Below are 137,757 nucleotides of genomic sequence, written 5' to 3' on the forward strand. Positions count from 1 at the left end.
GAGGCTTTGGGGCTCCCGTTGTGCATCTGGTACCACCCGAACCATTGTCCTGGCTCCATGCTGCTTGCGGAGAGCCAGCACAGCTCTGCTCCCACCCATCCTTGTGGTTTCTCCCTTGAAGGCTGTCTTTACTCCCTTTGGTTGTACAGTGACTTCATTTTACTCGTATTCCTCAGTCTTTTCAACCTAGAACCAATCAGATCCCTGAGGAGAGCCTTGTGTCATGACAGGATTGACCTCACCAGCTGTGAACCATGGCCGGTACCCTGGACCAAGCCATCACAGGTGGCACTGAAATCCAATTACTTTGTTATGGTTTGGGTTAATTAAACCCACTGAGAAGCACCTGCCTCGTTCTTCATCTCCCTCCAACACACCTGAACTCCATGTAGGTGATCACACACACTGTGCCCTGCAAATCCGGCCGGATCCCACAGGCTGGCAGGAATGGGCTCCAGTGGTGGGAACTGAGCATCAAAAGCCTCCGGGGAGCTCCTGCTCCGCTCTGCCCGGCTCCCAGGGGAGCAGAGGTAGGAAAGCCCTCCCTTGGCATTCCCAGGCAACCAAAGCATCCCCCCAGCAGCACTCCCTGGGTTTGGCGATGTCCTCCACCGGGATAACCCTGCTCCCTGGATGCCTGTGACCCCCGGTATGGTCTCTGCCCCCTGAGATCCTCCTGCTCCCAGGACCCCTATGCCACAGATCCCGGGACCTCCCTACCCCACGGGACTCCCTTGCTCCCAGGACGCCCTTAAGCCACAGGATCCCTCTTCCTCCAGGACCTCCTTATCGCGATTCCCCCCTGCTCCGGGGACCCCTCTACTGCATGGGATGCCCCTACCCCCGAGACTCCGGGATCCCCCCCTGCTTCCCGAAACCCCCTTCCTCCGGGACCCCGCTATCCCACAGGATCCCGCTGCTCCCGGGACCCCCATGCCACGGGATCCGCCTGCCCCCAGGCACCTCCAACCTCACGGCCCCCGCTGCCCCTCTTGCCGAGCAGGGTTCGGGGGTGCCCGGGAGCCCCGCGGTGCCTCCGCGCTCCCCTCGCCGCTGCCCGGGGCGGGGGGAGGCTGGAGCGGCGCCGGGTTTCCGCCGGGCGGGGGGCGGAGCGGGGGGAGGCGGCGGCCGCGGCCCGGGCGGAGCGCAGAGGAGAGCGGCTCCGGGCCGGGGCTGTCAGCGCGGCGGAGCGGGAGCCCAGCGGGGCCGGGCCGGGCAGCGCGCAGCCTGCGGCGGGGGGGGGGGGGGGGGAGGCCGCCATGCGGGGCGGGCGCTGAGAGCAGCGGCGGAGCCGGGCGCGGAGCACGGGAGCGGCGGAGCGCGGCGGGGCGCGGCCGGGCCCGGCATCGGGCCGGCCGGCCGGGGGAGCGGCGGAGCCGGGGCCATGCCATGTCCGTAGGGAGAGATGCCTTTGGGAAATGGAGACACTGGATCACAGCGCAAACATGGCGTCCCCGCGGCGCGGCTGCCCCTCTCGGGCTGGTGCCTGCTCTGCTCCCTGCTGTGCGGGGGGCTGGCGGCCGCTCGGGCGCCCCGCGTCCCGGCCTGCCAGCCCTGCGCCGCCGACTGTACCTGCGCCGGCCCCGCCTGCCTCGTCAATTGCTCTGCCCGCGGCTCCGAGCGGCCCGCGGCCGCCATCCCCGCTGCCGCCACGGCGCTGTGAGTACCGGGGGCTCCGCGCAGGGGCCGCGGTGGGGAAGGGGCCGTGACAGCGGGGACACGGGGCGGAAAGTTGTCCGCGGGCCTGCGGGGCGGACACCGCGGAGGGAAGGGGCGAGGGGATGGGGAACGGGAAAGGCTGGAGCGCAGCGGTGATGGGGAGCGGCTGCGGGTTCGGTCTGGGGAAGAGAAGGCTCAGGGGGGATCTAAAGGCTCCCTACAAGTGCCTGACAGGAGGATGGAGCCAGGAGGGGCTGGGCTCTGCTCCTAGGGAACGAGGGATGGGACAAGAGGAAACGGCCTCAAGCTGCACCAGGGCAGGTTTAGATGGAGCTGAGGAACAATTCCTGCCCCAGAGGGTGCTCAGGCATTGGAACAGGCTGCCCAGGGCAGGGCTGCAGTCACCGTCCCTGCAAGTGTTCACACAGCGTGGAGACGAGGCCTCAGTGCCATGGGTTAGTGGTGGCCTTGGCAGTGCTGGGAACGGTTGGACTGGGTGAGCTTAAAGGGCTTTTCCAGCCCGGTTGGACCCGGCAGTGCGGGGGGTCCATGGCTTTAATGAGTATGGCTGGTGTGGATGCGCTGATGGCAACAAAAGTTGACAGCTGTGATGATGTGCTGGGGTCTGTCTGCAATGGGATAAAGGGTTTCGGGATTCAGCCCAGCCCCGTAGGGTAATGTCCCCGTGGGGATGCTCGGGAATGCTGACGGGCCGCAGTGCTGGCAGAGCAGGGGCTCTGTGCTGGGAGTTTTGGTTCTGGGGGAATCACAGGAGAGCAATGTTGGGAAATGAGCTTTGGATGCGGTTTAAACCCTGTGAACAGAGAATCCAAAAGTCTCCATTTACAAGCTCAAATAGTAATGTCTGGGTGGAAGCCGAGGGTGGGTGACGGTTGTGTTGGTATTGGTGTCCTGAGGCTGGTGGTGTTGGTTTGGAAAATCAGTCAGCAAGGAGAAAGGTGTGTTCCTGGAGTGCTATCAGAATGGTCCATGTGCTCAGTCACTCAAGTGAAGTCACTGGAGAAAGGTGTGTTCCTGGAGTGGTGTTAGAATAGTCCATGTGCTCAGTCACTCAAGTGAAGTCACTGCATGATGCAAGAAACAGGGGAAAAGCGGTTTCTTTTTTTGGTTTAAGTTTATTTTTGAACCTAAATTTGTTTTCCTTAACAAGAAACTTCCCTGTTTCTTGAGGAGAGAAAAGTTGAGTGATTCACATCGGAGAGATGACGTGGGGCCCGGCACAACCCTCAGATGAACTCGTTGCTGCTGCTATCTCCATAAGTGAAGGCTCTGCTTTTCTGTTTGGATATTCTTATCCAAGTTTCCACTTCTCAGTGTTAATGTAGATGAGTGATACTGCAGGAGTACCGCAGTGAGCAGTAAATCCTGGGTCGGCAAGAGGTGTGTAGACTGTCTCCAGGAAAACCCCTCAAAATCCATGAGACAAGGTGTTTTCCAACGCTTTCCTTACAAGTTTAGACTTTTCCGAACAAACCAGCCCTTGTTGGTGGCAGAAGGTCCCTAACTGGGAAGGACTGGGTTTTGTGAAGGCGTTTGTGCCATTGCATTGTGTGTTGTCAGTTTCGTTTGGGGATCTGCAGCTCTGGGGGCTGAATGTGCCGTTGTGACCGTGGTGGCTGGTCACTTGCAGAGCAGCCCTGTGAAGCCTGTGCTGATGAGGCCTTCGTTTGGCTCTTTAGGGATTGGGGATTATGACAGTGTGTTTTTAGGGGTATGAAGGTCGGTAGTTAAGCGTTTGAGGCTGTTTATGTTGTTGTTGTTCAGAGGTGCTGACTTGTAAAAGCTCCCAGAACGTTTTGGATGAGATCCTGTTGGGCAATGACAAACTGGAGATGGACATAAAGCTCTCGCAGGTCAGCAAAACAAAGCGCTCGGAATATGGGAAGGGGAAATGGACTGAAGGAAATGTCCTGCAATGGCAGGATAGTGTTACTGACATCTTCCTCCGATTGCAGTGGAGAAACCTTGGTTTACAGCCCTGTTGAGAGCAGCGTAGTGGGGGGAATGCTTTGGGACAGCTGCCTTTGGAATTCAGTCTGTAGAGTCATCTTTGTCAGGCAGCAGATCATCTGCTGTGCGCCGTCACGCTGCCGCTGAGGAAGTGTGCTGGTGATGTAGTGATGACTGCTATAAGATGTGCTGAAGCACTCTGCTGTGGCACAGGGGTTTCCTTTGGGGAGGAGGTTACCGCCCTGTTTGACCCCCCGAGGATGGGAAAGGAGGGATGTGTCCTCGCGTCGTCCTTCCAGCCATGGCAGATTTACGGATGTCAGGGTGCGAGGGACTTTGGCTCGTGACAGAGTGAAGTTATGCAAGCGGTTTTGTCTGTTCATTTCATGTTCCCTTTATTGAACACTGACAGATAAAGTAAATAATGCTTCTAATGATCCCTGTCTCATTAGAGAAAAGCCTCCTTTTTCCAGTGTCTGTTTCTTTATTGTCAGTCTGAACTGAAACCAGCTTTTAGGAAGGCCGAGTTCAGGAAATCAGCAGCGCCAAAGCTCCCTGCCTCTGCTTGGAGTTGTGCTCAGCAAATGTGATCCCAAATGTGGGAAGAGTCCTAGGGAATCAATTCCTCTCGCATCTGATGTTACGGACGTAGCAACTTTGAGGATGCAAACGCCAGCTTCGGCAGCACTGTTGCTGGGAGTACAGCATAAGTACCCAATCCAAAGAATCACTGAGGAAATGGGCTCTGCTGCTTGCAGACACTCCATACCTGGCTGGAGCAGTCTCCAGGCTGAGCAAATGGGGATATTGGCCCCATCCCATGGCCGGAGCTGGGTTCTTGAAGTGTTAACGCCAAGTCTGGCTGGAATTGGGAGCAAAGTCTGGTTTTCCAAATAGCGTGCGCAGCATAAACCCCTGCACTTCAGGGGGAGCAGGCTTCAAACAGCAGCATTTGCACTTCTGAGTTTCTCCATCTCGGAAACGCTCTGATCTGATGGCTTTTCAAGTGCTCTGTGGAGTTTGTTCGCCTTTACTTGGAGACTTGGCTCTTCCCTAAGCTGGCATCACTGCTTTCATTCCTCAACTGCAAATAAACCTCCTAAAGATGTTCTGCCTTTCCCTTGCAAGTATTGACTGCTTCTAACGTGTCTTTAATCTCGTGGCAGTTTTGAAGTGGAGATTAGGATCTCGATTTAAAAGGCTAGCACTGAAACTCCCCTATTTTCCCTTCGCTGAAGTGGAATGCTCTTAGTGGAGGGATAAGAAGGAGAAGCTGAGATCAGAGGAGCTCTGCTGTCACCACAGCCCTGCAGAAGCTTTGCAGATTTGGGGGTCACAGCTTTCATCCAGGGGTTCTTTGTGGCTTTGGCCACAGCGAAAGTTCCAGTGCCCAGCGGTGACTTCACCCCAGCGAAGCTGCTTCAAATAAAGGCATCCTATGCTTCGTGGACCTGTAGTCTGTGATCGTTTCAGTCCCAAGGGTTGGCAATGATCAATAGGCTTTGGTATTGTTATGTGATGCAGTGAAAGCCTTTTCAAGGCTCAGAATGCCTTAAAAAGCTATCAGGAGGGGGGGAAAAGCATCAGTGGAAGCTAAACTCCAGTTCAGGTAAACCCACAGGCAGTGAAGCATCTGTACGGTAGTGTCCGGTCCGCAAAGGCAGAACAGCTTTACTGCTGTTCCTAGCAAGAACACAAGCAGCCTGGAATGTCATTCTCACAAGGGGCTGTATCCCCAGCTCAAACAAGGCCGGGCTTCTCTTTTGTAAGGAATTCCGGAGGGGGGAAAAGGCCCAAATGAGGTGTTAGGTAAATATTTTGCGAGCGAGATTCATTCAGCCTATGGAAGGGACAAATCACAGATGTAAATTGTAGCTGCAGCTCAAGCACGGAACAAGGAGGCGATTCTGTGGTACTCTGTCAGAGCATTAATAATCTCTGGTGTAAGTGTCACCGTAAGGCCACTGCAGCAGCCACTGTGTTGTTTGTTGTGCTCCTTCCTAAAGCTTCAGAGGAATCCAAGTGCTGTGCCCATGATGGAGAAACCTAAGTTAAAACTGGCTTTTTTTTGGTGGTGGTTATAAAGTCCTGCTGGCTAAGAGAAGGCGTCCACCGTAGAGGTGGTGCGTGGAGCTGTTCCTGCTCCATGGCAAGACTTGCAGTGAAATAACCCCTCAAGGTGTCTCGCTTCTTTGATGTTCACCCAGGGTTTAAGTGATTTGGGGATTTGCAGCCTGGTGCAGCCCAGCCTACAAACCCTGGTAGCGATGGAAGACCGCACGTTAAGAAGCTGTAGCTCTGCTTCTCTCAGCGCCACTGGGCACATTCAGATGCTGGCTGCAACCCTTGGTAGATGTTAATAGAGAAGAAGCCCGTGTAGCTGCTCACCTCATCTTTTGGGGTTCCTCTTGCCTCACCTGTATATGTATTGAATAGATACCATGTCCTGTTTGCACTCGTTTTTCCCTGTATTCCCTGCAGTTTTTAAGTGTACTCGCGGTGCCTTTCCGCGTGTGGCTTTTTCCCTGTTGGAGTGAAAGTGCAGGCTCGATCCTGCTCTTTTCCTGCCTGCGAACCCTGCCAGGTCTCTCTTGCGTTTCTCCCAGCTGCTTTCACTCTGCTCTCGCAAAGAGGGGTTTAAAACAGAGCATCAGGCAGAAGGTAGCGTGAAACAGACTCGTATGGGTTGTTAATGCTTCTCTCCCTGTTTGCCATTTAACGGGATTCCTCGTTTTATCTCTCGTCACGCCGCGTTCTCCACGCTGTGGTTTCCATAACGCGGTTCTGCGTCATCCTTTCTCCATTTCTTCAAGCTTTGTTGTGCTTTGCTTGATCTCTGCAGTTCAGCTGGAGTTTGTGTCTTGTCTCTTATTTACCCCAGATGTCCTCAGGCATGTCTTGGAGTCATAATACCTGAATAAGAATGTAAGCAGGGCTGCAGACGGACAGCTCAGGAGCAAAGCCCTGCTTTCCAGTGCCGCAGGGAGCTCCTGCGGGCTGCACAGGGGCTCTTGTGCTTACCATGAGAAGAGTGGGGGGGACATGGAACTTGTGAACCAGTCCCACAACAGCCAACACAATGATTTAGGCAATCACTGTCAGGCTCAAAGAGAATGTATCTGTCTCTTCCACAGTGGAAAGTTGGCAGCTCTGTTAGTGAGCTGTGCTTAATGGTGCTATTGCTGTTCAGAGGGATGACTGCTACCCCACATCAGCCCACCCTTCTCCCCAGGCCTTGCTGAGATCAGGCTTAAAGGCTGGAAAGCTGCAGCTCCCCTTGCAGCTTCTGCCACCTGCATGAACATGCTCTGCCCAGGGTCACTGCCTGTCGCAACAGGAGGGTGAAGGTGTCACATTAGGCATCCCCAGCCCTTACTTCTGACCCGGCCTTTGCAGTAAAGAATGAGCTTGTTTTTCGTAGCGAAGGACTGCTGTTTACGTGGACACCGAAGCGAAGCTGGCATCTCTGCTTGCCAAACCTAAAAATGTCAGATTGAAATTCAGCGTTAGTCCTCGCTTTGCAAAGGGCGCAGAAAGCAAACCCATGGGATGACAGCCATTCCTGTTTTCTTCCGAGGCTAGCTGTCATCAGGAAGAGCATCAACCGTGCAAGTTGACCAGCTGTAGCTTTTGTGGTATGTTATAGGAACCGTGAGCAGTAAACAGATTCTGTCCTCACTTTCTAGCTCCTCCCTTCCCTCAAAAGGTTTGATCCTCTTTGCTGATGTGCTACCACTGGATTTAAACAGGGATAATCAAAGTGTAATATTCATCAGCTGTTTTCTGTCAGTGCAACAGTAAAACCGGTTCCCCTCAGGTTAGGAGCAAGTACATCTCTTTGGCTGCCTGGCATCATGCTACTAAGAAAGTCAAGCTGAGATTGGAGATGGTGTTTCAGATGTGGCATATGGGCTTGTGGTGTTCTGTTTTAGCAAGTGTCAGTTTTGATTTGATTGTTACAATAGGCTGAGATGCTGCTTTGGTGACAGCACTTGATGGAGGGGAATGGTGATGTTCACTTTGTGGTGATGAATCTCCCACCTACGGCATTTTTCAGTCGTGTGGCCCTGCTTTACCTCCAGTTTGGGGTCTGTGGGCTGCCCTCTGACAGCATGGTGTTGGGATGTGATAGGACACTCTTCCCACTGCAGTCATGCTGATGTATGCTCTTGAGCATCATCAGCATCAGCAGGCACAGTCTGCCGCAGCTCTTCCTTTTGACAAACCTGTGGTCCAGTTTCTAGTGACACAGAATCATAGACTGGTTGGGGTTGGATGGACATGAACTCTGGGTCCAAACCAGGACCCAGCCAGCCTGTTCCTATTCATTTGGAATTGTGCCTGGCCACCACACCGGGTCCTTTTGGTCTTGTAGCAGCAGCTGGGCAACTTGCATTCTGCTCCCCTATACAGGCAGCTTCTTTTGTCAAGAAGGCTCTGTGCAATGCTATTTTTGCATGTCTATGATGAAGTCATAAGGTCTAATCACTAGTTTGAAATGGAGGTTTCCAGGGTGGAGTTTATAGCCCTGGTTGGAGCCTGTGCCCACCTCCAGGTTCAGACATCACTAATTCAGGTCCCCAGCAACAGCCTCTGCAGCATCCATTGCAGCATCCTCTGGCACCTTGGCCCATAGGATCAAGGCTGCTCTAGCAGGGAGAAGGACTTAAATCAGAAGCAAAAGAGCACTTTTCCCTACAGATACTGTTAGGATATGGGGGGAAGCCTCTCCTTCCTCTCCCTGGTGCGGGGGCTTGTGTGGGATGCTGTAAACACCTTCCTTCCCCTGCTCAGCCAGGGGCCATGCTGGGAACGGGTTAAATAGGTTCTGCTGGAGCAAATGCCTCATGGTCAGGGAGAGGTGGGAGGGGCTGTCTAAAAAGAGGATCTAGGGTGTGGGTTGAGTCCTCCTGAGGGAGGAACGGAGGAACAGCTAAGCCTGGGAACGCCAGAGCCCAGACGAGCTGCCTTGGCCAAAGATCTTAGTTTCTCTCTCAAAGCCACGCCTGGGAAGGGGGTGGAGGGAGCCCGGCCTGAAGCAGCAGGCTTTGGTTTAGGTCAGGTCGGTGGAAGCTCCCCTGTCTGGTCCTGTCTGGGATGGAGCGGGGATGCTGGCTGTGATCCGTGCTGGGCCGCGGGCAGACCCAGGGAGGTGGGAATCTGCTGCGCGCACAGAGCTGTGACTCGAGGGGATGCATCACTGCGGTGATGGGAGCGCATGAATCCCTCCAGCAGCTGCATAAAAACCCCACGATGTTCCTCCTTGTGTGTTTGTTTTTGCAGGGCAACCTCGTGTTGCTTGAAGGAGCGCCTCAGAAGTGGCTAATTTTGTCCTGCTCTGCTCATCTGCTGCCTTGCAGCTGGGCTGGCTGTGTTCTAGGGGTTGAATACAGCTTATCCTTTCCAAGCGTGGCTCGGGAAAACCAGATGTTCCAGTTCCTGCCTCGCTGATGCTCCCACATGCCACATTTCCAACAGCAGGACAGCAGTGCTGGCACCCAGGCTGTGCAAGGGTGATGCTCTCCACTGTCTGTGTCTTGTAGGAGCTATCAGAGCTGGCCACACCAACCTTGGCTTCAAGGGGGATGTACATGGCTCCTACGTGCAGCCCGATGCCGGCACCCTGGTGTCTCGCTGGCAGCATGGCAACGTGCATGGGTTTAGCCTCATGAGCTGCTTCTGTGTTGTCGCTTAATGGCTTTCACATGCAGAGGCTGCTGCGTAGCTGCTTGGGACCCATCCGAGCCACGCTCTGCAGGCAGTGCCTGGCAGGCCATGGGGGGGGTGATAACAACAATACTGATGGGCCCCATCCTGCGCCAGGCGCTCCCAGCCACGTTTCCTCTCCTGGGGCTTAGAGAGCCGAGGGAACGCTTGGAAACCGCAGCTGGGCAGAGTGCAGCCTCCAAGGAAAGTGTTTCAGCCCCATTCCCTCCGCTCAGCTCCGCTGTGACTCCCACAGGCACCTCTGAGATGAACGTCCTCAGCACACAGAGGAGATGCGCTTTGGGATGCTGTCTCGCTTTGTCACCCACAGACGGGTCACAGGAGTGCTGTGAAGACCCTGTGGAAGGGCAGGGAGCTGTGTTTCACTCTTCTCCAGCTGAAAAAGGTTGGAAAGCCTTCTGGCACGAGTGTGTTTTCAAAAGGAGGAGTTTGGATAGGGAAGGAGCAAATCAGTTGGTACCGTTAGTGTTTTGTATTGCTGCCACCTCTGGGGTCTCATAGCTTAGGCACAGTGCAGACACAGCAAAGAGGCAGCTCCTACCCAAGTCCTGAAGGTGGTCCAGGCAATCCTGCGTAAGCATAAGCTTGGAATACAGGCTCTTTCCTTTGAGGTGTTAGCAGAGCTGCGGCCATTCCGGCCTCATAAACGATTCCTGCAGGCCGTGCAGTGACTCCTCAGTGATTCGTGTCACGAAACTGCCCTTGCACCTAAGTATAGCACAATTAAAAAGGAATCTTCTCCCGTTTCCTAAAACCAACCAAAGGCCTCGTGTGAAATACGATGCAGGGTGATTCCCGGGGAGAAGAGTTTCCATTGGAAAATATCTTGGCCCCTGCCCAACCCGCTGTAAAGCAGTCGTAAAGGGCAGCTCGTTATTGCTACCTGGGTGATTTCTGCAAGAGGACTGTTAACACAAGCACTAAGTTGGTGAAGCCATTACTTGGGATCCCTGCAAAGCTACTTGACTACGTGGGAAGGGAAAGGTTCCCTGGGGTTCCCTGTCCTCAGGAGGTGACAGCAAGTAGAGAGCCAGTGAAAGGACCAGCGGCGTTGGCCAGAGATTCATAAGTAATGAATTAAATCTGTGCAGAGCAAAGGTTTCGATCCGAGTGTGGGAACGTTATTTTACTCCTACAGAGGGAAAACACGAAGTTGCTGGCTTCATAGACTAAACTCTGGCGAGATTTGCAACCTCCGATTGCATGGATCAGTGCGGTGGTTGTATCACAAGTCTTATGGAATTCGGTGCAGACAAAACTTGAGGTGGGAAGGCAAAAGCTAGAAGAGGCCAAGGGTGAGGCTGTGTTTGTCTTTCAGCTGTGTTAAAACTAATATATGTGGTGGATTGTGTTCATGCCAGCAGTAAGTAGTGGTTTCACTTAGGGTAAAGAAAGCTGCTGCCCCTTTGTGCAGGAAAGCTGTTACAGGGCATAGCACATCGTAGGACAGCAGTGTGGAAACAAAGCTTAAGGTGTTTGGGCGGTACTTGAGGCTGTGCTGGACTGACACAACGCCATTTAATGGAGAGAGAAGACACACCCCAGTTTGTGCAGGGGGTGCCAGGAGCATCACCGGGTCTTGGATGGTGGGTTTCTGCCACACAAACCAACTTCAGAAGCTCAGGAGCCAGACCCTGCTGTCTGAAGCCCTTCCCCTCTCTGCTTTCCCTCCTATCACTCATTGCATCCAGCTATTAGCCATTTCTTGCAAGGCTTTCTGCCTTTCCTTTGCTTGCAGGACAGCAAGATGACAAGGTGGTAATGTCACTGGCCTTGGGTCATTGAGGGGATGAATGAGCTGCACAGATTGCAGTTGTATTACCTTGGGTTTGCTTTGTGCAGCCAGTCAGATGGAGCATCCCTCTGGCCTAAACCAGCATTTAAAGGGTTAATTACAGCTAGCCACCAGACCTCTAAAACAAGCCAGCAGAGCTCAGGGCTGCATTCTGGCTTCCTGTGGATTAGCTGTGACACATCCAAGGCTGTAGCATGATCCCAGAGCTTCAGAGAGAAGCGGGAGAGGAGGCTAAGTTTGGAAATGAATCTCCCAACACCCCCGCTAGCACAGGATGCAGAGCTTGCCCTGGAGTAGATGCACTCTGGAGCTGCTTGGGGAAGGCATTCCATAAGTCATAAGAGTCCTGGATCTTTTGAGGGCACACAGCCCTGCCCTGTGTCCTCTCCTCGTGCAGGTTGGTCTGGTCAACATGGAGCCCCTTTAATCCCTGTGCAGACTGCCCGCAATTCCTGATCATTCCCATCGAGCAGGGAGGTGGCAGCGGAGCTGGTGTTGTATTTACTGGCTTGCTCTGCAGTTCCTGGAAGCCGCTAATGCTGCAGCAGCCATAGAGGCTGTGCACAATGTGCCTACCGAGGCCAGGATTTGCTTCCCGCTCTGTCCTTCTCCCTTCCGCAGTCCGGGAATTGAAGCGCATACCTCGGTTTGGGAAGAGAGCCGAGCTACTGGGGGCAGTGTTGTCTAACAGCTGGGACGCAGAAGGGAAGCAGGACTTGGGTTTGTTTTCAGTTCGGACCCTGCTTGTAGGGCTGGGCTGGCATTGATTCATCCGCGCTCAGTCTCCCCTGTGGGAGCAATGGGGCCGATGCTTCCTCGCCCCGCGGGAGGATTGTAGGGGTTATTTATGGGAGTTGAACACTGCAGTGCCTGGCTGCTGGAGAAGTGCCCTTGTGCTCTGCTGTCCTCATTAGAAGGCACCAAAACCTTGTCCTGCAGCAGCTCTTGGGAAGCCGAGTCTTCCCTCTGAGCAAGGTAAATGGCAGGGCAGCAAACAGTGCGTGTTTTGAGAGGCTTACTGGTGAGCTTGGTCCTGCTTTCCCACCCCTGCTTGTGCTTCGACCTCCTCTTGCTATAGAGCTAAGCACACAACCCTGTGCTGCACCGGCACTGTGTGGCAGGTACCGGGGCCAGCAGGATCTCAGGGTGGCTGTGATCAGAACCGTGGGGTTTCTTTTAAACCATCTGAAAAAAGGAAGAGTTCTGTTTTCTGCCCAACTTTAGGGTTTGTTTCAGGGCTGAGCTCTCAGTTCCCAAACAGACCCATCCCAGCCCCAAATGGGAAGTCAGCGCTGAGTCCAGCCCAGGGGGGCAGCTCCTGGGGTAAATGTGGCTGCTTCTTATGGGCTCCAGGAGCAGAAGGACCTGATGCTGTTCCTTAGCCACTGGCAGCCTGTTGCTGTCACTGTGGCACTGCGGGTCCCACCGTGGTGCTTGGCAGCAGTGGGATCTCGCTGAGGAGCCCGGGGAATGCAGGGTTATGCCTGGGTTTAGGCAAACCCCGGTCCATCCATCTCCTTTCCAGGTGGGCTCAGAGTGGAATAGGGGTGTCATGAGCCATAGCATGTCCTGGGGTCGAGACGTGCCTCGGGGCTGCAGGACTGGGCCTGCCAATGCTGCGGGCTCAGGACCGGGCTGTCGGTAGCTCTTGGCTGTAGCGTGCGCTACAAGATCCCCGCTGTTCCTTGTTTGTTTAATGGTGGCTGATGAGGGGGAGAAGAGACTGGCCCTTTCCTCCTCCTTAGGGTGCGTGTCGGTGTTCCAATGGGGAGTTCCAGGGTGTCTTGATCCTCTGCCCAATCAAACCCAGCGGAGGGCACAAGGAGCTGTGTCTCCGGATGCTGCAGTCCGGCACACAGCCTTGCAGAGTGAGGGATTCTGCCTTCTACACCACAAAACATGTTGCAGCAGTAGCATTTTTGTGTCTTTCTTGAACCCAGAGCAAGAAAAAGCCCTCAGCAGGAGCTCAGGCTTCCTGTTGGGATGAGACACAGGCACGTGAAACGGATGGGTCCCAATTCTCCTTCTGGCTGCAACTCAGCTTTTACACTTGTTTCCTTTAACTTCTCGGGCTCCTAATTCTTGGCAGCTCACGAGCTGTCTGGCAGTAACAAAGCCATTAATGCCCATCTGTGGGGAATATGGGAGTTTACAGCCACTGGCAACGTGGGTGGGAGCAGCACATGGGCAAGTGTGAGTGTCTGGTGTGACCATGAGAACGGTCCCATCGGATTTATCTTACTGGATTAATCTACAGAGTTAAAGGCTTGTGTTGCTTTACTCTGTCTCTGCATGGGCCACAGGCAGATGAGAGTCTTGGTGTTGCACCATAGGGTCCTGGCTTCTGCAGAGGAGTGATTTAATCCTTCCCACCTACCCTTTCGGATGCACCGTGTTGTGCCGAGCTAGGGCTGCTCTTCAGTCCCCCTTGGTCATCAGTACGTGGAGGCCATGAAATACCTCTCATACTGTGAGGGCAGGTTTCTGGGTATTGGGATGCTGCGTATCCACGTATTTCAGGTCTCCATATACAGTTCCAGCTGGTGTCTCCCTGCTCCAGGTGTGTGCCACGAGGGTCCTGGTGTTGAACAGTCTAAGCAGATACCTGCTGGGGTTGCACAGGTGGCTCAGCACCACTAACTGATGAAACCCAGGCATGGCAATGAGAGCAAAAGAGCCATTTGCTCACATAGTGCTCTCCAGGCCAGGGGCTTTGGTGCAGGCTGTGGTGGTAAAATGGCTTTCAGAGGATGCCTCTGAAATTGTAAAGCCCTTCTGCTAATGGAGGGCAAGGAGCTTGTAATGTTGGACCCAGCAGAGCTTCCAGCCTCTTGCCTACTGCTAGTCCTTGGGTGATGAAGAAGCATCCGGGGATCCTGACATGTCAGCAGTGCTGGCATCTTATCCTATGTAAAGGTGCCAGAAAGCCCAACTTGAAGTGCAGAGATTGAGCTGTATCTCTATGGCATGGTACAAGGGTATGTGTGGGTTCCAAAGCTCTAGGAACTGGTTTCTGTGTGTGTCGTGCTATGAGCTCTGGGCAGCATTGGGACCTCGTAGTGCTGGGAACCAGACGCAAGCACGCTGCATAACAGACCTTATCCTTAGGATCTTGCAATAAAAATAGACAAGGCAAAAGAAAAGGGAAGTTTTCCTGGTTTTCAGCTGGGTAAGGCTGTGAGAGCTTCGTGCTCATAGGGAGTAAGGGAGTTGCCTGAGGTCATACAGGGAGTGTGTGTCTGAAGGCAGCACCGAGCCCTCCCAGGCTTCAGAGGTGCAGCTGAGCGCGGTGGGCACGTGGGCTTGCACGTGGGGCCAGTCTGACGTGAACTGACAATCTCACTTATCTTGCAGTGCGAAATGACTTGCAGGGGATGCATCTTGCTGCCACTGGTCTTAAGCATCTTCTACTTGGGAGAGCTGCATTCACATCTTGTCCTGGTCCCAATAGCAGCCCAGCGTGGTGTAGATGTGGTTTGTTTTGGAGCGGGGAGGTCGACACTTAGTCATTGTAGCCTTTGGCTACCTGGTGAAGAGCTGTCCCTGTGCTCCTGGTGTGCTGGAGGTCCTGCCTCTCCGCAGGCCTGCGTGGAGAGCGTTCCTCCATGGTGACCTCCAGGAAGCAGGATTCATTTAGGTCGGTTGGTGTGACAAGAGGAACAACATTTCATCGTGAACTTGTGCCAGGGTTTGGGATTAATCATTACTGTACTTCACGGCTTTTAACTCCAAGCTAAAGCCATCCACATCACCTGACAGCTCTGCAAGCAAAACCTTTGGGGTATCAGATTTTGGCATGGCTTTGCTACCCGGAACTGGGCTTTCTGCGAGGCATGAGGGAATGGAGAGCAATGGTTAATAGCTAGGATGGAGTTAATCAGTCACCGAATTCCTCGGCTACAAACTCTCCCTCAGTGTTTTCTTTGGTGCATTGCTGGAAAGGAAACGGGGGTATGTGAAGCAAAACCATACTTAACAAGTCACAGTAGCCCTGGTGTGTGTAGGATTCCTTGCCTTTTGCTGAGGGTGGAGCTCCCCTTTGGGAAGAGATGCTTGAATGAGCTGATAGAGCTGAGCAGTGCTGCTAAACTTGATCTGTCTGCGCCTTCCACTCTGGATGCCTGGGGCAGAGGCTGAAGGAGGGAATAAGTGTCTGGCCTTTCACCTGCCTGAGACCCAAGGCAGAGATATGTGTTGTTCTTGCTGCAGACAACGGCATCGCCAACAGCTCGAACACAAGTGGGAAAGCTTATCTTGGTTAATAAAATAGCAAGGATGCAACAAGTTACAGGAGTCCAGCCCTGCCAGCCAAAATGTGAGTCAGCTGCCTCCTGGAGCTGGACGTTCAAAATAAACCAAAAGAGGCCAAATGTTGGTGCCTCTGGGGGATTGAGCCTGAAGTCCCATGTGGGGAATGGTTGGAGGTGTCTGTATTTCCCAGTAAGGAGATGTAGAGGAAAAGAGAGACTTCAGCAAAATGAAAGGGAAGGGAAAAATTTTATGTGATTCCAGGAGGCAGCTTTAGGGAGCTCCCAGCTTCTTTTACAGCAAGGCTGAGTATATCTTCTAATTCCCTCTGTGGGGTAGAAGTGGGTTATCTAGAGCCACACACCGTAGGACCAGGAGCTGGTTAGGAATCAAGCGAGGCTGATACAGGCTTTGAGGTTCAATTGAGGGTCAATTCTGGAGGATTTCCCATGGGATCAGGTGGATTGTGTGTGATTTCTGCTCTTTGGAGGTAAATATTTAAGCTGGAGGTAACCCCAGGCCGGACTGAGCACTGCACCAGACTCAGCCTGCCTTGGAGCCAGGGATCAGGGCCTGCCCTCTTGTTCCTCCTAGCCCTCATTCACCTCCCAACCAGTACTCAGACCTTGGGAAGCTTTATCCCTTGTGGCTTTTGTCTTTTTGTGAGGCAGGAGAGTGGCTGCAGGGTTGGGATGATGTGTGATGTGATGTGCCCAGATGTGCTGATGGGACCCAAGAGATGTGGCTGTAACTGGGACCTGCAAGGTCAGGATGTATTTAGTGGGGAGCACCAAATCAAAGCACTGGGAAGGGCAGGTTCCTCCAGCTCCCTCTGATTCCAGAGGCCTCTTCCCTTCTCCAGCCTCACCTTTTCCTCACGCTCAATGGGATGATCTTCAGTGTTTTTTCCTCCTGCTTTGTCAGGACCCTGCTGAAAAGCTGTGATTTGAAGCCTGGTTCCGCTCTGCGTCACCCAAACATCGCGGGGTCGTTAAGCCAGGAGCACAGGAGGGAACAAAGTCAGACTTCCCTGAGCTGATGGAGCTTGCGAGCCTGCCAGTGCCAAGGGTAACGGCTCGTGCCAGCCCCTGGGGTGACTGCGCACAGCAGACGTGGATGCATTGCTTGTGCAGCTGATTGTTTCCCATTGGAAACTACACCTCCTAATTGCTCACTGGGAGTTGCCCGGGCTCCCCACGTGGAATCTCATTAGACAGCAGAGCTAACGGAGGAGCCGAGGGAGCGTTTGAAAGTGTGTTTGCTGATACCTTGAACCGAGGAAGATTTGTCTAAGTACCCGTGCCGTTAGATGGGGAAACGTTGCTGTAGTTCTGCTCCCCACTTGTGAGGCAGCAGCTGTAGGATTGGGGCTGAATCATCCACATCATGAAAGGTAGATTACTGGGGGAAAAGGTGGATTTGATGTGCTGAGAGCTTCTTTTGGAGACTTTCATAATCCCAGGTAGGATGAGCTCTTTGGCTGTTTCCAGGATCCTTTGGGAGCTGCTGTTGTGCAGGGAGGAGCTCCTGGAATGTCTCTCTTTCTTGGGACGTCTCTCCCGTTTCTTTCCATGCCATTAGTGATGTTCCCAACCCAGTTTGCCTCCCCCATTAAGATGAAGCCACAGTCTGGCAGGGAGAGGAGAGGTCACGGAGGGGGAGTTCTGAAATCACCCCAATCCACACTCAGAGACACCCAGTTGCGAAAGGCTTTTCCTGGTAGGGGAAAGTGTTGGTTCCATGGGGTGTTTCATAACCCCCTGCCTGGGCCTGTCTCTGTCCCCGCTGCCAGCTCTGGGCACTGTGTGCAGACACCCACAGCCGGCTGCTCCCTTAGACAAGAAAAAAAGGGAGGAAGAAAATCCCAGCCTCTTGGAAGCACAGGGGTGGGTATCGCGCTCAGGAGCATCGCTGCCAATGCAGGAGAGCCTTGGTAAGGCAGGAGAGCTCCTTCAGCTCTTCACTAAGGCTGAAGCCAGCTTTGTGGGGAGAGTCACCTTCCTCTTTGACCTCCTACAGGAGTGACCCGTATAGCTCTTCATCGTCCTCCTTCTGCCCCATCAGTGTCAGTCGCCCTTTATATGAAAGAAAGCCATCTACACATCTCTTTTGCTCACTGAGTTAGGCAGTGCAGCAGCTTGTCCCAGCACTTCTATAGTCACAGATTTGCTGGTGAGCCCTTGCCCTGCTCTGCGCACATCCAGCCCACTCTTTGTCACTCACCTGTCATAGCGTCAGTCATAGAATCAACCAGGCTGGGAAAGACCTGACCTTTAAGATCATCAAGTCCAAAGCCTGTTACTGCGCTGCTCTGTTCGGTTCTCCTGTCTGCTCCGACAGGCAGATGGAGTGAAAAGAGAAAGGCAAATGGGAACACAGAGTCACCCCGTTGGTGTCAGTCATGCTGCAGACCCCGTTAGCAGTTCAACAATGGCCTTAAACACCTTCTGGGATCTGATTTAAACCCATAAAAGGGAGGGGGTCCAGACTTGGAGCCTGTTCTACCTATGTGAGCAGCCCGGGTGCTGTAGCTGTGGCACAGGCACGGGCAGGCGCTGGGATTTTTCCCCCATGAAACGATTGTCATTTGTTTCCAAGGATTGGATTTGATTGCTCCTCTTGTTCCACACAGCAGGAAATGGAAAGCGACCCCAAGCACACAAGACGGAGATGCAGGTTTTTCTTTGCTCAGTGTAGGCTGAAGGCAGGAGCAGGGGCTCCAGGTGCCTTCATGGAACTGTCACAATATTTGGTGGTTGTGAATACCATAAAGACCTGCGAGGCTCAGGCCTCTGAAACCCAGAGATCTGCCTGTGTGTGGCACATGGGAACGCTAGTGACAAGCCCTGCATTTACCCCCAGGCTTGAGCATGGGTGAGGAATGGTTATCCCTCTTTTAGCGCATTGCCTTCCCTCCATCTGCTGTCAACCTCAGTGTGATCCCTCTGGCTTAGAAGGCTTCCAGAGCTGGGCATGGCCTCCGCATGAAGGACCCAAAATGCTGATGTATTTCAGTCACCCCTTGCTCTTCCCAAGTTTCTCCTTGGTGAGGAGCAGGGATCAAGCTCTGTGAGCATCCCAGCGCAGCAGCAGCAGCCAGCCCTGGTGCGCTCTCTCCATACATGTATGTACATGCGTGTGCTAGCGGGGAGGATGCTGCAGTGGGAAGCCTTTGCCAGACATGGCAGCAGCTCTCGGAGCTTTCTTGGCAGGAGGGTGTGGAAAATGGAGAGGAAGAGCGGAGCCAAGGCGGTTCTGTAGCTGTCTGCAGCGAGATCAGAGCTCGGAGCTCAGCATCACCCGCTCCTCACTCCCGCTGCCTCTTGAAGTCCCCCTTCATTCACTGCTGGGCTCTTAATCCCTATATGCTCCTTGCTCTGTTCTGTTTTCTTTTGAGGGGAACAGTAGCTCTTTGATAGCCCTCCCAGGGATAAGATGGGACAAACGGACTACTTATCGGGGAAAGCCTCGGGGTCTTTGTCTTCCTGAGGCCCTAACCCGAAGCCTGGCTTCCAGCCAGTCCAAGCTCCTGTTTGTATTGAGAGGGGGGCTGCAGTCAGAGTGGGTTGACCCTGTTTGAATAGGCATGACTGGGCAGTGATCCCAGCATGACTGAGGGGAACAAGGGCCTGGTTTTGTCTTCTAGTGTGTGACCCAGGACCTTGTCTGACCGCAGGTGCCCAGGCTGCCGTTTCCCCAGCATTCCCACAGCATTCCCAACAGCTCTGCCCTCCCAGGCACGCACAAGGTGCCTGGCACAGTCGTGCTGCCCTCTTGGCTGCTGCTGTAGAGAGAAAACTCCAGCATTTGTCATTGTCCCAGAGAGCTTGGGGCTTTGTCTTGGCAGCAGAAAGCAGCATCTCTTGTCTGACAGCTCTGCAGAGAGCAGTCCATGGATCAGAGTCCTCACACCAGCAGCAGGATGGAGGATCCAGTTCTTGCTCCGTGGCATCCCATTCTTATTGCACTGGCAAGTCCTCTTTCTGTCCTAAACCCCACTTCAGTGCTGGCTCCCACCCTCAGAGGGCAATGGCTGTATTGCAGGGGTGGATGACATGATCCCTGCTCGCAGAGTGTGCCTCAGTGAGTTAATGTCCTTCTGGATCCGAGAGGAAGAGGGGTGCTATGGAAACGTAACTTGTTGTTATTATTATATGGGAATGAAATTTGTTATTTCGCTCTGCTGCTGCAGTTTGTGATTACACCATGGAGCAATTTTTAGCCTTGGCAAGGGGGTGATTTAACATAAGACCAAAGATGCGGCTTAACTCGGTGTCTGCCATAAATCCTGAGGAGCGATGATGCTGTCTGAGGCTGGAGGACTGGGCAAACCTTCTTTCTGCCAGCAGAGCTGATGTAAGGTCTGATTTATGAATGTGATCCTCCTGGACATTGCTGCGGTGTCCAAAGATTACCAAGGATGTTTACCGAAACCCTCCAGAGGCTCCGGATGGAGCCTAAGAAGGGATCAGCCTGAATTTACATGTCCTGCTGTGCCAAGCCTGCTCTTGGTGGCCTTCCAGCCTCTGCAGTGCTTGGAGCAGAGGCAGAGGATGGTGCTAGCAGGGCGCAGAGCACACTGCCGCCTGCTTTGCCCATCACATAGCACGCAGAGCAGGCTGCACGCCTCTGCCTGTCAGGGCCCTCTGACTGCAGGGCTTCGTGTGCCTCAGCATTGCGTGGGTTCATGCTCTTTCCATTCGAAACAAAGCCACTTTAGTGGTGGTTTGTATTTACCACTAACACCCTCTTACACAATCACCTGCGTGGCTTTTTATCTTCAGGATAGGATAGAGTAAGTTTGTACTTCATCATTAAATGATTCTCCTTCCCTGGAGATACTCAACAGCTGCCTGGGCACCATCCTGGGGGACCCTGCTTCAGCAGAGGGGTTGGATTAGATGGTCCCAGGTAGCTCCTCCATCCTCAACCATCCTGTTACTTTGTGATGGAGACATATAGTCCAAGGTACTTGCCTGAATCTGAAGCAAAGCATCGGCCTCCCCAAAGACTCCTCACCCAGCACTGTGGCTTCATTTTGAAGCTGTGCAGAGAGAGGGGACTCAACTTTGGGCTCCTGTTTCACTCAACAGAAACTGGAATGGCAGCCACAAGATCGATGTGTTTACAGTGGGAAGGTAATTTCTGCAGTGGAAGGGGGGTGCCAGGTTTTATTTGTGGTGTTTGTCTCTGCTCCACTGCCATCTTCCCCTCTTGGGTCACTGAGGGTTCGTTTCTCCTCTCCTGGTGTGTGCCTTGACAGCGGTGTGATGTGCAGTGGCTGCGCGTGTTAGACAGCAGTAAACACCTGTAGTTCAGCTGAACATGACCCATGAAACCACTTATTCTGAGGTCTTGATGGGGACAGGAGTGTTTCACAGGCCTTGTCCTGGTCTTGTCCACAGGGAATGCTATTGAACCGCAACAGCCTTCACTGGGGACCGCTTCCCAGGGGAGCAGACACAGAGAGCAGACTGAGGACTCTGGATGTCCCTGCCTGTTCTTGCTAGTAGGGTTAAGAACCTGGGGGGGGGAAGCCTCACACATACTGCAGGGAAGGGGTCCTTGGCCAGAAAAAGGGAATAATGAAAGAAAAAGGGTGGCTGTAGCAGAAGGAAAAAGCAGATTGTGAAGCATCAACTGCCTGTGACTTCTGCGCTGTAAGAGCTTGAATGGTCCAGTGTGTGTATTTGTGCTGGCAGTGAGTGGTATCGGCAATAAAGCCATACCCTGTTTAGCTTTGCTACTACTTGGAGGATCTGTGCCAGGGTTATTGGAGTCCCCCAGGCAGGCTTTTAGGAGATCTTTTAAAGTGGAGGGGAGCTGTGGGAGCAAAAACCCCTCTAGGCTTTGTTTGAAACCAGACTCCATAGGAGGATGCTGAAGTGTGGTGGGACGTCTGATGCGACAGCTTTGAATGGGATCAGGAAAGGAATACCTGCCAGGAGTGTTTGCAGGTATTAAGGAAGGTGAGGAAGATAAGCAGAGTTGCAAGGCCCTTTTTCTCCCTCTCTCCAGGCAGTTTATTTCACATAATGACGTTTTAAGTAAAGGATTATAGGTCTTGGTCCTGTGGGAGAAAGGAGCAGACACTGCAGTGATGCTCTCTTTAGATCACTGCTGTGACCTGGAGTCTGGAGTGAATGAGGTCATAGAATCCCAGAGTGGTTTGCATTGAAGGGACCTTAAAGCTCATCCAGCTCCAACCCCTGCCATTGACAGGGACACCTTCCACTGGAGCAGCTTGCTCCGAGCCCCTGTGTCCAGCCTGGCCTTGAACACTGCCAGGGATGGGGCAGCCACAGCTTCTCTGGGCACCCTGTGCCAGTGCTTTCTTTCTGTGGTTCCCTCATACCAAAATCAGGTCAACTCTGTCTCTGTTGGTGTGTTCAGTTTGAGGGGGAAACATCCCTTTTCCAAAGCTGATCAGAGAAAGGAGTTTGTGGAACCTGTCCCATCAGCTCTGTGCCCAGTGAGCATCCCGAGGGAGCTGGCTGGCAACTCCGAGCCTCTTCCCTGTAGGTTATGGAATGGATGCTGTGATTTCCTCCTGTTTTTCCTCAGGCTGGGTTAAAATAGGTGCTGTAGAGATAACGTGTAGAGACCTGAGAGCATGTGTGATTTAAGCATGTGTGGATAATACATGTGCCGGAGCAGGGGGTGATGCCTGGCACCAAGCTATGAAGGCTCAGGTCCTTCTCTGTCTTTTGCCTATGGAAAGTGCATAGGCTCCTGGGCTGGTTCTCCCTAAGAAGCTCACATTCCTGCTTCCTCAGGCAGTGGTGCCTTTTGAAGGCAGCCCCAGCTCAAGGCTGCAGCAGGAGTCCCTCTAGCAGGAGAGCCTGCGGTTGCTGAGGGCTTGTGTGCTGCAGAGAAGCCGCACAGAAGCCGTGTTGCAGCCAGCAGAGACGAGCCCAGGAGGGCTCCTGCCCGAGCCAGAGGTCAGAGGTAAATGGGTTTTGTGGCTCCGGACAGGTGGAGGTCAGCCCATGTCACCGGGAATGCTGAGCCTCGGTGAACCCAGGTTATCTCGAGGTCAGCTCCGTCTTCCCAGGGCAAGCCGATGCGTGGAGCGCCCTTCCCAGGATCCGTGCTCTGCTCCCCGCCCCGTACCTCCAGAGCTGTTGCACAGTGGATTTATCAGCCGTTAATACTTGGCAGGAGCACGCAGTGCTTGGTCCCAGGCAGATCGTGTTAAAGCTTTGGCTCTCTCCTGTCTGGAGGTCAGCTTTTCCAAGCAGCGGGTAGAGGGTTGGATGTGGGAATCCTGGTTCACCCGTGAGACCCAACCCCTCTCTGCGCCGTCACACTTGTGTCTACCCAGCCTCGGGTGTCAGCTGTGCCATCTGTGGGCTTTGCACGTTGAGGAGCTGCTGGCATCTCTTAATGCACGGCACGTGGAAATGAGCGCGTTCCTGGGATGCGTCTGCTGGCTTCAGGGCTGCATTTGTCCCATTGCTGCTCGATACCTTTTGGCCTGAAATTCCCTGTAGTTTGTGTGGATTTGTGCTTTGCCCTTCTCAGCATCAACAGTTGTTGGCTGTTTGGGTGTGTTGAGCAGGGGCAGGCCCATCTCCTCTGATGAGGGAGATGTGACTAAAACCCAGGGTTTAGCTGGTAGTGATGCAAAGGGTGCTAAAACCAAGATGAGTTTGGAGGAAGACACAGAGCAGACTCCGTGGTGGTCCAGGAAGGAACCAGGAACGTTCATCGCCTGCACTGAGGCCTGGCACGATCTGACTTGATGAGGACCTCCACCATCCATCATGCTGGCAGCAGGATGTGCAGACACACGCCTGAAAGCCCATTGAGGACACACAAACCATGGCCAGTGACCAGAGCTGACCTCGTCTGATGGCTCCCGAGTGCTGGATCTGACCTGGCTGCTGGAGGAGCCTCAGGACAAAGGAGATTTCCATTTCCTGCTTTTCCTTGAAGCTCCCGAGAGGGAACGGTGGGCAGTTCCTATGGTGTGGTCAGCTGTCACCGCTGGAGTCCCTGTGCCCCTAAACCGGGATCAGTTTGGTGATGGAGGATAAGGAGGGTGGCAGCAGTTCCTCATCCCATACTCCCATCCCAGCAGTGGAGGTGGTGCTACGGAGAGGAGCAGCAGTGTGTGGCTTCCATCCCATGCATGCGGCTTGCAGTGCCTGTGTCCCCTCGTGCTAGAGCAGCACAAGGAACCCTCAGCTCCTTCACTGCAACAGCAAAGGGACCTCATGCGAGGGACAAAGGGGTTACTCCTTCCCCAGCCCCTTCACAAGGTCTGGAGGCAGCCCTGCTGCAGAGCTGGGGCCCTGCTGAGGCCCAGCCAAGCTGCTCGTTTCCCTTTGTACCTACGTCGGGGCCTCCAAGCATCAGCGTGTGTTGGAGCAGGAATATCCTGAGTGCATCACAGATTCACTCTCTAATGCCGAAAGGAAGCAACCCAACCACACACGTTTCTAGTGCCAGAAACATGCGAATGCATTTTGCACTGGGACCAGCAGCTCTACAGCGGGTTCGAGCTGTCTTATTTTCCAGAAGGAAGATGTTTAAGGATCTATAGTGAACATAGTCCAAAAACATTCAGAGCAGAGCCCTCCAACCCAAACAACCACATCTGGGGGAGCTTGTATCCATATCGGCACTGGAACACTGGGATTGAGGAAGGGCTTGTCCTGTGGCATCTTGTAAGCCATTCCTCTTCTCTGCCTGCCTCTGTGTCCGCTTGCAGAGCAGCCTGCCGCTGTGTTTTTACTATGCCCTGTGATTTATGGCTCATAACGTCAACCGAGGCTGCTGTTCCATGAATTCCTTGAGCGTTTCTGTTCCAATAGGGATTCACGGGCCTGACTTTGAATTATGGTGCCTTTGTGCTACGGAGATGTTTACAGTGAAACAGAACATTGGAAGCCCTTTCTCCCTGGGAGTCGTGGAAATACTCCTATCTGAAGCTTCAGAAGGAGCTGTGATGCACGGAGACCACACGAGACTCAGGTCCACCTGCAGCCAGAGCACCTCTGCACCTCCAGTTGGTTTAGCTGCTTAATTCATCAGGTTTGCCTTTTTTGCCTTTAAAATAGAGGAAGCCTCTGTTGGGTGATGCCAGATCCCTGTCACTGTGCAGCAGACCAGAATGTGAGCTACACACTGGGCAGTTCCTCTGGAAGTGTTTTATTTAGCTGGTAGATACAGCAGTTCCTGCCTGCATCCTTTAATGAAACATATTTAGGCATTTGAAACAACAGTCCTCGGTTGTCCTGTATTTGATAAAATGTATTTGAGCATCATTTGATCATCTGGGGACCCACAGCCCTTCTGCTGGGCTCTGCATCCCATGGGACTTATGCTAGCACACAGGTCGGTGGCACTTGGGTCTTTCTCTGGGCCGCTTGGCATCGTCCTAGTGCTGGCCCTGTGGCTCACACTGGTCTGATGCCCCTGCCAGCACCTCGGCTCGTACATGGCCTCTCCTCACCTCCCGCTTTCCCATCAGCATTCCCTGGAAGGAGTCATCCATTCTCATGTCTCTTCTGCCTTCACAGCTCTGGTGGTGCCACCCCCATGTTCATGGCCTGTTCCTGGGGGAAGCAGTGGAGTTTGGCACAGGCAGGGCTGAGCCTTCATCATCCTGCTTGCATCCCTGGACACAGCTATGGACTAGGAGGGATGGAGAAGCGCTCAGCAGCAAAGTGGCTGGCTACATGTGTGCCATCTTCAGCCTGATGAATAACAGAGCTTTGCCCTCCTCAGTGCTGAGGGAGCATCCCTTCGTGAGGGCCTGCAGGCTGTCTTCTGGTTGCTGTAGCACAGGACTTTTTCCTATACGTACTCATTTCACCACTTCTCGTCCTGCTGCTGGTACAGGCTGCCAAACGCTGTTTCTTCCTCCCCCGTAGCTGTGTCTGCATCCAGTGCTGTTTGTGTTCCTGCGTTCAGAGTTCCTGTGTTCAGAGGCTTCTTTCTTCTTTCTCTTTTTGAGCATCAGTTGCACTTCTGTCATGGTTGGATCTTGTGAGTCAGAGATCACCCCACAGTGTGGGGCTGCGCAGGTCCTGCATCCCTGTCCTGCCCTGCCTGCCAGGACCACACCAGCTTGGCTGGAGAGCGGTGCCCAAAGGGTTTAACCAGCAGACCTTCAGCTTCCCCTCCTCTGCAGCCAAGGCTGGGAAGCAACCAAGCTTCCCTCCTGGTGCTCATTTTGCTGTGGCAAACACCGCTTCTCATGCGAGAAACGCCTCTTGTCCTTGTCTCCACAGGGGTTTTCTTCTATACAACAAGAAATTGGGCACCTGAAATACATATGTATGTATATATGTAGATAGGTATATAAAGAAGAAGCTCTTCCCTGTGAGGGTGCTGAGGCGCTGGCACAGGGTGCCCAGAGAAGCTGTGGCTGCCCCATCCCTGGCAGTGCTCAAGGCCAGGTTGGACACAGGGGCTTGGAGCAAGCTGCTCCAGTGGAAGGTGTCCCTGCCCGTGGCAGGGGCTGGAGCTGGAGGAGCTTTAAGGTCCCTTCCAACCCAAGCCATTCCCTGATTCTAAGATGTGGACCAAAGGCCTGGCTTTATCCCTTTGAAAGAGACCCCACGGAAGGGACTGCTCATCCCCGCATCCATTGCAGAGGGCGTTGGGTCCCTCGGGGCCTCTCCATGCTCCGGGTGTGGGAAGGGGCGCGTGGCAGCGGGACAGGAGCTGGACACAGCGTTACATAACGCGCCGCTCCGCTCCGGAGACGCGTTCAGATGATGGATTGGAGCTCTGGCAGCCGCTTCCCTGCAATAATACTTTAAACATGACTTTTCCACTGCTCCTTGCCAGCGAGCGTTAGTTTGCGCCGTGGAGGCTGTAAAATTTCACTTCAAGGATGGGTTTCACTCCCGTTACCAAATGTGTCTGGAATGTGCAGATGTTTCCTTCGGGGAATAGCGAGCCAATCCGCTCTAACACATCATCCCCACCGGGAGGACTCAGCGTGCTGAGCGGCCCCTGGGCACCAAATCACCCACCCACACACGCACAGAGCACCCTGTGGAGCTGTGCCCGTGCTGGGCGCATCCCCCAGAGCCCTGGCGGTGGAGGCAACCCAAGGTCTGTGCTGGAGGCTTTGCTCTGGGTTGCTGTGGGGCTGCAGGATGCATGGGCTGGTCGCAGAGGTCCTGCTCTGCAGCCCACGGGAGCTGCACGTGGTGCGTTACTGTAATCGGGTTTTAATATGTCCCATATTGCTGTTTTCTAGAGGTGGATTGGAGAGAACTGTGAAACTCTGGTTAGCTGTGTGCGGATGAGCATCCCACAGGTATCCAGTTGCTGTAGAAGTACCGGACTTGGAGGAAATGGTCAGAGTTGGAGAAGATGCTGCAAGGGCTGGAGCAGCTCTGCTCTGGAGCCAGGCTGAGAGAGCTGGGCTGGGTCAGCCTGGAGAAGAGAAGGCTCCTGAAGGGGAGACCTGAGAGCAGCTCCAGTGCCTGAAGGGGCTGCAGGAAACCTGGAGAGGGGCTTGGGACAAGGGATGTAGGGACAGGCCAAGGGGAATGGCTTTAACCTGCCAGAGGGGAGACTGAGATGAGACAGGAGGAAGAAACTCTTTACTTTGAGGCTAAAAGCCTCAGTAATGGGTAAGTCTGTGCTGGTGAAGTTGAGAACGTTGGGAACTAAAGGAATTAAATGGTCCTGGTCTGTTCATCGAGGGACATGGTCAAATTATCAATGGAAACACAGAAAGGGCAGGACTGTTCAGTAAATATTGCTGTTTTCTGTTTGGAGGACAGCCAGGTGATGTATTTGTATCGTATGAGGATGATGAAACATTTCCACTCCAACAGTAACTGATGAGGACGTTAAACAGCTGCTGTTAGTGTCAGACCCTCTGAAACGAGCAAGTTCAGGTATTTTGCATCCAAGGACTCAGAGGTGTAGCTGAAGAGCCCCCTGGGCCATTAGTGGTCACTTTTAGTGGGTTTGTGGCATTAAGGAAGTTCCCAAGGACTGGATCAAAATGGGCACGTTACCAGTGTTAACAGAAGGGAGGTGGGAGGCTACAAGCATTTATTAGCCCAGTGTCCTGAATTTCTAGCCCAAGGAAAAGCAATCCAGTGCACAGCATAGACATCAGTACAAATGAAGAAGGAATGGTGTCATTAGTGGCAATCAACCTGGAAAATTCACTTCTGGAAAAGCGATCTCGTGAACCTCTGCCTTTTAAGTAAGTTTTCAGATGGAGTAGATGAAGATGATGATGTTGATGTAATACACATATGACTTGTGTAAGGCTCAGAGTCTCATGTATTCGGCAGAAACCGGAATGACAACCAGCAAGCACTACGTATATAAAGGGATTAAATCCTGGCTTCAGAAAGCAAAGATAAACTGGAGTCATCACGAGGAGCTGCGTTGCAGTGAGTCTCAAGGATTGATTGCAGGCTGCCTCCATAGTGTGTTTGTCAAGAGGCTGGAGGGAAACAAGGAGCATCAGTGAGCCTGGACTGAGAGTGCCAGAGCCCAGAGGAGGAGAAGGAGCTCTGCTTTGGTTGGGGAGCTGGCCACAGAGTGGAGCCTCCTGCAAGGCAGGGCTGCAGCCAGGGGGGTGTGGTGGTCAGTGTGCAATGCTAAGGGTACCAGGATGATGAGTGCAGCCCAGGGATGTGTAAACAGGGAGCTGTGGAGGAGAGGGGTTGTGTTTCCTGGTGTCCTTGCTGCATGGAGGTGGTGATGCCCTGCAGAATCCAACCCAAAGCCTGGCTGGAGGAGCCTCCTGTGAGGCAGATGGTGTTGGCTGCTGCAGCGACAAGGTGGGAGCCTGGGGAGTGTGTGCATAAAACATAATGGAAGGACCCTGTGGTTAGGGGAAAGGGGGAATGAATCCTACACCAGGGAACTCCAGCTGGGCAAATTCAGACCAGAAGCAAGCCCGACTGACACTGCAACAGCTCACCAAAAGCGGTGGTGGCCATCCCATCCTGGTGAGCCTTTGTGTGGAGATGGGAATGCTCTCTAGAAGGATGGGGAACTGCTTCCTTAGGCTTGGTGCAGGAACTGGAGGTGAGGAGCGGTGCGGGAGTCGTGGGGATAAATGCTTGCGTTCAGACTCTGAGTCATTCTTGCTCCGTGTTGGTGCCAGAAGGGAAGGGTTAGCGGCTTTATGTCCCATTCCCCCCCTCCCCAACACTGTATTGAGTAGGTCCCAGGGCTTCAGAACATCTGGAGAGCTCGTCCCTCGCTGAGGAGGCCCCAGCAAGCAGACAGAACACCAGGATCACAAGGAAAACACAGGCGGGATTGTGCCGCAGCCGTGGTTTGGCCACGGCTGGGGTCCTGACTCTGCCACCCTTTCCTCTCTGCTCCAGGCTGCCCTTGTCTGTGGGCTGTGAGCTCTGTGGCTGTGCTCAGCATCCTCGTGTTCACATTGACTTTGTGCTGTTGAAACCTAGCAAGTTCTGCCCAAATCCCAGTGTTTTCTCCCTGGAGAAGGAGAAAACCAGTCCAGGGGCTCCGCGTCTCTCCAGCACAAGCTGTGGCTCAGGGTTGTTCTCTTATCATTAACACGCTGCCAGGCCTGGAGCTGGGGGAGTCTTCCTGCTCTTTTCCCTGTGTTTTTAGGTCTTATCCCATGCTTTGTGCTGCAGGGGGTTGGTGAGAGCTTGGAGCTCGCCCTGGGCAGCTCTCACACCCAGAGGCATGCAGGGACGTGGTGATGCTGTTTGACCATGAGACTTTATCAGTTCTCCCGCTGGTTTGGAGCCAGGATTCCCTTGTGTGTGATACGTACCTGCCATGTGCTGTTGGGGGATGTCCCTCATGAACCCCCAGGTTTTCCTGCTTTTTGGCTTTGTTTTCCCATTGTTTATATGCTGCTGGTGCTATGTGGAGCCTGACAACGTCCCAACTGTCCTCCCAGTGTGAGGAATGGGAGGAGTATTTCCCAACTCTCTGAAGAGGTTGCTTTTGGTCTGATCAGCCTCACTCAGCTGGTTTGCAATCTGGATTCAAGGGAGTGGCATTAAGGGTTTTACAGATCTCCTCAGGGCAATTCCAACACCTAAAGGGGCTGCAGGAAACCTGGAGAGGGGCTTTAGACAAGGGCCTGTAGGGACAGGCCAAGGGGAATGGCTTTAACCTGCCAGAGGGGAGACTGAGAGGAGCTCTTAGGCAGAAGCTCTTCCCTGGGAGGGTGCTGAGGCGCTGGCACAGGGTGCCCAGAGAAGCTGTGGCTGCCCCATCCCTGGCAGTGCTCAAGGCCAGGTTGGACACAGGGGCTTGGAGCAAGCTGTTCCAGTGGACGGGGTCCCTGCCCGTGGCAGGGGTTGGAGCTGGAGGAGCTTTAAGGTCCCTTCCAACCTGGTTGGATTGCGTGACTTTGAATGAGCAGGGGGCCTCTCTCTCTGTTTGATTGATGTGCAGGTTGTTCCGCTGTTCCTTTTGGGATACAAGCCAGGAATGCCCCAGAAGGTTTCCAAAGAATATGCTGTGTAGATATTTTTTCCTGCTGTACCAGTGTTGCAAACTGGATGTGTGCTTTGGAGAAAGCTTCCCTGGAGTTCTCTGCATCTCTTGGCTCCAGCTCCTCAGGGATGCTTCTGTTACCGGTTCAAGAGCATCCAGAGCCTCCTGCATGCTGCAGATCTCACCCTGGAATACTGTTGTGTATTCCAGAAGTGATGGTGCTGGGGAAACATGGCATTATGGCTTTTTTATTTCTTATGGAGAAAGAACATCCCTGGAGGTTGCCTGTCCAGGCAGAGGCCTCTCAGGAAAATGAATGCAAATAGAATAATACCAAGTGAGGATCCAAAGATGATCTGCTCCATCCCTTGTCGTGGTGGTGAATTAGTATCCATAATACCTTAATATCTCTTGAAAACCCTTCACTTTGAGGGAGGAAAATGAAGCATTTAGCAGCTCAGCTGTGTAATTCCTAAATTACAGCTTACAGAGGGCTCACTCTGCATGGTAAAATGAAATCTCACTGAGCTCCAATCATGCTGACTTGGGAACACTCAGGGATTTCAGGAGACCAGAGCTGGGCACTGGAAGAGGAGGGAGCTGTGTGTGTGCTGAATGCAGTGCCACAGGACGTGGGGCTCCCTGGATGGATGCCTTTTTGGGGGGAGAAGTGGGTATCTGCATGGGAAGTGGTTGGATTTGGGCTGCCTGAGCTCTGCCACGTGTGCTGGGATGATGCTGGGGTTTGTCACATCTTTGGTTTCTTTGCAAACTTTCCATGAGACAAATGTGTGTTTCCAGGGCTGACATTTAGCTGGATGGAGCTGCACAGAGCCTGTTTATGTGCAGCACTGATTATAAGCATTAACTTCATTCAAATATTTGGGCTGCTGCTTTCCAAAGGCTGAAGTTCTTCCCTGCTCTCATCTTTTAGGGCGATGTTTGAAGGTGCCTTCCAACCCAAGCTGTGCTATGGTTCTGTGTTGCAGAGGCAGAACAGGGCTGGGTGATGCCTGATGCTTGAAGCCTTACTTTATGCCACATTGAGTCACCTCTTGGCAGCGGAGGACCACATCCAGCGCCAGCTCCAGTCAGTGCCTGGTGGCTCAGGAGGTGGGACACGGTGTGAAAAGCCTCTCTCATACCAGTGGCCGTCCCTGTAGCCACCTCCTCATCCCACCGGAGCGCTCTTGCTGACCTCCACCAGCACAGGAGGATGCTGGTGACTCCCCAGTGCCCTCCTCGCCTTTGGCTCTGTGTTTTGGGGTTGGGAATGAGGAGATGAAGTCAGTTGCAGCCTAAGAACAACGTGTAAAGTGAGTCGTGCTGCGGGTCCCTGTGCAGGCAGCACTGGGGGCTGAGCCTCTTGTGTCAGGCAGCTCCTGGCCGGGACAGCGGGACGCAGCGTGATGCCATCGCTGCAATCCGGCCCTGCCAGAGCATAACGTCACCCCATGAGGTAACGTGTCCCCTTTGTTCGAGTGGCTGCATCCCTGCTCCGGCTTTATACCCTTATTTGGGAAAGTTTGCGGAAAGCTGCTGGCTGCAGGGATCCAGGGAACTGCTCGTGGAGTCTGGGCTGCACTGCAGGCAGCTCCCACCTGCAGCGTGGGGATGCCCTGGCCTTGGCTGGGACAATGTGGCTGTGATGGGGATGCCCTGGCTGCAGTGGGTATGCCCTGGCCATGGCTGGGACAGTGTGGCTGTGATGGGGATGCCCTGGCCATGATTGGGATACCGTGGCTGCAGTGGGTATGCCCTGGCTGTGGCTGGGACAATGTGGCTGTGATGGGGATGCCCTAGCGATGATTGGGATGCCCTGGCTGTGGTGGAGATGCTCTGGCTGTGATGGGGATACCCTGGCTGTGTTGAGGATTCCCTGGCCATGATTGGGATGCCCTGGCCATAGTTAGGATGCCCTGGCCATGATGGGGATGGCCTGAGCGTGGTGGTGGGGACACAGGCTCTCACACCCCATTTCCTCAGGTGCCAGCAGGGACACAGACACCCTCTGCCCAGCTCAGCCCTGAGCCCGCTGCAGGGCACTCAGGGAGCATTTTGCACTGCCCTGCGCCACTTGCTTCGCGGTGGGATCAGGAAGAACCTGAAACATCTGGGTCTGCTTTGTGTCAAACCCCAGCTGATTGTCATGTCTTGCAAGGGCATCTGTGCGAGCGCTTCGCGGCTCTCCCAGGAGAGCACAAAGCGTACGGAACAGTGTCTGCTTGTGTCCTTGTATCCGCGCCTTGCGTTTCCCTATCAACAGTTCAGATGTTGCTGTGGGAAGGAAAACATCTCGTTTTGAGATGAATATTTATGAAGGAGTCTTTCGGGGCAAATTCCTCAGAGAGGGAGCTCAGGCTTTGGCCAGCGCTGACACTCATCGGTTCGGAATGAACAAACACATTGTCACTGCGGTGTGACAGCCTCGGGGAGATGAGGGTGCTCTGTGCTCTCCCTGAGCCTTCCCCTGCACATCCCTCCATCTCCTGCATCCGCTACCTAACAGGATGCCCCATCCCTGGCAGTGTTCAAGGGCAGGTTGGATGGAGCTTGGAGCAAGCTGCTCTAGTGGAAGGTGTCCCTGCCTGTGGCAGGGTTTGGAGCTGGATGAGCTTTAAGCTCCCTTCAACCCAAGCAATTCCATGATTCTAGGATTCTTTAGAAGCTGATCTCTGCAGCAGAGTCCTGGGCAAAGGGATGAAATGCAGCTCCTCTGGGTTGGGAGCTCACAGTGACCCACTGCTGCGTGGCTCTGGGAAGAAAAGGGGTGAAACCCACCAGTGAACGGCCCCTCTTCATGTTCAGCTGCAGCTCTTGGAGGTGATGTGTGGTGGAGCTGGAATCCCTTTGCCTTGGAAAATCCCCGCTTCGATGCGATTCAAACCAGTAGCTGGTGATGAAGATCTCCATATGCTGTTGCTCTCCTGCCCATGTGGAAAGCCAGAGAGATCATCATGAGGAGAGCTGCTGAGACTGTTCCTGCCAGCCAGTGCAGGACCGCAGCCTTGCTCCCTCCCTGTGTCCGGCACACAGAAAGTTCCATGGGTTTTCAGATTTCCATTGCCCCTGTGGCAAGATCCTCTATTCCCCCTCTGCACGCAAGCGCTCTTACTTCTACTGTGCTTCCTAAGAGAGGTGCAAGCCAAAAGGCGAAGAAAACAAGGAATCACATCAGCAAAACCCTTTATTTTTTTCCTGGCTCGAGCCTGTTAGAACACAGAGGGGTTTTTCCTGCTTTCTGGAAAGTCTGTTCTGTGCATCAGGCGGTACCAGCGGCATGGGGCACCCTGCTGTCTCTTACTGCTGGAGGCTAGAAGAGTGTTTGCCATGGTAACACCTAAGACAGTGTTTGGTGGTGTGGCTCCTGGGCAGTTTGCTGCTCTCTGCGGCAGGTCCTCCATGTCAGCTCAGGCAGATGGGATGGGAGGTAGGAAAGCATCTCCCTTCCCTGCAGAGCTGCAGCCTGGAGATGCTTTATCCCTCCTGTACTGTTGCAGGCTCCTTAGTGCCCACTGTTAGAGGCTCTGGATGGAATACGATTGCATCCAAGCTGTTGCCATCCCCTTGCACCTCTGGAGCTTCACTGTCCCCCCAAACTCTTAGCTTTATCGTGGGTTACAGACCTGGAGCTGCTTTCGTACCAACCTCTCCCCAGCAGCTCCTCTCCGCACAGATGCTTCTCCCTGTCTGTGGATGCTTTTCCCATTACTGTTCTGGCTGGGCTCCACGCACCAAAAGGGCTGGGAAGGCACAAGCCAGCGCTGCCCCCCTTCCCTTTCCTTCCCTTCCCTCCCTCTTTAGTGCAATGAAGGCAGAGCCGGGCCCACAAATGACTTAATGGGAGCATGACATCAGGCTTGGCAGGCGGAGGCACGATATACTCTGCTCGACATGGGATGTTCTGTGGTATTGAGAGAAACCCAGCAGAGCACCAGAACCAGCCCGTCAAGCGCCGCACGGAGCTGCAGGAATCACCCCCCGGCTGCTGGGCATCACAGGGCACACACTTCAGCTCTGTCCCAGCTTCCATGCCAGGGAACACCAGTGCTCCATGCTTTTACCCCCAGCACTTACCCGACCCCATCTGCAGGGGCATTTGAGACTGATCCAGCCCCACGCTCTCAGTGGGATGGGCTGCTGTTATCCCTGCGGCACACGCAGCATCACGCAGGGAGCTGGTAGCAGGGCTGGGATGGAGCTGAAGGCTCCCAAGGCTCAGGGTGACACCCTCATTACTAAATGTTCCCTTATCCCAAGCTTCATCTTCCCCAGCTCTACTTCCAGAAGTGTTTTCAAACCTTCCTTTGCTAGGCATGGAAGTTAAAGGTGTCTGTGCTGGATGGGGAGCTGCGAGAGAAGCTCTGGTGCTTAGTTCCTATTCTGTGCTATAGTTGGTGATGGGTTTTGGTGCCCCACGTCCCACAGAGTGTGAGCCAGCTCTCCCAGCCCCTGGCATTACATGGCTCCCTTTTACAGGTGTGGAAACTGAGGCAGGATGTGCTCGCCCATAGCTGCCCCTTTCCAGGCAGCACAGTGTGTTCTCAGCATCCTCTGTGGCACAGTGAGCTCCGGTTTCCCTTCCTCCCGTGGAGAGGGCAGCAGTCTGCGTGTGCTGAGCTCTTCAATGGGCAGCCTTGTTTTCTGCTGGCTTCAGCCTGCTTTGAACCTGCTCCGAATTTCCTCCAGCCTGGCAGTGGGCTGGGAAAACACAGTCGTGGCAGTCTGTGGCACCGGGAGGCTGAGCTCAGCCCCGCAGCCGTTTGCGTTGAGGTTTATTGCTCACTGTTTCCTGAGCTCTGCTTTTTTTCCTTGCAGCCTAGCTTGGTTCTCAGCCATCCTTCCCATGCCAGGAAGGCATAGCATGATTTTCCGTGCAGGCTGGAGAGGGAGAAGGCAAGCAGGAAGCCGGGAGCCCTGCTCCCTGACTCGCGGCTGGAGGTGGCAGGCGCTGGCATCCACCGGGGTCCTCGCTTCTCCAGGCTGTCAACAGGAGCTCTGCTCCCCGTGCAGGCTCTGGGGAAGCTGGGAGTTTTACACCAATTCCTCATCAGGTCGTGAAGACAAGGGTAGAAAATAGCAAAGGAACTGGGCTCTGGTGGGTTGCCAGCTAGCGCGTGGTCTGGATGCAGTTCAGCATCTATGGTGCTGATGGGAGCTCAGGCTGTGGAAGACGGAAGGTGGGAGTGTCAAGGTGTTGGGATGCCTTGGGAAGCGTGTGAGTTGTAGTTAAGTGACAGAATGCCTGGGTGCAGACAGAGCTTGGGTTAAGTACAGCTCCCAGGGTTCAGAGCATCTCACAGCCTCTAGGAACTGAGCCTCAGCTTTCTCCTTTGAAGCCCGCTGCTGGAGCTCCTCTGGTGAGTCACTGTTGGATGACAGTAGAGGGTGCAGGACAGATGTGTGAGCCCAGATGGTAACATCTGGCAGCATCAGCTCGGTGATGTGTGTGCAGAATGACGGCCCAGTGTACTAGCAGGAGAAGAGGAAGAAGGGGTAGGAGCCCTCTATGCCCCGTGATGGGCACGACAGTACTGATACCCCAGAGGTGTGCATCCAAGTGGCCTGACGCCCTCACAAGCTGCCCTGGCCACACAAAGCAGCAGATCAGAGGGTTGGAGGTTGTCACCTATTAGTTTAAGGGGGGCAGCTCATTTTGGCCCTTCCTGAACAAAACCCACATCCCCAGCACCGGGCATCCTGACTCCTGGATCACTCTTGTTCACCAGGAGCTGCTTCCCTGCGCATGCTGCTCAGTAGGCAGTGACATCTAGTGTCAGCCCTACACACTGTGTAAAAGCAGCGCTGAGCAGGGAATTGCTGCCTGTGTTTGAGTTTCTACCTGCTTGTGGGAGCAGCTCTGGCTCTGTGCATCTTCCTGCAGCAGATACCAGGTCATGGTCATCCCTGGTCCTGCTCTTGGGTAGGAATGAAGGTGACTGAGCCCCAGGAGCTGAGGATTTGGGGTCTTGGTCTTTACTTATCTGAAGAGAATAATGACATAATGATAAGGGGTGTTTGTGAAGGGCTGGGGAAGGCTCAGGACCAGCCCCTCTGTTATGGGAGAGGGCTTTAGAAGAGGAGACCTGCCCTGCTGGAGTCCTTCACTTCATCCTTGAGAAGGAGCAAGGTGGAAGAGATGGAGAGGAGGGTGCAGAGAAGGTGGTGGGGCTTGGAGCTGGGTATCCCAGTACCCTGCATGGTTCAGGTGCCCACTTGTGACGGTGAGAGCTTCACCATGCAGCCAAGCAGCACTTTTGATGAGGCTCTTTGAAATGGCACAGCCCTGGGTTTGCAGCAGCAGAATGGTTTGGGTTGGGTTTGGTTTGGTTTGGAGAGCTCTCTTGTCTGGGGCAAGGAGCAGGAAGGCATCCGAGCTGAAACAGCCTTTCCTTCTGGTTTGAGGTGTTGCCTTGCAAGTTTATCTTGCAAGTGGGAGCTGGAAGTGGGTCCAGAGGTGACTGTAATGTCCCTGTGCAGAATGTGACTGCCATGTGGTCCGTGGTGCTCCAGCAAAGGATGCTCTGTGTGCTCTATTGTCCCCCCTATGCTGAGACAAAGGAACGTTGTCTTGACCAGATACTTGTGCTAGAATCCTTCTTTTAAGTGTATTTATTGAGCTTTCATTTTGCACATTTCTTGGCCTTCCCTGGTGCTGTTGCTGGTGAACTCTTCTGAATCCACTCTTGGCTTGGCAAAGAAATCCCAGACGGCAAAATCAGGGAAAATAAACCCTTTAAAGAGACATCCATCCCTGTTCCTTATCCCCAGCTCCCTGGAATCATACATCCTTTTCCTGCCAGGTTGGCAGAATCCTTTCGATTCGGATGAACAAAGTTTAAATGTCAGATGAAATCAAGAATTAATCGGTGTGGGGATAAAAATAAGAGGTGAGGCAGCAAGGAGAAGGTACGGGATGTGCTGTTGGGAAAGAAGGTGGGAAGAGAGGTGGGAAGGGAACGTCTCTGTTGACACGGCTGCAGAGGATCCAGCCCCATCCGCCTCCCTGGAGCTCTGCCATTAATCTTTGAAGGATGATAACCAGTGCATGGGCTCAGGAGAAGTGTTTTGATGCTGCTAAAAGAAGCTTTTGGCCACAGGAGATTCATCTGAAACCAAAGAGTGAAGTTTATTGGGAACAAGCAGCAAAACTTACTTCTTAACTGAGATGAACAGGAGGAACGTGGGGTGAAAGAGCCAGGCTGGAGACAGGAACAGCTCTGCTCTGGATGAGCTGGAGCTGTCGGGGTTACAGGGAGCAATGAGAGGTTTCTAAGCCAGTGTTCCCTTCATAACGACAACGTAACCTGGGCTTAAATGGAAAATATTCATTGTTATTTCTCCTTTCCTTTTAAGCTGTTCCAAAGAGAGACAAAAAGATCTTTAAATTAGAGTTGAGCACATCAATTGTGTTATTAACGGTCGGTTCTTTGGCACTAGAAGTGGCCTTGGAAGTCCCTCATAAATCTGTCTCTAAGTTCATTACTATTTACTCCAGATTACTTCTTAATTACTTCCTTGAACATACATTAAAGCTGAATAGGTTTTGAAAGGATCCACCCATTTTACCAATGCATTTGTCACATCTGTAGTTACTCTACATACGCTGCAGGATGCTGTGTGTCTAGTGATAGTCCTCATCTGTACCCGCACCTTGTGCAAAGCTTGGAGCGACAAAGGCTTTATAGTTTTAAAGGCGTTTTCCTTGGCTGGGAGAAATGCTCCACTTCAACACACCAAACCCTTCCAGTCTGGGGCCTGGGGTGCAGTTTGCAGAGAGGCTCTTCGGAGCTCTGGTGATGGAGGAAGGACAGGAAGGAGTTGCTGAAAATGGTCTTTTCTTTCCCCAGGGATCTGTCCCATAACAAGATCAGTGCTTTAGATGGTCACGTATTCAAAAGCCTGACTTCTCTGGCAAAACTGTGAGTACACCCCACGCCCTTCATCCCTCCAGCTCACCGTGCACATCTGAGCTGGTACCCAGAACATAGGCTTGGGTTGCATAAGGAAGCCTTGTTCTTGCCTAACGCCGTATTGATGTGTCCATGGACTCCTGTTATTACCATGATGAGCTTTCATTTCCCTTCTTTTACAGAGATTTAAGCCACAACAAGATTTCTACATTAGAAGATGGAATATTTGATAATTTATTTAATTTAAGTGAAATGTAAGTTCATCCTCTTTGTTTCCCAGCTCTTTATGTAGACCTTTCCTTGAAGCGGCTCTTCCCTTCCCGTGGGGCGGGATGCAGCACCCTGGTGGGGTGGGATGCAGTGCTGTCTCGGGGACATGTGGGGCACGTCGTGCAGTGGGTCGCACTTAGTGTTCCTGCCTGTGTGGCCACATCTTGGGACTGGGGATCTAATGAAAGGGCACTGACCTGCAACATGGGAGACCCTGATGAGTGTCTAAGTCACTTGAAGATGTTCTCTCTTAGTGATTCAAGTTCTTGGGCCCAGAGTGATTTTGAATAGAAGTTACTAAGATCTGTGCAGTTATGTGAAGGGAGGCCAGGGGAAGCCACACGTTTCCAGGGGGCACACATGAAGTCAGAGCACAGAGTGGCAGCTCTGTAGCTGGATGAGCCACGGGCTGAACCCCGTGCAATGACTCTTGGCAAGCCAGGGAACAGCTCAGCCACACGTTCTCCCTGAAGACAGGACACAAAGGACATTTTCAGCTCTGCAAGTGGCGCTGCAAGGACACAAAGGACCCAGGCTGCGGCCAGCAAAGTGATGCTTGCAGTGTGAAGATCCTGGGTCCAGCCCAGCCCAGCTGGCATCAGCTACACAAACAGCTTTCCATCTCTGTCCAGTGCGCAGCTGAGTGCCAAGGGCTGTAATTTGGACCCAGCTTAGCTGCAATTAAAGTTTCCATCTTTTCATTAAGCTGCCACATGGAAAGATTGTCCTTGACTTTGCGTTTCTTTTTCGACACATCCATTTGCTTCTCTTGCTTCTTTTCTAATGGGGCTGTAAATAGTGCCCCTGCCTGGCGAGGCCGCGTTCCACTCCGTGGCTGCTCGACGGCAGCTCTTTCAAAGAGAAGACTGTGTCTGTCATGCGCTTCTAATGGCAACAATTATTTGTAGAGTTAAAAAAGCACTTGGAGCGCTTGCCTAATTGTAGCCTCTCCAAGGATGCTGTTAATTATTGCTTGATTCCCTATTCATTAACTCCCTTCGCTGTTCTTTCTGCAGCAGTCGAGTGGATGGCGCACAGGGGAGCGGGGAGGGAGCCGCGCGCTGCTGGAAGTTAAGGCTTAGCCCGTGGCGAGTTGAAAGCTGACTTGTGTCTGATCTCCCACTGCAGAAACCTAAGTTGGAACCCGTTTGTTTGTGACTGCAAACTGTCCTGGTTGCCCCGGTGGGTGGAAGAGAGGAAGGCGAAGGTCCTGCAGGCGTCAGACACGCGATGTGCCCACCCTCCTGCCGTGGCAAACCTGTCCCTCTTCCACGTCTCCTTCCTCAATGCTACTTGTGGTAAGGAAACACCATGGGATATGGTGGGGAATGATAAAGCCATGGAAGCACTGGGCCCAGGGGCAGCTGGGATCACATCTCAGCCTCTTCAGACCTCAAGTCACCAGTTCTAATGTAATTAAGCAAATGATAGCACATGACTGCACCCTGATGCCTTAAGGATTGAGTCAGTCACACCAGGGCTGAGATCAGCAAACGTGTTAGAGACCAAGCTTCAGGCAGCCATCAGATGACACCAGCTCCGTGATCTCCAGCATCAGGCTTTCATTCTCTCAGGCTTTTAACAGCCTGACTTTAAGCAGTGAAACCTCATTGAAGTTGATGGGACCTGAGGGGATGCCAAGGTGAAACTGTGCAGGTGATAGGGCTCCAGGTGGGGAGGGTGGAAGGAGCACTACAGATCTACAGCCCTGGGTGCATTTATCGCACTGCCTTGGCTAGAGAAACGTTGGGCAGTGTTTAACTGGAAGGTGGGAAGGAGGAGCCTGAAGAAAACTAATCCTGCCTGGATGTGCAGTGATCTCTGAGTAACAGGGAGGGAGAGTGAGCGCTCCCTGGCAGGCATCAGGCATCTCCTTCAGTGCATGACAGGAGGATTCAGTGAAGAGGGCTGAAGGAGCCAGCACTGGTGAAGTGCAGAGCTCCACAGGGCTAAATCCTGGCCGGTCATTGCTCCTCATTCCCCAGCAGACTTACCACAGCCTTGCGGCATCTTGCAGGCATTATCAAGGGCAATCACACCAGCACTGTTATTCCCCTTGGTCATTAGTTGTTCCCCTCTTGAACTACTTAAAATGAGTGTGGAAGCAGTGTAATGGGAGTAGGCTGGGGACAGCCTGCCAGCTACTGACCGGCAGGGATGAAGCATGACCAGGCTGGTGTTAAAAGGCAGTTCCCATGGTGTGGTCCTCCTCATGGGGCTTTTCTGAAGAGAAGTGGCTCAGCATTTGCAGGAATAAACGTTTGGAGGGAGCAGTTGGATGGATTTGCTCTGGGAAGATCACCCGGAGCTGTTGAGATGTTTGGGGGGAGATGTTGTAGCAACCAGCAGAAACAGAGGAGCAAACAGGCTGCGTCGCGTGGGTAGGGGTGGAGAGGAGGCCAGGTCCAGCTGCACTGCAGCTCTGTGGGGCCAGGCCCTGCCTCTGGGCTCGTGAGGGAGAAACCTCCACGTTCCAAGCCAGTGAAGGGGGGATTCAACTCAAGGGCACGAGCTGCTGCGCTGAGAACGGGGTTGTGTGGCTGCCGTAGTCCTGTGTGCCTGTGTGTCCATGCCCGTGTGTGTTGTTGATGCACATCCTTCCCGTGAGCACATACGTGTGCATCCCTCAGCCTGTGTGAGTGCCCCTCTAGCACCAGCTTGTGCCTGCAGGTACAGGTGAGAAGCTCTTGGCTCTCCCCACAAGGAGACTCCAGTTTATGCCCAGCTCCAGCGTGTGCCTGGTACAGGATCCGCTGGTGTTTCCCCCAGGCACCACTCTCCACAACTGTGTTTGGTTCTTAACTGGTTCCTGGCAGCCCCAGGCAGCGTGCAGTGAAACCTTCTGCACCAGCCCAAGCCAGGGTACGGCCAAGGGACCTCTTGTCTCGGCTTCCCTTGGTGGCTGGTCCTGCGGGCTCCTTGGAGGGTCAGGCTCAGCAGCTCCCTGTCCCAGGGGACTGTCAGGCTCTCCAAAGAGCCCTTTTATTTACTGAGTGTTGCTGCTCCATAAATCTGTGGGACTGGTTTGTTGTTCCTGTCATCATCAATTAGCAGGAAGCGTTTGGAAATCGTTGCTGAGGGATTAGAGATTTCCCAGGCAAGGCTCGGGAAGGGAAACGTTTGGAGTAGGAGAAGTCCTTTCCCAGCAGCGTGGGGTGGTGCCTCTTGGAGGGTTTCACCAAGCCAGTGTCGGTTTGCAAGAGCATCTTGTGTTCTGTCCCCCAGGAGCTCAATACATAACGTGTCTGACAAGCAACGGCACCGAAGAGGCTGAACGTGTCATCCTCTTCACGTCTCTTCACGCTGGGAATCTCACCCAGGGGACCTGCAGTGCCCTCTGCTATGCTGAGGACCAGGACTACGGAGGGTTCAGCGCCCAGGGGCAGTGTTTGTGTGGCACTGCCCAAGAAACAAACTCTTCCTCTGGTTGTTTGCCATTTTGCACTGAGCAGGAGCCCGGGCAGGCCTGTGGTGGCCCAGCACTCGTCCCCTCTCCCTTCCAGGCACAGCTGCCTGTGTCTTTCACAGGACTCCAGCCCCGGTACAGCCTCCACCAGGCTGTGCTCTTCAATGTCAGTATTCCCATTGCTGCCAGCACTTTACTGTGGGACTTTGGGGACCAGACAGAGGTTCTCAACACCACTGGAAACGCAGCTCTCCACACGTATGCCCTCCCTGGGCAGTACAACGTCACTGCCAGCCTTGCTGTGGGCACCAAGGTGTTACACGTGCAGGCAGAAATCGAGGTGGTGGCTTCACCCCAGCAGGTGGAACTGCAGTGTCCTTCCTTGGTCAGGACAAACGAGAGCCTGGACATCCGGATCCGCAACAGAGGTGGCACTGGCCTCACGGTGACGTATGGCATCACTGCAGAGGCTGGGGACCTGGGCAGAGGTAAGCAGGGTTGGATGCTCCTGGGCCTTCCTAAAGAGGAGCAAGGGATGACTCCCTTGGGTGCCCCACTGACTGACCAGGCAGTGATTTGCACTGCCCTTGCCCAAGAAGATGACTGCACAGAGTGCACCTCGACACCCAAGGGGATTTATCAGCTTCAGGAAGGATGGGGCATTCTGGAGCTTTGCTCTCCGGGTTGGGGTGTGTGTGCCCCTAGAAAGGACATCATGCTTGTGTTCTTCTCCCTCCTGCAGCAGTCCACCCCATGTGTCCCTCTGATGGCTTGGTTTTCCCGGGCAACAACCACTGCTATCAGCTGGTGGTGGAGAAGGCCAAGTGGCTGGAGGCCCAGCAGCACTGCCAGGAGCATGGCAATGGAGAGCTGGCTTTTGTGAGCAGCCCCGAGATCCAGAGCTTCTTGGTTGCTCATGTCATCAGGTAAGTGGGTTAGGGTGTCCTAGGGACAGGGCTTGTCTTCTGGGGTCACATCTGCAAAGGGGTCCAGGGGGAGGCAGCAGGCAGGTAGGCTGGGGGGGACCCGTGACTCCAGGATGGGTACAGGGAGGTGGCAGGGATGAACAGGGAGGAGGAATCAGCAGAGCTTGAGCCCTTGCTGAACTTGGCTGCTTTGCTTGAAAGGCTGTGAAGGGGAAAAAGAGGAATGGGGCAGAAGGGCTGGAGGTGAGAACTGGGAGCTGTGGGACTGCTGCTGGTGGGCATCTTGTACCCAGCGTTTGTGCCTGTGGGTGCATCTGAAGTGGTGCAGAAGTGCAGGGCCAGAAGGAAGCGGGGCCGTGCTGAGCAGAACTTCCACCTGGGAATGCAGCAGAATGTGCAGACTAGAGCTGGGCAGTGCAGAGGGTGAGTGCTCGTGTCCAGAGGGTGTTTGGCTGCCAGGCAGGGCCTGAAGGTCCCCTTGTGCTCCATCAGCACTGGAGCTGGACTGGCCCGTGTGTGACACCGTGGCATGGGGCAGCCGCTGTAGCAGAGCCCGAGGCAGATCCCAGCCGGGATCCCAGACCCCTTCCCCTCTTCTCTCACATCCTGAGAGGGAGCAGCTCCTCTCCCAGTGTCAGCAGCGTCTGTTCCACCTCAGGAACTGGGCTTTATAAACAGGGAGCGCTGGAAGTGTCAGCCTCTGATGAGATCCGCCCCTCCAAGGACCCTTTCTGCACCCGGGGTGGGGAGGGGGGAGCACAACCAGGAGAGCTTTCAGGGGCCTGACAGCTCTTGTCAGCACTCCCAGGTGCAGATGTTGGAGGTGGCCTTTTCATAACCACAGCCCGGAAAGCGCATTGAAAGTGCATTGAAGGGAAGAGCCGTGGGTGACGTGGGCTTTGAGCGGTCCTGCTCGGGGTCTGACGGCCCCTGCTTCCCACACTCGTCTCCTTGCCCTGTTCCCTTCACCCTGGGCTTTATCCCGGGATCACAAACACGTGGTCCCTGCCTGTCCCTCTGCACGGGTTAGGCACCGGTCACTCGGCGCTCTGATGTATCTGGCGTTGCGTGCAGGGCTTTTGATGGATGCAGCACAAGGAAGTCGTGAGCCCTCGGAAGGGAACGAGCCGCCCAAGCTGTTCCCCAGCTGCTGCCCCTCGTTGCTCTCCTCCCAGCCCCTTTCTTGCATCTGTTTATTTTACTAATCCATTCAGATAAACACGAAGGAGGCAGTTCCAGGATGCTGTTTCCCTGGCGATAAAAGGCAGAGCAGCGGAGCCGCGGCTCTCTGGAGCATGCAGCATCCAGGGCTTCTTGCGGGAAAAGGACAGCAGCAGGAATCTGTTTCCCATTAGAGCTGCAGCAGCGAGGACTGCTCGCTCCTCTCCTCCGCTCCTGTCGATTGAAGGCCTTCCCAGGAGCAGCATGTGCTGAGCTGGGCCCATCCCCATCTCCAGGAGCCCAGTGCTCCAGCACACACCCCTTCAGGGGACCCTGCTTTCCCCTTGGAGGCAGCACAAGGAGCCCCTCTCCCCTTCCAAACCTGAGGCTTTGTGCTGCTCCTGCTGCTTGGTCCTTCTTAGAGGTAGAGGGATGCTCACATCTTCCTTCAAGAAAGGATGTCTAGAGCCCTCTGGTTCCTCTCTGCAGGGCATTGGGCAGGGTGGGAAACCAGCCACCATTTTCCTTTAGTTTTTCCTCTTTTTTTCTGTTTTCTGTTTCAGTGACTTGCACTTAGATCACAGCTGGAATTAGAAAAGGAAAATCTCCATTGAGCTTTATTGATGGCAGCAAAGAGGCGGTTTTCCAACCTCCCCTGCTCCCTGCCAGTGTGTCGGGAGCAGTGATTTATGTTCTAATCTTGTTTGCAGTGAAAACTCCTCATTCACAGAGCAGTTATTTCTGCTGTCGTTCCTCAGCATGACCTCATTCATCACTTCATCTGCTCTGAGCCTGGTGCTGGGGAGGCACCAGTGACCTCCCTGCTCTGCTCTTGTACCACCCTGGGAGCGAGGGGCAAGGCCATGCAGAAGCGATGGCAGCCTGCAGGAGGGAGCTTTAAAGGGTGCATGATGAGGCTGTTTCCACCCTCTTCCAGAGTTAATACAGAGCAAGAGCCTCCCTTTCTGCTTGGGTGCTATTAGAAACAGTTGTCCAGGCTGTTTGTGGCTATGAAAGCGCACTCAGCGCTTTCCACCAGGATCACTGCTGGGATTCAGCCAGTTTCCAGATGGGGAAGGGACATTTCCATCTTCCTGCAATGGTCCTGGCAGCTCCTTGTGTATCTGGGGTTCAGCTGCCCACAGAGCTTTGGCCTCTGGTGCTGGCGCTGCCTCTTGGTGGTGCCTGAGGAGCTGGTGATCACCCAGCACCTGCAGCAAGGAGCGCAGGAGCTTGTGACACCAGCCGAGGTTTAATCCTGGTGCCAGTTCCCCTTGCAGGGCTGCGCTGACTGTAGATTCCACAGGTCTGCACAGATGAATCAGTGCTTCCCAGTGTGTCACGAGGTCTGTGGTGCTGACAGGGGCAGGGATTGTGTCCTCTTGGAGCTGGAGTGAGGTTGGCATTTTGGGAATGGGGTGACTCAAGCTGTGGGGCAGCAATCATCGAGGGTACCTGAGCAATCATTTACTCGCTCAGCTGCACAGTGTTCCCCTGAGCTCCCCGCTGCTGCATTGCAGTGCTCGTGTTGATTGCTCTGTCTGCATCCTTTTGGCTGAGCTTATCAAAGGGCTGGTGGCTTTTTGTTGCTCGGGACAGAGGTTGAAAGGGCAGGTAGGCAGAGGATGCTGTGCCATGGAGAAGCCGCTATTCAAGAGCCAGGTTCTGCTGGTAGAATGGGTGCTGAAATCCTTCAGGAACTAAAAGGCTCTGTTAAATGCAGCCTGTGACACCTGGATGAAGCTGTTATTATTTCTGTAGAGAACCACAGATTGCATCTGTCCCAGGTCTCTCTAATACTTATGATTTCCTGAAATCTCCCCCCCTGCCTTTACTTTCTGAAGGAGCCTCGATGTCTGGATCAGCTTCAATGATTTTGCAAGCACTGGAGCCCAGCAAAGAGGTGAAGGATTTAATCTGGAGAGCTGTCAGAACTGGCTGCCAGGAGAGCCCCATCCCTCCAACGCTGACCACTGTGTCCGGATGGGCCCGACAGGCCAGTGTAACACGGACCTGTGCATGGCCAAGCACAGCTACGTCTGCGAGTACAAGCCAAAAGGTGAGCTCTGCTTCCCCCCTGCTGCCCGCTGGCATGCACCAAGGGAAAAGAGGGCTGCATGGAAGGGGTCAGCCAGAGCATCACCCAGAGCAGTGGGACCGGCAGCAACCACAGTGCTCCCAGCAGAGGTTTGATAAACCTGGCTTAGCCCAAAGGAAGAATTTGGTCTATTCCAACCTTTGCCATCAGTAGAAATAGAGAGGAGCAAAGCTGTGAGGCAGAGCTTTGGAGATGGCTTTTCTCTCTGAGCAGTCAGGGCTGCTGCCATGCCAGGGTTTGGTGCTGCCTTGGTGGCTCTTGCTGGCCCTGTGTAGTTTGTGAGACGGTGGGGTCTTGTGAGTTAAAAGACTGCAGGGGGTTGGAGATCATGAGGTGAGCTTTAATGTGGTGTGTGCTGTGCAGGTTTGTGTCGTGCAGCCTCCCAGGTTTCCCAAGTGGTGCAGGGAGTAAGAAAGAGAAGCAGAAAGGGTATGAAATATGGGAGGTTTAGGTGAGAAGGAAAAGCCATCGTTGGCCCTGGAAGGATGGACAGGATAAACTGGGTGTGCTCAGAGCCCAGAGCCAGACTTGGCTGTGGATGAGCCAGGGGTGTTTGCTGCTGCTGGAAACCAGCTCATCCTGGCCATGAAGCCCAGGGGGACAGGGAGGATGGGGACAGCCATCCTCAGCACCTCGTGCTCAGAAACTGAAGCAAAATCGGGGGGGTTGGAAGGGAGAAGTATTTGCAGAGTTCCTAGATGGCAAAAGTGCTGAGCAGTGCAAATGCAAACCTTGCTTGTGCAGGATGAGAAAGAAACCAAAGCACCTGGAAGAGGCAGAAGGAAACTACAGGCTTGCAGCATTCCCGAGTGCCCCGAGCCCTGCTCCAGCTGGAGCGGGGTGGGGGGAACAGCTTCAGGCCTTGCTGAGTCTCGGCGCTTTGCTCACGCGTTTCCTTTGTGAACAGGGGTTCTCTTAAATGCCGAAAACTTCTTTGTGGGAGCCCCTGTGTTTGACACGCGCGAGGCAGTGAGGAACGAGCCCGAAGATGCGCCGTCAGCTCCGTGGCGAGCTCTGGAGGTGAGAGAGCTCTGCTCGTCCTGCTGCTGCTGCCCAGGGAGATGCAGGAGGCTGAGAGCCGTGTTTGTGTTGCAGGTGATGGTGTTCCCTGAGCTGGCGTTCAGGCACGAGGGATATTTGACTGCGCTGGAGTTTGTGACACAGGAACTGCATCAGCCCGTTCAAGTGAGGTTCCAGGTGCATAGACCCATAGATGGAGAAGGTGAGACATCCCCTCTCGATGCCTGGGGTATTGTGAGAGCCAGCTTCACCAGGGCCACGTCAAACAATGTATGTGGCCTTCTTGTAGCCCTCTGTTTTCAAAGCAGAAGCTTCGAAGCCTTGAAGCCTCAGAGATTTGGTTCTATTTCTTGAGACTTGGTTCTATTCCTTGAGGAGACTTAAGTGCAAAACCTGCCGGTCTGGGTGAACAGCCAGAGGTTGCCTTGGAGAAGAGATTGTCCTGGAGAAATTAATAGAGGGAGAAACCTGTCTCAATGCATGAAGAAAGTAGGAGCGTAAGGAACACGTGTAGAAGTGAATTGATCTTCTGAGCTCTACTTGAATACTTTGGGAAGACATCACGTGTCAAACGGGAATGTGTTCTGGTCCATCTGGCCCCACAGGTTAACAAGGAAGAACGTTTTCCTGAGCCTGTTTCTTCCCGATGGATGAGATAATGTAATAAGCTTTTCATTCCGTGTACAACAGCCCCATAGTCACAGTTTTGGCAGCCGACTTTGAAGCAGAATGTTTGCTGTAGCCATAGGGTTGGCTGGTTACAAAGGGATATTTTTTGACACTGAAGAGATACTTTTGACATGAAAACATTAACTTGAGAAGTTGCTTAATGTGTTTTCAGTGTCAAAGCCAGCTCTGGACTCGCTTTGTCTTGAGCACAGATCTCTTTTAGACTGCAAATTGCTGTGTTCTCACTGGAAAAGAGACTTTGTTAGTAATGGTCTTTGTGCCTTTGTGAAGGTTTCCAGTAAAACAGGGCACTGGTCTTGTGGAGCAGCAGGATGTGTTGCAGTTGCAGCTTGTCCTAAGAGTGGAGCCAAGGTCTAAGTGGGAATTGGTGCATTTGGAGCAAGGAGAAGCGTTACTGGTCAGAATGGTGATCCTTGCTTTCCCTATCACTTCTTCCAGACTACCAGCAGGAAAGAAACGCCACAGAACCATTCCACGTGGCTCAGGATGATGGGAACTGGACGCTGCTCGAATGTCCTCCTGGTTTCCAGTGGTGCCATTTGACTAATCTGTGCTCCTCATTGAACGACTGCTGCAACGAGACCCAGTGTGCCAACGCTTCTCTTGCCAGCGCCCGTCCCCCCCTCTCCCCTCTGCACAATGACAGCCAGCTCAGCTATGAACTCATCAAGGAAGTCCTCTTTACGATCCCAGCCGGCCCTTCTTCCCACTATCTGGTCAGTGTTTACTAGCTGTTGTAACCAGCGAGTAGGAGGGGCAGTTCTCTCCTGAGTGCTCTGGGTGAATAAAGGATTGGTCCCAAGTTGCAGATGGAGATACCGAAGCCCATTGAAATGAAATGACTTGCCCAGTGTCACACACGCCACCAACTGCAAGCCATGGGCTCCCTGCAGGAACCTGTTGCAATAACCCAGTTGCTCAAAAGGCTGAGCAACCATTCCCATTGCACTTAAGCACTGAAGATAGAGCAGGAAGCTGGTTTCTGAGCTAGCACATTTGACTCAGAGGGGCTGGGGAGAGCAGAGTGGTGACATGTCTCCCCATGCTGTGGCTGGATCTGTGGCTTCCCAGTTGGTTTCCACTTGGCAGTAAATCCAGCTGCCTTGCCCGGACAGGAGTTGAGTGCTGAGTGCTCTGAACTTGAAGCATTAATCCAAAAGTGTCTCCTCTCTCTGCAGGTCACATTCAGGAAAGAAAATATCTTTGTCAAGGCTGAGGATGTCTTCAGTCTCCAACATAGCGCAGGCTTGGGCTCACTCCTCCAGTGCCAACCGAGTACCACATCCTCTTACAGAACCAGTGTCTTAAGCATGAACTCTTCAGACTGGGAGCTTGGCCTGGCTGATGGCTTCTTTGGTGCCTCCTGGATAAACAACACTGTTTGCTCGCTCCGTGTTTACTACGCTGAGGAGCAGCTGGTCCCAGTGATCAGCCCCCACAACACGGGGCTGGAGCATCCCGGTCGCTACACGGTCAGAGCCCACGTGGACAACGGGGTCTTCAGCACCAACGTGTCCTGCAGTTTCTGGGTGACTTCCGTGGTGTCAGGCCTGCGTGTCATCCACCCTGCTCCTCAGGGTGGCAGGGTCTACCTGCCATCCAACCACAGCACCCTGCTCATCAAGCTCTCTTCAGGGGTGAACGCCACAGCGAGCTGGCTGGGAGACAACCGCACCTTCCCCTTCGAGGGGTCCTGCCCGGCGGCTCTTGCCCCGCTCACAGCAGAGTGTGCCCGGGAGAGCAACGACACCTGGTTCGCTGTGGTCAGCCTGAGCGGCCTCAGGGAAGGGGTGAGCACCCACGTGCTCGTGGCAGAGAACACCGTGAGCACCCAGAACATCACCGTCACAGTGAAAGTGGAGGAGCCCATCCGCGGGCTGCGGGCCACCCCTGACCCTGAGAGCAGAGTCCTGCTAAACACACGAGTGGTGAGTGCTGACTGCTGTTGTTGTTTCATCCCTCGGCAGTGGTTTTAGCCCTTGGCACTAAGGGGGTGTGTGGCTCATGAGGAGGTTGGGGCTCAGCTCCACACTGGTGGGGTGTAGCACTGCTTGCTGCTAAGCACCGCTCCCAGGCCATGCAGACAGCGCTGCTGCAGACAGGGGCATGTGGCAGAAAGCACTGGTGCTTTCCAGCAGGAAGTACGTTGGATTCCCTCAGAGGTAAGTGCCTCCTGCAAGGGGGGACGCTGGCTTTCCAGTTCCGTGGAAAACCAGAGACATTCTGAAGAACCAGCATTTAACTGCTTCTGACTTGTCAAGGTAGTTACTCCTTTAGATTCGCTCCTCTAAATCCTCACATCAGTTGGCTGAAGCTATAAGAATGTTTTATCCATCCACCCAAGTCCTGGAGTTACTCTGGTGTTTGCAGGCTCTTTTCCTTCAGTCCCCTGTCCCCAGAGCTAGAGCCAAGCCCTCAGAACCTGAGCAGGAACTGCCCGTGGGTGTCTGTGAAATGCTCTGCTCAAGCTCTCGCTGCTTATGGCAGAACCCTGTGCCTGCAATGCCTGTTGGTCTCACCCTTCCTGGCTACATGGTCTGCTGGGGAGGCACTGGGGGAGTGAGGAGGGAGCCTACCCTGTGCAGTGCAGGGCAATACAGGCTTTGGGTCGTGGACAGGGGTCAGAGGCTCAGCTCAGAGGTGTAGCTAAAGCTGAGTTCTTTCTGCAAAGCTATCGGAAGGGTTTTAGGCAGCAAGAGAGACCTGATCAAAAGAGCAGAGCCCTAGGGAGGGGGACAGGCAGCCTGGGGCCTGCTCCCCGCTCTGCTGTTGATTTATGGAGTCAGGGGCTGCATTTCTCTACCAGCAGCAAAGGCACAGATGATCTGGCACCTCTGTGTCATGCTCTGAGCATCCTGTCCTGCAGTGTGTGATGCCTCCCAGCCTGGCCCTGCTCCCTCTCCAGTTCAGCTGGGGATCTCCCGGGAAGCGCTGTGCCTCCTGCTCTCTTGCACCAGTGTGAAATGTTCTCCTGCCTTTCAGAGCTACATCCCAGTGATGGAAGCTGGCTCAGATGTGACTTTCCGATGGACAGTAGATGATAAACCATCTTTCACTTTTTACAATATTGTCTTCAACGTTATCTACCAAAGCCCAGCTGTGTACAAGCTTTCGGTAAGCCAAGGCCTTTCCCATCATACCATTGCAATCCTGGGTTTCCATCTCATCCCACAAACTAAGCAGGAAAAGCAGCAGGGAGAGGAGGCAGAGTTGAGGTTTTCACTGTGCACTTAATGAGCTTGTCTGCTGCTTCTCACTGAGCTGCTCTTGCACATAGGGTCTTCCTGTTCTGTTACAGCTGACTTCCCTGCCTTCCTTGTCTTTGCTTTCTCCTCTTTGCTTCATGCTCTCCTTCTGTTCATGGAGTGTCTGCCCTTACTCATCCCACAGGAATGAGGCAGGGAGCCCCACTGCAGGGTGCTGGCCACTGCTTTGGCAGGCAGGAGATGTGGATTCAGAACCAGGCAGAGGCAAGGATGCAAGCATGAGTCTTTCATAGGCAGGACAGAGCTTCTGCCACAGGCTCATCTGGTCTGTGTCCTGTTCTCTTTCTACTGGTGCACACTGGAGCTTGCTTTTGTCATGACCCCAGAAGAAGGATCGAGAGAGGCTGGGCAGAGGGAGGTGTCTCTTATGGAACAGTATCTCTGGCCAGAACATCTTTCTGTGTCATGCCCTGTTCTGCCATGCAGAGCCCTGGTCTGGCTCCAAGCTGCTTGGTCCCTTTGCAGGGGAACTGCTGGCTTCCTGCAGAGATCCAGCCTGGCTCGAGGGCTTGCTGCCACTAACTTGCTTGGTGCAGCACACCGCTGAGCAGCACTAATTTGCTGGGTGAAGGCCTGTGCTGGCAGCCTGGATTGCTTCCACTTCCAGAGCTGAGAGGGTGGCGTTAGTCTGGAGTCCACTGGGTTCGGTATAAGAGACCCGCAGAGCCTAGACACAAACTCCTGTTATTCATTGGGGTGGGAGGTCTCTGTTCAACTGGGGGTGAAGGATCCCTTCTGTCAGCAGCTCAGCTCTCCTGCAGGTGAGGAGGTGACGAGATGCTTCATCGTTAGGTACCACGTCAGTGGTACAAGCCTAGATAATCTTGAGGATCCTGCTCTACTTCTGTCTTGTCTCTTCAGACTCTTGCCTCCTTTCCCCTCCTTTGCCCAACTTTGCTCTCCCTCTCTGTGCCCACTGCACCCAGGCTGCTGGAGCTGCCTTTGGCTTGGTTTTAGGAGTCTCTCCCATCCCCACTCTGTGCTTGGAGCCACTCATCTGCCACTGGCCTAAGGGAACCGGATGGCTGTTGACCCCTTGGTGCCAGCAAGTGCCTGGGCTTTGCAGCTGGAGACACTGTGGAGCAGGCAGAAGGGTAACTGGCATGTTCAGAGCCAGAGGAGTCTCGGGATGAGCTCTTCCCTTTGTCCTCTTCCAGTCCTTCCTTGGACTGGCTTTAGTGGTGAAGATGTGGTGGTTCCAGCAAGAGGTGGCTTCACCAGGTAGGTGACTTGCCAGTCTATGCTGCTTTCCAGTGCCACTGAAGCTGCTCTTCTCTGACCTTAAGCTGCTCGCCTGCCTGGTGGGACCCCTCAGCACAGTGAAGCCCCACTCTCAGGAGAGGGCAGCACAGCAAGGTGACCCCAGATGCATTCTTTGTCCCACTGTCCTCCCCAGCTCACCGCCTCCAACCACGTCAGTAACTTCACAGTCAATTACAATGTCACTGTGGAGATGATGAATAAGATGAAGAACCTGACGGTGCTGGGTGTCCTGCCGGTCCTGCCTCAGAACAGCACCGTGGAGCTTACAGCAAGAGTTCAGGTTGATTCAGCTGTGGATGCTATGTTCCTGTGAGTCCTTTGCAAGTTGCCCAAACTCAGGCTCTCGCTGTGCACTCTTACCAGTCTTACCTTACTCTTTCTCTTCCCAGGGCCCGTTTCTCAGCTCCGTTCAGTTAATTTGCAAGTGGGGTTCAGTCACACTGGCTGGGCCCTAGAGTTCAGCCTGAAATGCTTTTCTTTTAAAGGATTGCAGTGCTGCTTTAATATTGGGTTCCTCCTCTACTTACCAATGCTGTTCTCCTCTCACGGTGACAGTTCCTCAGCTCCTGCTTTGATACTTGGCATTATGCTTCCTATGTTTTCTCTGGCAACCCCAGCCCTGAGCCTGCAAGACAGCCCTAGGCCAGGCCAGGGTTCCTCTGGGGTTTCCATGCTCCTCCTGTTGTGCAGTGTAACGTGGTTTGCGTGTTTCTCCAGGTGGGATTTTGGAGATGGCATCCAGGAGACATGCCTGTTCAAACCTCCCTACAACAAATCTTTCCTTGTTCCTGATCCCAGTGTCCATGAGGTTGTAATTGAACACAATGTTTCACACGTCTACCAAGACCCAGGTATGCTCAGGATGGTTCCTGGGGGGAAGAAGGAGCTCAGGCATTTTTGGGCCAGAAGCTGTTGCACAAGCATGTCCTCATGACTGGTCTTTTCCTGCTCTTTCCCAATGCAGGAGAATATGCCCTGGTGGTTCTCGTGTCAAACCAGTTTGAGAACCTCACCCACTTGACCCCAGTGCACGTCCACAGTTACCTGGTTGATGTGAAGATGGAAGCAGAGGAGGATGTTCTAGTTGTGAGCCGCCCGGTCACCTTCAGGGCCGACCCATTGCCATCCCCTTATGGTGTCGTGTACACCTGGGACTTTGGGGACGGGTCCTCACTGTTCACGGACACCCAGTCCACAGCGACATACAGCTACCCCAGGAGAGGGGTGTACAACGTCACCGTGGCAGCCAACAACACCATAAGCAGCGTGGAGACGGTCGAGTGCTACCAAGTGTTTGAGGAGATAACGGGGCTCCAGGTTTCTGCGGATGAGGCAGCAGAGCTGGGAGCATCCATGACCCTCAACGCCTCGGTGCAGACAGGGGACAGCATCACCTGGATATTCGACATGGGCGACGGGACGGTGCTGAGGACTCGGGTGCCGGTGGTGGAGCACGTGTACATAAAGGACATCAACTGCACGGTGAACGTGACTGCTGTGAATCCGGTGAACTCTGTCTCCCAAACCGTGCCCGTTCGGATATTTGTCCTGGAAGTGCTCAAAATAGAGCCTGCTTCTTGCATCCTGGAGCACCCGGATGTGCAGCTCACTGCCTACGTGACGGGCGACCCTGAGGAATACATCTTTGATTGGACTTTTGGAGACGGCTCCTCCAACGTGACAGTCAGAGGGGACCCGGTGGTGATGCACAACTTCACCCGCAGCGGGACCTTCCCCCTCTCCCTGACTCTCTCAAGCAGCTTTAACAAGGCTCACTACTTCACCAGCGTCTGTGTAGAGCCAGAGATAGTCAACGTCACCCTTCTCCCGTCCAAGCAGTTTGTGAGGCTTGGTGAAGAGAGCAGCTTCCAGGTCAGTGCTGTGCCTCTGTACCAGTACCGCTACCGCTGGGATTTCGGGAACAATGAGTCCACTAGATCGAGTGGGACTGAGGTGACCTATACCTACAAGAACACAGGGGTCTTCCTGGTCACGGTGACTGTCTCCAACAACGTCTCTTTCAACAATGACACCGCGTTTGTGGAAGTCCAGGAGCCGGTTGGGGTAGCAAAGATTGAATATAACGGGACGAGCGTTTTGGAGCTGAACCAGATCTACCTGTTCTCTGCCAGCATGAATGGAACCAAAGTGAGCTACTGCTGGGACTTTGGAGATGGCACTACCCAGCCTGGGCAGATTGCTACCCACTCCTACAACAACACAGGCCATTACACTATTAGTGTGATGGGCAGGAATGAGGTGAGCTTTAATGAGAGCACCGTGGAGGTCACCGTGAAGCGACGGCTGCAGGGGCTGACCATCAACGCCAGCAGGACAGTGGTGCCACTGAATGGCTCGGTGAGTTTTGTGGCCACGCTCGTAGCTGGCACCGCCATCCGCTACTCATGGATCCTGTGTGATCGCTGCACTCCCATCCAGGGCTCCTCCACCATATCCTACACATTCCGGTCCGTGGGCACGTTCAATGTCATTGTGACAGCAGAGAACAAGATCAGCTCATTGCAGGACAGCATCTATGTCTATGTCCTGGAGCAGATTGAAGGCCTGCAGGTGATGAGCAATGACCTGGTGGAGGACATCTATTTCCCAACTAACAGAACACTCCATTTGCAGGCGGTGGTAAGAGAGGGAACCAACATCTCTTACAGCTGGGTGGCCCAAAGGGATGGCACTGCTGTGCAGACCTTTGCTGGGAAAACCTTCTCCTTAAGCATCCTAGAAGCTGGAAACTACACGGTCTATCTGAAAGCCACCAACATGCTGGGCTGTGCAACTGCTAACAGGACACTGGAGTTCATTGAAAGCATTGGTCTTCTAAAGCCTTATGCCTTCCCCAATCCAGTGGCTATCAATGCTTCTGTTAACATAAGTACAACCTTAACCAGTGGCACTGGCATCACGTATGTTTGGTACCTAGAGGAGGGCTTCTCTCCTGTTACCTCTGAACCCTTTATTATACACTCCTTCCAAAGCCCTGGAATGATAGAGGTTGTTGTTGGAGCAGAAAACAAGCTGAATTCAACCAATGCCACAGTTTATATCTGTGTAGAGGAGGTCATAGAGGGGCTGAGCATAGGGACTGCAGAACTGGACTGCAGATACGTCTCATCAGGCTCCACGGTGGTCTTTGAGGGGGAGCTGCAGAGAGGGACTGAAGTGACCTGGCTCTGGGAGGTACCAAACGGCACCTTGAGTGGCCAGTCTGTGGCTGTCACGTTCCCCACAGCAGGGTTTTATACAGTCTACCTGAATGCATCCAACGATGTGAGCTGGGCTCTGGCCAGCAGGAATATCTCAGTGCAGGACCGGATCCAAGGCCTGGAAATCCTTGCCAGCAAGAAGGTGGTGGAGCCAGGGGAACAGGTCACCTTTGTGATCAGGATGTCGTCGGGTACCTCGGTGAGTTACTTGGTGAGCATAAGTGGGGACTACTCCGTGGTGCTCAACGGGTCCAAGTACACTCACGAGTTCACCAAGAGCGGCGATTACTTGGTGACGGTGACGGTGCAGAACCAGATCAGCATCGCGCACGCCCAGGTGCTCATCTCTGTGCTGGAGGCCATCCGGGATGTCAGGCTCCTCAACTGCTGTGAACAAGGCATAGCCACAGGCACGGAGAAAAGCTTCAGTGCCCAGGTGGGCAGCGGCTCCCGTGTGTCCTTCTCCTGGCAGTTCTCCCTGTGGAAGGAGCAAGGTCGATCCGTGGTCACCATGGCAGGAGAAAGAGTTTCCTACACTCCAGAAGCTGCAGGGCTGCTCGAGATTCACCTCAGTGCCTTCAATGACTTGGGAGGTATCAACGTCACCAGAACCATCCAGGTCCAAGACCCGATAGTCCAGGTCTTCCTCACTGCCTCCAATGCCTTTGTCAACAGGACAGCACTGTTTGAAGCAGTCGTGGTGCCCAGCAGCAGGAGCGTTGAGTTCTTGTGGACCTTTGGGGATGGCTCTTCCACTCAAATAACCAGGGTTGCAGTAGCCAACTATTCTTACCTGAGCCCTGGGGATTACCTGGTGGAGGTGAACGCCACCAATCTCATCAGCTTCTTCATAGCCCAGCTCACTGTCACTGTCAAAGTGCTGGAGTGTGAGGAGCCAGAGGTGGAGTTGGCCTTGCCCCCCCAAGTCATCATGAAGCGGTCCCAGAGGAACTACCTGGAGGCACAGATTGACCTCCGTGGATGCATCAAGTACCAGACAGAGCACCTATGGGAGATCTACAAAGCACCCAGCTGCATGAACCTGGATGACTCCAGCAGGATCCATCTGCCAAACGTTGATGTGAACAGGCCCCAGCTTGTAATACCAAAGCTTGCCCTGCAAGTTGGGAACTATTGCTTCATCTTTATTGTCTCCTTTGGAGATACCCCCCTGTCCAAAAGCATCTTCGCCAATGTCACTGTGATACCAAGTAAGCTGGTCCCCATCATTGATGGAGGGTCATACCGTGTATGGTCCAACACTCAGGACTTAATCTTGGATGGGGAGAAGTCCTATGACCCAAACTTGGATGATGGTGAACAGACCCTGTTGTTATACGACTGGTCTTGTACCTACTCCTCCAAGGTAAGAGCAGTTTTGCACAGCCAGAGAGGCTGGTCATTTGGGAGCCCCAACTGCACGTCAGCTCCTCTATGAACATGGCTCTGAGTTAAAATGGTGTCAAGGGAGGCTTTGTGAGCATCTTTAATAACGCTGCTCCAGAAGGAGGGTTGCAAAGGGATCCCAATTTTCAGTTCAGGATGGTGGTACCAGAATTGCTGTGAGGAGCAGTGCAGAGCATCCTGCTGCAGTCCAGTGCTGGCCTTGTACGTGGCCTCTGGTTCATGGTTTCAGTGCAGCTGTTTCCATGACCTGAAGGAATCAGAGAGCTGGTTGCAGCACAGGGGCTGGGGGCTCTGGTCCCTCTCCCATTAATGATTAAAGTCTCTAATTTCAGCAGTTAGACTTCAGAGGAATCAAGTGACTACAAGTTGTGGCCACTGTGATCACAAGCAGGTCACTGTCCTCATGGTCTGACCCTACCGTGGTAGAAGGATGAGGCAGAACTGCCCTTCATATTCTCATCCATGTTCTTAGAAGGAGCATTTATGATTGAATGTGGGATTCTGTTGCCTGTAAAAAGCCACTGTTTTCTCTCTTGACCTCAGAATGGATGTGGAGTGTGTGGGGGTTAGACTTTGGAGTTCAGTGTGAGCTTCTTGTGTTGATTGGGAAAATTTATAAGCTATTTAATGATAAATTGAGTGCTGTAAAATAAGAATGTGAAGCTCAGGTGAAATACAGTATTCCAGTACTGCTGACCTGGGCAATAGGATACTGTGCTTTGGTGTCCACACACCACCCTGTTCCTGCCACCCCAGTGGTGGCACTGCACAGTAAGATCCGTAACCGTGACGTTGTGTGGACCTGCATGCTTTGGCTGTGGACTTAACCCGCTGGTCACCCGTACCAAGGAGGGTTTGAAAGTTCTTTTCTCCTTGCAAGCAGAGCTCGGCTGCAGGGTGCTCTCTGAATTTCAGTGCCAAGGAAGGAATTGTCACAATTTCCAAAGCTGCGTTAGAAGCAGATGTGGAGTATACGTTCGACCTCACCATCAGGAAGGAGGGGATGAGCCCCGAGGCAACGAATCAAACCGTACGTACCCCAGGCAACGGTCCCTGCCTCTCCTTGTGTGCCTGGTGCTGGACACAGGAGCTGGAAGGCTGTGGCCCTTTTCCTAGGGAAGTTTCTAGAGGAGGGTGCTGCAGGCTTGGGGCCGTGTCCACCCACAACTGACTCCCTGGCCTGCATCCCCATCCCCATCCGAGAGCCAGCACCACTTTAACTGGGGGTGTGGAAGCTGCTGCTGCCTCCTGCACCCCCCCAGCACCTGAGAGAGGTTTTAGGGCATCACTGGGGCTCCACAAATGATCTCACCCAGGTCATTGGCAGGAGCAGACATTGGTGTTTCTGTGATGCATTCATCTTATGCTGCCTTGCGCAGCACTTTTTGCTCGTCCTGTCAAGTCCTTTTAGTTTCTTCCTTCCTTTAGACCTTGTGTCAGTCTCTCTCTGTGCAGAGGCTGCATTAGGGACCAGCCCTGAATGGTTCCTGGGACCAAGAGTCTGTGGCCACAGATCTGCTGTGGGAGGCCAGCGAAGGAGCCTGTGGTCAGCAGCTCTTCTGGGTGCATCCCTGGGCTCTTCCCATGCCACAGCACCAGGCTCTTGCCCAGCGAGAGCTTCCTAAGAGCTGCTGCTTCATTTTACCTTGAGCAGCTCCTCCCTTCTCTCCTTTTGACGTTATTGAGAGCAGGCTCTGTTGAAGCGCATGTTGTTTGTGTCGGATTAAGCCTGCTGCTGAATGCGTCTGCAGCCCGGCAGCAGTTATGGTTTGTGTCAGAAACATTCATCGTGGCGTGCTTGGCAGTTGGAGCTGTAGTTAGCCTGGAAGTGGAAACTCTTACTGCCTGGGTTTTAAACCAGGGCTGCAGGATGAAAAGGGAGGGAGAAAAAAGGGGAATTGAGAGGCTGTCAAGGACATTCCGTACTATCTGGTTTCCATGCAGGAGCGCAAAACAACCAGGCCAGCGTTGCAGGAAGTTTGCAAATCCTGTAGGAATGAATGGAGCTTCACTGTGCTCCGGCGCAGGGCTTGGGAATATTTATCCTGTTTTCAAAGTCTGCCATGTTAAACAAGGTCTTCATTGCTGTCTGTCTGAATGCAGCAGATTCGTTATGCCAGGGCAGAGGGCTCCGTCCAACGCTGGACAATCCCTTTTCCTGGGGGATTAAGGGAGTTTAGACAAAGCGCAGGGCTCAGAGCTCAGCAGCCGTTGTGTCTGACCCACCAGTGCTTCTAAAGCTCCCCTGGGTGCTTTGCCAGGGAGGTGTGTGGACATCTTGAGAAGTGCAGCTTGGAGCTGAGCTAGAAGCCTGCAATGACATGGCACTCCCTGGAAGACGTGGCTCTTCCAAGCTGCAGGGCAAAATGCCTTGGATGTGCAGTGGGAACTGTTGTCTGCCTGTTTCGATCATCACCCCTGTCTCGCAGGGATATGGGTAGTGTCAGAAATGATGAACGAGAGCCCAAGGGTCGGGTTCTGAAACATGGCAAGTGGTTCTAGCGCAAGCTGCGTGGATGAGAGCAGGGATGGAGACGGCGGGACCGTGCTGCTGTGCACAGGGCAGCACATCCTCACTCAGCTCTGGCTCACCCTGAGCCCTCTGTTACTCGGGACCATAAACACTTCCCATTTATCAACCTTTTGAGCCGAGGACAGGACCCACAGCCCCGGCTCCACAGCTGCAGAGGCAGGACCAGAGTTGAGCCCACAGAAGGCAAAGCAGAGCTGCGGTCACATCCCAGGGCAGGTGCTCACCAGATGTTTGGTCTGTGCTGTGCTGGAGGCTTTCCCTGTTACACTGCTCCCCTTTCCCAGACTCTAACCTGCATCCCATTTGTCCTGAGATGTCCTGTACAGTCAGGGGCTTTGGTTAGCATCATCCCCACTGGCACCATGAGCAGGACCTGTGCTGGGAATTCAGCACAGGGCTCCAAAGGGGCTTTTTTGGGAAGTGACTTATGATGTTAAAAAGAGCAAATAAAGTAAATCCGGAATTACCTAGATTATGTAGTAAATCCAGAATCACCATCAGTCCGATGCAGAGCGAGTCCTCCTTGCACAAGCAGATGCTGGGATGTCTGCATGCCTGTTAGATGTCTGTATCTTTGTCTCAGATCTCTGATGGAGCCTTTTGCTTTCCCAGGTGTTCATCAAGAGAGGGGGAGTCCCTATTGTGTCCTTGGAGTGTGTTTCCTGCAAGGCTCAGTCTGTCTATGAAGTTAGCAAGAGCTCCTACGTCTACCTGGAGGGGACCTGCCAGAACTGTCACAATGACTCCAAGCTCGGGGTAAAGTCATTAGCAATGCTGGTCTTTGCTTCAGTGTGGTGGGCTTTAGGGATAGGGGGAGAGTCAAGGAGGAGAGGATGGAAAGAGCTGGGTGAGAAGTCCTGGATCTAAACTGCCACAGAGAGGCGGAGGGGAAACAGTCTCTGACCACAGATGCAATGGCTGGGTCAGGCTTGGGGGATGAAGGCTGACTGGTACCAGTCTCTTCATCACAGCCCCTGGAACTGGCTGCAGGACTGGCTTGTTGGGTTGGAGGTTTAAAGCACAGAACTTGTTTGGTGTGACGTGGGACTCCTGCGTGGTGTCCCCGTGTCTCGGCAGCATTGAGGAGGCCAGGAGAGCCTGTGGAGCAGGTTCCCCATGTCCTGTAGCCACTGGACCCCTGTGAGATGCCCAGAGCTTTCCTTCACCCCGGGTTCTGCCTGCAGGCTGCAGGACTCATGGCCTGTCAGTCCTCCATCAGTGTCTCCTCCTACCCAAGGGCTGGGACATTTTCAAGCCAAGCCCACGGGTGACCATCCCTTCCCACACCAAAGTACGGTTTTCCTACAATAAGTCTCCAAAGTGTTTTCTTCTCCTGCTGCCTGGCATCCTTCTCATTATTCTGGGGTCTCAAGCAGAGGTTGTTCAGTCTCTTGGGATTCCCCCAAGCCCTTTGTGCCCTCCTGGAATTACCCGTTCCCCTGCACAGCATCTCTGCAGCCCATTGAAGGAGGCAGGTCTCAGAAGTGGAATTCCTGTCGTGGGAGCTGATCCGCATGGCTCCCAGCATGTCCTTTTGTGGTGTTTTCTGGTGGGCTATCTCAGTGTTCCTCTTGGTATCGCAGTTGGACGTTTGTGCTATTAACAGCAACCACCCAGGCCACGTTCAGCTTCAGGCACATAAACCGTGGGGTCCCGTGGAGACTCCACCAGCACTGCATTGATTTCCTGTGGTTTGTATTCGCTGTTATGAAATCCTCTTGTCGGAGGGTGATGTAATCCCAGCAACTAAAGTAGATCTCACAGTGGAAATATTCCCACCAGACATTTGGGAAAGGCTCCAGTTCTTGTTGCTGTAGCGCACAAGACTAAAAGCTTGAATTATCAACTGCAAATTTGGCAGATGCTCCCACTGGAAATCTGTTACTTTTTATATGAGTCTCAAAGCTGAAACCATTTTAAGGACATAAGTTCAGATTGAACCAAAACCCCTCCTGTCTCTCCCCTCTTCATCCCGACAGCGATGGGCAGCGCACAGCTTTAAAAACAAGTCCCTCGTCCTGGACAAAAGGACAACCTCCACTGGTGACACAGGGATGAACCTGGTCCTGAGGCAAGGGGCTCTGAAGGACGGGGAGGGGTATACCTTCACCCTTCACATCACTGACCTCACAACGGGGGAGGAAGGATTCGCCTCCATCGACCTGCTCCCAAACCAGCCTCCGGTCGGAGGATCCTGCCGGCTGTCTCCCAAGGGACCCCTCAAGGCGCTGATGGCAAAGGTGCACTTTGAGTGTGCAGGTGAGAGCATAGAGCCCGCAGTACCTGTCAGCCCTGCTTCCCATTCTGAGCCCCAAAGCTTGGCCACAAGCAGCTTTGTGTGCCCAGATCATGGAGTTCCAAAACTCGTGGTAGCAACCAGGCACTTTGCTCCTAGTTCATGCAGTTGAATGGTGCTATCCAGGCCAGGACAGTAGTTGCAGGAGAAACTGGTATTTCAGTGCAGGAAACAGAAGATAGGTGCCTGAAACTGAGTCACACATATGTGGGAAGAGTCAAAGACAAAGCACTGGGGCCTCCTCTGCCATGGGGGCTGGATGTTCCCGTCGGCAGTTACCTTCTCGACCAGCTGCAGGGACAGCAGCAATGAGTCTAGCTTTGGAGAAGTGGCCTGGCTGACATCCTGTAGCCTTGGGCCAAGGAATAAGAGCCTCTGAAAAGCAGATTTCCCCAGATGATCAGTGTCAGAGATGAATGCTGTCTGTGCATGAATGCTCGGAAGCCACGCTGCACAGGAGGTCAGTTCTGCTGGGGCTGGGGAGGCTGCTCACCAAAGCCTGGCTTAAGCTGGGGGAGGAGAAGAGGATTCAGTGTGGTAAGGCTGTGACTTTGGTATGGTTTGAGCTGCCCAGAATAACGAGGAAATGAGGGTCCCTTTGGAGCGGTGGGGATTGGAGCTCTTAGTGGTTGTTTTTCAGCTGAAGTGAAACGTGCAGGATGTAGACCCACCGCTCTGTGTCCGCTTTCACTGGTGCTCAGTGGCAACATGCAGTGAGTGTCCCAGCTGCCCGCCTCCCACAAGGCTCCCCAGAATTCCCAGGAGCTCCGAGGAAACCTGTGTGCGGGTTTTACCCTTAACTCAGTTGTTCCTGAGATGCTGAAGTGCCTGAGGGCTGCACTGTAATACCAAGCTTTGCAGGGCTTGTACAGGAGCTGTTTGCCCTCGGGTCAGTGCCATTCCCGGCCCCATTGGAGTTGTTCCCGTTTCATTTTGATCACAAACTCTTCCTAAATGCCTATAAACGTGGCAGCACCCAAACCCCTGAACATCAGAAACCTTGAGAGGGGCAGAGCTTTGCATTGCAAGCCCTGAAGCCATCCCTGCAGCCTGGTGGAGTCCTCAAGCTCTCCTCACTGTGGGGACAGCCTGTCTGTGTGTCAGAGCAGGGACCCCGTGCTAGGGACAGCTGAAGCGTTCTGATGGCTTCCTTGCCCCTCTCAGAGCCCACGTCTGGGTTTGTTTTGCAGGCTGGCGGGACACGGAGGATGCAGAGGGACCGCTGGTGTACATCCTCATGGTGTCTCGGCACCGGGCCGGGCACTACCACGAGTTCTGCGTGTACAAGGGCAGCCGTGCCGAGCACAGCGCCTTCCTGCCCCCCGGCTTCCATGAGAGTGGCTTCATGGTGTCCGTGTCTGTCCTTGTCCAGGACCAGCTGGGAGCGACCGTGGTGGCCATCAACCGGTAAGAGGCTGGGCTCGTGTGGCAGCTCCAGGCTCCCGCATCACGGTCATGCCTTGGCCCCTGGGTCCATGTCCTGCAGGGCTCAAGCACATCCTGGGTGAAGCAGGAAGATGAGGGGAGGCTCAGCAGAAGTGCAGTGAGAATTCCAGCCCTTGTGGGGTGAATCGCACAGCAGGGAGGCTTCCCCATACGTTACTGCTTTCCTGAGCATCTCCGTAATTCCCTGGTGACACCTTGCTTTGAAGGCACAGTGTCACGTTCTCAGACCTCTGTGCTCTGCCACCTCCTCTGTATCAGGAGCCCTCAAAAGAGAGCTGGCAGCACCAAGCTGTGGTCCCACCCTCTCAGGCCAGAGCCCATGGTCCTGCAGTGCCTGCAGGATGAGGAGCTGTGTCCCATTTGTTCCTTAGACCCCAAAAGCAGTGTAACTCCTCCCAGCTAAAGGGCAAATTCTGCCCCCTTCTCCAGCCCCATTTGGTTTGCCCTTAACCCAAATGCCTCTTTCCCTTGGCAGCTCCATGGAAATCGGCTTACCTGAGGGCTTTCCAAGCCTCTCCCACTGGCTCTACAATCAAACTGACACCGTGCTCCAGGGCTTAGTGAAACAAGGGGACCCTCAGCAGGTCATTGAATACTCTCTGGCCCTCATCACCATCTTAAATGAGGTAAAGCAGCACTCTCTGCCCTAGGGAGACCTCCAAGACAGCCTTGCAATCACCACTGATGTTCTTTGGCCACATTTGGTGCAGCGATGCAGGGAAATGACTGAGGCTGCAGCTCTTCATGTAAACCAGTGTGCGTGCATGCTGGGAGCTGGGCTGGACCTGTGTGCATGCATCAGAAGCAGAAACAAGCTCCAGACACACGACGACCAGGGAAAGCAGAGAGGCTGCACAGTAAAACCAGGGTCCTAGAGAAGGCAGTGGCCTCGGTGTCTCCCATGCACCCTACTTTCTGCCCTCATAGTCAGATACGCTTTTCCCTCTTTGATGTCAAACTCAAGCCTAAACACTGGATTTAGAAATGCAAATCAGCCCAAATCCCCCACCTCCTTCACACCTCCCCTGAGCCACCCACGGCACTCCAGCTCTGCAACTCCTGTAGCTCCTTAGGTGATGCTGTGGGTGCTAAGGAGCCCTCCTTGTTCTGACTGCCGAGCTAGTGCAGCTAGAAAGCCCTTCTGCCTGCACACAAAGCTCTTCATCCTCCTGGCAGCATTTGCTTTCCCTCCTACATAAAGTAGGGCCCATGTGCAGGGCAGGAATTGCAGTCTATACTCCCATTTTCTGCCCAGTAGGAGCCTGCCGGAAAACACCAGGCAGGGGCGATCCCCTGAGCTGAGCTGGATACAGGCTGCACGGTGATGTACTACTTAGCTGTCAAGTGCCAGGCTGTTAAGATAATTGCTTGGAGAGCACAAGTGAAACTGAGGGAGTTCTACTGAAAACCCAGCTCATTGGATCACCTCTGGGAGGAGCAGAGCAGGGAGATGCGGAGTGCAGGGAAGAGACTTAAGCAGAGCTCAGCATCAGCTGAAACAATCTGATACACGTCCTCACTGCTTGCTTTTATCGCCTCCAGTACGAGCGATCCATGCTTCTGGAACCTGAGACTGGGAATGAGTTTGAACTCCGGACCTGGACCCGCAACAACATCACAGAGACCCTGAACTCGCTGAACGTGAACACAGTTGATGACATCCAGCAGATCTCAGCTGCCCTGGCACAGTGCACGGTATGTTCCCCATCACCACCTCCAGCCTCTGCTCGTCCAGGGGCTGTTTGCATGCTCCTCCGTTCTTGTGCTTCCCTGCTCCTCTCCCATGCACACACCACACAGAGGACAGGGCACACATCATACTGGTGATGTCCTAAGTGCTGTTAGCTTTGCCTCTTGCTGTGCCATCAGTCTAGCAGGCGCTGGTGAGATCTTGTATTCATGTTCTGGAGGACAGCACCTAAGGGCTCTGTGCTTCTCTGGTATCAGCCCTGATGTGACAGCTTGCTAGCAGGTAGGTCCTTTCACCTGCAGATGGAGGCTGTAGGAGAGGCCCTGACACACTGGAGAAGCACTGGAAGAAGTTGCTGGGGGAGCCACAGAATCTCTGAGGAGAGGCTGGACTCCCATCAGGATTAACACAAGTCAAGCAGGACCTGCCTTGAGCCAGGGGACAGGGCCAAGGAGTGATGTTCCTTCCAGCCCTCTTTCTACCAGATGAGATTAGAAGCACTGCTCTGCTCCACGGCTGACTGGAAGCGCTGTGTTCCCCAGCCAGCTCGCAGCTTCAGCTCCCCGGTGCTGGGGCTGCTGCCTGGTGGATTTAGGAGTGGCTTTCTGTGTTTTGTCAGATGGGCAAAGGGAAGAGAGCCCGGTTATATAATAGGCTGGGGTTTGGTGGTCAGCCAGGCCGCTCTGGCATGCTCTTCCTCCCAAATCTTTGCTTTCAGGGCTGGAGTCAGGCACCCTTTGGCTTGGCTGCTCTGCTTCTCCGCAGCCAGGTCAGCAACCTCACCCAGCAGCAGGCTGTCAGTGGAGTGATGGACAGACTACTGCATCCCACCCACAGAGTCCCTGTTCTGCTGCTCCTTCCTCTGCTTCAAAGGCTGTAAACCTCAAAATCGCTTCTCTCTGTTCACCTTTGTTCAGGGATTTGGGGTTCAGCACATCCCATTCCCATGCGGGATTGGTTCATGTCTGTCCCTCCTGCGTGCTCTTGCCTGCTGTGGAAGCTCAGGTCTAGAAACAGAGGTTTTGTTCCATGGGAAAAGCTGATGTTCCAGGGTTAGTCTGTGCTCTGGGTTGGAATGAAAAGCTTAGAGAAACAGTAATCTAGAATTTCCCAAGTGGCTGAGCCTGCTGTGGGGTTCACACGTTTCCCGTAGCAGTGTCAATCAGTGCTGATATTCATTGGATTTTACCTACAGGGGAGAGGATAAAACAGAACAGGTTTATCCTGGAAGGGAAAAGAAGACTCTCAGTCTTAGCCAGGTCTCCTTCCTAAGCAGCAGCTCCTCTTGGGTGGTTCCTCCCCATAACCTTTCTCTTCCCCACCTCTTTGATACCTGACTGAGCCTGGTGGATTCCAATTTAAACAGCATGTCCATAGCTTACAAATAAAAGCAGAAAAGGGGGGATTTTAGACCTGCAGATGCTGTCTTGATTCTCCACCAAAACATATGGTGAATCACGTCTGAATCCTATGATGATTAAAAGAGAAAAAGATGAATAAAAGCAAGGAATGGGGTTATGGTAACAGCTTCCATGTGTTGCCTCAGTCCCTCCCATCCAGGCCTCGAGAGTGCTGGGAGCTCCAGGCCATGGCTAGAACATTCTGTTTCTTGGACACATCTGGGAGCAGAGGGAGGGACATCCATCACGCCCGAGTGGCAGGATCCCTCCCACAGCCTTCAGGAGTACTTGGACACTGAAATGGATTCAGTGAGGGCTAAATCTTGATTCCACCTAAGACAGCGGAGTGAGTGGAGGGATCCCATCCAGCTCCTCTGGTTGATTTCTGTAGATACAGTGTGTGGCTCCAGAGGGGTGCTCATGAGATGCAGCAGCGGGAGATGTGCTCGGTCCTTACAAGTGAGCTCTGGGGAACATGAATATGCTGCCCTTTACTGCTCTTTCCAACCCTAATGCGTCCTCCATCAGACTCCCACATGCCTGCCTGGAATGTGAGGGGAAGTGGGTGGAAGAGCCTTGGAGACACCACAGACTTCTTGATAGCATCTCTCAGTGTGAGCAGAGCAGCCATTGCCTCTGCAGTCACCTCCCTGGGGCTGGAAAGAGACTTTCAGAGTGCAAATGGTGTTTGAACAAACACGCTCGAGTCTTTGCAGGTCTGAGGAGCTGAACTTGCCTTCATCCTTCCAGGGGGATGTTCCCACTGCCTCAGACTGTGCTCCCCTTTGCAGGTGGCGAGCAAGGAGCTGGCTTGCAAGTCCTGCCTGACAAGGACCTTGAACAAGCTGGAGACCATGATGACCATCCTGCAAGGGGAAACCACCCAGGGCACCGTGACACCGACTGGCATCGCCGACAACATCCTCAACATCACGGGTCAGTTCGGTACCCCTGGGGTTTGGCCTCTTCATGCTCAGTACTTTCTTCTCCCTGCACTTTTCCCAGGGTTGTCTTGGCTCGGGCAGCCATCCCTGCGGACACTTCAATCCAACAGTTGTTAATAACCTCACTGGTGCTCCAGGGAATTCTCTTTTTAGTAAACAGTGAGTAAGAGCTATGGCTTCCAGATGCTCGCCTTCCCGGTTGCAGTCTGAGGGTGCCAAACTTCACTGGGGCACCCCTGAACACTGTGTGGGAATTCCCACCTGGTTACCCTGGGAGGAAGCAGGCATCTTTGCGCTCCTTATAATGGGGTTCTGAGTGTTCTCCATAGTGCAGGAACTTAGTGACATATGTTTGCTTTATCCATTCCTTCCCTCTTTCCCAACCTGCTGTTGTAGCCCTGTGCAGGAGGGAAATAAAGCCTGTTGTCATTAGTATTCACCACCAAACTCTGCACATTAGCTGAGAGACTGCAGGCATTGCTGACAGCTCTATTTTTAGCTATGGGCTACTGAACGCTTCAGTGCAGCAAGTCACGTGCACAGCGAAGAGTTACAGTGAGAAGACAGTGAGGAAACACTTGTCTGATTGCTTTGGGAAGGTGTCAGATGTTACCTAGGCTCTAACACTTATGTAGGCTGTTTACCACTTCCTCTGCCCCTTTATTTCTCTCCTGCAGGTGACCTCATTCACCTTGTCAACACGGTTTCACAAGAGTCCAAGCCCCAGGAGCTGCTTGCCGATGCCCACAATTTGCTGCTAGCTCCCAAAGCCTACAACCTGTCCTCCAGCCTGATGCGCATCCTCATGAAGTCTCGAGTGCTGAATGAAGAGCCCCTGGAGCTGGTGGGAGGAGAAATTAAGGCCACGGGCAAGAGGTCTGATCCCTTTAACTTGCTTTGCTACGAGAACACACCAAACTGCCAGTTCTCCATCCCCCAGGCATTCAACACCACCCTTTCCAACCTGACGGATGTCATCCAAGTCATGTTCCAAGTGGACTCCAATCCTTTCCCTTTTGGTTACATCAGCAACTACACCGTGTCCACAAAGGTGGCCTCCATGGAGTTTCAGACACACAACGGGGTGCAGATCCCCATTGGGAGCCTGGACTCAGAGAAAGCCATCACTGTAATGGTGTCAAACAACACGGATGCTCGCAACCTCTCTGCTGGCACTGAAGTCATCGAGGCAAGGACATCTGTGAACCTCATTGTGGTTATGGAGAGCAACAACAGAGAAGCAGGACTGCACTTCCAGCTTACCTACAGAGTCCTCAATGGTACAGCAGACAGATCCACCTCTTTATGCTCTTTGCTGTTCCCATGGGAGAGGAGGGCTCAAGAGGGAACTGCTGTGGGAGATGTCAGGTGTAGGCAGCAAGTTCCACACTGCCTGCCTGAAGTTCTGGCTGTCACAGGCATTCTCCGGTCCCCAGTGTAATCCTTACTTGTGGATTCTAGGCACTGAGAAGCCTTTTGCTTCTCCCACCCATTCTCTTGGGCCACATTAGCACCAGAGGGAGCTCCTCTCATCCCTCCTTGGTCAGGCACAATGGTGCCCAGAGTCTCCTCTGCACTCCAGACTGAGAGAGTGCAATCCAGAAAAGCATCTCTCCCAGCTTCCTGCATTCCTGATACTCCTCCCTGAACACCCACTGCTGGCAGCAGGCTTGTGACTGAGCTCTGCCTGGTCTTTATAAAGTACTTTCTGTTTCCCCCCCTCCCCAGATCACTACATTGCAAGTGAGCCCGAGCCCTTCATCATGGCTTATCTGCATCACGAACCAGAGCCCAATGAGCACAACTGCACTGCCTCAAAGAAAATCAGCCTGGATGCCCTGGCTGGGAATGACCACAAGCTCTACACCTTCTTCACCTCTCCCAGGTAAGAGAAACCTGTTTTATAATCTCTGTCACCCCCAGGCTGTCCCCTGGATGAGTGTGAGGGATGCTCAGGGCCTTGCCATGGTTTATACCAGGCTGCTTTGCAGGACTGGTGCTGCTGTAGCTATCACAGTGCTCCTCTGTCCTCGCAGCTCTCCTGGGCAGGAAGCTGCAAGCTGCCATTCCTACATCCCAACATTGGCACCTCTTCTACCGTGGGCACTTCCTCCTTCCCAGACATCTCCTGGTGCTGGTGCAAAAGCAGCTCAGTGCTCTGTGATTTGCCTTTCAGATCCCATTTGTAGGGGTTCCCTGAAAGGATTCCCCTTTTTAGAGCTGTAAATATCCTTCCCTGTATCATGACCCTCACCCAGAGCCTCTCCTGGTAATGAGTCGTGTCCCCCCACCCAACTGCCCTTTTCTCTGTAGGTTCTTTGTGGGCTTCCATCCATGCTGCTTGGCTCATAGAGCACTGCAGTTGTGCTGTTGGGTTTTGGAGCAAAGCTCTTCTTTTAATCAGAGCAGTCATTATAACCTCAGTTGCTGCCTTGGCCAGGAGCGTGTGTGTTCATGCCTTGTGTTACTTCCAAGCCATTCCTAGGCATTATCTGAGAAGAAAAGATAGGCAGCTTGGGAATAGGTGGGGCGAAAGTGGAGCCACTGTTGTGTAAGTTACTGCAGCTTCCATGGCTTTTGGTAACAGGATGCTCTAAGAGGGATTAATCGTCCTGATAAGTGATTGTGCTCCCAGCCAAGAATCCAGAGTTGCTGTGGAAGTGTCCTATGGATCAGTGGGACACGGGGAAGGGCGGGTGGGAGACCTGTGCAAGGCTGCCAGCGCGAAGAAGAGGATGTGCAATGTAGTGCTCCAGATACTGAAACAGTACAAAGATAGAGAAGAATTCAAGTGGTCCTTGGAACCCCGGAGTTTCTCTACAACCAAAGGTGTAAATTACACCAGTTCACTGGGCTTTTCCTCCTCACTGTGTGCTTCTCCATCCCTGCAGCAGTGTTTTCATGGGCATGCATCCATTAGAACAGGGTTGGTGTCCCTTCAGCAGGATTCATGGTGTCTCCTTGCTGCCTTTCCCTTCTCCAGAACGGATGACCCCATCCAGAAGTACTACTTCAACATCACAAACCATTTCAGCTGGTCCCCGGTGGAGGTGACCCTGGGGCTGTACACATCCCTGTGCCAGTACTTCAGTGAGCAGGAGAAGCGCTGGAAGACGGAAGGCATCATCCCACTGGAAGAGACCAGGCCAGACCAGGCTGTCTGCTTAACCCAGCACCTCACTGCCTTTGGGGCCAGCCTCTTTGTCCCACCAAACTCCGTCCAGTTCATCTTCCCTGTGAGTAGAGCAAAGCAGAGGCTGCGCAGCATCCCCATGTGCTGAGCAGTTGGTTGTCACCCATAGGAAAGCCTTGGGCTCCTGATGGCTTCACATCCAAGCTGTGCTCAGCTGGCAAACCAGCACCAGTACCCGGGAGCCTCCGGGAGCTGTCCCTGGGCACAGCTCACACAGGGGCTGTGTTCTGTGATCATGAATCCTGGCTGCTGCTAAATAGACATTTGCAGATGGCTTTATCCTGGCTACCTCGCAGTGTGTTCACCTCTTAGTGAGATGCCAGGCTCTCCTCCCAGCTGGCACCCAGCACTGTTTTATCCCAGCCAGCTGCTCCCTGCTCCCCAGGGGCGCTCAGGCTCTCCCTGGCTCTGGTGGTGTGATGTAAGTGGGAGCAGAGAGCTCTCAGCAGCTGCTGCAGCACACTCCAAATGGACTGTGCAGGGAGAGCTCTCTATTTGCACGTGCTGTTGTGTCTGTGAATGATGGTGATGGCCAGGAAGGGGGCTCCTGGGGAAAGAGGGGATGCTCCTGGGGAAGAACAGTGCCTTTCAACATACCTCTGTGCTTTCTAGGCTCCAGGCCCTGGCCTCAACTACATCGTGCTGCTCACGTGTGCCGTCTGCTTCGTGACCTACTCGGTGGCTGCGCTGATCGTGCACAAGCTGGACATGATCGACATCAACCGCGTGGGGGTGATTCCCTTCTGCGGGAAGAACGGGCTCTACAAATACGAGATCCTGGTGAAAACTGGCTGGGGCAGAGGCTCAGGTTAGCCCATGGTCTGCTCGTCTTCATGCCCCATCCCTGGCAGTGGTCAGGGTCAGGCTGGACAGGGCTTGGAGCAAGCTGCTCTAGTGGAAGGTGTCCCTGCCCGTGGCAGAGGGTTGGAGCTGGGTGAGCTTTAGGGTTCCTTCCAGCACAAACCAGGCTGGGATTCTATGATATGATTCTGTGATTCCTACGGTGACATCTGTGTATCTCACCTCAGCACATCAGGCACCAAGTGTCCCCCTGCAGGGCCCACAGCTGAGCTGGTGTTTGAAGCAGCATGGAGCAACCAGACTGTTCAGGGCTTCCAACAGCATACACACTTTAAATGGTGTGATAATAGGGCAGGTCAAAGGTGTGAAGGAACCACCTCTTGCTTGTTCTGCTGTATGAACCCCAGCATCGGAAAGGCAGAATGCTTCACTCTCTGACCCAGGGCTGGGTTTGTAGCTAGAGCTGCCAGAAACATCATCTTGGACTTGGAAATCCAGGCAGTTGGGGTGTGGGAGCTCTAAGTAAGGACAGAGATAGAGTGCCACCAGGCCAGGAACATGCTGCCATTGACTTGTGTAACCACTGGCTTCACTGGCAGCAGCTTTCTCCTGAAGCTACCCCAAGGACCATCCAGGTTGTGCATCTGGAAGGTGGTACGGGAGAGATGTCAAGGGAAATAAATATTCCAACTACTTGGAGGAAAAGCCATCAGAATAAACATCCCCTCCTATTAGGGCGTTAGCAAGGCAAGGAAAGTCAGCTTCAGTCCCCTCCAAAGAGAACCATGAGCATGCCAAGGGCAGTGCACCAGTGTGAGCAGCTCCCTGGGTGTGGGATGGCTCTTGAGCACATTCCTTCCTCCCCAGTCTCCAGTGGCCCCTCTGAAGGACCACTGCACCTGGTAGCAGGTCGCTGGCAGGCAGGGCTGGGGAGCAGCTTCCCTAACGGAGCTCTGTTATCTCTGCCAGGTACCACGGCCCACGTGGGGATCGCCCTGTATGGCGTGGACCATAAGAGTGGCCACAGGCACCTGGATGGAGACAACGCCTTCCACCGCAACAGCCTCGACGTGTTCCAGATCGCCACGGAGCGGAGCCTGGGCAGCATCTGGCGCATCCGCATCTGGCACGACAACAAAGGTGAGACAAGGGCAGGGCTGGGGCACCCATCACCCATCCCGGGGCACGGCCAGGCTCTGCTCCGCCTCGTACCTGGGCCTAAAGGCTGGAATAACCCTGGTGGGAGGCTGTGGTGACCCCTGGGGGGGGGGGGCTGGATGTGGAGTCTCCATCATGGGAAGTCTGCAGACCCATACACAGAGGGTGCAGTGTGCACTGTGACAGTGTGAATGTCCAGCCTAGGAGGTGACCTGGCTGCACCAGGCTTTTGGGTTCTGTGCATTTCCCGTGGATGAAGATCCTGTCACAGGGCAGCTGCTGCTGCTGGGCTCTTGTGTTGCCCTCCCAGCTTTGCAGTTTCACCCAGGGAGTGGCTGCCACAAAATACACTTCTTCATCTCTTTTCACTTCCAGGACTCAGCCCCTCTTGGTACCTGCAGCACGTCATAGTCCGGGACCTGCAGAGCAGCAAGAGCTACTTCTTCCTGGTGAACGACTGGCTGTCGGTGGAGAGCGAAGACAACGACGGCATGGTGGAGAAGGAGGTTTATGCTGCCAGTGAGTGCTCAGCCCTGGGTTTTGGGGCTGGGATGGATGAGCAGCGTGGCACTTATTACATTGAGGAAGGACCTGCAGCAGGGGACCGCAGAGGGGCCATGGAGCCTGCACACTGGCTCTTCCTCACTGCATTGATGCCTCGTGGGTCCTTTGTGCTAGAGGACAAGGACCCAGCTCTGCAGGAGGGACCATATAGATGCAGTGTGGATACAAACCAGTCTGCAAGGAGGCACTGTGGCCCCCCCAGGTCCTCCCAGTGGTGCCGCTGGCCCTGATGGTCTCTCTCGTTGTGCTCAGGTGAGACAGAGCTGAGGAGCTTCTCGCGCATCTTCCTTGCGGAGCTGCAGCGAGGTTTCTTCGAGAAGCACATCTGGTTGTCCCTGTGGGACCGGCCGCCCCGCAGCCGCTTCACCCGCGTGCAGAGAGCCACCTGCTGCTCCCTCCTCATCTTCCTCTTCCTCTGTGCCAATGCCGTGTGGTACGGCGTGGTGGGCAACGTGCACCTCAGGTGGGTTGCGTGCCTTGGTGCTCTGGGCATCCCTCACCCCCTGAGGGCCCCTCCTGTGCTTCCCATCACGCAGGGCAGGAAAGACCTTGCTTGCGGCCTTGAGTCCGTCCTTCCCGTTCCAAAGAATCTGGGAGCAGGACATGGATGACCAAGGACGATCTGATCAGCTTCCCCCTTATCTGGTTTTGATGTGTCACTGTTCAAAAAGCCCATGCCCTGTTCTTCCTCTGCACATCTGCAATGGCTGGGGGTGCAGTTTGGTCTCCCTTGCTTAGCTGGCAACCCAGAGTGCCCCTTCTAACACGGTTCTCTGATCAATCCTGATTCCCTCCAGCAACGGGGCTGTTTCCAACCTGATCCCTGTCAATGTGGACACGGTGGCTGTTGGGCTGGTGTCCAGCGTGGTGGTCTACCCTCTCTACCTGGTCATTTTATTTCTCTTCCGGATGGCTCGTGGCAAGGTAAGGAGGAGAAGTAGCTGCAGGCTGCCCAGGTGGGTGTCTTGCCACCGGGGTTCCTTATCTGAGCCTAGATCCTGCCCCTTGTGGTCCATCACTTCTCCAGCTGTCTCTGCCCAGACAGAAGGGCAGATTTTAAAGACTGCCTTAGGCACTTGCTGCCTCTGGTTTTCAGTATGGGACAGGTACCCAAATGCCATTAAAGGGTAGCAGCCCGTTATCGGCAGGAGCTTGGGAGGTGCTCAGTGGAGCATCTCTAATGAAGCATCTGCCCTGGGTGCACATTCAGCTCTCTGAGCAGAGCTGTGGTTAGGCAGCTGTGAAGGGATTAGCTGGGGATTTCATGACTAATTGGGCACAATTAGCAGCCCCATCAAGGACTGCAGCCAGCTGCTGAGGGACTGATGAGCACAGATTGTGTCTGATACTTCTTGTCCCTGGAAGCACTCCCTGCTTTGCAGGGAACTGGAGATTCACCAGGCTCCTGGGGACCTTGTATGTGGGACAGCCTGGATGGCACGGGGCTGCAGTACGTGTGGGAACAAGTTGGAGGCAGTGGAAGATGTGCATGGGCCTGTTCTCAGCCCTGCTTGGGCTCCCCAGCCCTGCCTGCATGAGTGTGGAACCGATGGGACCCACTGAGCAGCCTGTTTCCGAGTCCCCGTGCCATTGTCACCTCCATCCCTCCCTTGTCAGCTAAAGCCTGATGTCTCCTGCAGGTCTCCATCAACCACACCGTGACTCACTCAGACCAGCAGTCCTTGGAGATCGATAACTACCTGGACTCCTCAATCCTTGACAGCTCCTTCCCCACCTTCCCGGGCCTCCAGGCAGAGGTAAGCTGCTTCCCAACTGAAAGCTGGATATGTTGCAGGCTCTGTGTGCTCCCCTGCATGGACACAGGGTCCATCCACAGCAGTGAGTGCAAGAACTGATGCACTGGCATGCCTCTAGCAAAGCCTGGTGATGGGGGAGAGCCTCAGCCCTTCACCTGCCCCGTGCAGTGCATTCTGAGTACAAGCTGCCTGTAGCTACTGCTCTGTGTCCGTGAGCACTGACCTTCCCAGTGTGCCTGGGTTATCTCTGGAGCAGAGCAGGCCTCTGGAGGTATTGGCAGCTCAGGCTCCAGGTCTCAGTGACCGCTGATGTTAACAGCCCACTGTTCTAATGAGGCACAAACCAGTGCCGTGTGCCTGAACCACCTCCTCTTCCTCCACAGGCCTTCTCTGAGCAGACCAAAACAGATCTGTTCTTGGAGGACTCCAAAAGGTAAGGAGGAGCTTCATGTACTTTCCTGCTTTGGTGGACCAGGGTTGTGCTCCCGTGGCTGTTTCCCCTCTGCGCTAGCACGCTTGCTCTTCTCCTGCTTCCCGTTCCCCACAGCCCCAATTGCCCCATTGCTCCGTTCTCCCGCAGCCTCGTGCGGTGGCCGTCCAGCGAGGCCCTGCTCAGCTGGCCAGACCTCCTCAGCGACCCCTCCATCATGGGCAACACCATCCAGAAGCTGAAGAGAGGCCGGGCCAGCCGCCACCTCGGCCTCGAGGCCCCACTGGCCACCGAGGAGGACAGCTTGTCCCTTGGTGTTCACCAGGGACAGCCTCGCTACTTCTCTGCCTCAGGTGGGTCTGGGATAGCATCCCCGTTTGGATGCCCTAGGGATGTGCAGAAGGAACAGTCTGGTCCCTCGGAGCCTTCTCTTTAACTCTGGAGAAGGCAGAATAGCAGAGCTCTGCCACCATCGCCACTAGCTGCAGTGTGAAGGCCAGAGGAGAAGGGTTGTATTAATGGGCATTTCCATTTGGGAAAGCAGAAATCCTGATGTGGATTAGTTGGAGTGAGTGATCAGCACACTGCCAGCTGACTGGGAGCAAGTGGAGGTGTGTTCCCGTGGGATCTGAATGTTGCAAGCATCCAGCACTTCTTCACTGGTTGCAAAGCCACAGTGTGTCTCTGAACCCCTGTAAATGGCTGGAGAAGGAGAACTTGGCCTCTTATACCAGCAGTTACCTCTGTAGCCAAGCTGGGCAAAGGCAGGAGCTAGAAGACAGGGAGGAGGGGAGGGCTGTCCCATGGTCAAGGGCCTCACCCTGTCCTCCTCCTCCTCCTCCTGAGTTCCACAAATGCATCAGAGCAGGACCGTGCCCTGGTGCAGTGCTCCTGCCAACCCTGTTCGCACTCGCTCTCTCCCCAGATGAGGATCTGATCCGGCAGATCCTGGCAGATGGAGCCAGTGGCATCTCCCACTCCCAGGACCTGGGGCCCTACGTGAGAGCTGAAACAGATCTCATCTCAGGGCTGTGAGTATTCAGGGAGTGAGCTGAGCTGGGTTCTGAGGCACTGAAGATGCGTGGGGCGGCCTGGTCGCAGCTCCCTGTGTTCTCCATGAGCCACAGAGCAGTGTTGCTGCACCGCTGTTAGCACTGGAGTTCAGTCCCTCTCTGTGCCAGGCTGCTCCCTGCGGAGCCACCTGTGCCACAGCTCACCAGCATCACCCCTTTGCCTTGGCAGGTCCAGCGTGTTCGGGGAGAAGGTGGAGACCGTGATGATGCAGAAGCTGAACGACAAAGGGCAGAGCGTGGCAGCTCCTCCCAGGGAAGTGAGCAGATCAGCCAAGTCCACATGGACAGGTACCAGGGCAGCGAGGGTGGGATGGGCAGGAGGAGCAGCCCTTGGGAGGCACAGGCAGGTAAATGGAGACTTAGGAAAGGCTGCTCCCCGGCTTGGGATGTAGTTGTTCTTTCCTGCCAGCTGCTCTTGGAGCCTGAATGTCACTAAGTCCATCACTTGTGTTGTGACAGTCCCTGCTGTGCGCCTTAGGGAAGCTCTGCTCTCTGCACCCCTCTGCAGCCATCCGGTACGAGTGTGTCTCTGTAGGAAACCAGAGGGGAAAGGGGGTAAAATGCCAAGGAAGGTTCAATTCCACAAGGCAGAGATGCTTCCTACTGGGTCATGCAACACGACAGCAGCCAGCCAGGCTTGCCCAAGGCAGGGAGCACGCTCTCAGGCCCTGCAAGAGCTGGAGGGTGATAAGTGCCTGGGTGCCCACTGGAGAGGCTCAGCATCAATGTTTGAGAATGAGCTCTTGGCTTCCCAAGGAGCAGCCCCCCTTGGACAGGCCGGACATGCAAAACTGGACCCAGCAGCATTCCTCTTGGGTCTGTTAACATCCATCATTTTGCCTTGGTTGATGAATGGTTGTGGTATCTCTGTGCAGGCACTGGTTTGCATGGGTGGGTGAAGGAAGCTGGACTCGGCAGGCTGAAGGCAGCCAGGACAAGAGATCTGTGTGGCTTTGCCCTCAGCCTCTCCAGCCATCTGAGCGTGCCAATGTCCTGAGGCTCAGAGAAAGTAGGGAACCCATCCCAGTGCCCAGATCAGGAGCCCATCTTCTCCTCCCCACGCTGTAGCCCACAGATGCTGCTCTTCTGAGGCCGTGTTTGCGTTGCTGCTGAGTGGGAGATGTTTGGGATAATCCCTCCCAGCTCATCCAGGACAGGTGGCAAGCTCTCTGCTGGGATGAGTGGTGTGCTCAGCCCTTCCTGTGCCCCTTAGGGTCCTTTTGCAGTCATGCTTAGACTTGTTTGCCCTCCTCCTTCCAGTTGCAGACCAGACGTTCCGGAAGCGCTTGCTGCCGCCCTGGTGCTCCTATCTGGCTCACGGTATCAGCCTCCTCCTCTTCGCCACCTCCACGGGGGTCTCCGTGTGGATCGGGGTGGGCTTTTCCTCCAGCGTTGCCCTCATGTGGCTCATCTCAGGGATATTCAGCTTTCTGGCATCCTTCTTGGTCTGGGAGCCCCTGAAGGTAAGCATGAGGACACCAGCAGCAGCAGGAGAGGTCGGGCTGGTGGCGGTTCGGTTTAGCTACCCCAAGAGAGGGGCTGTGCTGGGTTGGCTGTGCTGAAAGGCCCTCAGGAGCTGCTGCCCATGGCAGGTGTGGTGGCCCAGCTCCCTGCAGGCTCACAGCACTGCCTGTCTCCCCAGGTCCTGCTGGAAGCCCTCTATTTCTCACTGGTTGCCAAGCGCTTGCACCCGGAGGAAGATGATACCTTGGTGGAGCATCCTTTTGTGGAGCATGTTTCTGAGAAGATCAGCAAAGTCCGACCCCCGCAGGGGTTTGCCCTTTTCCAGGCCAAGGAGGAGGCCAGGAAGGTCAAACTGCTACACAGGATGCTGAAGGTAAGACATCTGTTCAGCCTGGAGAAGAGAAGGCTCCTTAAGGGGAGACCTTAGAGCAGCTCCAGTGCCTAAAGGGGCTGCAGGAAACCTGGAGAGGGGCTTTGGACAAGGGCCTGTAGGGACAGGCCAAGGGGAATGGCTTTAACCTGCCAGAGGGGAGACTGAGCTGAGCTCTTAGGCAGAAGCTCTTCCCTGTGAGGGTGCTGAGGCGCTGGCACAGGGTGCCCAGAGAAGCTGTGGCTGCCCCATCCCTGGCAGTGCTCAAGGCCAGGTTGGACACAGGGGCTTGGAGCAAGCTGCTCTAGTGGAAGGGGTCCCTGCCTGTGGCAGGGGGTGGAGCTGGAGGAGTTTAAAGGTCCCGTCCAACCCAGACCAAACTATTCCATGATTCCTGGTACCTGTGGTGCCTAGGGCAGGGGCAGAGTGCCGCTTCCATGAGCTGAGCCACATCCTTATGTGGATCCTCCCAGTCCAGCTGTGATCCTCTGAAGCAGGCACATGCCTCCAGTTTCTGCCTCAGTTTCCCCATCTGTAGAAGACTGGCAGTGATGTTCCTCTTCAGTGTGGGCTGGAAGGCAGAACCATGAGGGGGTTCATTAGGAGCAGCTGCCGTGTTTGACCCTAACTCAGGTGTTTGAGGTTAGGACAGGGTTTGCAGGCAGCACCTGGCACAGGGAAACTCGTTTGTTGAATCTTGTGAAACACCCAACAGCTGATCCAGGAGCAGGAGTTTCTTTGTAGCTCATCCAGTACTAATCCTCCACACTTGGGCTAGGAGTACACAGCTGCTTTGATGGAGTTAATCTGAGCAGAGTGATTCCCCTTTAAAGGATGGAAACCCCCATCGCTGTATAAACGGAGCTGTTGGTTATAGGAGCTTGTACAGGGAGGCTGCGCAGTGCATGTCAACTGAAACGTGGTGCTGTCTGGCTGCTTTGAGCAAAGAATATTGTTAGGAGCCTGTGGTCTGGGTTTCGTTTTAAGCTGCTGCCCATGTGGAAGAAGAAATGCATGCTCTGGGTGCTGATCCTGCTGCATGGCAGGCAGTGGAGAGCACTGATCTGCTGCAGGATTGGGAACCAGCCCCCCTGGTGCCTGGGTGCAATCCCTTTCTGCTCTCTGCTTGCCAGAACTTCCTCATTTACATGATGTTCTTGCTGGTGATCCTGCTCACCAACTATGGAGATGCCACCCGCAACAGCAGAGCCTTCCTTCTGCAGAGCTCCATCAAGCAGCAGCTGGGCAGCAACGAATTCCTCCTCATCAAGAGGTAATGGCAAGGGCCCTGGGGATGGGGAGGAACAAGAGGTTGCTTTGTATCAGAAGGGCCTGTAGGGACAGGCCAAGGGGAATGGCTTGAACCTGCCAGAGGGGAGACTGAGATGAGCTCTTAGGCAGAAGCTCTTCCCTGTGAGGGTGCTGAGGCACTGGCACAGGGTGCCCAGAGAAGCTGTGGCTGCCCCATCCCTGGCAGTGCTCAAGGCCAGGTTGGACACAGGGGCTTGGAGCAAGCTGCTCCAGTGGAAGGTGTCCCTGCCTGTGGCAAGGGGTTGGAACTGGGTGAGCTTTAAGGTCCCTTCAACCCAGACCAGGCTGGGATTGTATGGTTGCATGGCAGTGAGCTCCTTGTTACTCTGCTTCTCCCGTGGAGAACAGAGGGACCTGAGCTTTAATGTCTGAATTGTCTTTATGTCCTGGGTGGGAAGGGACCGGGGCAGTTACGGAGTTTATCTGCTCGGAAGGACACACGTTTGCTCTGTCTCTGGAATTTACAGCTGTGGGGTTTAGCCATACCCACGTCACAAGAACCAGAACTAACATCTGAAACAAACGCAGAGGCCTTCCCTTCCTGGCTCTGCACATACGCTGTAACTGGATTACCTTTTCCCAGCTGAGTGTCCACACTGCTGCCTGCGATTAACAGTGTCTCTGTAGCCATGTCCCTGCAGCCCCCTTGACTCTGTGTGAACAGACATGGCCAGTCTGTGCCGCGTGAAGGCACAGGAACTCTGATTCACACAGCATGAACTGGGACTGAATTGGTGACGTTCTGGGGGGGAAGTGGAGCAGGAGCAGAATCTGGTCCTAAATGTCATCTCTTTCCCACTGTGCTGCCACAGACCCACTGGTCTGATCCTTACTGAGGTGCCAAGTGGATCCAGTCACCTTTAGGTCTTGCATGACAAACATTTTCCCGACCCCAGCCCATCATGGAGCGGATGGGAATGCTGCCTGTGCCTGCGAGCCAGGAGAGCAGCTCCCGTTAGTGCCCCAGAACCTCTCTGGAGCACGAGTGGTCCTGGGTGAGACATGCAGAGACCCCCCCAGCAGAGCTGCCCAGGAGCTCTGATGCCTTCTCCCTGTCGCAGGTCGGATCAGTTCTGGGTGTGGATGTCCCAGGTCTTCCTGCCCTACCTCTACAACAACGGCTCGGGTCAGGAGAGCCACAGCACCACGCTGGGGGCAGCACGGCTGCGCCAGCTCCGCCTGCAGGAAGGTCGGTGGGGATGCGGTCGGTGGGGATGCGGTCGGTGGGGATGCGGTCGGTGGGGATGCGGTCGGTGGGGATGCGGTCGGTGGGGATGCGGTCGGTGGGGATGCGGTCGGTGGGGATGCGGTGGGGATGCGGTCGGTGGGGATGCGGTCGGTGGGGATGCGGTCGGGGTGGGCTCAGGGTGCTGCCGTCATGGGGTGGTGGTGATGTTCCCGGAGGGAGGAAACGGCCAAGTGTGGGTGTCTGTGGGGCTGAGGGAAGCGAGGCAGAGGTTACGGAGGCAGGTTTGTCTTTGCAGCTCTGCTGCACCTAGCTCTGCCCCCGCAGTGGTGCAGTCCAAGGGGTTTACACTAGAGAGAGGTTGAGTTGGCTTCTGGAGCTGTGGCTGAGGATGTGGAGCGGGCTTGGGAAGGGCTGCCCACGGGGTGACTGCTGGTGTCATTGCAGCCGAGTGCCAGCGCAGCGCCCAGGACATCCTCCGTGGCATGGGCACGGCTCCCGGCGGGAGCTGCACCGACTCCCACAGCTTTGCTACCGCTGACTACGGAGCTGGCTGGGAAAGGGCGGCCCTGAACGTGACGGCTGCGTGGTCCTACTCACCCCCCGACCTGCCCGGGTAAGGAGCTGCACCCGCACCCCTGCTCCAGCTGCCAAAAGGCATCATCTCGGTTAATTCAGTGCCTGGGGTGGTTCCCAGCCCTCGCTTCAGTGAGGCCAACTGCAGCCCCTGAGCAAAGGGCAAAGAGACACAGGAATGTCTGCCCTGAACACATCCACGTGGGCAGAGGGAATGGTGGGAGGCAGCGCATGGCTGCTGCTCACCCGGCTTCCGCAGGGGTGGGCGCTCACCTCGAGATGCCTGAGCGGCAGCATCGTGCTGACCCAGGGGCATGGGCAGAGGGTTCAGCTCTCCGGCTTCAAGGGCAGAGTGAAGCTGCTGAACAAGGTAACCCGCTCCCCATGGGGCCCACAGCATGGCACCAGCTTTCTGTTAACATGGGCTATAGGAGACTGGCCTTTACCAGCATCCTGGGCATTAAGGCACTGTTGGCTTCTGCTCTGGTTTGTTCCTGGATGTGTCTTCATTGAAGTTTGGGGCAGCAAAGGGCTTGGGGCTGTTCTGAGGTTGGGAACACGGAGATGTTCCCAATGTACTGCTGTCTTTTGGCTTGTGAAATGAGCCATGAGGCAGCTGCCAGCCTTGGATGTGCAGGGTCTGCATCTCTTGCTCCCGGCCTGCCACGCAGCAGACCGGAGCAGTGGCTGCTCTGTCCTTCAGCCATCACCCCATGGCTCCTCTCTCCCTGCAGGGTCTGGTACTGGGGTTACATCTCTTTCTACGACAGCAGTGGTTACGTCCAGGAGCTGGGGGCCTCGCTGGAGGAAAGCAGAGCTCAGCTGAACTTCCTGCAGCAGCACACTTGGATCGACAACATGTGAGTGTGGCGGGGCCAAGGGACGTTCCGTGGCCACCAGGAATTCCGGGGGGGGATCTGTGAGCACCAAACAGCATCACCAAAGCCTGTGGTAGCCCTGAGCTGCTCTCATCCCTCCCCCCAGGAGCCGAGCAGTGTTTGTGGAGGTGCTGCAGTACAACCCCAGCGTGGACCTGCACGTGGCCATCACCCTGCGCCTCGAGTTCCTGGGGGCCGGCCAGGCCATCGCCGCTGTCACCATCAGCCCCTTCCCGCTGCTGCGGCTCAGCGCCGGGGTCACGCTGCAGCTCCTCATGATGGTCAGTGCCTGACATCCCCTGGGCTCCTCTCCCCTCAGTCACCACACAGAGGCCTTTGGGGAGCCATGGCCGGGGTTCCTGGAAGGGCAGCGTTGGTTGCTATGGGCTAAAGCTCCCCTGCCACATAGGAAACACCCCAGCATCACTGCAGGGAGGAGGATCCCTCCTGTCTGGCAGCATGTGTTGGCCTGGTCTCAGCCTTTTTGCTGCCTGTTGCTGAGGAACTTAAGGTCTTTGTTATTCCCCTCAGTGGGGACGTCAGAGCCGTGGCCCCAGCGTGAGCAGAGCCCTCTTCCCGTGGGCGCTGTCCCCCGAGCATCAGACGTGGTTTGGGGAGCAGGGTAGGAGGGAGGAGGGCACTGAGTGAGTGAGGAAGGTATGGAAGGACCCAGGGGTGTGCTCCAGCTCCGGGCTGGCAGAACTCAGCCTTGTACAGCAGAGCAGTGAAGCGTTGCCCCCTCCTTCCCCGGTAACCTCTGCCTGCCTCCCCCAGGTCTTCCTCATGATGTTTGTGGTCTACTTCGTGGTGTCCGAGTCCCTATCCATCAAGAAGGAAGGCAGAGCCTACTTCACCCTGTGGGGCAACTACGGCCAGTGGCTCTTCATCCTGCTCACCACGTGCACCGTGGTGGTGCACCTCAGCCAGGCCACCCTCGCTGACCAGCAGTGGCTCAAGTACCTCAACAACCGCAAGGGCTTCACCAACTTCTACCAAGTGGCCTTTCTCAACACCATCTTCAGCACCTTGGCTGCGTCCCTCCTCTTCCTCCTCACCGTGCAGGTATGGAGCAGCACCTGCTTGCTCCTCCCGTGCCGGGGCAGCAAAGGGTCACGAAGCAAACCCAGAGGGGAGACACTGGTCCTGCTGTGCCAGGCAATGGGGCTGCTGCCACCTCCAGACCCTGCTGCGGGGCAGAGGTGGTGGGCGCTGATGCCACGTGCATCTCTGCTGCAGCGCTTCGGATCGCTGAAGCCTCTGGGTCCTCTTGGGGAAGTCAGCCTAATGTGGCCGATGGGATGGTTCTGCAGGGAGCCCGTCGCGAGGGTTTCCTCTGCTCCACCACCAGCTGCATGTCTCAGGCTCGCAGAGGTGTTTGGAAGCCCTTGTGCTGGGCCCATGTAACTCCATCCCCTCCGCTGGTCCTAGGCCGCCCAGCAGCTGCGCTTCGTCCGGCAGTGGTCGGTGTTTGGGAAGACCCTTCGGAAGTCTGCGAAGGAGCTGGGTGCTGCGGGCTTGGCCTTCACCATCCTCATCCTGGCCTATGCTCAGCTCGGCTTCCTGGTGGGTACCGACCCCTCCTCGGCTTGCCTCGGTCCTCAGCAAGCCCATGGGTCCTCTGGGTGCTCCCATGTCCCGTGGGGTGGCTTTGGCTGGGGGCTGCGTCTGTGGCCTGTCCCTGTCACAGCCGATGGGTGGGTCGCTCTTTGGGGCTCATGCCGTGTAAGGTGGGGTCAGGGGAGCATTTTGCCCCCAACCCCTTCTCATTGCATCCCCAATGTCCCCTTGGCAGCTTTTCTCCTCCTCCTCGGAGTCCTTCCGCAGCGTTGGCAGCAGCCTCCTGCTGCTGTTGGCCGTGCTGCGGGGCAGCGTGAGCCTCCGGCCCTGCCTGCCCGAGTCCTCGGGCCTCTGCTACCTGTTCTGCACCAGCTACATCCTGCTGGAGGCGTGGATCCTGCTCAGGCTCTTCACCGTGGTGCTCATCTACAGCTACCGGGAGATGCACTTCGAGCTCTACCGCCCTGCCTTCGAGCCCCAGGACTACGAGATGGTGGAGCTCTTCGTGCGCAGGCTCAAGATGTGGATGGGCTTCAGCAAAGCCAAGGAGGTGAGTGCAGAAGGGACCTGGGAGCAGGCGCAAGGCAGCACCCACTGTCCTTTCCTTTGCCTCTGCCTCCTTCCCACTGCTTCCCCAGCCAGGTTCCTTTGGCAGCTGAGTGCTGGAGTGGCCGAAATTCCTGGATGCCCAAGAGCTGGGTTGGCGATGGGGGGTTGTAGGGGCGTTGCAGCCTGTTCAGTCCCACAGCTCCGTGTGTTTTCATCTGGCCCACCAGGACTGGGTGGGAGCAGGACATAGACAGTGTTCCCAGCACAGCATTCCCACTGATGCTCCCGACATTAACGCTCCCTCATCCTCTTCCAGTTCCGGCACAAGGTGAGGTTCGAAGGGATGGAGCCGCTGCCGTCCCGAGACTCCAGCGACTCCAAGTCCTTCCGAGGCCCCACTCCCAGCGCTGCCTCCGACAGCTCCAGAGCCTCCACCTCCTCCAGCCAGCTCGATGGGCTGAGCCTGGTGCTGAGCACCCGCGACAGCCTGGAGGTGGACGCCGACATCCAGCGCCTCCTTTCCCTCTTCGAGATGCTGCTCGCCCAGTTCGACCGCGTCACCCAGGTGACGGAGGACCTGTGCCGCATCGAGCACCGGCTCCGGGGCTCCCGCTGCCGCAGGAGGAGCCCGCAGCCCTCGGAGGACGCCCTGAGCAGGTACCGAGGGGGCAGCACGGAGCGGGGGCCCTCCCCTGAGCTCTCCTCCGACACGGACCTGCGGGATGCTCCCTTGTCCCCCGGCTCTGCTGCCACCCCCCTGGGCAGCAGGGGCTCGGTGCCCAGCCGGCTCCTGCGCGCCAGCAGAGGCATCAGTGCAGCTTCTGGGCTGCCCCCAGGCAAGCCCTACACCGGTGGGGCTCCGGTGGTGAAGAAGAAGCGGCCCCTCCGGGCTAAGAACAGGGTGCACCCCACTGTCAAGTAAAGGGGGGAGTGGGGGGAGCTGGGCAGCACAGGGAGCAATGGGAGAGCACGGGAAGGGTTTGCCAAGGGTGGGCTGTGCCTGCCCTGCAGCCCGAGGGGCCTCGGGAGCTGCTGCTCCCGATGCTGCGGCCGCGGCGGCTGGGCCTGCCGGGCACACGGGGCTGCTGCCTGCAGCCACGGCCCTCCATGGACCTGGGTGTCCCCAGCCCTGCACTGACCTCCTGCGGGTGGCTCCCGCTGCGCCGTTCCCATGGGAAGGCTGCGCAGGGCCCATTGAGGGCACGAATCCCGGTCAGGGAAGGGCAGTATTAACACGGTGTCTCTGTTGAATGGGCCCGTCTGCAAGCAGCCCGGGTGTGTGACTGCCATAGGGGCTGGCACAGGGTGATGGGTACAGAGCTCCCCTCCCTTCCCCGCTGGCTGTGCCAGATGGAAAAGGGGAGAAGGTTTGAACTGAGTCTTGGATGTTTGTGGACCAGACACACTGTGGAGGAAAGCTGCAGCTTTCGAGAAGATATTTAACCCTTCTTTCTTTCTTTCTTAAGCATAAATAGCGATAGAGCAACCGTAGCTACCCCCAGCCCAGTTAATGCCCAGTATCGGCTCCTCCTTATCCTCCAGAAATTGGCTCTTTGTATTTAAAAGCCCCACATCGCAGCGAGCTCCGGCCCCGCTGCCCGGCCAGGCTCCGCAGGGATCGGGAGCAGCAGCTCAGCCCCAGGGGCTGCTCTGGGTGTGGGGTTGCCAAGGTGCTGGCTTCGCTGCGCTCCCCCTTCCCCAGCCCCTGCTCCCCGCACCCCAAGGAATGTATTGATGTAAGTACCTGTATCTGTTGGTTTACTTGTTCTTTGTACTGCCCAGCACTTTAAACAAGGCTTTCCTCGGCTACCGCCGCACGCAGCTCCCCGGGCGGGCTCACAGAGCACAAACAGCAGTATTTTTGGTTGTTTAAATCCTAAACTGAGACTGAGGAAGCGAACGCAGCCCCCATCGGGCCAGGCCCTCCTGGCACCCCCCGACACAAGCACAAAGGCATTGGGGGAGGCAGGCGAAAGCCCTAAAGGAGCTTCAGTTGGGGTCCTGCGGCTCCCCGGGACACTGGGCTACAGCTGGGCTGTGCCATGGGGCTGGGCTGTGGGGCAGCCCCCGCTCACAGCATTGCGGGTGCTGAGGGCTCCCCGGGGCTGCGCTCCCTTCGCCGTCGCCGTCTTCCCCTCGTGTCTATTGTAAGTAATTTATATGGGTTGGTTTTGTTGTTTCCAAATGTGTATATTTTTGTATGTTTGCTATATTTTCATAGCATCGGTCCCGTTTGAACCGTGTAGATAGGAGACAGATCCTATTGTCAGAGTTATTTAAAGGATGTATTAAGTGCTTCTTCCCGGGAATGTCCCGTGTATATAAGGTGTGCGTGGGGTGCGTGTGCTCGCCCACCGGGGCTGCCTCTGGGCTGGTGGCAGGGGAGGGGACGTCAGGGTGTCCCCAGAGCCTGCTCTGGGCTTTGGGAATGGGGAAGGGTTGAAGGGAAGAGTTCAGCAGCAAGGGCAGGGAATGTGCCTTGGGTCGGACTGCAGCGTGTTCCTGATGCTGGCGGTCCTGGGTGCGCCCTGGCAGGGAGATCGTTCCAGGCAGAGACAGGGTCTTCTCAGCCGCTTCCATGGCTCACCACATCACCTCTGGAGGCTCCCCATCCAGCTCCAGGCGCTTCTGCCATGCTGTGATAGGTACTTCCAAAGCTTTCATTCCAGCTCTCCGTATGGCCCCATGTCCTTTATGGACTGATGGAGGGTGCGGGAGGACAGCGGCGCTCTTTGGGACTGGTGTGAGGAAGTTACCTTTGGAAAACTCAGCTGATGGAAGGACAGACTGTGGAAAGGTTGCAGAAGGATGTGGGCAGGAGCAGCGTGGTGCAGCTGGAAGATCACATGAAGTGGGATGGTGGTTGTTGGTCACCATAGAGGTTGTTGCGTGAGCAGATTGCACAGAGGGAAGTAGAGTGCAGAGGGGAGGAAGATACCAGGAACCACGTTTGGTAATGGGAAGGAAAGGAGGAGATGACAGGGACGTGCCTGTGGTTCAGCAGGAGATGGAGGAGATTCCAGGGAGGTGGCAGTGGGTGCCTGGCACAGGGAGAACCAGGCATGAGGTCCACAGAGCCTGGATGGGGACAGGGCGCAGCACAGCTCAGGGAGCTTTGGGTACTGAGCAGCAGCTCCATCTGCTCCACAGCCCTTCTGGTGGCTAAAACTGGTTTTCAAGGCAGAGATTTAGCACTATTTGCTTTGTACTTTTTGGTTCCTTTTACTTACCCAAGCAGCCCTGATTGAGAGCCCACAACTCTCTTTGGCCACCATGGCCACCAGTGCTGGTGCAGGTGCCTGCAAGCCATGTCCAAAACCCCCTGAGGCAGTAAAAGGAGCAGCAGTGGGATGTGCCAGGGCACCCAGATGCAGCTCTGCAGCTCTGGTAGTGGCACTGGGCATGTGTCTGCAGTCCCATCCAGCTCCCTGGGGCGCAGAAGGATGTATATAAAGCTAAAGCCTATTTGGTGAGACAGGGGCAGGCCCTGGGTGAAACTTGGGATTTCTGATCCATCCTTAAAGCCAAGGTTTGGGACTCGTTGACTGTGCATCTGACGGGAAGGTGCTGGACAATATTTAGTTGGTTTTGTGGGTAGTTGTTGTTTATGAAGTTGCTCATTTCCATCACTGCTGCACGTGTGTGGCCAGCAGAGATGGGAAAAGGAGAGGGGCTGTGGGCAACGTGCTGCTAGTAGCCACCAGCTCTTTACGCTCCTTTGGGCTCTTACGTGGGAGATCTACATCTGCACTAGAAGAGCCACCCTAGCTCTGGTCCTTGCTGTACCCATTGCATCCCTCTCCTGCTGGAGCGGAGCAACACGCATAGATCCAGCCACCCCCGAGGGCCATGTGGGAATGTCCCGAGAGTAAAACGAACCAAGCAGGTCTTGGGAAGCCAAACAGTTCAGTTCTCAGCCCCTCGTCACCCCAGGGCTCGAGTGTGCTCAGAGAGAAGAGGTTGTTGATGGGAGCGAAGAGTGGGAAGGAGACAGAGGCAGGAGGCAGCGGGTGCAGGGCCCCAGCTGCTCGGACCAGCCGGCACAAAGCTAAAGGATGAAGCAGGGATGTGGAGAGTCAGGAACTGTGTTCCCAAGTGCCTGTTTCTCACCCAGCTTGTTCTCTGTGTGTGTGTGTGTGTGAGTGTGACTTGATGCGTGTGACTTGACTTAACCAAGTGCTTCTTCTAATCAAAGAGGAGCAGAAACGGGATCAGACAACTGCCCTACTGCTTCCCTTCACTTGAAAGAGCAGCTCTGGGACCCAGGGTTGGTTCTTGCAAAGCCAAACGCCTCCTCCCTGAGGGCCACCACTGACAGCTTTTGGGCAACCACAGTTATCCCCCAGCTAAGGTACCCTGCTCACATACACTTGGCTGCAGGCAGAGCTCCTTGTCCCGGCCTTAACCCCTCATGCAGCCCTGGCCAAGCAGTACTCCTGAATGTATATGTCTGTGTTTGTAGTCACCATGAGATGGTCTCTTATTTATTGCCTTAAGTCTCACAGAGATGCAACAGTATCAAGCTGCTTAAATAAACCCCCATCCATTAGGTTAAAAGGGGAGGGAGGGACACGTATAAGTGCTTTCTTTAAAGAACAAATGGTGGTGACCATTATGCCAAGTGTTAGCGTGGGCTCAGCATTTCACTGCAACCAGAACCAGTGTATTTTGTAACTGGGGGGATGTTTCTTACAGAATGACAAGGTCAAATAAAAGATGACTGCTACAGCCTGGCTCTGGTGCGTCTGTTCTGGCCAGCCCCTTCACCATGACCACTGAGAGCTCAGCCAAGGCAGGTTAAAGGCATTCCCCCTTGTCCTGTCCCTACATCCCTTGTCCAAAGCCCCTCTCCAGGTTGCTTTTGTGCCCCCCCACCCCAAGCTGCAAAGAGGTTACCTGAAGCTGAACCCGAGGGACTGTCCCCAGGAGAGGAACACAGGCAGTGTCACACCGTGTCCAGCTCCTGGCTGGTGATTACAATACGGATGAGAACGCTGGAAGGAGGAAGGAATGTCCATTACTATGAAGCACGATTTGACTCTTCCCAGGCCAGCAAGAACCCACTGACCAGTTGAGTATTTTATTTCCTTAACGACTTAAGAAACACTCAAAACACAACACACACTTAGAGTTCCCAAACGGCCCTGCACAAGCTCATAGCATCACTTTGTCCCCCTCGCCTGTCGCTTCACAGTTCCGTGTGCAGATTGCACTTGTCTTCATCATCTCCATCTCAAGGGCACTGCTGTTGGTTGTTACCAAAGAGCCACGCTTCCCATGTAGTCATAACCCAGGAGATGAAGTACTCACAGTATAGTCCAGCTTACACGGTTCTTCCATTTGGTAGTGTAGTGTTTGGTGACCATCTTACCACAAGATGAGCTACATAATCCCATTCCTCCTGTACATGTGGCTGAAAGGAACCACTTGTGACCTGCTTCAGTAGCTGAAGGCTGGGGAGGAGAGACTGTCACAGGCAAAACTCAGGCAGAGATGATGCCCCAAGGCATGTTAATAGTCATTCAAGAAGGGATTAACCAGGTACACAGAGAAGGGCAAGAGTCAGTCACCTCCAGTACTGCTGCAGTGGAAGCCCTGCAGCTGAACCTAGAAAGCCAGTCAGCCCCTTTATCACAAGTGATTCCCAATACAGCCCCTTCATAACAGGTAATTCCCAGTCAGCCTGTTCATTTCCAGTAATTCATGGCCCAGTGCTCTGCTGTTCTGCTGTGGCAAGTGGTATCCACCTCCCTGCTTTGTGTTACTCCTGGTGCCAAAGCCATTTCTGGTGAATGAGGGAGGGTTTGTTGTGTATCTCTCTCTCAAAATGGAGACAGATCCTTTGGGATTAAAGCAGCATGTCTGGCAGGTCACTGAGAACCCAAGTTAACTTACCAGAGCTGGCAGCAGAACAAGTCTGAGCCTGAACAGTTCAAGTGCTGAGAGGCAGCGAGGTCTGGGATGGAGCTGGGATTCCGGGGTGCTTCAAAATAGTGACTGGATTTTCAGTCCTTCACATTTCATTCCCTATAAAGTCATCAAAATTCCCACGATTTCTGCACCTTTCCCTATGGGATGAACTGCAGAATATACCTGCCTGCTTCCCACAGCCACTGGTGTGGAAGGAGCCCAAAGAAAGGTTCTGCATCAAAGGTCCCATCAGGGATGGAAGCCTTGAAACAGCTCAAACCAAATCAAACCAGAACACGAGGAGTTGGTCCTTTCCTGGAGCATCTGCTGGGGCTACAACGTCCTCCTGTGGGGTTCAAGGCCGAGTCCACATGCAAGCAGCACAGCCACGCTGCGCCAGCCAAACCCCGCTCCTTCACGTCCAGGTAAAACTCTTCCTGCCTCATCCATCCCAGAACAGATCCCACTGGGATCTACACGAACTCCGTGAAGTCATCCACCGAGGAGATGAGCCGCTTCCTCTGCCCGGTCTCGTAGGTGGCTGGAGGATCCTGCGGGATCTGGGGAGGGGGCTTTGTGGGAGCAGACGGATGCATCTGCAGGGGGAGGCCGGGGCTCTGGTACTGGGTTTCCTCACGTAGCTGAAAGCCAAAGGAGAACAGATGAGCTCCATTCTCTCTGAAACTCTCGCCCCCTCCATGTGGATAGGGCAGGACACCCTGTCCCTCCAGCCCTCGCACGGTGCTGAGCTGTGTCCAGGCATTAGGGTTCTCAAACCCCTTGCTAGCAGGAAAGCTGAAAACTCAACCAGTCCAAACCTACACCTACACAAGACCTGGAGTCTAACCTGCATCCACATACTCCTCCTCCTGTTCAGCAAGTGTTGAGCTGGTTTTATGTGCCTTACTTGTACTAAGACTCTAGAGCCCAGTTGTGACCAGTGCTTTACTCACCCGGTGCCTCAGCCTCTTGATATGACGGAGCCTTGCAATCCATTTGGATGGGTAGGTGTCAGTGGGGTTGGATCGACTGTGATGAACCTGGGAAGCCATCTGGGAAGGGAAGGGAGAAGCGGGCAAAGAGAAGAGGCACATTAACATCACCACCACACTAAAATGAGCAGAGTGTTTCAGTACAGTCTGACAGCAGCTGAAACACAGCTCGAGCTGTTTTAAGTGCCAACTTCGACCTAAAGGTTGACAGCAGTAACTGAAGCAGAAAACTTACTTATTTGCTTCAGCCCTACTCATTCCCTGGGAAGCTGGTGATGGACCAGGACACCAGCTGAAAGCCAGAAGGGCTGAGGGAGCTCAGGGTACTCACGTTGGCGTGCAAGGCCATCTGACGGGCCACGAATGGCAGGTTCTTATCAGAGATGATCTTGGCAACACTCGTGTCTACAAGACCTTCCATGTCTTTGTTTTAAAAAGGTAAGAAAGAACAACTTGTCAGACAGTTAAGAACAAGGCAAAGATTGTCAGTAACTAAACAGATCATATAAACCTGAGGGGTTGCATCACAGAATCCCCATCAAGCTCCACAGCTCCAAATGTTTCGGTAAGAGGAAAGCAGATGCCCCTGCAGATCACTGCACCAGCACTGACTACCACAAAGTCATGAGCTGTTTCCATGTATCAGATCCTGCAGTCCTGGGAAGGGCAGCAGAAGCTAAAGCCACAGGGACCTCGACCTCATACCTCTTCCAGTATTCCCAAGCAGTGGTTGAAGGGACCTGCTCTACTCTGCTGGCGCTTTGCCTTAAGCTTAAAGCTAGTGAGTGGTACAGTGGGAAGACGCATGAACAGGACAGAGGCAGACAGACTGGTTTCTCCTGGAAGTTTTCCCTTGTGAAACACAAACCCACTGCAAAGCAAAGGCAGTTACTGCCCAGCAACACAGGAAAGGCTGAGAACAAAGGCTAGAGGGATTCCTACCTTTCCGACACTGCAGCGTCACCAGGTTACAGTCATAGTCCAGTGGTGTGATGATAACGTGCACAAAATTGAACTGACCCTGAGGAGAAACCAATAAAACAGTCACATACGCTTCACTGGCAGCCACTGTGATTCCTGTGAGTGCCGTGAACACACATGGGAACACACCAAGGCAAATAACCTCCATTCCTGATCAACACTATGCGTTAAGGTAACACACGAGATGAAGGTTTCACAAGCAGCCACGTGCGTGCTTTACAACACATCAACAAGTAAAATGTGGTACCTTTATTGTTCCCAGTTTAAAGTCTTCTCCAGAATCATTGTAAACGATGGAAACAAAATCATTCCCAAGGTGCCTTTTCTTGTCGCAGCGGTATTTATCCAAGTCCTTTGTGGGCATCAGAGTAGCAATGTGGAAAATGGCTGGAGAGGGAACAGAAACATCCTTAGGCTGGCCTGGCAAGCAGTGCTGCAGGCAGCAATGGTCACCACGCAGCACTTGTCTGGAAGACAAAGTAGTACCACACCACAATAATAATTAACAATAGAAGCTGTGCTTCCTCGATTGCTTTGTCCCCATTTGTGATACCTGCATCCTGTCCCATTGGATTGCTCCAGTGGTGCCTGGAGCATGGACCACACTGGCCAGGGAAAAGGCAGCCTCTGAAAGCTCTGCTCTTGCCAGGTTTTAGGTACAGCCTTGTCTAGCACAGGCTCAGAGTGAATTAAGGGCCTGGCTTTCAGCATGTGTCTGATGCATACTGGAAGAAGAGTTTTCATCAAGCTGGGGTAGGTTTCCATCTGATCATAGAAAAACAGGGGTTGCAGGAGTGCTTCTGGGTATCTTTTCCAGGACCACAGTAGCGTGGTGAGTGGAATCTGCTTTGAGGAGGAGGAGTTACATACCTTAAACCAGGACTTCCCCTAATTGAGCCCTGCAAAGCACCAGGGCTGCAACGCGTAACCTGCAGCTGCACCACTGAAGCACGCTAAGTACGGTGACTGGGATGCTTAAAGCTGTAGGGAATAACTTGGGAAGTTTATTATAGCTTGCTGGGTCCTGGATGACACCTGCACTGCAGTTAGGTGCAATTAGCAATGACCATGACAACCTTCCTGCTTTCAACACTGTTCTTCAGAGAAACCATTAGCAGAGTGTTCACGTGTACACACACCCTCAGTTAACAGCCTTCAGAGCAGCTCAAGAGCAGCTTATTCTACAAACCTCTACCCCAAACCATGTCTGCCTTAGTTTAGAAGTGGTGTAATTGGTTTCTTAAATAAGGTAGGTATGCACCTCTCCCAAAACTTAACACATGGCTTGCAGAGATAGATACCAAAGAGAATGGGAGGAGATCAGAACCTCAAGTTATCATCTTTACTACATCCCTCGAAAGGGAACAGCTTGTAGAAGGCAGGTCAGCTTTAAGATGAGAAGAGACAGACTATCCTTCCACTTCCAACTTCTGGAGCCACCTTACCTTGCATAATGTCATCGTGCCAACAGTAGGTGAACTGTCCATCCTCCCCACACACGTCCAGGCCACCGAGGTAAATTTTGTCTGGCTGACAGTCCTTGAGCTCAATGAGCTTCCCTAACCCCGTCAGGAATTCTGTATAGCGATAGGATCCGTGTTCATTTGACAGAATGGCAATTTCATTGTTGCTCTAGAAGAGAAGAACATGGGAGTCCCACATGGAATGTTAAAAGCACTCAACCAGCACGAGTGAGCAGGTTATTGTCTTCCTAAAAGGGCTCCACGAAGGCACCGATTCTAAGTGCATAAAACTAAGGAAAACCAAGGCTACTGCAGGAGCAGGACAAACCTCAGCTGGAGCAGTGGTGCCTGGCTTTCTGCTGAGATGGAGCCATTAAAGGATTGATGCATCTGCACACAACTCACCTGCCCTTCTCCCACGTAGAGCACTGCAATCTTGTGTGTGTCGTAAGAAGGGATTTGATCCAGGAGCTGCACTGATCTTTCAAAGGTCTGTGATCCAAACATAGGTCACATCGTTAGCAACTCGTTTCCACACACCCACTGCTCTCCCCTAAAACCCCTCCAGACAAGGCCAGCACAAAGCACAGATTCCTGACCATCAGTAATGTCTTCCTTAATCAACACTGCCCTACCCTGTTCTGCCAGGGCACCATCAGTCCAAGGCACAGAGCAGTGCTCTACAGCACCTGGCACCACGCTTGCTTGGTTTTACACCTCAGATGACACCTCAGATGAGATTAATCTGGCAGACTCCACGGGTTATAGATGCACTTGCCATGACAAATTACATCCCATCTTCAGTGAAGCTCCAGGCGTGGAAACTGGTCATGAAAAATGATCGTATCTCTTGCTCTGAGGAGCACTTTTAGCACAAGGCATCACCTCACCGAGGCTGCCTCCTGCCCGACCACTGAGCCTAAAGTGAGGAGAGGCCTGTGGTGTTCACAGGAACCCCATTCCAGCTCTGCCTTTCCAGGAAGTTTATGACTCATACGACCACAGAAAGCTTTCTGGCCACCCCCAGGTACACAAAGGGCTGACAGGTTTGTTTGGTGATGTTCTGCCAATATCACACCTCAGGTTCAGTTTTCATCCTGCACTCCATACCCACAAATCATACTGCCTTCTGGCTGGGACTCCCGATTCAATCCAGAGCCATAAAGCAGGAGCCCCCAGGACTGGGGTACAGATAATCCCCTATCTGTTAGTGGGAACCAGCAATGTTCAGTACTGTCGTTTATGTTCAAAGGAAGTAATGAGGGTAGAAAAATTACCTACAAGAATAAAGAGAAAATCCTTGCCTACCTCATTTGGCAACAAAAGGGGCTTGTTGTTTTCATCACCAAAGAATGGGGAGTGGTACAACTGCAAAAACACAAAGCTATGGGAGAGAGGGGGAGAAAAAGTCCTGTTACCATCAGAATTAAGTCAATTTTGATCTGTGCTATGTAAGAATGTTATGCACAGAAGAAAAAGAGGAGCAATTAAAATGCTAATGGAGTATTACTCATCTTCTAGAAACACTGTAGGTGCCTGGACTACCTGCAGTTTGTAATAGACCCCTGTCAGAACAAACAAGGGTTATGTCAAACAGTGCCAGCTGCACAGATTCCCATTCAAAAGGCAAGCACTGCAGAGAGCAGAGGAGTAGGAATGCTTCTAGACTAGCACAGAAATGATTCTACATTTGCATTTTCCAGCCCTCCCCAAAATGAAGGCTGTCTCAATGCAATTCAGGGCAACTGCCAATACTAAAGCTCAAAAGGCAACTATTATACATAACCCCATATTTCCCTTCTTCTTAGTATTTTGCACATTGTATTTCTTGAACTGCATGACCAGTAATTCATCCTGTTCACAGCAAAATTAACCCCAGGTTACCTGCAGTCAAGCCACACGTCCGTTTGGACCCTAAATTTGGATAGAATAAGGACATGAGGAAACTATCTATCTCTTTCACCATTTAAGAGACCTGTTTCCGAAATCACAAGGTTAACTTGGTGGTAGTGGGCTCAACGTGTCTGTATTAGTTCCTGAAAAAAACAGGTAATTAACCTTTCTTTTTAATCAGATACTGTTCTGTAGATCCCCACAAACCAGCTGACTACTGCAAACCAATCCAGCCGTGGCCACAGCAACTCTGAGTTCATCGTTTCTAGCTTCAAATAAGCCCCTCCACGTACCTTGGGTTTATTCCAGGTACTTTCTCAGCATTGGAGGCTGCTGTTCTGCTCTTGAAGGCATCTCTCTCGATCCTCTTCCCCCTCCTTGATGGGGCTGAGTCAGAGATGGTGTACCCTCGAGGCCGGAGCCCAGATGGAGGAGGTGAGGTGACAGGACCGGTGCCATCCAACCCACCCGACCCTGTCACTCTGGTGTCCTCCCCCTTGCCCAGCCAACTGCCCAGCCCTTCCCCTTCCAGGTTCCCAGACTGAGATTTTGATTTCACTTCCGTGCTCAGCCTCCTCGTTACTTCTCTGCCGTTGGCATCTTTGAGGACCTCCTGCAGCGTCTGTAGCTCTGGGGAAGAACTGGACTTGCTGAGTGGCTGGGATGGCTGGAAGGAAAGCTCCTCCAGCGTGCGGCCGTCCTCCGAGGGCAGGACCCTCCCGATGGGAATTCCACCCTCCACCAGGTCTTCAGACTTCAGAGATTTTTCTTCTTGGCTCGAGGTTGAGGAGGACTTAAAGAGGGAGAACAAAGATGAAGGGTTTTCCTGATACTCAACAGGAACCCCCTGACACTTCCAATGGGAGATGAGCAGAAAGGTGCCAAGTAGAAGGCACTGCAGTTGAGGGCCCTGCATAAACCGGGTCTCTGCTGCTGCTGCTCTGCCTGCAGTCCCTCACAAGCCACCCAAACTCTCAACCATAGCTGCATGTGCATTTTGGTATCAACAGTGATGTCTTACAGAGGGTGTCAAGAAGGACCCAGCTGAACACAGACAATTCTCCTGTATGGCTAAGGATGGGGCTGTCCTACAGGACAGGACAGGATACTCTCTTTCTCCTTACCCTGCTGTAAGACTCCTGGGGTTTACCAAACCTTTCCTCACTCAGGACTTGTTCAGAACATGAAGTATCAAGGTCTTCACTCTCCGGAGACTCAGCTGGGGACTCGGTTTCCTTCAGCTCCATTTCTGAGGGGCTCCCCTCCTCCAGCACCACCGCTGACTCTATGGAGACACAAGGCAGGAGAACTGAAGCTTGTGGAGAGGCACAGACCAGCAGGCCCCCATCCTCTCCTCTGAAGTACCAGCCTTTTCCCTAAGGGATTTCAATGGAAGGCCACATTGAATGAGTGCTCTGGGGCTTTGATTTCTTGCCATGTCAGACTTGCTCCTGGTTCCCCTTTGGTATGGAATAACCGATCACCTCACAGCAAAGGGCTGCATCTGCTTTGGTCAAAATAAGTGCTGTTGCTTCCAATTGTTACTGATGGGACAAGCAGGGGACAGAATGAGGAAATGGGACCTTGTACATCAATGCTTGGTTATCAGGACAGACAGGAACTACAGAGATGTAAGAAAGTACAAGACTAGCATTAAAGTTCATCATTATCAAGGCAATGAAGACATCACTTCTATGCAAGTGTGCAAAAATGAAGTTTTTCTCATACTGAAATGCAATGCTCCTGTGCCATGTAGTGGCCTAGAAGGAGATTTAAGGTTTTACTAGGAGCCATTTGCTTCAGTTGAGCAGTTTTCCTAGTATGTCTCAACAGAAGCAAACCAATTCAGCACTGAACATGTGAAAGGACAAGAGAGCAAGAGTGACACGTGCACTGCAGCACTACTGGGAAACCTGCATGTGGCATCTGATCAGACAAACAGCTCGTGAAACCACACTAAGAAAGCTCCTTGGAAGCCCTGCCTATGGTGGAGGAGGTTAGCACAGCAATTATCCTTGTCTCTACTCCAGGCAGTGACCCTGACCACAGGGATGAGTCTGACCAAAGGCTCCTCTTGGCCTTGCTTTTTTGTCCTGAGGAAAAGGCTGGAGAACAGGAGGCTTCCCATTACGCACACAAGGGACTGGAAGACCAATCTGAAAGGCCAAGATTTGTTTTCCAAAGTAAAATTAAAAACAAAATTAGCACACACACACAAAAAAAAGAAAAATCAGCAAAATTAAAAGAATAAAATAATAGGAAAAAAAAAAGGCACTAAAGCAGCTTTTCCTGGATTGATTTCAGCTCGCAGGACCAAAGTTATTTCAAAGAAGCGATTAGGAGTTAGCATTGCACACACATACCTTCTAAAGAAAACAAACCAAACTAAACCAACAAAAGAAACCCCCAAACAGCGTGCTGATCTGGTTAGCTGTCCAAGCCAGAACACACCTGCACATACCCAGTGTTTCCAAGCTTCCCCAGCTCCTCCAGCACTGCCAAATTGCTGGGGTTTGGAATGATGTGAGCCCTGGCTAATTAGTCTTTAGGTGGGAAGAGAATAACAGGAGCAGAGAGGAAAAGTGCAGGAAAATATTTTACTGCAGCATCTTTGTGTTGCTTTAAGGGTCTATGGCAACAACCAGCAGTTAACAATACCCTGCTGCTCTACAGAGAATTTTCCAGTGAAGGAAAGGCGGCCGAAAGTCATTTCAAGCCTCTAATTAGACTCACAAAGCACTGCAGATTAGCAAAGCAATGCAGGTGTTGTGCTCATGGGGTTTGCAATTTGATCTCCACTTCATTTAATTACAAAATCAATTTTCCTGAAGTGGAGAAAGATTTTACACTGCTACAGAGCCTCCAAAAAGCAGGAATTTAGGAGGTTTTCACCTGAAATGTATTGTTATTTTTTATTTAAAGAGCGTTTAACCAGCATCTGTTGTAGCATCAAACTTTATATGTATATCAGATATATATATCAGCTCCTTTTATCTTTTCTGTGTCCAATTCTGATGGATTCCTGTGGGCTGAGTAGCATGGGACTTCATTTCAGGGCAGCTTGTCCTGCAGCACATTATGCTATTCTCAGAAGTGGGAGCTTTTCCATTTAGCAGAACACAAAAGCCAATCGTCAAGTGAAGCTGAAAATAAGTAATTCAATTCCTGTGACATTTGGACAGCTCATTTCCCACTCCCAGCCCACCCCAGCTACAGCTCAAGTTGCTTTAAGAAATTGTCTGCACTTGCAAATGTTGGATCTGGCTTGGACTTCTTCATGCTAGTCAAGATCCCATTTGTTGAGAGTAATGAGACTGGGGACAGACAGGAGACATGGAAGGGGAGGATGAAGTATGAGGGATACATTTGCTATGAATCAGAGGTGTTCTTCTATGGCAGTACTTTTTAACTTTTTTTTGTGTTTCCTTAAAGATATATAAATATACCTGCCCAGGATATGCTCCTGTGCAACTTCCCTTGACAACTGGACTGGTACATGGAAGAGAAAGAGGCCACTGCAAAGGGAAATCAAGTGAGCAGCTACATCAAAAGGAAGGAGAGACTATATGAAACAAAAAAATAAAAGTAAAAAATTAAAAAGCACAGAGTTTAAGATGTAACCAAGAGCCCAGTTTAAAATAAACAAAGGAAGAAACAAAAACAAAGGAAAGAACAAGCTGGGATAAGCTCACTAGATGCCAAAGGGATATTTTAAAGGGTACAAGGTCTCAACATGAATAAGGAGGCATAAACACATTCAAACAATGCAGACTGGAGCTGCTCCCTTTGAAGAATGCATCTGGGGGAGTTTTAGAAACAGAAAACTCCTCGGTGATGCCCCAGCACACGCAGGAAACCAGCCTGAGCTTTTCCTGAGCTACACACTTCCAGCAAAGGATCCTTTCTAAACCCTCAGTATGGATACGCTTCCCATAGCTTTAACCTCGAAAGAGGAAGAACAACATGCACATGACAGTCTGACAGCAATGCTTCTTCCAAACACCCATGGACCAGCCAGCCCTGGCAAGTCTCCTGTTGAAGTTTTGATAACCAGAATGCAGCCAAAATGATGCTCTCAGGTTGCCACAGGAGTGGCACTGAGGTGGGAGCTTCTGTCAACTTATCAGTTAGCACCTACACACCACAAATTCATAGTGTTCACAAATAAAAGTGTTCATTGATAAGCATTTTAATGCTGGGTTTTTTTAAGGTAGTAATTTGATTTTGATTCTAATTTTGTGGTTACACATCCTGAAATCCTAAAATCATACCCTGCCCTGTTTAAAACAACCCCAAAATCCAGCTTTTTTACCAGATTTCCCAACCATCCATACCATTGATGGCACCTCCCCTAAAAAGCCTTGTCTGCTGTTACCACTGCTAGGTTTTGATAGTGCTATCAGTGCCAAGAGCCTCAGTGTTAGATGCTGATAAGAGCTCTGAGGCAGGGATTATATCCAGCTTTAAAAATCACAGCTATGGGCCAACACTAACCTCAGCATTAACAGCTCTTCTGGAAGTGAACTAGCACCAAAGTCAATACAGCCCTGGCCACTGTGTTAAAACCATCAAAAGAAAGTCAAGTGATTCAATTGCACCTAAGGCTAAATGCTCCTTTAAAGAAGTGAATAAATCCACAGCCAACAGGATCTGCATTCTGCTCTCTCATGCTGTAGGTTCTCCCAGGGACCTAGAGCTCTCAGTGCCCTCTCAAACTCCAATACTGAAGACAAATGGAAATGGAAACGCTGCATGGGAAGATCCATCCACACATGGGATGCCCAGATCAGCCCCAAACAAGTGGAAGAGGGGGAAAAGTCAATGACTTTGTTCATTTTCATTTGGGAGACAGCATAAAAACACATTACTCCTCCAAAGAAGCTGCAAGAAAGAGAGCTACTTTTCTGATGGAACATCACAAGCAAGGAGGAAGGGAATTTTTTCCCTGAAAATCTGGGACAAGAACAAATTCCCTTTCTCACTGCTGTGTTATTCCTCCTGCTACCAACTTTACTGTTCTAAAGCCCTGCAGTAACTTCAACACGCTTTAAAGAGGGTAGGGACAGCTATGCTGGGCACACTACTGGCCTGACATCTCTCACCTGTGTTGGAGCGCTGGAGAAGCGATGGTTTGGTTGTCCCAGTGGCCAGGCTGGAGGAGGGGACAGAGAGGGATTTATACAGAGCTGTTTCTCGGTGCTCTTTAAATCGCTCTGCCGCCATGAGTGCATTCGAGAGCTCTTGCAGGGGCATATTGTTGATATCTGAAGAAAAGGGACTGAGCGGGTTCTCCAGACTCATCAGCCAGCTCGTGTTACCTGGAAGAGAGAATCAGGGAAGGGCGTTAACTCCCAGCTCCAGGAAGTTTACAGCTCACATCAAAGAGAGCCCTAACTGCGTTGGATTTTGCAAGTAAGAACCAAACCAGACCAAGCTCTCGGTTCTCCTGCGTTTGGAGAACCACTTCATTAATGCTCTGTTTTCAGTAAGGAAGTGCTCTGGACTTCACCCCAAGCCCTTCAAGAAACCCTCCTTACTACAGCAGATTCCCAAAAGACATCCAAAACACTCAGGTATTTTAATTCATGATACCAGGCCAGTTATTTCCTCAGGAGGCAATTTTCAGCTGATACAGACAAGTCCCTGTGAAAATGGGAAATGCAAAGTAGGGTCATATTACGTGGCTGTTTCTGTAACAGTACTTAATATACAAATTGAAGTCTTTGCTTCAATCTTTTCACAGGTCTTTTGTAGATTAAAACCACGAAGAAGTGGTTTCAAAGAATCAAGTATCAGCTGTATTAGTTTCAAGAGGCAGGAAACAGTGAAGAGATCTGTTTGTGACTAAATACAGCTTTTCCTTCAGGCTCTGGTTTGGAGTGAGAGGAGCTCACTCCACACTCAGGTGAAGATACCTGTGGGTCTGCGCACCAGGATTTCTGCCCAGCCCTGTGTCAGCAGTGGGACGTACGCAGCCAGGTTTGCTTTTTCTTTCTGCAGAGGTGTCTGTGCAGCAGGATTAGTCTTCTCTGAGCGAGATGCAGGAGCAGCAGCACCCTGTGTCCCTTGGGAAGCCGAACCACTGGGAAAATGGGAGGCCGAGCTGTCTAAGGCACCAACACGTAAGGCATGACCACCTGGTGAGACAGACATGAGACAGAAGGGAGAGCCATGCTGAGTTAGCACTGAGAATATCTCACTAGTAGTAAGAACTTAAAGCTATTCCAGGAGCTGCATGCACAATACTGGGAACTGTCCTGGTTTTGGCTGGATAGAGTTAATTTTAGAAGCTGGTAGAGTGCTGTGCTTTGGGTTTAGGATGAGAGCAATGCTGATAACACATTGATGGTTTAGTTATTGCTGAGCAGTGCTTACCCTAAAGCCAAGGGCTTTTCAGCTTCTCATGCTCTGCCAGTGAAGAGTCTGGGGCACAAGAAGCCAGGACAGCTGACCCTGGCTGGACACAGGGATATTCCAGACCACAGGACACAGTGCTCAGGCTATAAACTGGTTCTTAATTGCCAGCTGGGTTTAAACCACAACAGGAACCCAAGAAAACTTAACCTCCTATGTGTTTCTTCTAAACCAGGAGGTTAGATAAACGTAGGTGATTCTCATTGCCAGTGCTCCCCACTTCACCCATCCCCAAAGCTTTCCTGCAAGGAGAGGGAAGCAGGAGGAGCAGCACCACCCCTGAGGCCAACAGCTGAGCTACCTGCCCTCTATTAAATACCAGACAGGTCCAGACTCTCAAATCAGTTTAGGCACAGCTCTCTTCAGTAGGCACTTGGACATTTAAGCCTATCACACAGCTCCAGAAATGGCAGTAAGACTCCAGGGTAGGAATTTACCAGACATGGATCGGACTCTGTTGCGAGAGCTTCTGCAAACCTGCTGCCCAGCTTGAGATTCCAGTTTTGCTGGAGCTTCTTTTGTTTGTCTCACTTGCAAAACAGGGTCTGAGCTGTGGAAAAAGAGGATGTTGATGATACTGAGAGAGGAATTAGTCATGCTAGACAAGTAAGACTCTTCTGATCGGAGGAAAATCAGTGCTTTAAGAGATTTTGTTAAGTGGGAACATCTAGAAATGGGAGTGAAAATTACCTTGATTCTGTGCTACTTTGGAGCTCTCCAGAGTCTAGGCCAAGCAGGGACCTTGTCCCCGTTCCAACGCTTGTAGTGATGGTCACCAGCTTGTTACCAACCAGCCATGTCTTCGTTCTTCCTCCCGCCAACAGAAACTCACCCACAGGAGACCTGGAAACACACTGGTAATGAAGACAACAGAGAACAGAGCCTACACAGATGGCTTAGTTCATGTTACTGTGCAGGAGGTGCTGCCTGCTTTCCTTCTTTATACAGCATTTTCAATGTATCCTCTGGTGGTTCACATACACGTTATCCATCAGGATGAGGGATTTAATATCAATTGATAGTAGTACTACAGGACACACCTTACAAAACAGCTTAGTTCAGTCCTGGACACATCACAGAGCAGAAGGGAACAAGCCTTGTCTGAGCTCTGTGTCTCCTTCTGGGAAGGGCTAGCAAGAAAATTCCATTCCCTCCCTTTGAAGCCAGCTGGCATGACACTCAGGTCTGCAGCAACGACTGATTCTGCAGCAAGGAGAGGGAGCAAAGCACTGCTCACAGACAGCGTGCCTTCAAGGCATCTCCTTCTGGAGTTCAAGGCTGAGGCAAAGGCTGGTTGGCTCCAATGGACTTCTCTCATCTAACCTCATGTTTAGCCAAGTCAGATTTTATCTGCGAGTAACAGCTTTGGAGCCTGGGCCTGCCAGAACATCCAATGTTCCACTAATAATGAGAAATATAAACCTCAACAAAAGCCATCTCTCCCATTGTCCCAAACTGGCCCCTACCTCTTAGGCACAGCAGTGAAGTTTGAAAACACGTATCGAGCCATCATATCCAGACAGGTCTCTGTGAGCTCCAGGTGGAGATTCTTTAAGTTGTCATCAGCCTGAGCCATTGAGTTTTCATCTGCAGAGCCCAGGCTTGAGCTGGTGATGGAGGTTTGTATCCGACTAGAAGAGAATGTTTCCAACTGACACATCACACTGCCAAATGCTTGTCCCTGTCACCCGAAAGACAGCGTGATGCAGAACGACCTGAGATACATGCATGTGCCAGATCAGAGAGGTGGCCAGACCTTAAACCCAGAGCATCATACAAACAGTTTGGCATCGGCCTCATGTTGTGCTTCACAGATTGTCATTGCAGAAAGTGTATTTTAGCTTGAGAGACTCAGAAACGTTTCAATGTCCACCAGCTGACTTGGCCAAGCCAGTGCTCTCTGATGTTGGTGGCCCATGGGCAAGTGCACCAAGCAAATAGTAAGAGGCAGCACCATGCTTTGAGTTCACTACTCTATAGTAAGGGCAAGCGTCCCATGACCTGCACAGTTCCCCAGGCAAAATGCTGCCCATGAGCCATCAATCAGGGCACTCCAGACTTCACTTTATGATCCTGTGGTTTGCTTTTTTCTCTGTTGCACACCTTTCACGTATTGGTTTTTTTTCCTCCAAATTCAACAGCGATGTAAAACCTGATTTAACTTGAAACAGAAAAAAATTGCACTCTGAACAGGAAACTGGCATGGGAATAGAGAGCAGCTCTGCCTTCAGATCAGCCAAGTTAGCAATGCAACTGTAACAACTGCAGTATATCATAAAGACAACTCCTTAGGCCATCATAATACAAGCTTAGCTGAGGTACAGCCAAATTTTTTATGACGTGGCAACTTCTTTGGCATCATTAAGGGTAATTACATGAGCTTTCAGTTGTCACCATTTCCATATAAATACAAGAGAAGAAAACACCTAATAGATTAATGGGGATATAAGAGAATGATGTGCCAGAATCATACTCACAACTCAGTGCCTTTCCCCCAAACACCATACAGTTTAGTCAAATATAAACCACAGAAAGCAAAGTCCCACTGACAGCCACCCTTAGAGATGAAGGCACAAATCTTCAGGTTCAGATTTTAAACCAACGTGTTACAGCAGCAGTTTAACACTCAAGGGAAGTGATCCAGGAAAACGTTTTCAAAACTAGAACAAACTGTTTCATCTTTCATGTGAGCAAATCAATGGTTGGAATCGAAACTTGTTTGCTTTAGTCATGAAAGCAGTCGTTTTGTACATGCTGAGCATACATCTCATGGCATCACATTTCCATCAGCTCCCATTGCCTCAAAGAACAAATCCTAAACTGAGGCCAGAACTACTCCTAGTCTGGGAGGAGGGCCTGGATGTAACTTTGCACAGTATCAAAAGCCTCTCCTGGTACAAGTCACTGCTTAGAAGGCTGAAGTTTTAACCAGGACTCTCACTTGCACAGAATGCAACCTTTTTCCTTTCTTATTCCTTTGGTGTTTTGTTGGTTTGGTTTTCCCCCCTTCACCGTCTCTACTTTGAAAAGAGAAATTTGCTAAAGCATCAGAGAATAGGGCAAAGTCACCATACAGAGCACAGGGTATGATGCCACAAGCCCTTAGCCAGCATTGGGAAGCCATGGGATATCCATGACACCAAAACCTTTGTCTGTAGCTAAGGCCAGTTTTTTATCGCATACCAACGTCATGCAAGCATCCCACATGCAAATCCACCCTCCCTTGCAGTAAAATTTCCAAGTGCTGAGATGCTCTTGGATTCTCCCCATTTAAAGTGCCTCTACCTGCGGACCACATGTTCAGACACACTGATGCTGCGGGATCGGAAGGCATCAACTGCAGAGGATTCTTTCAGCTCTTTCACTGGAGGAGAGTTATTCAAGCCTTGCTTTGCATTTTTGGCTAGTCTTAAACTACTAGGTGGAGAAGCACCAAGCCCCAAAAGAGGTCACAGGAAGGGAGGAAATCATTGTAGGGATGTAGGTTGAAAAGTCACAGGTCACAGGGTCAATATTGGGGGATCCCGGAGGGTGATGGAAAATCAAACAAATGCCAAAAAAAGGAAAACACAAATTAAATTGTACAAACAAGCAGCGCTGAAAGCATTAAAAAGACAAAACCACAATTCTGAAACCAAGGTTTTAAATGTGCTGCGAAACAAATGAAATTAGTACAAGTTAAAACAAAAACCAAACTGATTGAAATGACAGTTGGAATACTGCGCTGTTAAACAAAGGCAGGAGCACCTGAAGGCTGGTTAGGCACCAATGTGTGAAGTCTGAGTTTTGTGCAGCTCAACCACCTCGTGTTGCCCCAACTCACTGCTTCAGCACAGCTAAAAACCTGATTACTTCCAGAGACCTCATCCTAAAATGCTTTTACCAATACAAGGAGACCAGCTATTTCTACCTCTGTTAGGCCTGGCCCAAATCTGAGCTTCTACCCTGAATCACACAACACCCAGGACCAGTCAGACACAAGGGGAGACTCAGCCCATCTATACACAACTGCACAGATCAAAGGGCAAGAGGACAAAAATCCTCTTGCTGTTGCTGACTGTGGGATGCTTTTCTGTCCAACAAGCTATCTTATTTCAGGCGGCTCAAGGTAACCCACTTGACTTTGAACTGGAACAGAAAGATAAGCCTTTACGCCATCAGGTGCCAACCACATGTGGGAGATGACAGCAATTAACACCTAAGAGGCACTTTAATTAGCACAGCTGAGATGCATGCCTGCCTGAGTACTAATTTGGATCTCCCAGCTGGTTCAGCAGTTCACATCCCCATATGTGAAATGCAGATACTCATTTAACCCTTCTGGCTCTTTCTCAACATGATTTATTTGCTGTTCCCTTCAGTGAATTGTTACCTTTCAGGTGGCCACCTGGAGGGATCAGAATTTATTTGGCCTTCCAATGACCTCTGAGAGATCACTTTTGGCCACAGCTGGAGATGTGACTGCAGAAAGCACAGGCTCATACCCTGCTATAATCACTACACCAACATCATTGGGAACCGTTGGGATCTTGGATCTCCTGCAACACCCAGCACCTCAGCCAGGGCACTGAAATACTTATTCTTTGGGCTTAAGGAGTGGAATCAAGCACACCAGCTTCACAAGCAAGGAAACAGGTATCTGCTTCAAGCCATTTCCTCTCTCTTGGACACAATCCAAGTTCAGCCAGCCCCAGAGGCAGTGGCATCAGCAGTTCTGGTATTTCAGGTTGCTGCCTGGGTACAGCCCACACTCCTTAGCAGAGATTTCTGTGGGAAGTGATCCAGCAGCATTAGCAAAAGCCTTTAGATACAGTAGTATTCCAACCTGGTAAATTTAACAGGTTTTGGGGGAAAAAAAGGAAAAAAAAAAAAGATTAGTTGAAATTTTAATTTAAGAGACGAGTGTCAAAAGGCTTCTCTTCCAAGTTTCTGAATGAAAGAGGAGAAGATGGGAGAGATGAAACACAAAACAGGGTTTACAGCTATAGCATTAGGGCAGGGATGGTGTTTCTTCATTGCAAGATACTCCTTGAGCCTTGCAGTTAAAGTAGAGGCACTTTCCCCAGGGTGCAAATGCCACTGTATGCTTATGCACGTTAACACTGAAGCAAGTTAAGTGAACCAATTTAGGCAAGCCCTCCAGGTAAAAAGGACATTAGAGAAACCCTGAATGCCTGCCAAGCACTATTCTCCTATCCTGGCAAATGTTACTTTCAAAGATTGCTGGTTAAGATATGCTCTGACTTCTGAACACATGAAGCTTTGCTTCAAACTGACATAATGGTTTGAGATTCAAAAGAAGGACCAGGACACCCAGATACACAGAAGGCAGCTGTCTGCCACCCAAAACACTTGACAGATAACACTATGGGAAAACACAGCACTGGCTCTCTCCATTTACACAGGCTGCTAATCGTAATGTCTCTGGCAACCATTTAAGTAGTGGTTAGAGTTCAAGCATCAAAAGCAGTCAGCACTATGAACAGGTATTCCATTACTCCTGGTAGCGCTGTACTGACACACATCAACCTGAAAGAACTGTTGGTTTTCAAAAATTAACAACAAAAAGCCTTACACCTTCCTGCAAAGGTTTACAGAACAGCCAGCGATGCCCTCTTACGGACTAGCAGACTGTCAGCTTGCTTTGATTCCAGCTTCTTACCAACCTATGTTTGTCTTTTCCCAATCCCCTGACCTAAAGAGGTTTACTTTGCTTGCTTAAATGCACTGTCAGATTTTGGATGACTAGACCCAGCCTCCTTCAGAAAACACAGGGAAGGGTGTGAGGACTAGAACAGGGAACACAAGACCCTTCTGGAGTCAAATATAATTTACCTTTTTGGCCTCTCGTTCAGGCTTGTACTGCGAGCCCTGAAACTGTCCTTCTCAGGTGTGTCATCAAAGGAGAGGAGGACGTTTGAGCGCAAACCCTGCCGACAGAGACAAACAGGTCAGAGTCAGAATGGGCAGGACGAGCAGCTGGAAGACTGCAGTGATGCAGAACTCATAGTCAGCTATAAAAAAAGATGCTGAGCTGAGGCGCTGGCACAGGGTGCCCAGAGAAGCTGTGGCTGCCTCATCCCCGGCAGTGTTCAAGGCCAGGTTGGACACAGGGGCTTGGAGCAAGCTGCTCTAGTGGAAGGTGTCCCTGCCTGTGGCAGGGGGCTGGAACTGGATAAGCTTTAAGGTCCCTTCCAACCCAAACGGTTCTATGATTGTGTGAAGTTTCCTAGCTTCAAAGAGAACCTTTAATCTCTTCAAACCATTATTTTTATTAGAACAGCATAATTTGTATTAGATACTGTTTGAATCAGTAGTGTCCATTACCTTTGTAATAAAGGGGACAAAGTCCTTTCGGAAGGGAAGGCGACACCGGATGAACCACATCGCTATCACATGATGGGCCAGACAAACGATGTACTGGTTAAACCTAAAACAGCACAGAGATAGCCACAGAGTTTAACGCTGCATTATGATGCCATTCCACCACTGAACAGAAGGGTTTTTCAAGCTGAGAAACTGTAAGCATAAAGACAATACCCTCAAAAGTTCTGTTGGAGAAAAACAAGTATTTCACCCAAGGTGAGTATGCCCCTTCTTCAGAAAAAGCCTGGAGATACCAGAATGAGCAATATCCAATAAATAACCTTGACCCAAGTACTACAAATAAAGCATGTCTCATTCTCTTAATTTTACTTACTTAGAAGGGTTTGTGTATGGTAGGGAGATGGCGAACACACTGGCATACTGCTCTGCTGCGAAGTTCCTATAGAGGTGAGGCAGCCTGGCTAGAGCTGGAATAGATCAAGAAGGAAACCAACATGGGTGAGGCCTGAACACAAACTATTCAATACCACAGTTCAGCTTAATTTGAATTGGCTTGTTTCTTTCAAACCATCAGCTGATAGGGAAGTTAAAATCGAGTTATAATTTCATGCTGTTTAAGTTATAAGCAACAAGGTGGAGAAAGCACCTTCGCATTTCCAATCACTGCATGGCTGTACTACACAAAGCACGACCCTCTAGTGTGTGCCAGTGCTTTAAATAGAAAACCAGGAACAAGCAAGAGATGATCAAACATTTTTATGTTGAAGATGGTGCAAAGGCATCATGAAAAGCCAAGAAACCCTTACAATGCATTCCATATGACTGACACAATCAAAACGCCCGTACTCAGCGCAAACAACACAACTATAGGAGGTCAAAAGTACAAGAACATTACAACTCACTTGAAAGAAATTCCAAGAGGGGGATTGCCATGTTGGCTGTAGCAGAAATGTGGGTTAATTTGACTATTAAGACAGGAAGTGCCTTTATGATGATGTCGGGCATCTCGACACTACAGACAGAGAGTGCCACAACGCACTGGTTTGCGCAGCGGTAAATGAGACCGTGTTCCAGGCAATACACTATTTCACGCTACAAGAGTAAAAGAGAAAGAAAAGCCATGATACAGGGGAAGAGAAAACCCCTGAGTAACCATCTCCTGGCTTCAGACAGCATTTCAGAATGGCTTGCCATGTATCATACCACAAGGCCTGTATGGTGCGCATGAATTCAAATCCAAAATGCACTGACACAGAACCCTACATAATGCTGCATATATTCCAGGCTAAAATCTTAAGATGGGACTTTAATCAAGTCAGTATTTTAGAAGTTAAATAACTCAGTTTCTGATTAAACAGCATTTTTATGTTCAGCGGGTTCTTCCAGCAGATGGTGAAGTCACCCAGCAACCTGCAAGAGGGCGTTACCTTGCACTTAAGTCTCCTAACCAGCATGTATGAGAAAATGCTCTATTATACATGATTTTGCCCTGTCCCCCCTCACCCTCTTACTTCCCCCCTACCTGTTTAGCTTTGTCCAGATAATTATGGTAAGATATTAATGCTGTCAGTACTGGAACAACAGCCAGATGCAAATCCGTGCGAGAAAAGCCTTCTGGGGTACCATGGAGCCTGTCAGTAGTCTTTTTGTCTGTGAGCTGACAGATCACACAGTAAGTTAGAATGCCTCACACTAAATACACACTCTAAAAGACAACAGATATGCACTGCCTATAGCTCCCCTTTTACATGTCTACATAAGTACAAAGAGAAAGAACACTCATTATTACCTACTTCTGTACCTAAAGCAGCCCTCACAAAGAGGGAAGGTGAGTGAGGATTGACAAACAGCATGTTAATCTTAAACGTATTAGACTGAATGGGAAAAACAAACCAAAACCCCAATCAACTCTAACCAGCTCTCAAGCAAACTAAGGATCTGGTGACTGTACATCAGTAGGGTGCATGGCATTACCATGTAGCTCAGTGCAGAGGCCAGAAGGTCTATGTTACAAGGGGAGGTTAAAAATAGCACTTTATAACGGAGGGATTCAGGTAATTTGTTGAGGACCAACTTCAACACCTTCCAGTCTGTCTCCTGGAAAGAAAGAAGAAATTAAGGTGGAAAATTTTGGTACGATTTCAGTTCAGTTTGAAAGCAAGACCAATCCTCTGCCATTTCTCAGGCAGATGTTATGTCTTGCCATGATAGCTATATAAAAAGAGGTGGCATTTAGCTGTCAAGTTACTTCCTGTCTGTCATCCAGCTCTAGGTGCAATACTGGCACCACAAACTGGAAGGCAACTTGTACCCAGATCTGCCTGAGCTCAAAAAGACAGAGCCGGAAATCAGTTCTCCCAGCCATTAGCACAAGTTAACTTCCAGAGCAAGACAACCTCAGCATATAACTAAGGCCAATACAGCACTAATGAACAATTTATATTTACAGTTTACAAGCAACTGGAATACTTACCAGTCCTCAAAATGCTTCCAAAACTTGCAGTAGGAGGGTTTTAGTTTCAAATGTCCTTTCAGAAACAAGAGGACTCATTTGATCTTTGATAACACACACTTTTTGCCCTTGTCTGCTCTGAAGCAGAGTGCCATGAAAGCTTTGCTTAGTTTCTGAAGATCTGAACTAGTGCTCCCACTGCTGGTTGTAAAGCTATATGATTACACACAGATTCTGCCCAAGGAGGATTTACATATTGCTTTCCAGGTGTTATTTAGATACTCCGGGATAGAATTCTCTAGCCAGCTGGTTTAAATGGACACAGTTCATATGAATTGTGATATTAAAAGTGGACATACTTGCTTCAAACACTGCAGAAGGACGCCAAAGACCATGGAGTAAGGCAGATGCCCGATACGAATGGTGGTGTTTTGGGAAGGCACACTGGGGCTTCCGGAAGGCGGAGAGAGCGTACCAGTAGGCTTCTTCTCAGAAGTCCTCTTCTCTGCTTCTCTACAACATGGAAAAGGAGAACAAAACATGTAAAATGCATGTAATGTCAAATCAAGATCGGAACAGCCTATTATTCATGTGACCTCCAGTGCTAGCCTATCTGGTAGCCAGTTTAATGACCAAACAACACTATAAACTGCATTTTCAATTAAAAACCACAGGACTGACAGTAGACAGACAGCAATGAGTCAGTTTGGTCAGGTTAAGGATATTTCCACCCAGACCCATAGCAAATTCAGAAAGATCTCTTTTGGGGCATGTTACCCAAAGCGTTTCAGACCAAGCTATAGCATTAAAAACAGACAGATTCATACAGATCACTGAAGCAAACCTCAATGTGAAAACTGGTTTGAGGAGGGAAACTGCAAACGTTTTGGTGAAGTTTTGTGAGCAGGAACAGAAAATTCACATCTCATTGAGAGCTCTGTAGGTAACTGATTTGTAAGAATAATTCACTGATGAGTTACTGAGACAATCCTAGGCTGTAACTATAAACTGTGTACGGGCTGATACAACAGGATTGGGAAGAATTAGAAAAACTGTGGATTGTAGATGGACCATTAAGCCCATGCAAAAGTATCAAATAGTTTGGAAAACAGCTTTTGCTTAATGCAATGAGAAACCTACACAAAATCACACAGACAGTAAGGGCTGAACCTCACTGCCCCATCCTTGTTGGAAAGACCAAGGCGGTGGAGGGAGTCAGCTCGAAGCATCAGCAGGAAATCAAATACCTGTAACAGAGAAGACATTGGAATCACTCAAACCCCAAACCCATGGAATACTCTCCCACCTCCCCATGTGATACTTTTGCAAGTACAAAGAGGTCTTTAATAGATGTGTGGCTAGGTCTGTAGGAGGCATCAATTCTGGTGTTACAGTACATATACATACTTTTATTAGCCAAGAAACACTTCATTCTACTTCTGGCAAGCTCTAGAGCACACATTCCCACCTGCCTCCCACAAATTGCAGCAGGAACATGCAGCTCTTGACCTGAAAGCACAAGTTACCTCTCATACCTGCAATCTGATGCTGCTAGCAACAGCAAGGCTGTATGCATATATATAGTGGCGCTGGACATGGTGGATCAGCATCTCATACACCCGCATTGCGTGGCTGGAGGGTAAGCTGTAGAGTTTAGTCTAGAGGGGAGCAGAAACACAAATCAAAAGGCAGGCTCATGCTTCCATTCAGAAATGTTCCCTGCCTGTGGCAGAGGGACTGGAAGTAGATGGTGTTTAAGGTCCTGTCCAACTCTAACTATTCTATTCTATAAATGTGTATTTGCACTAAGAATTCAAGAACAACACAGCAAAAAATTGCTCCTGAAAGCAAGCTGAACAGATGGCTCCAAGCAGAACTTCTGCAGAGGCTCCAGAGCAACTCTGCCCAACTCCAGAAGGGCGCTGGCTGGGACAACCAGCTCTTCACAACTGCTTAACCGTATCTCAGAACACGCTACCCAAACACAACGCATCTATTCAAGGTTATGAACCACTCCCTTTCTGCTAGTTTATGAACACATCTACCCTCCGCACATGGAAATGTGCTCACAGTCACTGTACAAGGGAAATTAAGCAAATGAAACATTTAGCAAACAGTGACACAGTACCCAAAAGCAAAAGGAATGACCAAACCAAGAGTTAAAGTATTATGTGGGTGAAACAAAAGGCAAAATATTTAACAGTGGGAAAGTAGTTATCTAAAAAGCCAAGTCCAGCAGAAGACTGCTCTGAAGAAGACATGTTTAATGCTCTGCAGCATTTACCTGAAGAATTATCAGGAGTCCAAGAACTGCTGTCTTGACATCCTCCAAAGAAGCTGAATATGACAGCAAGTCCCTCTCTTCCAGCTCAGAAGGAGATGAGAGAGAATGTGCAGCCACCTTTTGAAAAGAAAAGCAATACATTGTTTAAATCTGTGACAAACCCTTCCTTGATTTCCATCCTGGAAGGTCAGGAAGGACCACAGGAAGTCATCCTTGCTGGAAATCTGCAAGCCCTTTCAGGTAGCTTAAATGTGCGTTGCTAAAGCTCTGCACTTTAGACCTGCATCCTCCAAAATCCACCAGTTTTACAATATCCTGCTCAGCCACACAACTGGTAACAGTCACGGGTTAGTCTCCTCAGCCACAGTAAGAGGATGTGACAAAAGGTGTGGTGATGCTACTGACAACTGGAAAAGCTCTGCCTCACCTTTTCTATGATATCAAGCAAGCTGTTGAAGTGATGTGTGTTGCAGCCTTCAGCCAGGTCTACAAGTAGCTGAGTGGCCAGTTTTCGGACCTGATGGTCTTTATCCTCTGGAATGTGAGCCAGCTGAGAGATCACAACCAAGTTTATCAGCTCCTCCTGCAAGAGGACACACCTTAATAAGCCTTTGCTATCTGCTGTTCAGTCAGCACGTTCAAGAGACAAATCATTACAAACAAAAGAACACTGATATCAGGTTTACTCCTCAACTGTTTGGTTCCTTGATTTTTCCTCTCCCCTCCAAATACTTAAGACTTTTGCTGCACTTCAATGCTTTGGTTTTCATCTATCCCACTGACTTGATAGCCCAGGCTCAAACAGATTGTTGAAAGAGATTTCTAGGCATAGCGTATTTTGAGAAAGAGAGGAAACATGCAGCAGCATCATGTTTTCACAAATCTTGAGGGAATCCAAGCAGCACCTCCGCTCCTTCCTGTCCTCTGACACTCTGGGTACATTCAAAGAGCTGAAGACATCCCCAGAGCTGAAAAGCATCTTAACATCTCTCTCAGACAGCTTCTATCTTAGATCGCAATTAAACTGCAAGCACCAAGACAAATCCATCTGCTCATGTCAGATTATGTCCAGACCTCATCCTTTTACAAAGCTTTTATACAAATTCTGCATCTCTGCCTCACCAAAGCCTTCCCCACCCACTGAGGATCCCACATCTGATCATCAGAAACAGACAAACACACACCTCATAGAACTGCCTGTTAATACTCAGGACAAAGGACAAGACATCCAGAACTTTAATCCGAACAGCACTACGACTTTCGTTCCTAGAATGGGAAGAACAAGTTCAAGATGAATAAAATACAGCTGCTGATATTTAGGGAAGCGGGGAGAAGATAAAAGGAAGGTAAAACTAGACTAAGAAACTTCCTAAGAGTTAGCACAGTAACAGTTAGAAATCATCTGAGCCTTCAGTTAACATCTCTACATATGAAATCAGATTCAAGAATCGAACCTGGAATCCCAATTCAGCTTTTACTGCTTCTGGAGACCTGTAACTGCTATTTTCCCATTCCAGTCCAAGCTAGGAAGCACATGGAAGAAGCGTAAGTGCTCTGGTGAGCAAATTTAAAGCCACACATACGGCACTAAGGAAGAGCTGCTCTTTGGCAGCATTTCACAGATGAGACAGAAGTCTGTTACTGCTGTATGCTGGTATCTTAGAGCACAAGAATAGTTCCAGCAGCACCAATTTAAAACCAGATAACTTTAATAGCGGATAACCATATGCAATCCTGATGCTGAACACGAAGGTCTTGTTTGGCGTCAGAACTACAAAGTGCTGTGGAATGGAACACATAACTGCCTAAGCTAACTGGAATAGCACCATCCAATGGACATAATGAGAAAAAAAAGGAATCATAAATAGCTCAGTGGAAAGTTTATCTTCCGTTAAACAAAATCCTTTCACATGCTGTGCCCTGGATCTACCATGTTTCTTATCAGCCATTTGCTAACATTAGAACTTCAGAAAACAAAATCATCTAACATAGAAACATAGCAAGAAACATTTGAATGTGGCTTGTACTCACAAAGTTATGATTTCATACCTGAAGAATCTCTCCATTAACATCTGCAGGTTGTGAATCCAGCCATCTTTGGCAGGATGAATGGACTGAGCTCTGTAGGTTATCAAGTTTAATACAGAAGATTCCTTTCACAGAGAGATCAAGAATTTTTTCTTTTAGTGTATAAGCAAATACAATATATCCACTCCCCAGCCCCCACACCAATAATAAGGCTCATACAAGACTTTGCTGTGATTTTCTGGCCGCTTGCTATTTTACGACTCCCCAGTGTGCTAAGTAACAAAACAGATTCAACTGGCAACAAAGGAAGACAATAATATGCAAGGTCTTACTGGTCTCTGATCAGCACATCTTTCCACTAGCTCAAAAAACCTCTCTTCAGAGCCATGGAATTCATTCTGGTCACAGAGTTCTTCTACTGTAGTCAAAAGATCATGTACAATGGACTTAAGTTCTTGGCTCTCCAGACTCTGAAACAGAGACAAAAGCATTCCTAAAAGACTTCTACCTTACCAGAAAGTGCTAGCTTTGAAATGCAAACAGAAAACTCAGTTGAGAAGCACAGAATTGGGCTCAACCTTCACTCAGCTTCAAAGTTCTCTAGAGTGTACAAAGAGGAGATCAATTTGCCAAAATATTTATGGTAAGGTCTTTTGACTGGAAGTACACCAAGACAGGCTCAGCACTCACCTGCAGCTGCTGCAGTAATCGCTCCATGATGTCCAAGAGGATGTCCCACGTTACAGCTTGCAGCTCCTTCCCATACTTCTTTATGAGACGTGTTATGGACAGAACTATCTCATAAGACACAACTGCATTGGGACATGTCATGGCCTGGAACACAAAGCATTTCAGTCAGTTAACAGTTAAGAAGCAGTGATCAGAAACTTTGTATGGGTCCAGATGTACGTCTGAATAAAGTTCCCCCCATCCTACCTTGAGGAACGAAGGCAGCACTGAAGTTGGGGAGTTCTTGAGTGAATTGAGGCGATGAGCACCCCACAGAGCCATCCCAACAAAGAACACAGCTCCTCTCAGCAGCGCTGCATCTGCCATGTAAGCCCTAAGGACAGACAGAAGGGAAGTCTCACACGCAAGGAGTATTTTAACATACAAGCGTCAACAGGAATATGCGCTGTCACTACAGGAATTCAGGTCTGTTATACATCAGAGCTTTGCACAGCAATTTACAAACATGAAAATCATTTAGTACAGCATTAAACAAAGCAAAATTAAATTCAGGAAAGTCAATAAAACAAGCACTTCAGCATCATAACGAGGAAGGAAATTAATTTCTAAGCACCAAAACCTTCAGCTTGTTCTACTGAGGTCAGTGACACCCCATCTATCTCGACAGGACCTCTACTGAATTCCTTGGGGTTTGTTAGATACACCTGCTTTACCTGTCTTCCATGATCCTGCACATGTTGTAGATGGCACTGTGTCCCAAATGAGTTCCCAAAAGGTTGCGCATAAGCTGCAAATTCAAAGAAAACATTTAAATATCCAAGTGTTAAAACACTCTTTAGCCTAAATATGCAGCTGGCTGCCTGATCATGCCCTGTTAGGGCAAGCTAATGTGTAAACCACGATACCATCCCACAACAGAAGCCTATCACATCAGGTGAGAGGAAACTATGGGTAAACTCCATGGACATAACAGGACTTACACGAACAACATGCTGATCTCTTAACACTTGAAACAGGTTTTCCTCTACTCTTAAGACCAAACTGAAGTTTATGGCAGATGTGCACAGGCACATCCAACACTTTGTCTACACGGCCAAAACAGTGAACTCATTAAAAACCAAGACTACAAGGAAGCTCTGACCTTCCAGCACGGCTCACAGAGCTCCTTCACATTGATGGTACGGCACAAAGTGATGATAAATACTGGCAGGTTCTCTGATGGCAGGCAATTATAGCACACAACTGCATCCAGGACTTGCAAGGAAATCTTTGGGAAGGAGAAAAACCAAATGGTTATACACTTCTGTATGAATAAAGGAGGTCAAACGCTAACCTGGCCGACCCAGGAAATCTGGGAGTCAAAAGGGATACAAATATGTCTTTTGCTTTGGCCTTTAACCATTGCAAGATGGAAAGTAAACCATAAAAAGCTCTGTTGAAAGTTTGATACACTTATTAAATTTAGCAATGCTCTGTTTTAGAGTAAAATGATTATTGGTATACGAGATCCAATGGCTTACAAATACTTCATAGCATTGTATTAGTTCTCTTGTAAGATGAGACTAAACTGCAAGGAGAGTTTAATGGTCTGAGTTTGTGAAAGTTATAAAGAATTCTAAAGGACTACAAGAGATTCAAATTACTGACCTCTATGTCCACGGATGACGAAGTCTGAATGCACAAAAGGCATATCTTGCTGTTAGGAAAAAAACACCATAATTATAACTGATTGATTTATATGATTTTAGGCAAATTACAAAGAGCCAAAAGAGACAAGTAAATTGGTATGTTATTTGACTCATCATTCCCCTTACTGTGGCACTGTTGATAACACTTCCAGAGACACCAAACTCCTGTTCAACACTACGACCTCTTTTCCTAAGTTAAAGTTGCATTTAAATGCAGTACAGTATGCCTAGATGAATACAACAGCAGATACCATTTGTGGGACTAGGTAATGCAATCAGATCCACCTCATGAAATGGGAAAAGCACATGAAGTTAAACTAAAATAGATCTGAACATTGCAACAACTGAGAATCAAAAATTTGGCAGAAATGCCAGGTGTGACCTGGAATTAAATAGATCCAGATGGGATGAAAAAGATTCCACTTATCCAGGTATTGATCTGCAGCTTTCTCCTGTAATTTACCAAGAAGAAGCAGGTAGAAGTTAAAAAAAGAACACTTACTGCACCATGTCAGCTACGTAGTCTTCCAGATAGCAGCTATTGAATTTCACCAGGTTCACTAAAACCAGAAGGAACTCAGAAGACAAACCCACATCCATCCACTGCAGCACAAAGTCAGCTAAAGAAGGGAAACAAAACATTACAACACACTTTCTACCCAGGAGAGCTATCTCTGCCTTTTTATCTTGTCATAGGATGCCTGTCCCTTGACTTCCTCCCACAAAACTGAAGAGGGGCAGAGACAATACTCACCTAACTCTTCTTCTAGGTAGGTGATGTAGCGTCCATTCTCTGTCAGAGCCTTGAACACTTCGAGCCGTTCATGCAGATCTTCATTGGAGGGATAATCCTTAATAACCTTAAAAAAGTGTGCTCTGAGGATCCCTAATCTCTCACCCTTAAGAAAAAGGGGGTAGGGAGACAGATAACAGTGTCACTAATGGAAAAAGACAATTAAAGCCTTATTAAAGTCTGTAACAGTAACCTTCATGCTTGAAACTATTTCATCTTCCTACAGGCTACGAAAGTCTCCTGGAAGTACCTCCAGTACTGGCTACTGACAATGGCTCAGGTCTTCTCAATTTGTTATCTCAGCACTCAGGGCTGGAGGCATTTTGCCCAGCAACACAGAGGCAGCATCCAATACACAAAGTATTCCACGGAAACAGCAACTGACAGCTCTGCCAGCAGAGCATGAAGAAGAATAAGGCCACAAACCAGAATCCATGCCTGTTCTTTCTGTAAGCATCCATCACTGCTTTTTCAGACTACTGAAAACTAGAACTTTGGTCTGATAGAGTTTGTACAGCCCACTGTGAAATCAGAAGAATCTGTAGTATGCTTAACTTGGCCAGACTAAGAAAATATCTCATAAAGAACTTGCTGCATACTTGACATGCTGAAACATCAAAACCAGCTGCAGCCTAGGACTGATGGGTCTGGGTACAGACCAGATAATTTGCTGTACTACGCTGAACATAACCCGAAGTATTTCTTCTTTTTCAAGAGCACTGCCCCAAACCTGAAAAGTTTTCTGTGAAATGGATGAAGTTTTGCTATGAGGTCAAACCGCGGCTGAAATTAAAACACTTCCTCTGCCCATTTACGAGGCACAACCAGCGTGAGGAAAGAGGAAAGTTGTAGAAAAGAGCCACCCAGCATTTCTCACGTCCATCCTCTGCACAAACCCCAGTGTAAGTGCGGTGTTCCTTCTGTAGTTTGTTTGTTTTCACCTGGCCTTGAACAATTGACTTCAGCAGATGAAGAACAGCATGTCTGGCTTCAGCGGGGCGCTCTGGCTGGAGCATATCAGCTACCACTTTCCAAATGGCTTCCACTGCATGCTGCAAGCAAACACAGGACACAGGCAGCAGTAGGAAGGTTAGGCTTCTTCTGGGATCTTTACCCAGTAGGTCAGTCATTAATTACAGCAAGTTATGAACAAGATCTTCAGGGATTTCATGTCTGGAGTTGTCTTTTCTGAGGGACACTCTCACCTGATGAACCACAAGAGACACTAAATCCCATCCTATACAACAACTTGCACCCCTGTAACAGAAGTTCTTCATCCACACACTTACTTCAGTGTAAGCATTGGTGCAGAAACCTCCACCCCAACACAAGATGAGTTCAAAACCAATTTGAAGCCGCTTATTAACAAGAGAGAAGGAAGTAGCAAACACCTCTGAACATCGTCTCCCCTGAACCATCCTGAACAGGCCTGAACATCCACAGCACTGAGCTCAGGAAGCCCATCAGCTGTGTCCTCTCTGCTCCACAGCTGATAGGCTGGACAGCACTAACGTCCTTTTGTAGGTCTGGGCAGCACAAAACAGCTTGTGGGATTATCAGTTTTAAAAGCCACTTGAAACTCCAGGAGCCTCTCACGATAGGTTTCGAGCATCATCCTTGCATTATTCACTGACCACTGCAGAAACTTACCTCCTCAATCTTTTTGGTTTTCACCACTTCACAGATCTGGCTGATTGCTCGGATCCTATTGCTCAATCCACATTCTATGCTCAGTTCCTGGAAAGAAATGTAGACACAAGCTAACAGTTTATCTGGCTAAAACACTTATCTATTCCTCAAAGGGGCTCACGAACCACAGAAAAATGAATTACACGTTTGTGCAAAATGACCTGAGCATTAGTCATCACTGGAGTTTTGCAGGAATTTCTCCAAACCCTTTTTTTCCATTAGCAAATGATCCGTCAAAACCAGACCTTTCACGGAACTGGAGCCAAGCAGCTTTGAACTGCCAAGAGAGAACATCTCCTTTTCCTCAGGAAAGCTGGTAACTCACTGGCTGCTGTGCTCACTCAGTTCATGGGAGAAGGGCAGAGAAAGGAGGGACATGAGGTCCAGCTCCCCAGCCTTTAAGGCTTTCATAAACCACAAACCATTTCCAGCTCACGCTAACTGCCACCACACAAACTCAGTCTATGGGAAGAGCAATGTATGCAGAGGAAACACCCTGTGAGCTGACAAAAGACACCACCACCCCATCAAACACCTCAGAAGGATCCAAACGCTGCATAACTAAAACACCGTAACTTCAAAGTAGACGAGTTTTACATCCATTTCACTAGAGAATGAATGGAGAGGTAAAGGGGAAAAGGCACGCTCAGAGAGGGAATGAATGTCAAAGCCAGACAGGAGAATGAGCAAGCCCTCGCTGAGATCCTCCCAGCGCAGGTAATCCAGGCACTATCCCCCCCTTTCCTATGGTCAGTTCTCATACCTTGAGTATTTCCGCAGTGATGATGAACTCTGTTTGCTTGCCCTCCGACAGCTTGGAACTTCCCCGGGATGTTCCCAGCCCCAGGAGATTCTTGAACTTCTCCTTCAGTCCAGAATCCTTGCTCTGAGGCTTTGCCATCGCTGCCAAGGAAGCAGCGCCGGGCCCCTGCAAACACAGAACAGGGATTTGGTGAAAGGGAATCTTTGAGCAGGAAAACACCAACACCAGCCGTCACAGTGTGGCTTTTACTGATCGATCGCTCTAGTGTCTCAAGCCACTTCAAACAAGGATGAAGGCCAACGCTGAGATGCTGTAAGTAGCCAGATGTGATTCATTATGGAATCCCAGACTGATCTCACCCAGCTCCAACCCCTGCCACGGGCAGGGACACCTTCCACTGGAGCAGCTTGCTCCAAGCCCCTGCGTCCAACCTGGCCTTGAACACTGCCAGGGATGGGGCAGCCACAGCTTCTCTGGGCACCCTGTGCCAGCGCCTCAGCACCCTCACAGGGAAGAGCTTCTGCCTAAGAGCTCATCTCAGTCTCCCCTCTGGCAGGTTAAAGCCATTCCCCCTGGCCTGTTCCTACAGGCCCTTGTCCCACGCCCCTCTCCAGCTTTCCTGCAGCCCCTTTAGGCACTGTAAGGACAACAAATCTGAGCGTTCAAACACCCAAATGCCGCCACGGCAAGGAGAAAGAGGGGAGCAAGCAGCAGCACCCCCATTACAGCACATCCCCAGCAGCAGCACTTCAGGAACCATCTCCCCAGCCAGCCCCAGCCCTCTGCCCCTCGGGGACCGCAGAGCCCACCCCAAAGGAGGACACCCGCTCCTCTCATAGAGCACAGCCCCAGCCCCCCGATCCTGGCAGCTGTGCCCCCACACACACCGCAGGCATCACCTGTGCTCCGCAGGGACACACCACAGGCCTTGTCCCGCATGCTGGGGACACGCCACGGCCCAGCTGCACCAGGGACACACCGCAGCCCCTAACGCAGCCCCGGGCACGGCACCGCGTCCCCCGTGTCCCCGGACATGCCGGGACACGCCACGCACCGCCGGGACATGCCACAGCCCCTCACGGACACACCACGGGGGACACACCGCAGCCCCTTACCAGGGGACACCGGGGCACGGCGCCGGCCGGGGGCAGCCCCGCACAGCCCCGGAGCACGGCAAGGCCCCGCCTCCCGCTAGGCCCTGCCAGGCCCCGGTGCCCCCCGGCCCGCACAGCGCAGACCACGGGGCCTCCACCCGTTCGCTCCCCCCCGGCCCGGCCCTCATTCACTCACTCACCCGCAGACCCCGGCCCGGCCCCGCCGCCATCGCCCCTGCTGGCTGGCTCGGGTTGGGGCTGCTGGGCTGGGGCTGTGGGGACAGGAGCTGAGCCTTCGTCAGGGTGTCCCCTGCGTGGCTGTGGGCACACGGGCTCGATGCTGGGCTCCGGTGGGTGATGAAGATGCCTTTCCCTTTCCCTTGCCCCATCCCTTGCAGCCACGCAGCCAGGCAGCATCCCGAGGCGCAGCAGCAGGAGGAGGAGGAGCGTCCCCATTGCCTATGAATGCGGTGACGAACAGGGGGTGTCTGAGCCCCAGAGACCGCGCTGGGAGCCCAAGGACTGGCGGCAGCAGCTGGAGCGCATCCGGGAGATGAGGAGGAGCAGGGATGCGCCCGTCGATGAGATGGGCGTGCAGATGTGTTACGATAGCAGCGCGCCTCCGCAGGTAACGGCGCCCTGCTCCGGCAGGCAGGCGGGCACGTGGGATGCAGCCCTGCAACATCCTGCATCCTCACGGTGCCCCTGCCTATGTCCCCATTTGGATGTCTCCAGAGCAGGACAATCAATGCAGGGAGTATTTGGACTCGAGACTGGGATTGGCCCCACAAGAGGTTAACCTACAAATATGTATGTGAGAGGAACTATTCATCCTGTTAGAGGAGGAAAATCAGCCACTGCCTCTCCAGTATTGGGCTCGTTGGCTTCCAACAGCCCTTGTGAAATAGCAGTGGGTGTTTGCTGAGCTGTTCTCTGCTCACATTCAGCCCATGCTGGACATCAGGGACCAAGCAGCAAACGCAGCTGTGCAAGGTCCTTGTCCTCTGCTGAAACCGCTGCTGGGAGAGCTGGCAGGCTGAACCCGGAGTGGGAACTGGGGCAGAAACCAGGATGATATTGGGGTTGGGAATGAAAACCTGGAGAGCGTGTTGGGGCAGTGCTGTCCGCTGGGGCAGGCTGGCAGCGCATGAGGGCACGGCCCTTTTTATCTCTATGAGAATCCAGGGAAACTATGCAACAAGCCGCCTCTGGAATACAAAGGAAAAACACTATGGAGATAAGAGCAGCACATAAGCATAGGCTGGCTTCCTCCCCTTTTGCAGTTAAGGGGATGGATGCAGGTTGAAAGGAAGGGCCGTGCTGGGACGACACAGTGCTTCCCAAGCCTGGAACACAATCAAAGGCCCCAGAGGACACTTCCAACCAAGGGGAGTTTGCATCAGTACAGAAGCCAAAGTGGAGTGAGGCTGTGGTGCGGTGCTGGGATGTGGGGCTGTGCATGGAACAGAGCAACGGGAATGCTATGTGCTCCACAGCGACCTGCTGGGCAATGAGGGAGGGGTCTGGAAGATGCAGCTGCACAGCTTCAGGACATGCAGCACTCTCCTTGTTGCTGGCGTCGTGCCTTGGGATTGGATCCCTGGGGAAAACGATTGGCTCTGCCTCTGGATTCAGGCAGTGTCACACGCTCCACAGCAATGTGGATTGGCACCAAGTGCAGCTGCGGGGCCAGGGGGACCACGGTGCATGATACGGAAATAACTTCTCTTCCCTAGGGAAGCAGGATTGTTGCTTCCAAGAAAAAGTGGATGTTGTAACCCTCGGCACACAGCAGTGCTCCTGGCACAATTCCATGCACTCGGAGATTAGCCTGCTTCCATCCACTCAGGTTTTTCCTAAGGCATCTGCAGTTTTGGAAGCTTTAGGAGCTAGAGGAAGGATTGTATCCCATGTTATCCTGGGTCAGGCCAGGTTAGTTGCATCCTCCTCATTCTGGTGGAAAATCAGTTAACAGCAGGAGGTGAATGATCTGAACTAAACCCTGTGTGTCAGCACCAGAGGAGCTTTGGGGTTTATGCCTCATCTCCCAGCCTCTCTCATCCCAGTTCTTTAGATTTGGTTTCATAAGGAGCTCACTAGAGCCAGATGCCCAATTCCTACTGAAGCCTAGAGGGAAGGGGATGGGATTTTCAAAAGCTGCTTAGAGCAGAAGTTGCATGGAAAATCACTGGGTCTTTGTACTTCTACATCCTGTGGGGTCTCCTGAGAATCCCATCATGAGGAAAAGCTTTGGCCCTTTGTGGCTAAGCACTGGTGTCTTTGGATGTGAGATCCCAGCAGACAGTAGCTGCCCTTTTACCCACACTGTCTGCTTGGACTGAAGGTGTTTCTTATCTCCGTTTCTTGTGTGGTAGCGTTAAAAGGTGATGGATTATTTCTGTTGCAGCCTCTTGCAGACCGATATGGCTGATCCTGGGTAGGTTCATATAATGCACCGGCTTGAAGATGGTGCTGGATGGAAGAACCAAGCCCCAGAGGTGGCTGGGTCCTTTTGGGGTGTCTCACTGCCTCCTTGTCCCCAGGTCATGCGCTACCAAGTGCTGCTGTCCCTGATGCTGTCCAGCCAGACCAAGGACCAGGTGACGTGGGCTGCCATGCTGCGCCTCCGGCAGCGCGGCCTCACCGTCGACAGCATTTTGCAGATGGATGACGCCACGCTTGGACAGATCATTTATCCCGTGGGATTCTGGAGGGTGAGTGCCTATAGAAGAACCCCTCCACTGCCCCCTGCTCCCATGCAGTTGTCTGAGGTGGCTCAGAGGCCCTGGAGGGGAGCTCAGTTGGCTGCAGGATTGTCCTCGTGGCAGGGGATGGTGAAGGAGAAAGCAAAGACCTCTGTCTCCCTTCCATGGACTCCAGTGTGTGGCCTCACACGTAACGTACATTCAGGAATGGTTTGGTTTCTGAGCTGTTTGCCTCTTCTCCCCCTGTTTGAAGGCACAAATACAACAGGATTCTCTGCCTTTCCCCTTGCTTTTCCAGAACAAGGTGAAGTACATAAAGCAGACGACAGCTATCCTCAAGCAGAAGTACGGCGGAGACATCCCAAGAACCGTGGAGGAGCTGGTGCAGCTGCCAGGAGTTGGGCCCAAGATGGCTTACTTGGCCATGAACATTGCCTGGGACAGCGTGTCTGGGATAGGTAGGTGTGACCATGTTTTTCCCATTCATTTCCTACATCCTGCCTCTCCTAAGTCCTCCTATATTCCCCACGCAGAAGGGAAGCATCGCAGCTGGGTAAACTGCCTGCCTCAGGAGCCCGATAGCATCGCTTTAGTCATCTGCAGAGTATTTGGGTGGGTGAAGGATGTGACCCTCAGCCACTCACACTGGATGTGTTGCTGTAGGACTTAAGCATGGATCCAGCTACTATTTTGCCCAAATTTGATAGCAGAAATCCAGAAGTGCAGCTGTTCCCTCCCTCCTTCAGATGCTGGTGGGCTGTACAAGCATTGCCTAATTGGGTTGGCATCCAGAAAGATGTGCTAGCAGAGTAATGCTTTGATATCTCTTTGGTGTCAAGTCAAAGAGAGGTGGAGGGAACTGTGGGATTTGGGGATAGCTGTAGGATAGTCTGAAGCTGTTTGTTAACGGGGTTGCTTCTGTTTGAACAAATCTCATTGGGCTTTCTGTTTGACAAGTTATTGGAGGGCAGAAGCAGGGCTTAGTCAAAATTGCCATTAGAAATCAGTCATTCATGATGGAGTGTAGGAAGAAATGGTCTCAGGCAATCTGTAGCTAGGGAATTTCTGGTCTGGTTTAGTTCCTGCAGCTGCCTAAGAGGTGACCACAGGTCCATGTGTTTATTTGCCATGTTTATTGTGCACGGAGCATAGAAGAGCACAGAGCTGTGCCCCTGGAGCCCTCTGCTTTAGCTGGGAGGAAGATGACCTTTGAAGGTCCCTTCCAACCCAAACTGTTCTCTGATTCTAAGCCTGTGGTGGAGCGAGCCCACGCTAGACCCAGGACAGGTTTGCTCCTGTATGATACTGCTTTATGGAGCATGGCTGGCAGCAGAGCTCCCGCAGCAGCCAGCAGATGGGGCTGGATGCTCAGCTGCACGGTCCCAGCCTGGGGACCTCTGGGGACACAGTGATATTCCAAGTGCAGTTGCTGCTTATGGAGGAGCTCTAGGAATGGTGCCACCTGATGAATGCCTGCTGCTGCTGCGAGCACACAGCCCAAGGCTCATTCCTGCAGCCGCACTGCTGCCCATCAGCTGTACCAAGCATGGCTGTAGATTCAGACTGGGGTCTGATGTTCTCTCCCTGCTGTGGGGGAGGGAGGTCAGGAGGGAGCCAAACAGAGCGACTGTTTTCCAAATAATGGTGTGCTCAGTTTTGATTTAGGAGGCAAGACTTTGTCTTCCTGTTTACAGCCGTTTCCTGGGGTTTGCCCAATTAGCCACAGAGACAGGTTTATCGCTGCTGATCTAACAATAATATACTTTGCATTCAGGGCTTTTTAGCTCAAAGCACTTTCTAAACATTTGTTTAAGCCTCACAAACCCTCTTGTGTCGGTAGGTATTATGAAATGTGTTTTCCATCTGGGTAAACTAAAGGGCAGAGATTGCAGCTTGTGTAACATCAGCTGAAACACAGGGAGGAAGAGAACCCGGGACAGGCTGCCCTGTGCCTGCTCGATCGGAGCAAGCAAACCTTTGAAGGAAGGTTGGATCAGATTGAGTGTGTCACTGGTGTGTGGTAGGAGATACCCATCCCACCTTGCTTTTGGCCCTGGGCCTAGGAAGAAAGCAGCACATTTGCTCTGTGAATAAGCCTCCCCTCCTGTTCCACCCGACCCATGAGGGATCCCATGCAGGGCACTGGACCTGGTGTGCTGTGACTGCAGCTTTTGGCTGTGCTCTCTGTTCTGGTGTCTCTGCCCCCACCTAAACTCTGGGCTCTCCCTTCCTTAGCTGTGGACACCCACGTGCACAGGATCTCAAACAGGCTGAAGTGGGTGAAGAAGGAGACCAAATACCCTGAGGATACTCGGGTGGCACTGGAGGAATGGCTGCCCAGGTGAGCCTCCTTCCTCCACCACCACCACCAAGCCTCTCGCTGGCTGCAGGAGCCAGGTCTGCACACAGTCCTGTTTGTAGCCTTTCCAGTGACTGCATTTCAGGTCCCTCCTCTTTATGGGGTCTGCTCTGCAGTTGTTTCTCCTCTCCCAAAGAGCTGCAGCATCTCAGCTCTGTGATTGTTTCCTGGCTATTGGGCACTACTGCAGCCAGGTACCTGGAGGGCTCGATGCCCAGTTCTTACCTTGACAAGTTTAGCATGACCCAAGCCAGGTGCTTTTCTACACAGGCTCTTGCTGAGTGCAGTGGCCCCAGCAGTATCAAAGCAGGGTTGGATTCTGGCCTTCACTGATGCTTAATCTTCAGCATCACATACCGGTTGATGGGTACTCTTGCACCTCCACATCTGTCACCTGTCTTAGCACAGGAGGATGACCACAGGCACTTTGTGTGTCCGTCCTCTGCTCCCCAGCGCAGTTCAGAGGGCTCAGGAAAGGCTGGGAGAGCTGCTCTTAGCAGGAGGCTGGGAGCCGCCTCCAGGCGCCTGGGGAAGCCAAGAGGAACAGGCAGTAGGCGAAAGGGATCCATTTAGAAGCACGGGCTGTTCTTTAACCCCTCCAAGCAGCTGTATTGGGGCTCATGTTTTTTCCTCTCACTGCAGGGATCTCTGGAGGGAGATAAACTGGCTCCTGGTGGGCTTTGGCCAGCAGACCTGCCTGCCTGTGAATCCGCGCTGCACCGAGTGCCTCAATCAAGACATTTGCCCAGCTGCTAAGAGACACTGAGGGGTCATCTGCTCTTTGGAGAGCAACAAAGCTGCTTCAGCTCAGCAGCAGCCCGGAGCTGAGCCCTGGCAAAGCTGTGCGTTGCACGGGGCTGGCTGTGTGACTGCAGGGAAACAGGAGCCTGCTGCAGCCAGCTCAGCATCACTGGGGAGCGAGCAGCCGCTGGCAAGGGCTGAGCTCTCAGAGGAAAAAGGGGCTTTCAGAGTGCAGCAGTCCTGCTGGGTCAATGCTAAAGGCTCCAGCCCGTGTGTGAATGCCTGAGCATGCCCCAGCTGCGCTGCAGCAGGAGGAGCTGTAGGGAAGAGTTTTGTCCTGGAGGACTTGCTGCTGCTGCTTGTAAATACACGTGTAATAAAGGTGGCGGGGTGTTTCTACCCATGAGGTTTGCTGGCATCTGTGCAAGGCAGGGCACAGGGAGGAGAGCACAGGGGATCTCACCAAAGTGTGAGACCAGAGCGACCAGCCCTGCCAGATGAGAGCAGGCAGCATGCACCATGCCCAGCCACCTCGGGGCACTGTGATGAATAAGGTACAACCAAAGCCTTGAGGAGCCAGGATCAGAGGAGAACATTACCTGGACAAGTGACCTGGGTCCTGGTGGAAGAGTAGGGGCACCAGGAGACAAATCAGCATCACTCTCACTCAGTTCAGCTTCAGTGTAACCCAGGAAGGGTTACAGTGGCCACAGGCTGGTGTGTGCCTCGGAAGCTGACAGGAGGGACAGCACCACCGTCGGTGTTTTGTTCTTCAAAGAAAGGGCAGCGCTGACTTCATTGTAGAGCTTCAAAGGAATAATCCCAGCTACTCTTTAAACAGGCGAGGGAGGAAGCAAAGTTTATAGTGTGCTAAAGGAGGCTGTAATTCCGCTCTCGAGTTCCCTACCAAACAGATGAGGAGCGAGCAAATAAGTACTTGGTACATGGGAAAACGAAGTTTATTACTGACATTACAGTGTACATTATGGTTTTGCAATGCAGCTGACAGCCTTATACTTTATTGATTTTTTTTTCCAAGTTAAAGGTACAGGAACTGAATGATTATTACTGAGCTACAAGATGTCAGGAAGACGCTAAGTGCTTTAACCAGGAGCAGTTTCCATGGCATAAGCAGAGATTTAAGGTTTTAGAATCTTATCGGTACACATCTAGCACACCTGATTTCCTTTGATCTGCATTCAAAACTACACGTTCTCTTTCATCCCCCTCCTCAGCTACAGCGGTGCAGCCTGGTGTGAGAAACGGGCTATTTACAAACAGCTCTTTGCTCTCTGACGTGCATCAGAGTGAGACGTGGAGGCTGGTGGCATGGGGAACGTTCTGCCCTGCGCAGACCGGGGCACTGCTGGGGCTTTGGCTATGCAGGCACGGGAAGCAACGTGCACACCCTGGGAAAGGGCTCCTTCAACAGATTACTGACTTACAGAAGGAGGTATTTGGGAAGGGGGGCAAAAAGAGAGCAGGGAATTGTCTTGGAACACAAGGGAAGAGGTCTCTTAATGGCAGAGTCCTGGAGGGGAGGCAAACCTCTCTGCATCCTGAGCCACCATCCCGCTGCCAGTCTCACCCCATAGCCAAACACCTGCACCACTTCCTCTCCCAAGTCACTGTTTCCAACCTGTTCAGCCCATCCATGCTCCTATAAAAGATAACTTCCATAAAAAAGAACTCATCTCCTTCACCCCTGAGGCTCTCCTCACTCTCCTGTCAGCCAGCAAACAGCCAAGTGTCCCTGCCCTGCACCAACCCATTGCTGTGCTGAGCCTGACCTGCTGCCAAGGAGAGCAGTGAACGTTCTAAGGCACCTTTTAGCTCAATATGTGGGCAATGCACACAGAGCCATTACAATATCCATAAGACACCAATCAATCCAAAGGCCACGGGCTTGTAATGCAGGGCAAAATCACAGCCATGTGCTTTTCAATGGTCATCCATGTCCAAGGGATTGCTGCCACTTGCCTTTAGCTTGGGAAAGTGGTTTTGTACTCAACTGTCCCGCCATGCCCAGTCCCTTCCCACTGCTGCCATGGCATTTGAGATGAAATATGGGTCAGCAGAGCCTGGGGAGCTGCTGGGGCACAGGAGGGATGGGGCAGCCCCATCACGACTGGGCCACTGCTCTGGTAGAACACCTCTGCAACCTGTGAGAGAGGGTTATAGCTGAGCTTCATCATCCTCCTTTCCCTACAGCCAAAGGCAAGTAATAAAGAGCTTTAATGGGCTTAATTTGTAATGCTTTAACAATACGTTTTTGAGGTTCTATTACCAAGAGCAGGGTGTTTCCGAAGGAGGCCATAGACAGCCAAAGCAACTGCCCACTCCCTAACACCACTGCCTGCTTCATATCCAGCCCACAGAGACCTCAGGCTTCCGAGGACACCTTCCTATTGTCAAGACAGACGCAGTTATAGGATGGAGGCATCAAACACCAGCTCCAAATCTGGAGCCCAAATACCAGAAGTTGGGACCAGGACCCTGCTCCAGGACCCAGCATCAAGCCCACAGCTACAGCCCCATCCCCATGTTCCTCCCTGGAAACAGATGCTGGGTTGTGCTCATTAAGTCCAAAGAGGTTCTGCAGCATCTCATGGCTCTTGTCCTCTTGCAGTGCTGCTGGAGCCAGGCAGGCAGTACTGCTCCTCACATCACAAGGCAGAACTGGCCCCGCTCCCTGCCTTCCCCCAGCGCTCAGCACTGCACTGATGGTGTGAATGGTGAGCCCTGTGGTGTCTGGGGTTTGTGTTTAAATCCTGCCCTCCCCTCTGCAGAGCTGTCAGGGATGAAAAAGGGCTTTTCTCACCCGGGCACATGTCACTGGTGGGGAGGGAGGTTCCTAAACTAACCAGAAACATATGGGACTTCGCTTAAAAAAAACAAGGAAACAACAAACCAACCTTTTTCATTTCCAGGGCAAAGCCAACAAGAGCCATTTACAGCCACTGTCCGTGTTCCCATCGTGTGAGCAGAGGATGGGGTGCTGGGGAGGGCTGCTGGGTATACCCCAGCCTGCAGGTCCCCACCACGATGGGGGTATGAGGCCGTACAACATCGCACAAGGGCACGGAGCATCCCATGGGGCTCAGCCTGGGACCCCCACAAACCAAACACACACCCCAAATACAACTAGAAAAAGGTAATAGAAGCCTAAATGATGCAGGTAATAAAGAGTTTAAACTCTTCCAGTCCTTTCTCATAGGAACAGGGGACGGCGGGCAGCCAGAGCAAGCAAGAAGAGGAGCTTTGGTCACATTTGTCTTATGAGAATCGCTGGTGAGTAACAACAATAATAATAACAACAATAATAATAATAATAATAATAAAAAATACAAAATAAAAGGACTTTAAAATACGCCTTGTAAAAGCAACCAGTGAAGAGCAGAGCACAAAGCATCTCACGTGGACACTGAAGGACAGGGCGTAGGCACCTCAGAACGTCCAGGCTGGGGCAGGATTGAGGTGGACGGTGGCCACCAGCAAGGCTCAGAAGTTGCTGAATATCTCCCTCTTCTTGTTCCAGTCCATCTGCGGGGCTCTCTTCTTCACACGCTTGGCCCTCACCTTCTCCTTGGCCTCGGCAGCCGTTGGGCTCAGGGACAAGCCGCTCTCCTCAAACGGGTCTTTCTTCTCTATGTCCCCATCCTGCATGGAGAAGGGAGCAAAGCTGTCAGCATCCCATCACCACCACCACCACCACCACCGCACGGCCGCGGTGTCCTGCAGCGTTTCACCCCACATGCCCCAGGAGAGGCATTTCTGCAGCACAGACCACGAGCAAACACTCGGGGTGGGTTCATTGGGAGGAGAAGGTCCAAGTCCCTCCTCCGTGCCGGGCCTGTGGTTTCAATGGCGGCAGCAGCATCCGTGTGGCCACGGTGTTAATTATGACATTGCACCTCGTGGGTTGTTTTCTTTCCCCCACCTGAAGAACGTGTGGAAGTGGAAAAGTAGGAACAGAGAAGCTGCTGCCGGGGTGGAGGGAAGAGCTGCTCTGCCTGTCTGCTGGGATAATGCAGGAGGTGAAAATAGGGAAACATGGAATCATGGCATGGTTTGGGTTGGAAGGGACCTTAAAGCTCCTCCAGCTCCACCCCCTGCCACGGGCAGGGACCCCTTCCACTGGAGCAGCTTGCTCCAAGCCCCTGTGTCCAACCTGGCCTTGAGCACTGCCAGGGATGGGGCAGCCACAGCTTCTCTGGGCACCCTGTGCCAGCGCCTCAGCACCCTCACAGGGAAGAGCTTCTGCCTAAGAGCTCCTCTCAGTCTCCCCTGCTGCCCGACCACACAGAGCTCCAATGTAATGATTGCACAAGCCCTGGGCAGGTTTTCCACCAGCGCTGCAAGGTAATGGCTCCGGCTTAACGAATGCAAAGTGAAGGGGGCGGTGGCTTCCATGAGCACACCAGGGTTAAGAGCCACAGGCAAAGCCCCCACCAGCCCCAGCACCTCTGGTTCCTAGTGCAGAGGGGACCCAGCCGCCTCTGAAACACCCCACGGGAGGATGCGCTGCTCTCAGGCACCGGGACACAGCCCGGTTTCCCAACGGCACCGGATCAGGACGGGTGTTATTTAATGCTCAGGGACACACGGAGATGCCAGGCTGCAGGCGCTCGGCCATGCCTGGGCACAGCTGGCCTGCGAGGCTCCACCGGAGAAACAGCCCCAGTGCTGCAGTCACCATACCCACGCTCCTCCCATCTCGAGCGGCTCTTTACGCACTGATAAACCCCCTGTGCTCCAAGCTAACAGCTCCTTGCCTTGCTTTCTATTTCCTTTCAGCCTGCCTTGCTCCTGGTAGCAGCACTTGCACCTCACAGCTCCATCCTCCTGCCCTGTGGCTCTCCAGTATAGCTACACTTAAGATTTAAACTCCCTGTGGACATCCTTTCACCTGGCCTTGGCCAACCACCTGAAGGGGTGCTGGATCCATCCCAGCAATGCAGACACCCCCATACTGGAACCAGTGCTGTGACAGCTCATGGCTCTGTTGCGTGCACATCTACAGTGCAAGGGATAAACGAAACCTGAGGTTTGTTGCTGGGTGGATGTAAAGGGACCCAAGTCTGTGAGATAAACCTGAAAAGGCATTGCAAGGCTCTGTTACACCATAAGGCAGGTACGTACAGTGGTACGTAAAAGGGAGGGGGAATATTTGGGGGTTTTACCTCTGATTCCTTCCCAGGACTCTGAAGGTCACTGTGAGATGAAGATGTGGATCCTCCATTCAGCTAATGGGAAACACAGTGTTAGTGCACTGTGCACAGGGACAGAAATAGGGATAAAATACAAAAACTAGGCAGAAAAATCACAGGATCATGAAGGGACCTTAAAGCTCCTCCAGCTCCAACCCCTGCCACGAGCAGGGACCCCTTCCACTGGGGCAGCTTGCTCCAAGCCCCTGTGTCCAACCTGGCCCTGAACACTGCCAGGGATGGAAAATCCACAACTGCTCCATCCTGGTGGGGATGGACATCCCAGCCACTCCTCCAGGGGCAGGACCCGAGCCCTGGGACCAAAATGGGGCTGAAACCAGCCTTGTTCAACCCCTAAATTCAAGCTGCAGCAGGGAGCAGTTAAAAGCAGGCAGCAGCAGTAAAGCTGAGCTAAAGGAGCCTTGGGGACATCACAAGCATCCCTTTCAGCTCTGCAGGCTGGCATGTCACCCCGACAGGCTTCTATGTCGTAGGTGGGAGTGGAGGAAAGCCAGCAAGCTGGGAGGCTGGCCTCTCACCCCTCATCCCTCTGGACCACTCCAACACGTTCCCCTGAGCAGAGCTAACCCAGGATGCTGCCCCAGCCATCAGGGCACCCTGGAACAGGCAAACACTCACCTGAGTCTGTGCAGATCCATTTGTCATGGGCTGAGGCACCACACCTATGGACCACATAAAAACACACAGTAAATACACTCAGGTGGGACTGCTGGTCCCAGATCCCAGGCAGAACCCCCTCAGCATCACCCACCCATCGGCCATCCCTAGCCTGATTCCCCTGCCGACCCCAAGCTCTAGCAGCTCCCTGCACCTCGTCTCTTGACTTGCACCCTTGTCAGCTTGAGGTCAAAGCAGTGCAAAGAATGCAATTACTATTTCCCCCATCCCTGCAAACACCAGCATTTACCAGGACACTTCATCATCACCGCATGTGCTGTCACCGGTTCTTGATCCATGAGGAATGCATTGAGATGGCCATGAGAGATGCAGGGGCTCCAGCACCCACCCGCACCCACTGTGCATCCGTGACCCTGGCTGCATCCCCAGCACAGGGAACAAGGGCTCCTTTCTCCCCCACACAGCTCCTGCCCCAGCTCCTCCTCGAACCGATGCGCAGCATCTGACACTGCTCTCCCCAGCATCCTCTGACCCATTTCTTTGGACAAATCCCCCCATTGAGCATCCAGGAGCCGGAGCACGGAGCAGATAAGGAACAGCTCTGTTGGGAAACAAGAGCCGGGGGCAGGACGTGCTGGGCAGGTGCAGCACAACGGGTTGGGGAGCGGACAGGCAGCTTTCCCTGCCAGGTTTCAACAGCAAGGAAAACATTCGATGCAAGAGCCACCCCTGCGATCGCTGTGGCGTGAAAACCTCCCTCTGGTGCTTCTTGATGCGCACTCAGGCTCCTTCAGCACAGCAATGGGGGGGTTATTGCACTCTCCCTCCTGAGATCCCAGCTCAGCAGCCGAAAACGGAGGGGATGGAGGAGCCGCCATCAGGGAGACGTCCCAGCCCCATGCGAGCATCCCGCATCTCATCCCTCACCGAGCACCTGGCTCCCCCCCAGTGCCACCGCGCTCAGCCTCAGCCACGTTCCGGCAGCAAGTTCCCAGGTTAATCATTCACCCTGCACAAATACCCAGCTGGGTTTGGGCTCCATTAGGAAGCGTTCTCACCGCTTATAAATAGCTGGGTGGTGCTCAGGAAACAGCCAGGGGATGAGGCAGAAGGGAAACGGGACAATCCCTCGCTTCTGGAATCCCACCCAGGACACGGTGAGTCACGGGAATGGCGCAGGATCATGCAGGGAAGGCAAGGGCTCAGGGCTCACCTTTGGTGTGTTCCTCCGTGGGGGTCACCCCCAGCTTCTTGAAGTAATCATCTGTCTCGGGGTCCACCACCAGGAGCCTGGCTTCGTTCTCCCTGGACTTGATGTGGGACACGACCTCTGAGTGCCGCAGCCCCTCCACGTTTATGCCATTCACCTGCAAATCAACAGCATCAGAACCCATATCTCTGCCCCCTCCTCACTGGGCCCCCAGCAGGCTCCAATCCCCTAAGGAATGGGGTTTTCCTTGTTTAATTCCCACTGGATTGATAGAAAGGCTACAGGCATTCTCCTTCCCTTTCTTGCCATGGCCTCCTACCACCCTGGTCTGCCTGGTCCCCTGCTAGAGCATCCTTCGTGTTACCGCACACTTCTGCCTGCATCCCAAACACATCCATTGGGAATCCCAGAACCCAGGCTCCACCATCACTTCACCCACTCAGGTCCTGCCAAAACACTCTGGCTGCCCTCCTCAGCGATTCCAAACCAGCCTTCACCTTGGATGTGCCCTGGGTAACCCAGGCTGTCTGTGGGGTGCAGCCATGTAGAGGAGTGTGTCCTGCTCCCCATCCCTGCGCATCATCCCCCCTCTGCCATGGAAAGCCGTGCATTTCCCATGTCCCCGTGCCTGCAGCACGGATTCATTTCTCCCTTCCCTGCGTGCGAGCTGTGACCTGGCAGGGAACGTGATCCCTGCTCCAATTGTTCCCCGCAGCGAGGGGACAATAGTGATTTGGAGGCATTGTGCACGCTGGGGAATGAATGGCTCTTTGTCCCGCAGGGGAAGGTCTCTGCACCGCCCAGCCCCTCGCTGCTGGACCTCATTCACTGTGAGAAACTCCTGTCCCATGCTCCGGCTCATCTCCAGCAAAGCCCAGCCCATCCTTCACCCACTCAAAGGCGCCTGCCCGCAGGACAGCAGAGCCATGAGCTAATTCAGCTTGGGCAGAGAGTGCTGGTGGTGTGGAGATCACCAGGAACGGGGTAAGCTCCTCTTAAACACAGCTACTCCATCACTACAACCCTGCGGAACAAGACGAAGGCTCCACAATCTGTCTAGCACAGAAAGGACTTTGCTAGGAGAGTAGAGAGAAGGTTTTATTGGGTTTTCTAAGCCCCACATCACGTTATCTCTGCATGCTTTGGATGCACACATCTGCCAGCATCACCAGCATCAGCACGCCTCTATTCCTCTTCCTCCTGCAGACGGACAACTGCCTTCTCCCATACACACAGAGCTCAGGACTGAGCCCAGGAGTGGGATAACCCCATCCCAGCCCCACAACAGACCCAGCAGAGCCGCCCGCTTGTCCCAGTCACAGAGGGACACAGGCAAACGCTGCAGAGCCTGAGCCAGCTCCAACCTTTGGGCTCCCCTTTGCATTTGGGATGCTTGAACACAAACCTGGGGCACGAGCAGGTCCTGAGGGCCAGGACAGGGCTGGGATGGAAACGGACACCCCCTGCCCTGGCTTTGTCGATGCTGGAAACCTCAGCTGCCGGCTTGTAACCCTGCTCCATCCCCGGCAGCATCCTCCTGCCACGCCAGGTCACCCCGATTCACACCCAGCGCTCACCCCGGGTGAGCTCAGCCAGGCAGCACCGAGCTGCTCCCCCCATCCCAGCACAGGGCTGGGGGGCATCAAATATTTATCAGAGCCCCATAGAGCAGGCGGGGAGGGGATCGAGTTCCCGAGCTCGATGGCTCACCCCTCATCGCTTTGTGTGTGCCAGGCACCCGGCCAGGCACCCATCAATAAATAACACAGCCCCTCACCGTGACACCGCGGAGCTGGAGCCGCTGCCCTGCTCCCTGCATTCAGCCTGCAGGGGCTGGGAGGAGGCAGCAGCTCCCACGGCTGTGGAGCAGTTATTCATGGGGCTGGGAAGGGCTTTGGTCACAGTAATTCCCCATCTCGCTTGGCTCTGTGGGATTAAAGTGCTCTCTTCCAGCAGTGCAAGCACCATTCCGCTCTGAGCCGGCAGCGAGAGACATGGATTGGTCCCCCGGGAGGGTTTTGGGGTTCATCCTCCTCGGGAAAGGCTACACATCACCCCCAAAAGGGGACACCTGCATGATGTGATAGTAGCGAAAGGGGTGATGGCTGCTGTGCCTGGGCACTGGCTGCGGGGTCCATCCCTGCCTGTCCTGCTGTCCATGTGCTGCCCAAAGCACAGGCAGCTCTGGATGGGGAACCTTGTCCTTCAGGAAAAGCCCGAGACAAGGAAGGCAAAGGCAGGGTGTTTCCCAGCTGCATCAAATGCAAGTTGTGCAGCACTCAGAGACCAGGAAGGTTCCTCCAAGAGCAATTTCCCTCCTGTTCTTTCATGATCCATTGCCTTAGAATCTCTGCAAAGCTTTTTCCCCCCCCGTCTCCCAACACGTGCCTGGCAGTGCATCAGCTCAGCTGGGTGGCACGGACCCATCACTGTGCCCAGACACCAGACCAGAGGGTGGCTGGGCAGGAGGCCACCCCTTGTGCTGGTGGTGAGACCCATCCCATGTGTCCCCACAGCCCTTTCACTGCAGTGGGCAGATGCAGCTCCAGCACTGGGTGGCATCAGGCAATGCCATCAACTATGGGTGCTGCAGGGGGGCAGATGGACACCCATTAAGGACCTCATCTGTCCACAGGGTCCCATTGCCACCGCTAAGCCACTTGGACAAGCACAGGGGCTGCAGTTTGCCTGTGTCACCCTCCCTTGTGCCAGCAGGAGCCTGGAGCATCACTTGGGTTTCAGTGCTCGCTTTTGTCCCATGGGCTGCTGAAGGACCACAGAGCCACTGCCTAAGCACCCCCATTGGTCTCATGGCTCTGCAACAGGGGAATACATGGGAATTCTGATGGAAAAGATCATGGGATGGGAGGGGTTGTTTCAGCATCAGGCTTCCAAGGGGTCCCAACACTTCTACAAGAGGGGGACAGAAGCCAGCCAGGCAGGAACACAGCAAGGAAACCCTGGATGCTCCCTGACCCATTACCTCCACCAGCCGGTCCTGGGGCCGCAGCCCCGATCTGGAAGCCGGTGAGTCGGGATCGACCGAGCGGATGAACTGCCCCGGCCGGGACTTCTCGCTGTGCAGGTTGAAGCCGTAGCCATTGGGACCCTTCTTCAGGTGGCAGAGACGTGGGCACAGCTCCTTCTGTCCGTTTAAATCCTGCTCAATGGAGAGACAAGAACACGGGGGTTAATTTATAGCTTTGGCTTCGCTCTCAAGCAGATGCCATCATAAATAAAGCTACCAAGGAAGCCCCGTATCTGTACCCTGTCCTCCCGCTCCCCCGAGCAGGGACAGGGGAACAAACGAGTTTCCTCTCATTGAGGCTATTTTCGAAAGCCAATTGTCCAAAACCGCTCCAGAAAGATTAAAACAAAACAAAAAAGTGCATTTCCTTCACCAGATAAAGTCCACCCATGCACCAACCCCCCCCCAGCACCAGCAGAGCCCCACCAGACCCGAGATGAAGCACACAGGGTCACTCAAACATGGAATTAACCTTGCTTATTCAAGGCAGTGCCATGCCCTTGGTCCTAGTGACAGCAGCATCACCCGTGGGTATGATCACCTCCCAGCAAAGGGGTTCCAGGGCAATGAACCCCACTCTTGCTATAGGATGAACAGCACAGGAGCACGGGAGGAGTCGAGTGCTTTCCCCCTATCCATGGAAAATGCTTTATGGCTCCTCAGGGGGGCAAACACCAGCTCTCCTCCAGGTCTGCAGGACCCATTATGTTCCCCTGGATGCTGCTCCCCTCTCCAGTCCCTTCACTGAGCAGCATTGGCTCTG

The 137,757-nt window shown here is 52.6% G+C and overlaps 4 protein-coding genes across 16 annotated transcripts in view; 2 read left to right on the plus strand and 2 right to left on the minus strand.

The window, feature by feature from the left end:
• Positions 1-1,328: 1,328 nt before the first annotated feature.
• PKD1 (polycystin 1, transient receptor potential channel interacting) lies at positions 1,329-84,574 on the plus strand. Of its 2 annotated transcripts, none has more exons than XM_057398102.1 (46): positions 1,329-1,659; positions 37,675-37,746; positions 37,920-37,991; positions 39,136-39,305; positions 41,233-41,901; positions 42,156-42,339; positions 45,345-45,559; positions 46,506-46,618; positions 46,694-46,820; positions 47,747-48,024; positions 48,487-49,236; positions 50,291-50,422; positions 51,971-52,146; positions 52,555-52,688; positions 52,802-56,424; positions 57,346-57,495; positions 59,611-59,754; positions 60,978-61,257; positions 62,485-62,701; positions 63,216-63,366; positions 64,283-64,435; positions 66,622-66,766; positions 67,452-68,054; positions 68,503-68,659; positions 69,758-70,010; positions 70,580-70,775; positions 71,738-71,908; positions 72,302-72,445; positions 72,743-72,953; positions 73,288-73,414; positions 74,131-74,247; positions 74,631-74,680; positions 74,828-75,030; positions 75,603-75,708; positions 75,920-76,038; positions 77,011-77,213; positions 77,393-77,587; positions 78,718-78,857; positions 79,957-80,084; positions 80,529-80,697; positions 81,392-81,517; positions 81,642-81,816; positions 82,310-82,597; positions 82,964-83,098; positions 83,328-83,642; positions 83,958-84,574. In XM_057398102.1, the coding sequence occupies exons 1-46, from the start codon at positions 1,406-1,408 to the stop codon at positions 84,561-84,563; spliced, it is 13,146 nt and encodes a 4,381-aa protein (XP_057254085.1). In that variant the 5' UTR covers positions 1,329-1,405; the 3' UTR covers positions 84,564-84,574. The 2 variants fall into 2 exon arrangements, with proteins under 2 accessions (XP_057254085.1, XP_057254086.1); XM_057398103.1 differs by having other exon boundaries at positions 57,349-57,495.
• A 4,545-nt stretch (positions 84,575-89,119) lies between these two features.
• TSC2 (TSC complex subunit 2) overlaps positions 89,120-137,757 on the minus strand; it is an 80,480-nt gene continuing 31,842 nt past the window's right edge. Inside the window, exons 1-41 of one of the 8 annotated variants that reach the window (XM_057398106.1) lie at positions 120,009-120,173; positions 119,207-119,293; positions 118,498-118,608; positions 117,518-117,662; positions 117,266-117,383; positions 116,723-116,771; positions 116,217-116,342; positions 115,789-115,862; positions 115,322-115,448; positions 115,076-115,219; positions 114,718-114,855; positions 114,407-114,510; positions 113,542-113,623; positions 112,785-112,940; positions 112,358-112,474; positions 111,609-111,731; positions 111,214-111,320; positions 110,433-110,586; positions 109,596-109,718; positions 109,144-109,278; positions 108,524-108,713; positions 107,995-108,088; positions 107,622-107,724; positions 107,130-107,224; positions 104,580-104,708; positions 102,761-102,925; positions 101,985-102,137; positions 101,732-101,844; positions 100,796-101,017; positions 99,983-100,198; positions 98,327-98,395; positions 96,005-96,165; positions 95,174-95,673; positions 94,296-94,371; positions 93,393-93,479; positions 92,970-93,156; positions 91,772-91,911; positions 91,486-91,564; positions 90,875-90,966; positions 90,505-90,603; positions 89,120-90,192 (exon numbers count right to left, since the gene is read on the minus strand). In XM_057398106.1, the coding sequence (XP_057254089.1) occupies positions 90,025-90,192; positions 90,505-90,603; positions 90,875-90,966; positions 91,486-91,564; positions 91,772-91,911; positions 92,970-93,156; positions 93,393-93,479; positions 94,296-94,371; positions 95,174-95,673; positions 96,005-96,165; positions 98,327-98,395; positions 99,983-100,198; positions 100,796-101,017; positions 101,732-101,844; positions 101,985-102,137; positions 102,761-102,925; positions 104,580-104,708; positions 107,130-107,224; positions 107,622-107,724; positions 107,995-108,088; positions 108,524-108,713; positions 109,144-109,278; positions 109,596-109,718; positions 110,433-110,586; positions 111,214-111,320; positions 111,609-111,731; positions 112,358-112,474; positions 112,785-112,940; positions 113,542-113,623; positions 114,407-114,510; positions 114,718-114,855; positions 115,076-115,219; positions 115,322-115,448; positions 115,789-115,862; positions 116,217-116,342; positions 116,723-116,771; positions 117,266-117,383; positions 117,518-117,662; positions 118,498-118,608; positions 119,207-119,293; positions 120,009-120,146 (5,496 nt within the window). In that variant the 5' untranslated portion in view covers positions 120,147-120,173 and the 3' untranslated portion in view covers positions 89,120-90,024. Of the gene's footprint in view, positions 90,193-90,504; positions 90,604-90,874; positions 90,967-91,485; positions 91,565-91,771; positions 91,992-92,969; positions 93,157-93,392; positions 93,480-94,295; positions 94,372-95,173; positions 95,674-96,004; positions 96,166-98,326; positions 98,396-99,982; positions 100,199-100,795; positions 101,018-101,731; positions 101,845-101,984; positions 102,138-102,760; positions 102,926-104,579; positions 104,712-107,129; positions 107,225-107,621; positions 107,725-107,994; positions 108,089-108,523; positions 108,714-109,143; positions 109,279-109,595; positions 109,719-110,432; positions 110,587-111,213; positions 111,321-111,608; positions 111,732-112,357; positions 112,475-112,784; positions 112,941-113,541; positions 113,624-114,406; positions 114,511-114,717; positions 114,856-115,075; positions 115,220-115,321; positions 115,449-115,788; positions 115,863-116,216; positions 116,343-116,722; positions 116,772-117,265; positions 117,384-117,517; positions 117,663-118,497; positions 118,609-119,206; positions 119,294-120,008; positions 120,174-137,757 lie in introns of those variants that run through there. The other 7 variants (XM_057398105.1, XM_057398109.1, XM_057398108.1 and 4 more) reach the window with 7 other exon arrangements.
• On the plus strand, positions 121,482-127,306 carry NTHL1 (nth like DNA glycosylase 1). 2 transcript variants are annotated; one of them, XM_057398120.1, is made up of 5 exons: positions 121,482-121,730; positions 123,646-123,816; positions 124,106-124,265; positions 126,043-126,148; positions 126,809-127,306. In XM_057398120.1, the coding sequence occupies exons 1-5, from the start codon at positions 121,656-121,658 to the stop codon at positions 126,930-126,932; spliced, it is 636 nt and encodes a 211-aa protein (XP_057254103.1). In that variant the 5' UTR covers positions 121,482-121,655; the 3' UTR covers positions 126,933-127,306. The 2 variants fall into 2 exon arrangements, with proteins under 2 accessions (XP_057254103.1, XP_057254102.1); XM_057398119.1 differs by lacking the exon at positions 121,482-121,730 and adding an exon at positions 122,661-123,034.
• The window catches only part of NHERF2 (NHERF family PDZ scaffold protein 2), a 29,266-nt gene continuing 21,754 nt past the window's right edge, over positions 130,246-137,757 (minus strand). For 3 of the 4 annotated variants that reach the window (XM_057398117.1, XM_057398114.1, XM_057398116.1), the window contains 5 exons: positions 136,950-137,126; positions 133,970-134,123; positions 132,757-132,800; positions 132,091-132,153; positions 130,246-130,567 (listed from right to left, as the gene is read on the minus strand). In XM_057398117.1, coding sequence (XP_057254100.1) covers positions 130,409-130,567; positions 132,091-132,153; positions 132,757-132,800; positions 133,970-134,123; positions 136,950-137,126 — 597 coding nt within the window. In that variant the 3' untranslated portion in view covers positions 130,246-130,408. The remainder of the gene's footprint in view (positions 130,568-132,090; positions 132,154-132,756; positions 132,801-133,969; positions 134,124-136,949; positions 137,127-137,757) is intronic. The other variant, XM_057398115.1, reaches the window with a different exon arrangement.

The sequence above is a fragment of the Pezoporus wallicus genome, unplaced genomic scaffold (assembly GCF_028554395.1).
Source record: "Pezoporus wallicus isolate ANWC-B61680 ecotype Strahan unplaced genomic scaffold, APGP_CSIRO_Pwel_v1 contig_6274, whole genome shotgun sequence".
Lineage (NCBI taxonomy): Eukaryota > Metazoa > Chordata > Aves > Psittaciformes > Psittacidae > Pezoporus > Pezoporus wallicus.

Excerpts from the sequence above, each read along its gene's own strand:
- PKD1 (XM_057398102.1), top strand. The coding sequence starts at position 1,406 with ATGCCTTTGGGAAATGGAGACACTGGATCACAGCGCAAACATGGCGTC. Across the intron at positions 56,425-57,345 it reads CTTGTACCTACTCCTCCAAG|CAGAGCTCGGCTGCAGGGTG; the intron begins GTAAGAGCAGTT and ends TCTCCTTGCAAG. Across the intron at positions 59,755-60,977 it reads ACAATGACTCCAAGCTCGGG|CGATGGGCAGCGCACAGCTT; the intron begins GTAAAGTCATTA and ends TCATCCCGACAG.
- NTHL1 (XM_057398120.1), top strand. The coding sequence starts at position 121,656 with ATGAGGAGGAGCAGGGATGCGCCCGTCGATGAGATGGGCGTGCAGATG. Across the intron at positions 121,731-123,645 it reads ATAGCAGCGCGCCTCCGCAG|GTCATGCGCTACCAAGTGCT; the intron begins GTAACGGCGCCC and ends CCTTGTCCCCAG. Across the intron at positions 126,149-126,808 it reads CTGGAGGAATGGCTGCCCAG|GGATCTCTGGAGGGAGATAA; the intron begins GTGAGCCTCCTT and ends CTCTCACTGCAG.